Source organism: Simochromis diagramma, unplaced genomic scaffold, assembly GCF_900408965.1.
Source record: "Simochromis diagramma unplaced genomic scaffold, fSimDia1.1 OVJJ01000481.1, whole genome shotgun sequence".
In the NCBI taxonomy this organism is placed as follows: Eukaryota; Metazoa; Chordata; class Actinopteri; order Cichliformes; family Cichlidae; genus Simochromis; species Simochromis diagramma.
The window spans coordinates 2,393,347-2,524,793 of record NW_024386898.1 but is presented as its reverse complement, the minus strand read 5'-3'; the positions used below and the strand labels follow the sequence as shown (position 1 = coordinate 2,524,793).

General features: G+C 40.8%; 1 protein-coding gene across 1 annotated transcript; it reads left to right on the top strand.

Annotated features, from left to right (window-relative positions):
* Window positions 1-46,750: 46,750 nt before the first annotated feature.
* On the top strand, window positions 46,751-107,298 carry wdr11 (WD repeat domain 11). Its single transcript, XM_040034468.1, has 29 exons — window positions 46,751-46,959; window positions 47,871-47,982; window positions 49,569-49,722; window positions 49,913-50,086; window positions 50,422-50,623; window positions 55,955-56,120; window positions 58,948-59,050; window positions 59,734-59,929; window positions 60,671-60,771; window positions 62,980-63,156; window positions 75,118-75,202; window positions 78,063-78,169; window positions 80,637-80,712; window positions 82,667-82,775; window positions 83,945-84,066; window positions 84,584-84,731; window positions 87,553-87,659; window positions 89,578-89,692; window positions 90,817-90,988; window positions 91,781-91,889; window positions 93,535-93,597; window positions 93,915-93,980; window positions 96,352-96,541; window positions 99,226-99,321; window positions 99,876-100,041; window positions 100,312-100,409; window positions 102,994-103,139; window positions 103,610-103,689; window positions 105,144-107,298. The coding sequence occupies exons 1-29, from the start codon at window positions 46,874-46,876 to the stop codon at window positions 105,344-105,346; spliced, it is 3,729 nt and encodes a 1,242-aa protein (XP_039890402.1). The 5' UTR covers window positions 46,751-46,873; the 3' UTR covers window positions 105,347-107,298.
* Window positions 107,299-131,447: the final 24,149 nt, after the last annotated feature.

Sequence of the window (131,447 nt, the reverse complement as noted above, 5' to 3'; positions counted from 1 at the left end):
GGTCAGAGAGTGGACAGACTTCTTCGAGCTGATGTCAACAGTAACTTGTAACTTGTTACAGTCAAGTCATACAGAAGATCATTTCTGAATGCACAACACATCAAACACTAAAGCCGATGGGCCACAGCAGCAGAAGACCACACCAGGTGCTACACCTAGCAGCAGCGACTTGGCAACCGAGCCCTTTCTTTCGCATAGTTCTGCTGGAGGTTTCTTCATATTAAAGGGGAGTTTTTTCTCCTTCCCACTGTGCTTGGCATTTGTTTCTTTAATATTGTAGAGTCTCTTTAGTGCCTTGAGAACACTGTTCTTGGGATTTGGTGCTATGTAAATAAAATTAGAATACAAATAATAAATTGATTGAACTCGCACTGACTGAATTGTGCAATAGAGGGAAAAGACTTGATGACCTGATCTGAAGTCTCAATTTCTCCTGTGACATCCAGCGTGTAGGCTCAGGCATAAACAACATGAAGCCAAACCTACCTTGCATGAACATTTCAGCCTGCTGGTGTTGTTGAAATCTTGTAGAAAATATTTCCCCAGCACACTTTTGAGCCCCTTAGTACCAGCTGAGTATTGCTCCCTCTCTTTCCCATCTCCTGATGGTTGCTTCCAGCAAACTCAAATCAAACTTTTTCTTGAACATGACACTGAGTTCACTGTACTCAGTGGCCTCCAAAGTCACCAGAGCTCAATCTCTAATAGAGCACCTTTGGGATGTGGCGGAACCAAAGATTCATACCACAGATGTGCAGCTGATAGGTCTGCAGCAGTTGTGTGATGCTGTCATGCAAATGTGGACCAAAATCTGAGGAATGTTTCCAGCACATTCTTAAATCAATGCAGAAAGAATTAAGGCAGCTCCTAAGGCAAAAGAGGATCCATCTATCTACTGGCAAGGTGTCAGATGAGTGTAGTTATTTGTCTGTAGTGTCTAATTAGAGGAAGACTGATTGTATCTCATACAGAGGACCAAAGCTGTCACAACGCTAATAGAACAACTGTTGAAAGAAAACAGGGGAAACCTAGTTCACCTTTTCACTCCTGTGTGGCTTTATTTCTGTAAAGGATAAAAATATTGAAGGGTTTTTTGTTTTTTTCTGGACAGGGCTTTAACCCAAGTAGACTGGATTAAATAAAAAAGAAAAGTAAGGCGTCATGTTTCAAAATTGGGATTAATTAAGTTTGTCAACTTCAGACGCCCACCCAAAAGTTCTGCAGCAGGAAATAATCTAACAACTGAATCGTTTCATTATTTTATTATAACAAATGCATAAATAATAAATCCACGTTCCTTCTGTCTCTTAACTTCACATAGTGTTTTTTTTTACACCACATGTGAATTATTAATGGATGCAGATTCTAGTGCCACATAATGGAGTCATCGGATTTGCTCATATTTAATGGATCAACCAGGAAATATAGTTCTCATACTTGTTGTTCTAAATGACTTTGGAAAAGAAAAGTAGAAGAGATATGCTGCCAAACTTCTTAAAGCCAGCCTTAATTAAAACGAAAACTTACAGAGAGATCGATATGTTATGTGTATGTTTAAATTACTCCAAGCACAGCAAAGCCTCTGTGGCTTTTGAAAGAAGGAGTATTTTTATGTGGGTCTACACCTTTGTCTGAGTTCATTACAGGGTTTATTCAGCCATATAAAACAATATTCTAAAAAAAAAAAAGAAAGAAAGAAGAGGGGGAAAAAGCTGTAGCATACACAATAATTCTCCAACTCTGCATGAATCACAACTAAAATGGAAACTGACATTCATAATAGATCAATAGCAATGAGCAGACAGCTGTGGATGTACTTTTCATGCTCCTGTAAATTCCTCAGGGCGCTGTGCTATATCGCAATGTGTCATGTCTGCCTCATTAATACACAAACCACAATTCTGTCAAAGTGCAACATTCAATATAAACCTGAAAGAAGGGTTGGGGGAATTGTTGGCAAAGCGGGTAGCAAGCTCCCGCTCTCCTTTCTTAAATGTTAAGTACTGATTCCACTCGTGTTTGACTCAGAAGGACAAATTGATCCATATCATTTAGAAATATGATGCAGACAAGTGTTCAAGTATAAACATACTAAACATACGTGGGAGAATGAACGTTCTCAATTTTTATTTTGTCAGTTATTTATGAGATAGAGTTTTGAGAAGCCATCAGTAAAAAAGACAGCCTCACAGCTGTTGCTGTTTTATATGGCTGCTCAGTGAAGTGGGGGAAAAGCACAGTAAGATATTATTAGGTGAAATGCTTTAGTGCGGTATTAAACAGGTTTAAGCTACAAAATCAGCAAAACCAAAGTGAAATTTGAGGACAGCTCCATCCATCTCTGCTCACACCGTTATTTAGTTGCATTACATTCACATTGTCTCCTTACGCTTTTTTCACTCCCACAGTCCACAGTATTCCCGTTTACTTCCTACTCTTCCTTCAGAGGGAACACAGACCTGTGCTCTATGCCAATAATATTAGTTACATCTGTCCAACTCCTCAATACGGCACACATATATCTAATCAGCCAGTCGCCAAACCACTCACATGCATTTGGGCATGTGGATATTGTGCCTTTGAATCTGGTATGGTTGTTTGTGCCAGACAGGCTTGAAACCAAAAGCCAGTCTTGGGATAAACAACATGAAAGCAGCCATCCAGTATGAAAGATTCAGAGTGCTGATTGTGGCGTAGCCTGTTGATGTAGGAGGCATTTTCTGGAACACTTTGAGCTTCTAATTGAGCATGATTAAAAAAAAAACAAAAAACAAAGCCTATGTGAGTGTTGCTGGTCATGATCATGCTTTAACCCTTTAAGACCTACCATAGAACCAAGGCCACCAGAGCTTACTTTATATTTTTACATGCTGTAATGCCATTTTTGGGAGCATTTCAAGTTGCTATACATCAATACAACTGTTATAGCCCATATTTTAATAATATGTATGCATTAAGTGCATAGTAACTACATAAATTGCAAAAAAGTGCAATAAACTACAAAAAAATTGAAAATCGTTTTTTGTTTTTTTTACATATATTTCTACTTGGAGAAATTTAAGAGGTTTATCCCTCAAAACTTGAAATACAAAAAAGTTGCAAAAAATAGTTTACAACAACAGGAAATTTATTTTGAGTGTCTTCGTAGTTTTATTTTTGAGATACACCAATTTTTATATACTGCAGGAAAAACGAAAAACAATCCTATGATGCAAATTTGCAAAGAAAACAGCATGTGCATCAAAATAAAAATAAAAATTTTAAGCAGTGCAATTTGAGTTCTAAGCATCCCAGCAACTATTCAGAAAAGCATAAAGTCAAACATGACTTATAAAAACACCAGTATAGGCTTTTAAGGCCTACAAGTAAAAAACTACATTTTCCGCGAAAATGACGTCACTTTCCGGTTTCAGGCAGGAAATGGCGGACCTGCGATCATTCGAGCTGACATCTGTTTCAATGTGGGAAGTGTTACGAACAGCTGATGTGTTTCTGGAATATTATGTTTTTGTTCCTGCGAGCGCTTTTTATGCAATATTTGCAAAGCTATATGTGGAAGGAAACCGTGACCTAGGACAAGCTGATGGCATGAGATGTAAGTACAACTTCTCCGGTTTCATATGCAAAAAAAATTATTGCGCTAGCTTACGCGGTTCCGGTTCTACAGGGATTTAACAATAGTTACGCAAAACGGAGCATGCCCGCTCTGACCGGCTTTAAAGGGTTAACCTTCCAGAGTATTAGGTATTAGAATTTGGATAAAAACGAGGCAATTTTAACCTGTTCCAGAACTTTTTTTTAAATTTAGTGCAAAACGTTTTTTTTTCTTGCCCCCTTTTACCCAACCACAGAAGCAAAGATTCTGGATTTGTTTAATAGATTTTACATCAATATAGGTTTGCTTCAAGAAAAATACAAAATGTATCACAATCTCTTTATTACTGTGTATGGATGAAGGAAGATGGTGCAGATGTGGTCTAGACAGCATGAGCTAGAAAATGAATAAAGTGATGAAGTCTTATCAAATCTTATTCAACTAACAGCAACCGTTTTTAAAGGGAAAATTCAACTTGGAACTTTTTTTAATCATTGATAAAAACTTCAGAACATAGTGATGTGCTCGGAGCAAAACAAAACACGAGTCCAAAACCAAAAGAAGACAAAAAAGAAACACACCGGAGCCCAAGAAAACCAAGTCCAAAAACAGAACAGTTCAGGGGGCCGGCCCGGGGGCCGACAGCACAGGAGCCCGAACAGTTCAGGGGGCCGACCGTGCGGGAGGCAGCAGCGGCGGCGCAGGCGAAGGAGACAACAGGACTGGTACGGACCGTGCGGAAGGCAACGGCGGCGACTCAGGCGAAGGGGGTCTGGAGGCCAGCCGCGTGGAAGGCAGTGGCGGCGACGGCAGAACTGGTCCGGAGGCCGACCGTGCGGAAGGCAGCGGCGGCGACTCAGGCGAAGGGGGTCTGGAGGCCGCCCACGACGATGGCGATGACGCCCAACCAGAGGCCTGGAAAGTGGCCGGAGGTGTGGAGATTAAGGCCGGTCGTGGTAGGTGTAGACGAGGAAGTGGCAAGCCAAGCGCAGAACCAGACGGGGCAGGACCAGGCGACGCTGAAGGCGAAGACACAGAGGCAGGACCAGACGAGGATGAAGACTCTGAGGCAGGACCAGAGGAGGATGAAGACTCTGAAGCTGGACCAGACGAGGCTGAAGGCACTGAAGCTGGACCAGACGAGGCAGGACCCTTGGACCCTCCTCTGGCAGACATGAAGGGAATGGGTGCTGTGCTGAGCACTGGCTCTGCCCAGACAGCGCTGACACGGTGTAGTTCTCTGGGGGCTGCTTAACCTTCAGGGATCCAGAATCAGCTGGGGACTGAAACCTAACCTCTGGGGAGGCCCTGGAGTGCATAACTGTGCCCAAAGCAGCTAAAACGCGAGAAACACCCTGGGTGGAAATTAGATGTTCTCCCTGCATGGAGTAAATGAGTGTGACTGGTGACAGAACGAGTGACGGAGCTAGCGGGGACACTGGAGCCTGAGCTACGGGTAGTGGGGACACTGGAGCCTGAACTACAGGTGACACTGGAGGCACTGGAGTCCAAACATCCTCTGACCTGGCGGAGATAGGAATTTCCTTTGAGGATCGCCTCAATAGCATTTATCCCCACAATCCTTACTCTTGTATTAGAGGTGTGGGTTATCTAGATCACAATTTATCTGACTTCCCCATTGAAATGGAAAATCCCACCAAACAAGCAAAAGAGCTCAAATAAAAAATCCACAAGTGTCCTAAAGGTTAACCAATGATTTTGTAAATCGACCTGTACACAATTTCCAGGAAAATGTGTGTACTAATGCAAAGTGGTTACAAAAATAAAGCACATTCTTACGTAAATATGACATAACAGAAAAAATTAAGGGAATATCTCATTTGAATGTCTTTCTTCCATTGCTAGACCAGTTTCTCAAAAAAAAAGTATGGTTGGTAATCTGCATGGGTTCTGTTCAGTGCTCCATATGTGCACACTTGTACATGTCAGTCATTTGCATGGTTCTAGAGAAATATATGCAGCAGTTCCCAGTGGTTTCCTTTAAATGGATTTGTCCGACAAAATAGGACCAAATATATGCTCTTGAAGAAACTGATGTAAACGTAACTACCATATGCATCACTGTAGAAAATACTACCAAAGCAGAGATTACGTTTTCACACCCTGCACTTGCTATAAGAACTTATATCATTTTGTAACACATCTGACAAGCTTGTAACCTTGTCAAATCAGCCTCTGTGATCTAATATGTACTGTATGATGCACTGTTTGAATGTGCTAATACTCCTGGTACATGGCCCCAGTTGTCATTAGTGTTTGATAATATTTAAAACAAAAACTCTCTTCAAATAGTACAGTTCATTTTAGTGCATCAAAACATTAATTGACATGCATCCATCTGTTAGTGTGCAATGACTCACATATGCCTATCTTCTAATGTAAACAGTAGGCAACGCTACTTTGGGACAGTACCTCCATGTTAACATGATACAAGTAACGTGTTACTGTAATCTGATTGCTTTTTTCAAGTAGCAAGTAATGTAAGGGACTACTATTGCAAAAAAAAGTAATTAGATTACTGTTATTTTCTCATAAGAACACTGCGTTAATGTGTTACTAAACCGCCGTGATCTTGTTTGTGACAGTGTCTCATTACAATGACGTAAGCGTGTGCGACATCCGTGGCAGCAAGAGACGTGTGTAGATCAACAATGGATTATATGGAGTGTGGTAGAGAGTACAACCATGCATCGTTTAAAGCGTGGGCATACTTACATTACTTTGAGTTTGATTCCGTAAAAAATAACAAAAACATTAGCATCCTCTGTGCACTCTGCATGGGGAGAAAACTTCTTTCTGCAGCAAAAAAATAACCTTTAAACCAGACCAAGCACCTAGCACACTGCCACGGGAATGTGAAGTTCACAGAGAAACCCCCGGATCCCCCAATGATATGACCGCTGCGGCACCGGGCAAACCTCCACCCGCCCCACTCCTGCTAAACAGGTGAAAATAGATTATTATTGTGTTATTACATATTCAGGTTGTGTATCAGAATTTTTTTTTTTAAATTAACTAAGTAACTAAGGATCTAATTACTTTTGAAAATAAGTAATCAGTAAAGTAATGGGATTACTTTTTTGGAGAAGTAATAAGTAATTAGTAACTAATTACTTTTTTCAAGTAACTTGAACAACACAACTCATGGCCCTGTTAATCTCTGCTGGATTCTTGCTTCATACCATCTTTAAATCAGGAACATAAACAAGGCAATAAGCCAGAGAAATGCTGTGGAAAGGCGGCGGCTTATCCTGTCAAAGTACTGTACAAGATTAGAGAAGTTGATATCATTAAAAAGACAAAAGGAAAAAAAATGGACAAAAGTTTCTTGTGTGTTTCAAAATTGTCCTCTCAGTTCCTGCTGTAGAGGTAAAGTGTTCAAAAAGGCATTCGGGGTCTTTAAAAAGTCTCCCTCTTTATCAAGCTATTGCCTTCGCCTCAGGCAGGAATGTCTCCCAAAACTTTATGAGCTGGAATACAATCAGAGTGAGAAGAAGACCAAAAGACTATTAAAACTTTTTTTTTACAGTAAGATGTTAATCGTTACCGATGTTTAATAGCCATGTTTGTTATCCTCACTCATTTGGATTTGATCCTTGATCGCAGTGATTACCCGCTGTTGAGACTGCAGCATCGCTTCCAGGTATTTAATTATCTGGCACTTGAGGTCCTTGGCTTTCTCTTTCTGAAAAGACAAGAGCTGTCACATTTAAGGCTCAAGCCAGCTGTAGGAATTTCTGGCAGAAGTTCTGAGGTCAGAACTTTAATATTAACAAGAGCTGAAAACCAGCAACTTTATTGTGAAGAAGAACCCACTGTAGCTTTTGGCTTTCATCAGGGGAACAGTGCCCCAACGTTATTTATTATTACCTGCTCTGTTCTCACATTGATGTGAATCAAAGCAAAGGAATGAAGTGCATGTTTGAAACCAACCATCCTGAGCTCACAATGAAGCTGCTTATGCTACTGGAAAAACCATAAGTGTTCACATCAAATATATATTCGAACATTAACAAAAAGAGCAACATTAATTCTACTTTGATGCAAACTTGTAGTGAGACATTAAAAGAAACATTTCCCAACATACCTCAAACCTGAGAACCTCCTTGTGTACAGTCATGCCAATTCTGTCAAAATCTCTCTCGTACTGAGTAACCCTCGCCTCCAACTGACGACACACAAAGGGAGAAAAAGAACCTACTTTTTTTAAGCATGGATTGAAGTGCGGTGACTTTGTTGAACACTCCACACTCCACATTAAAAAAAATGGCTTTCTATTAGCATTAAGTATTTTTGTTGGACTAATGTAATTTAAGTTATTTAAATTAAGTTGGACTCAACCGCAGTAAATAAAAACATTGCTCAGAGATGCAGCATAGGTTCGATGAAAGGCTGAGACAAAACACAGAGCTTGAGGAACTTAATGACAACTTGATGTGCAAGAACACTGAAATGCAGGTACAAAAGCGAGAACAAAAGAAAACACATAAAGACCTGCAGTGTACGCTTCAAGAAATGCAGAGGAAATATCAGGAGTTAGAAGACATGTACAGGCAAGTACAACAGAGCAATACAGACACGAATACAAGCACGAGGCAAAGCTAGAACGGGAGGCAAAATCTAAAGATCTGAAGAACTTTCTATTGCTCTCTCCTCCCCCTCCCTCTTCATCCTTTTTCATTTTTCACCCTCACCCCCCAACCAGCCCCAACAGTTGACTGTCCCTTCCTGAGCCTGGTTCTGTCTGAGGTTTCTTCCTATTTAAAGGGAGTTTCACACCATATTAAACTCTACAGCTTCACATCATATCAGACTGTTTAAATCTGCCAATACCTGCAATAAATATTCTGAACTTTCTGTGTTCTGCGCTGTGTCCAGGTTCAGCCCTCTTGCATGACAGATTCTTTAGTGCTTTTGCAAGTATCAGGTTAGATACAAATGTGTGGTGTGATAGAGAAACGGCGGGTCCAGAGGGTGTTGTTCAAAGCCATCTTTATTGCACACGCGGCTGCAGCTCTCACATTCATCACACCGCAACTCTTCCCAACCCCTGCTTCCCTGTGTTTTTAAACACAGCGGACATGATTGCGGATGTCCTGCACCGCCCATCATGCTCACCACAAAATGGAATTTTTAGAATGTAAGACATCAGTCAATCTCAATTTCCAAAACCTAGAAATTTGAGGTCACTATTCAAGCAACCAAATTTCCAAACATTTGCTTGAGAAGGGATATTTGGATTGTATTGGGGGGTTTTTTCTCAAAAAAAAACCCCAGTAGCTATTTAATAATCTTCCAATGCATGACCTGAGTATAAATTAGAATAAGTAATGATATGATACACCACCCTGAACACGCCCAGCTCTTCTGATCTCAGAAGCTAAGCAGGATTGCACCTGGTTAGTTTTTCAATGGGAAACAGCTTGGAAATACCAGGTGCTGTAAGCTTGGAGTGGCTGTAGCTCAGAAAGTAGAGCAGATCAGCTACTAATCAGAAAGTTAGCAATGTATCCTGGATACACTCACTGAGGAGTCTTTTTTTTTTTTTTTAATCGACTGTTGTTTTACAGTTGTGGAAGTTTTAGTAAAGGTTAGAGGGGCTCCTCCAATGTGAGTTATATCCTGTGCACTTTAGGAAAAGAGTCAATAATTTTGGAGTGCTCACACATCTCCGGTTGACTGGTTTCTTAAACATGACAATGAATTGACTTTACTCAAATACCCTGTAGTGTCACTTACACTATGAGACAAGATAGATTATATAACTTTTTTTTCTCATTTCTGAGATGAAGAGTTTTAAAATCAAATTGTAAACAATGCAATAAAATCTCGGCATCAGCAGTTTGCTACAAAGTCGATATTCCCTGCTGTTTAGGCTCATTCTCAGGGAATTGTTATATTCTTTTCTGTTTTATGGTCTCTCTTGATGACAGAATTACAAGTAGAGCTAGAGCTGTGTGGCACCAATAGAGAACAAATCCTGCAATGTCAGCACAACTGAACTTTAATGTCTCGCCCTTCTAACCTTTACTAAAACTTCCACAACTGTAAAACAACAGTCGATTAAAAAAAAAATAAGCCTCCTCAGTGGCAACTGATGCTCTGCTGTATTGAACTAGCACCATCAGCACCACTGACAGTGTTCTCCCCTGTAGCTCAGGCCACTGGGAAATGTCCTGGAAGAGAGCTAAAGGATTACCCAAATTATCAGCTCTCACCAGGTACAGCAGCCACAGGTGAGCTGCATTATGCTAACAGCTACTGACCTAGTTGTGAGCATTTTCAATGACGAGGAAGACCAGAAGAGTGGCTGTGCCTGCAGAGACTCTTAACAGAAAGCTTGGCTCAGTTGCTGCTACAGCTGGCTGCTCACATATAGTCTGCCACAAGCTCTGTTTAATTATTATGACCTCAAACCAGCTTTCTTTACATGCACACTTCATTCAATGTGATTTTAATACAGTGTTGTGTTTACAGGCACTGAAGCATTTAATCAGAACAATACGACACGAAGTGATGAACAGATCATGGATTTGTCTTCCTCTGTAACGACCACCTCGTCCGCATTCGTTCGATCAGTTCTCTGAAGATTATCTGCTAAGCACACTTGTTGTGTTGCACTTCATTCTGTAACATTTTATAAAGTTTGAATGTTTGCATTAATAAAAAAAAAAAAACTCATTGCAGAGAACTCTGTTCCGCTCTGAAACAATGATTTTTGGGCACACGAAGAAACTTAAGCTTTTATTTTAAAGAAGGCATGCATGAAGAGGTTCAGCGAGTTGCTTGTTATAATTTTTCTGCTCATTAGCTTTTAAAAAGTTTGAAACCAACCAAGTTTATTCTGATTGTTCTGTTAAAATAAAGATTTTACTCCTTAAACCTTTAAACTGATTATTGTTGGAATGCTAGGATCCATGAAAAAGTAGTCTTTGATCTGCATCTATTTGAGTACTAATGCACAAATTAAGAAACTTTTTTAAAAAACTCGCTATTTTTAGATCTCATACATTCGCCTACATGCAGCAAGGTTCACTAAAGCCATATTAAATACCCACGGGATGTGGTTCTTTGAAGAAAGGAGCTGACTGACTATTTGCCAGTCATATTTTTTTCCCTTCTTTTGCAAATTTTATGAAAAGAATTACATATGCCCGAGATTTTTTTTATACTGACATTTTTTTTTTCCAAACTCTACTGATTTATTTTAGGAGCTGTATTTCAAATATGACACATCTGCCACATGTGATACCAGCTCAGCTGACAGCACAAAATTATAAATCTAGGGGAAGAAAATGATAGCAGGTAATTTCTATCTGCAGTTGACACAAGGATGTCCCTTTTACACGTTGTTGACACAGTGGTGTGTATTTTTGAGATACAGAATGACAGACATGAGGTAAGTTGTTTTTTTGGGGGGTTTTTTTTTCAGAACAGAAGTAGGGTGAACTTAATCAGCATCACTGCTCTAATGTCTTATCTGGCATGTGCTGACCCGTAGGATGGAGAAGACGGATGTCTCCTCTTCTCCATCTTTCTTCCTGTTCTCCCAAACACACACGCAAATGCTCATACATGTAAACGCTATGACTGAAGACAGATTATTTTTTTCCTTTTTCTGAACAATCTTTGGGGTGTGTTAGTGCCTTTTGCTGAGAGAGAGGAAAGCTCGGTGTGGAATACATAAATATTTAATGATCAACAACATGAAGCGACATGTAACGTATAGGTAGACCTGACTGCAAATGCTGAAGTGAAATCCACGAGTTCAAAGAAACCTGTACGAGCAATCCGATATAGAAATTATAGACCTCCACAGATATTTAAATTCCAATCATTGTACAAGTAACCGATATCAGCATTGCTTGCTAGATCTCTTTAATATTCAGTACACCAGCTGGAAACACATCTGCAGTCATCTATATGTGCTACATGCTCTGCGGGGGGAATTGGAGCAAAAATCACCTCTCACATATCAGTTAGAAATGAAAGAATTGGATTTTTCTTTCAGCCAAAATTCAATGGGCTTGTTTTGGTTCATATCAAAAGGCAAACTCACCAAAGACAAGATGGAAAGATGTATCTTATTTAATGTATTCCAGTCTATGTTTTGGTCTGAAATCTCAAGCAAAAAAAATATTTCGGAAGTTAATATTAGGCATTGGCTGTATGAGATTTTCAGATCAAGTGCTTACTTTCCAACATCTTTTTAACACAAGATTTCAAATTCTATTGTCATATTGCCAAGTACACTGTCTGTGCCTCAGCAAGGAAACAAAACAAAGTGGAATTTGCGCATTAAAAAGAAAATAACTCTAACTTCATATGCTTTAGATTAGCTTAGATTAGCTTTGGCTACAGACAAAAAGAAAATATCCACAGCAACTGTTACACTGACTTAAAATAAATACACAAAATAAATGTGTAAAGCAAAGACAGGCTATCGCTTAAAAATGGAACAGTTAGCTCTGGTTTTTCAACAACTTGCCAGGTGTACACATTAAAGTTACAATGTGTAAAATACAGTAAACTCAGTTCCATCTTTTTACATCTCAGAATTCAGCCAAGAGATCAAAACTGTCTCTCCCCTCAAAACCACTGTTCATCTGAGGTGAGTGTACCTGGTTAGCAGTGGCTCTGGACTGAATCTGGCCTAGAGTTTTTCGCTATCTGGGTAGACTGTCCGTCTCCTTTTTACCTCAGCTGTCAATCAATATTTACTATTGAGGAGGCTGTAGAACTTTATAAAAGGAGTCCAATATGAGTCGAGGAGTCAGTGATGTTCACTTCAGTTTGATGACAGAGGCGAGTTGTTGACCTGAACTTTTGCTGCTGTTAGCATCTGTTCACTGTTGCTACCTCTCGTTAGTGACACTTGCTTTGAAGGGAACATATTTGAACATATTTGAAGTTGGACATTTTCAAATTAACATTTAAATGACGTGAGAAGGTAACCAAACTGTTTATCAGAGGGAAATTGTGATTTTTAGGACACTTAAACCTAACAGTAGCTAACTGGCATAATGTTAGCTTGCAGCCAGTTGCTGTTGTTGTTTAGCCAGCTCATTATCAGCTGTCCAGAGACTGGAGGGTTGCATGTCTAATCTAATAATAACTGCAACAATATTGGGAGTAAATAAGTGTGTTTATGCATGTTTATTTATGACTTCAGTTCAAGAGATGAGGCTTGAGGTAAAAAGGGAGGGGAACTATTATGATGATAAAATAAACATATGATCCTTCATATCTTGATTCTGAAGATGCAGACATGAATTAAAATTTGCCTCCACGGCACCACAAACACCTAGGAGTTCTCTTCTCCTCAGCCTTTGACATATTTCGTATGTGGCCGATGTCTAGCCAGATACATAAAACACAATCAGGTGGAATGATGATGTCCATCTCAGCCACTGTATTCAAAATGGCGGGGAACATGGTGGCTTCCACCCTGAAAACCTACCATACTGTGAAACCTTCAAATATTGTTTACAATGCATCTCACAATTAAATAAATGAAATGAAATACCCACATAGCTGCATACAGGTGACACTGACAAAAAAGAAATGTGTGGCTAAAGGCCTGAAATTCAATCTTCCATCTGAATGACTTGAAGAACATTACAAACCGTGGGATTACCTGTCACTGTGTTTACACAGCCTTGAGGTACATGCAGAGTTTGCATACAGAGTCTGGGATCATGCTCACTCTGTGCATTTGTGCTGTTAAGTGAGCACTCATGCATGTCTGTTTATCTTTCTGTCCACCTGCCTGACTACAGGTGAGGGCACCTAGAAAAAGTGAGAAAATTAAGTCAGCAAGAAAAGCTTGACACAAGAAGTGCCATCCGCCTCTTAAAAGCAGAGAAACATCAATAATTCAGCAGTTACAATAGCTCATTCCAAGTTACAAACTTGTGCGTCGGGTTATATCTGTGCTTTAGAACAGCCTGCCTCTGTAGCTTTCCCCGACACTTTCGGCTTGCCGTCACAACATCCAGCACTGAGATCTAACGAACGAGTTATTTGTTCTGATTAACTGTGCAGATCTTTTCCGGCATCATAACCGTATTTGTACCTTATTTCTTGAAAAATACTACCTCCCATTGTTTGTAACTGATGACGGTTAGTGGGAGCTGGTGGCAGCATAGTACAATTCATAAAGTAGTTACTTTATGAACTAGAGATTAAAGTCAGAATTCTGACTTTAATCTCATAATTTTGACTTTTTTGTCAGAATTCTGGAAAAGAAGATAAAAAAATACGTGCCCACTTTTTTTTTCCAGTGGCCCTAATCCTCTTCTGTAGCTATCAGTTTGCAAATGAATGGAGTCAAGTTGACAATTACATGCAGCCTGTTTGTGATAATACAGCAATGACACTTTGCAAAATATGCCAGAAAACTGTAACAACAAATGTGTTTCACCACTTGAGACATAAACACAGCATCAGATACAACCAGAATATGAAGGAGGAGATACTGGCACTCTGACGTGTGACCCAAATATAGAAAAAATTACTCAAACAAGCAAGTTTAACTTCTTTCTTCTAACTTTTTATTAAGTGACAATAGTGTGGAACAACCTGAAGATTCGTTAGGTTAATTGACTCTAGTTGTATTTAAACTGAAGTGTTGAGCTGTTTTTATTTTATACTTAAAATTTCCAGAGAACCTAGGTTACTTTTGTAGTTTCATTTGACTTATGCTGTGTCACTGGATACAATGATGTGTCACTACTATTACACTATAGTAATGCTGCTGTTGGCACCTTATTTCAATAGATTCGCACTTGAAATTAGGTAGTGTGTCATCGGTGACAGTAGCTCATTAGAAAATAAGGATGGAAAATGCTCTTTATTTACTTGCATTTATAAATGCTGCTGCCTGCAAGCATCAATAAAATGTTGTTTATATTGTTTTTCTATATTATTATAAATATAATTATACAAAATGTTTCTTACATTATTTTGTTTTCAGGCTATATGTTGCTCATCCCTAGTTGCCAAACATTAAAAAAAAAAAAAAAAAAAAAAAAAACGTTTTCTCAATCACAGGAGGTTACAATGCTATTTACTTTATTTTCCACCAGCACATTTTCACTTGCACAATCTTCTCTTAAATCATTTGCTGTGAAGTGCCAGCTGTGCGACATACTAAACTGGTATAAAAATTACACATTATTAGTTTTTGTTTTTTTTAACAAATGTGATATTTTTAAGCTCTAAATGTTCAAAGCTGCATAAAATCATCCAGTATGTAACATAATTAATCTTTATTTAACTTTTATAGCAATAATAAAGGCTTTTAAAAAAAACCTCTTTCTTACTATAGTATATCATTAACTGGAAAATGTAGCATCTGTGTCTAAAGCATAAGCCCAAGGAGACTGATGACTGCCATACCTCCTAATATTACGATAACACCCACATGAAAAGAAAGTGTCATTTATTTGCAATGGATAGGTGGCAGTTAACTTAACTTAGAAACACTACTATCATAATAATAATGATAAATATTATAAATGATAATTTTGTTTGGTAAGATAAGATAGCTGTTGCCTAACTGTAGACCTGAGAATAGTAATAGTCTTTTTTATTATGCTCTTGACCAGAATGAAAATGTCCATCACATATTTCTTTATAAGAATTCTTAATGCTCTTGAATATTTCCAGTGAATGCATGGTGGCATAGTCTCAAAAGCCTACTTTTACATTTGTGGGTGGAATAAATATATGTAACTCTAGTATAACAGGCAAATAAAGCCTGTGCCAGATTTCATTGGTAAGCTGATGATAACCTTGAGATGACACACAATTTTCTCAAAGACTCCGAGTGCATGAAAAAGGTTTATCACAATAACTCATATGATTTCTCTTTGATACGTAAAAATGTTTTTGTCTAAAATTTCTAAGCTCACAGGCAGTGAGACACTAAATGTTAATACATATTAGTCTTGCAGCAACAGCAAATCACATCTTATTCTTTCAGTTATGGTGATTGGTACAGCGTCTTACACCTAAGTCAGTTGGATTTGCCTATAATATCAGTAAATAAAGCTTCTATTATTACGGAACTGTCACTATTTTTTCCTCAAGGATTTTTTCAATAATAAGAAGCTGATGGAGAATGAAGTCAAAAAGCCAGTTCATCTAGAATATATTAAGCTGTGAACACCACTGAGAATATGTTGTGTATTTAATCATCTTCACTCACACAGCATGACTAGAGCCAGCCTAAGAAAACAATACTTTTGATTTGTGTGTGTTTTTCTAAATAAACTTATTACAAAGCATTATCTTGCCTGAGGCGAAAAAGAAAAAGTCTAAAAAAAATATCTGCCCCTGAAAGACGAGTACCTTGCCTGGCAGCTCAACTGCCCCAAGGCTACCCAAAGCTGTCTGTCTCCCAGGAATCATATATCAGACTTCACAAGTTAAGGTAAATACAGCGAGAAACACACCTATACGGTTCACAAAGGACTTTAATAATACATTATAGATAAATGGTGTTTGTTTTCTACCTACTCTTACTAGAGTTCTTCTAAAAGAAAAGCAGCAACAGAGAAAAGCCTGTGTTTAAGAAAAGTGTTTAAGAAGCTAGGCAAGAGTCCTAAAGAGATTTGCTGAGTGACTGAGACAGGATACATAGAAAAACTGTCTCATCTTTTCCTTACTTGTATGTTTTATTCATTGACTTGCCTTTCAGTCCGTTTGCTTGGTTCCAAGTGATGAATCCCAAACGAATTCCAATTTTCACATTTTATTTTTAGCTTTTCAAGATGTTTTTGTTGAAGAGTTTCCCGCTTTTTTGCCACAAACTTCGGTCGAATATGTTTGAAAACTTGAGAAGAGATTTTTAACAATATAGTGAAAGCAAAGAAATCCTGTGAAAAACTTTGCAAACCAGCAATAGTTTTCTGTGTGACTTCATCAGTCTATCACATCGTTGTGGAGGACGTTTGGCCCTCTCTTCTTTACAACGTTGCTTCAGTTCATTTTCTTTTTCAACCATTCGGTTGTAGATTTGCTGTCAGACAGATGGCCTCACCTTTGACTCTAGAATACTTTGGCACACAGAGGAGTGGATGGTCGACTCAGTGAGACTCAGGTTTTGTGGGAGAAAAACGAGCCCAAATCATCACTCCTCCACCACCATGCTGGTATGCAGTATTTGCGCTGATGTGCTTGCTGTGTTTGGTTTTCTTCAGATGTAGTGCTGTGTATTATGGCAGAACATCTGCACTACTACACCAATACTCCTGGGAAGTATGTGCTATTGTTTTAAAACACTTCTGTATACTCCAGACCAGCAAACTACCACAAGTTCTGTTTTTATAGAGCTTCACCCTTGCTGGTCATCAGTTAATACAGTGCGTTTGATTAGCAGCACCTGTTACTTCCCCTCTTATTATATACCATTGTGTTTTTAGAAATGACTGAAAATGCACAAGACAAGATTTTTAAGAACTCGTAAGCTGTTTTGTAAGTCTGTTTTTAATCTATATGATTTGTTGGTCAACTCAATTAATCAGGAAATAGATATTCATGAACCAGCAGCAAATGTAATGCCCCTTTCACGGCGAACAAGGTAACCACATCTCCTCCATATTATTCATGCAGAGGAATTGTATCAGATCAGTTTCTGTCAGGCCCTTTTCTTATAAAAATTATATTCATGAAATCTGTAATTGCCTCAGTTAGTTAATTTTATTCGCATAGATGTACAAACAGTTGGCTGGCTCTCTGAAGTGGGGGTGATGTGTGAATCTGGGGCATGCAGTGACTGATGTTCAGTGCTGACGGGCATTGGCACTGCCAATGTGCCAAACCCATGAGGTGCCCAGCAGAGAAGAGGAGCTGCAGCTGGCCTGGATAAGATTTGCCATCAAGTACGACGGCAACCTGGAATCCGTTGTACCTGAAGCACATACATCTGGGGACACCTGAAGGATGCTGAAGCGGCCGTTTTCTTCTCTGCTGTGACGTATTTTGAGAAAAATGATATTGGTACTACTAACAGGGGTCTGGGTTGGGATGTGATAAAGATAGACTAACTACAAGTTAAGTAAAAACAAATCCTCTGAAAGACTGTAAATAATGTTTTTAGGTGTAACTGGCGTATTGTATATCCATCGTAACAGGCCAGTGAGAAATCCAAATGAAAGATTTGTTTTACAGCAGGGATCTCAAACTCAGTTTACATTGTGGGCCACATACAGCCGACAATAATCGCAAATGGGCCCCGACCAGTGAAACATCCCACACATTTAACACATTTAAACATGAGATATCTTAATAAAATAAAAAGATGCGCAGTTTTGAACATGATAAATAAATGCTGCAGCAGTAAATGAAAGAAAACTGTCAGGATGTCTCTTTGGGCCTAAAATTGTAAGAAATAAATGTGTAAAATTAAAGAAACTTATTGCCCAGACTGTGATCTAATTATACAAAGAAAGTTTTTATTTCACAGAAAATGTTCTATTTTTGTTTTTAATTTATTTATTTATCTTTACTGTGAACCTAATGTATTCAATAGCAGAGATTGAAAAACAGAAACCTTTCTACCATTTAACTGTTAAACTGTTACTTAATTACTTTGGTTTAGTGTGAATGTCCGTGGTGGAAGTCTTTATCAGCAGGAAAATGCAGTTAAATTAAAAAAAAATCAATGCTCTTTTTCACATTTTCCAAAGCCAAATCCAGTGGGCTGGATTGGACGCTTTGCTAGATCAATTTTGGCCCCTGAGCCTTATGTTTGACACCCCTGCTTTAGACTAATTGTCAGGTTAAGGTTATCTGGTTTATTGCATGGTAGTTTTCTCTTTTAAAGTTAACCTGCTTAGTAGATTTGCATCTTGATCTGAGCCAAATTGATTCAGCATCTGACAACAGCTCTCGTGGTGTGTGGGGATCACAGCTTTATGCCGAGAATGGAAAAAAGCCAATGAGAGATGAGTTCATGTTGAGGTGACTTGGGCTTTTTTCCACAGTTTTTGGTTGGATTTCAGTCAAGTTGTACTGTGCCGAGGATTAGAGAATGCGTACTGTATTAAAACCCCAGCAGGGCTTTCTTAGTTATGTCAAATGTATTTCGTGTTGCCTATTCATTTAGTTGGAACAGATGTAAGTCTGAAAGACAATTTTGCAAGTATTAGTTGTGAGTGAGTGATTTCCTTTTTTAATACCAGCTGGAATTTTTAATGTCCTGTCATCTTCTTCTACATTCAGGCTTGTGTGCCACCTTCAGGATGGATACTCTTGCCCTACTTCCACAGCTCTATTGTACTGCCCACATCCTCTGTGTTAAGGCAATATGTTGCCCAACGGGATTAATCTGTTGCAAGTCTCTTCATTTCTCTCCAGTTCAGTTCTGTCACTCATGACTCGTTACACACCAATACAAACACGCCATATTTAGACAGCTTCACATGCCTGGCTGCTTAAAAGTGCATACGAAATGACAAACTCTATCCCCGGGCAACTATGTCACAATTGCACAGTTTTTACTGCAACTACACACCAACCAAATCCTTTAGACTGTTCTGTATGTCAGAAATGTCAGCTTCGTTCATCAATCCAGCCAGCAGTGACGTTGCTCACCACAGTATAATTGGGACAACTACAGGCCTGACCTTAAATCCCCAGCCTGGACCACTGCACATTTGGGAGGTGGAAACTTGTAGGTGTCAAAGTGTGAATTCCTCACTTAAATCCAAACTTCAGTGTAGTGACCAAGAAAACATCATTGCCGGAATAACCCAGGACCGTGCGCATTGATTACTGTACTGCTTGTTGATTTAGAAAGGCATTGACAAAGTCACAGTAGGTCTGCTGTAGGGTCAGTTTACCTGAAATCTTATTGCTCATATAAAGTCAATTGGTTAGTATTTTGACTTGATTGAATTACTTTTTAAAATGTAAATTCTTTTCTTCATCATCATCATCATCATCATATTATTATTATGCTGTTATTTATACTGGTACTGATGCACAGTGTGTGTTATTGTTACTGATTAATTGTGTTGTAATTGTGAGGGACAGCCTGTCAAACTGTTGCCTTAGTTACTACTATGAATGGATTTCCACTCTATCAACTTCCATGTTCTTCCTCAGTTTTAATCTTATATTATTCATTAGTGTTAAAAAAAAATTACTATTGTGTTTTGTGAAATCAAAATTGATAGGAATGGATTTCTCTTCATTTGCTCGCCTGGGTCCATTTTCTAATGGAGCGAGCTTTGTTAGATGTTTGCTTAGCAAAGGGATGGACGCTCACAGGAAAAGATAGCTTTGTTTATCCCGTCATTTCCATTTAGGCATGCATGCCTCTCATCCATCTGAGAGGCTTTGTGAAAAACGAGCAAAAGATGATGCCTGCAGGCTGGTTGATGGGGTTCTGGCTGCTGAGAGCACCTATATATTCATTATCATATAAAGCAGAAGAAGCACTGGATCTACACCCAGGCTCTAGGTTTTTATTGCTTATGAGGCTTCATTAAATATGCATGAATCATAACAGTGATTTACACATCATTTCCTGTCCATGAATCTTTAATGCCTCTTACTATGTCATCTGGCAAGTGATACACCTCCTCTGCTAATCAGTATGAAAAACCTGTTACTTTTTTCAGCACTCTGTAGTCTCGCTCTCTTCCTCGTAACGTCTCGCTCAAAGACGTATCCTCAAAGATGCCATTTTGAGAAGGTGCGAGATATTTTTTCGCAAATGTCAAATTAAGGTAACCTCAAATAATGAATAGAAGCTACCCAGTAAAAGCACTCTGGGGTAGGAGGAACAACAAAACGCGAGTATTTTACAGATGCATCTTCCTAAAAAGCTAAAACATGTTAAGGGTAGTCAAGATGAGTTCAGAATTTTTGAATTTTAACTCTCCCTGAACTTGTCCTGGTTTGCAGCTTAACTCAGCAGACTCCTGAGCAATATTTCCTCTGAATTCATACTCATCAGTGAGTATTGCTAATCTTCTTATTCCACTGCCAGTCGGATTACCTGCCTGCTGATATGTTGAATAAACCCCTGTCTGTTTTCTCTCTCCTTCCTCCCCTGAGCTCTCTCATCGTATGTGTGTGTGCGTGTGTGGCCGGGGACAAGAAGCAGTCAGTAATCATTTAGTTGCAGCTGGTAGCACTGCAAAATTACACCATATCCAGGGATTCCATCTTAGACCAGCCAATGAATACTATCTAAAGACATCCACAGACATGTTTTACTCTTTCTCGTGTCTGCTGAAGAAGCTTTTGTTTGATTAACTGTTGAGGGGAACATTTCTGCGAAAACTGATAACGCATAACAATTATGCACATTTAGTGCACCACTGCGGGATAATCTTCCGCATCTTTCAGTTTTTGTTTGTTCTTTAAATTGGGCTTGCGTGCATAATGTTAGGGTAATTCTTGTGGCTCTAACCTTGTAGTGTTAATTATAAAATGCTTTCTTGTGTACTATAAATTGCTTCTCGCAGCTGCTCTGTCTTTGTGTCTGCTTAGTGGGGAGTAGTTGCCAGTAGCTGATTGGAGGACGGCAGTCTTGGACAGTGCTGTATACTGTGACATTCTTACAAGGACAGCCCTTCAGCAGTAGTCTCAGTCTAATGTATGTCTTCCTCACTGCCCTCCTCTTGTTTTTAGGCTGGTCTCCCACATACTCACAAAAAGCCTTTAAATGCACCCACAAAAACATGCTGGCCTTACTCTTTCATCTCACTCTGCATCCACTGGCAGCCCTTAAAAACACAGGAATTTGGCATTCAACCCAGTGACTGCAAAGCGAAATCTTTTTTTTTTGTTTTGTTTTTTGTTCATTTACCCTGTTCTGCTCTAGTTGCTGCTATGGCTAAATTGCTGCTCATTAGAAGAGACGTGTCCCAGGTCCATCCTGTTCCCCCTATGGAAAACAACTCCACTATTAAGAGGAAAAGCATTAGGAGTGGCCATTAGCGAGTGCACAGAGGAGAGACATAAAAAGCAAAACAGCAGCGCACACTCTGGCAGAAAGACAGAGAGTTTTAGTGTTACATTATTCTCTCTAGCGTCTGGATAATGAAATTTACATTTGTTTTCCACTGAGAGTCTCCAGCTGTGTCACAAAAAAGTTCTGGCACTGGTACTCAAAAACAAGGACTTTACCATATGCACGAGAGATAACGCCGAAAAGGAAAAAAGTTTTGACATTGCTTTTTTGAAGCAATTAGAGCAACACTTGAAGACGAAAAAAAGTTCATTAAATTTGAGATGCTTTGCACAGTGGTTGAGCTGAGTGCTTTTTAATTAGTATAGACTGACATATTGAACCATTTTTACTGTTTGTCAAGGTGTCGATCTTTAATCAGCCGTTGCCTAATAAAAAAAAAACAGAGTCTCATTAGACATTAACATCAATCCATTTTCTTTTTGTGCTGGAGCCTATCCCAACTATCACAGGGCAAGAAGCAGGATACACCAATCTGTTGCAGGGCTAATACACACAGACAGACAACCCTTCACACTCACAGCCAATTTGGAATAACCACTTACCTAACTTGCATGTCTTTAGGGTGCAGAAGGGAGACTAAGTATCTGGGGAGATCCCACATGGACATGGAAAACATGAATTCCACACAGAATCAAATCAAAATGTATTTCTATAGCTCATAATAATACAACAAAGTTGACCAAAGTGCTTCACAATCGGTCAGAGCAGTAGCATAAGACATAATAAAAAAGAAATAGATAAAGGAGGGCAGGAAACAATATGACAATTGTTTGAAACAAAAAAAAACTAGCCACAAAATAACATACTAGTTTGAATCAAAAGCCAGACTAAAATAATACGTTTTAAGACGCAATTTAAAAGACTGGATGGACTCGGAGGAACGAATATAAGGAGGGAGGTTATTCCAGAGTCTGGGAGCTACGACAGCAAAGGCCCGATCACCTCTGGACTTCAGACGAGACCTCGGTTGCGTCAGGAGCATTTGATTGGAAGATCTAAGTGCCTTATTAGGGATATACAAATGAAGGAGTTCGCATAGATAGCTGGGAGCCAAATTGTTTAAAATTTTAAAGGTAAGCAAGAGAAAATTGAAATTGATACGATATTTAACAGGGAGCCAATGTAGGTTGGCTAAAACTGGTGTGATGTGGGCATTATTTCTAGTACCAGTTAAAAGACACGCAACTGGGTTTTGAACTAACTGGAGTCGGTAAATGGAGGAAGATGAGAGGCCGAGAAGAGGGAATTACAGCAGTCTAATTTGGAAGTGATAAGAGCGTGAATGAGCAAGGTCCTTCAAAAGGAGGTATGTCTTTGCTTTAGATATCTGACACAGCTGGTAGAAACTGTTTTTTTTTACCACAGAGGAGATCTGTTTTAATGAGCTGTCCAGGAAAACACCAAGGTTTCTAACAGTGAGCGAGAGATGGCTATCAGTTAGTTGTTCCAGCAGGGTGTGACTATCAAAAACTATAACTTCTGTCTTATCCTCGTTCAGTGTGAGAGAGTTACACAGAAGGGCTGCTGGATTTGAACGCTCGACCTTTATGCTGTGAGGTGATAACGCTAACAACCATACTGCCCCCTAACATCTGCATCATAAGAAATGATTGCAACATGATGCTAATATTAGAGATAAAATGGGTGTTTTTAGATCATTTTCACATCACTATGTTAGTTCAGGGTGTTATTATTCTGAAATTTGTTGATTAACACTAAACACAGTCTGCAGTTGTTCATAAAGCTAAGTTCTGGCCAACTTTACAGTTTGATCAGAAGATAGCAAAAGTTGAAAAGTCAGTGAATCGATAAAGCGACGCAATCGGCCGACATTCATGGTTTTCAGAGGTTTTCCCGAGGGAGCCGTGAATGTGTGCACCAATCCGTCCTAAGATATTTCACAGAACTGGTAAAAATGTTAGCATCACTGGGGTCAAGGGATTTTGAAGTCTTCTGGATACAATGTGGGCAGACCACAAATATCTAGATTTTCTCAGGGCTGTTAAACTGGACTGGCTGAAAACATCAGTGGTTATTTTTCCTGTTTTGTTTTTTGTCAGCAGTAGTGAGGGGAAATCCATGTGCTTCTTGTTTCATGTGAACTTTAACAACTCCTTCCTCGCCCACTGAGCAGCAAAAAGGTCACTGCTGCTTCTCCCATCGACACCAGTTAAACATCCGACTCAGTCTGGGTCACCGCGGAACATCGTTGCTGTGAAATGTTTTCCAGTGGCTGCCTCGTTCTTAATAAGTTCCCAAGTTTGGCTTAATAAGCACTGTGTTGAGATGAAGGATAGACTTGTATCTGATGACGTACACAGTGCAAGAACACTGGGGGAAAATGTTTTCTTTTGTTCAGCTTTAAAGGTTATCATCAGTCTAGGTCGGTGTCTGCGTACTGAAAAAAACCCACTCCCTCACATTTGTCCATCTTAATGTTCTTCTGCTCATAGTGACAGCGTTTGAAAATTGCAAACATTCTTTACAGACAGTTACAAATGTATTAAATTATTCATCTGAAAGAGACAGCCTGAGCTCGCAGCCTACGTTAATGCGTTTTTCCACTGAATTGTCTTTTTATATATTTAAATATATAAAAATGTTAAGCACAGTTAATTTTTTTATCATACCATTCACACAAACAGCCTAAAAAATTGTGTTGACAGACTTGCTATTTATTCATGTTTCTGACAGGCCAGATGGTGGTGACCTCTTGAAGTGCACACAACACCACATTTAAATGTGTTTCAGCACTAATATGCAGCAAACTGTATAGAAAGTGGATTAGCGTCGACACAGCTGAGTTTGACGTCATGTTTTATTCAACGCTCTTGAAAAGAGAAGACCTTGGAATAAAAACATTTTGGCTGGAGAGACAGGGAAGGGAGGGGAGGAATCAACAGAAATGTTTCTCTTTTAAGGATTCAGCAGAAAATACTCAAGTTTCTCTCTTGATGTCCAATATCACCCTCTTAGCACAAACAGTGTAGGTTAAATTCAAAAATTTATTCCTTTTGTGTACAAAAGTTCACTGCTTCGGGCAGCTTTCAGCAGAGATATTATAAATCTAAGACCACTGAGCTGCGTTCACACAAGTGAAGGTGGGCAGCTCCCACGTAAACTGCACAATTAAAAACCTCCCATCTAATCAGAAAGTCGCTGGCCACAAAGTCTGGCAGGTGATGAAAAGCTCTGGGGTACAATTTGCTTTCTGAATGGCAGTAAATGTCAAAAGCTGTAATCAGATTGTTTGATTTCACAGTTTTGATAAACAAATGATGAAATTCAGTCTTTCAGAAGGGTATGTGGCTTCATTACCTATTTTGAACCAGCCCCTATTTCTTTTTCTGCTTTACATTGTCATTCAAGACAGCGCTGAGGTTTAAAGTCTGTTTAAAGTTGAAGTTTAAACTACTACTTTCTACACTACTAAGCTCCTAGCTCACTCGGTCTTCCTTGTCTGTGTGGGTCAGGCCTGGGTTCTGGTGGGGATGTGATTAAACTTTTTCTTTGTCTTTTCCACTCTGTTGCACTTTATCTTACTAACCTTCTCCCTACTGCCACCCTCGTGTCTCTTCCCTTCTCCTCCCTTCCCATCACCACCTCAGGATCACTGCAGTGGAACCTGCTCTCATCTCAGCAGTAAGGATGATTGATTAGCCATCAGCAACCAGGCTCATCTACTCTTACCATTACTGCATTGCTGCACTCTTGCTGCTCATTTTTAGGGGCTAGCATTGGGGAGAGCAGGTCGCTAGAGCCCAAAACACGGGTGTGACAGACTCACATTTGATCCCAATGATATACAAATCCTCTAATTTTGGTGGTGAATCCAGTCATGTCTCATCTACTGTGACAGAGTTCAGTCATCTTGAGCATCCAGACGACTCCTGTTATGTGTGATAAAATGACACATTCTTTAAGATTGTACTGGAGTTAAAAGGACAGAGCCAGGGCCTAGCTTAAGAGCCTTTTAGAAATGCACTCCTTTCCATTAAGCTGACATCATCTGAAAGGGTCAAGTTTGTGTCTCTATGCACACCCTCTTTACTTTACCATAAAAGCTGTGATGAAATGTTTGCATATTACATGTAATGTAAAGTCTGAATGCATGCACTCTGAATGCAATGCACACTAAGAGATTGCCTTTGGTGCATCTTTGTTAGTTGCTCGTTTAATATTATTAAAAGGCATGAATGTTTTCGTGGAATCCCCTTCAGCAATATGAGTAGTGACCGGCTCTCAGTCTCACTCCAACCAAACTACTGTCACAGCAAACAACAGCTGCAAGTTAAACAGACTTTTCATTTTAAAAGCTTTTCGGTGCAAACAGTGCAAAGATTCTTCTGAACACTTCTGCAAAGAAAACAGAAGAAACACAGATTCTGGAGGCACATGTAGACTTCTCCAGTATAACCAAAGATTGAAGACCAGCTGGGACACAATGACCACTGACAGTAAACCAACAGAAGAGAATAGACATGGAATATGACTTCAGACAATGGTTACAATATGATGATATATGTAATTGACTATGTGCTACAATATATCTGTGAAGGTTCTCAGTCATCCAGGTCATCGTAGTCTATGGAGATTGGAAAGAAAAGCATCTGGACTTCTAAGACATTTCACTTCTCATCTGAGAAGCTTCTTCAGTTCTAAGAGTAATTGGTGGACAGTTCCAGATTTTAACCCTCTCAGGCTCAAATTAAACTTTTTGTTGCTAATGCACAACCAAGTCCTGCAGTGGTACTTCTGAGTAAAAAAAAAGCATAAAATATGTATGTGGGGTAATCAGGTTGTTAGTTTGTTGCAAATCGGCAACGCCTGCCTCGAGAGTGTTAAGCCGTATGGGAGTGTCCCCAAGAGGGTCATGGACCCCCTATTGGTCCTCTACCTAATCACATGAGCCAAGGTCTCTACATTAAGTACTGCCACTTCATAAACGCATGGCACAACATAGAAGAGCCACCTCGATAGGACAAGACTTAGTGGTTCATCTACATCTAAAGGACAAAGGTCACTCTTCCGAGGATGCCAGTTTTCACATTTTGGACAGAGAAGACAGATGGGTGAAAGAAGCCATCTATGTTCACTGTGAACGACCATCTTTGAACAGAGGCGGTGGATTACGACACCAACTGTCTGCCACCTACAATCCAGTTTTGAGATCCCTTCTCAGACACCTTAACGCCCTCTCACATCCTGGGCCATTTGACCACAGTAAATCACATGATAGGGTGGGGTTCACTGTTACACCCCGGCCTAGGCAACCGGCGTGCAACGTATGAAAATAAAAATAAGAAAAAAACACACAAGAAAAAAACTAAAGCTCTCCACCAAAATCCCAAAACGAAGGTGTCTCAAACGAAAATATTAACAAACCCATTCACAGCTATTTACAACAGACTATTTATTTGCAACAAAACACCAAACTATTTACAACACGGGGGGAGATCACGACCATGACCAACTGACACACAGGGCTTAAATACATAGAAGGAGCAATCAGGGAATGGACCACAGGAGGGAAACACAGCTGGGGCAAATTAGACCTGACGAGACAAGGAAACGTAAACTGAACACACTAAGATAACAACAGACCTTCAAAGTAAAACAGGAAACACATGACAGTCACGCAAAAACAAAACACTGACAACACCGAAACGTAACATTCACCCAAAACGATGGCTGATTGTGACCCACACCTGTTTTCACACGTTGGCTCATGTGATTAGGTAGAGAATCAATAGGGGGTCCATGACCCTCTTGGGGACACTGCCATTGGGCTTAAATCTGGGACTCTCCACCAATTACTTTTAGAACTGAGAAGCTTCTCAGATGAGAGGTGAAACGTCTTCAAGAAACCTAAAGAAGTCCAGGTGCTTTTCTTTCCAAGCTTCTTAGACTGTGCGCTACAATGCTCAACATTTAAGGAAGAATATAATGCTGGTATGGAACACAACTCGTTAAAAAAGGCTATTTTCTAGCTGGCTGTAGTTGATAACTGAATTACTGGTGTGCCTGTGGAGGATCAAGGCATTATGCTGTGACAGTGTAACATAATAGCAGATAGTAGGAGGAAGCCTGACATTAATCTTGGAGGCTCTATTCTAAAGCTTTGCTGTTGGTTCACCGATTAAAGTAAATTATTATAATAGAAGAGGCAAAGAAAGATGGTACAGAATGAGACTGTCAACGTTCTAAATCCCAGGATGATGTTTAGAAAAAACAATGTTTTACTTTATGTTCACTGCCAATTTTGCCAATGCCAATTTTTAAAATGAATGTTTTCACCAACATAGGAACATGACCATCTATGTGGTAAATAAATGTATACACTGTGAAAAATAAGCTATTCTGGTGTTCTCTGGTAAATGCTAATCAATCAGTATAGTCCTGGGCTGTGAGCACAGGTCTCGGTAAAGCGCACGGGGCCCTGATGCAACCCTTGTGAAGTCCATTTCCGACGTTTTTTGTTAGAAACATACACAACTAGCCAAACTGGAGGTCACTTTTGGTTACCGTGGCACCGTACGTTGTATTCCTCCTTGCACAAAGCAGCAAGTTCTGGTTCTATTGTTGGATTTATATCTTTTTGCGGCCCTGTCCACCTTTCCTCATGTAACAATCTGTCTTCTGGTACCTCTACCACACTGTGACTGTGCTGGTAGATACAGCAAACATTCTTTGCAATGTCATGTATGACTGTGCTGTCCTGGAAAAGCTGGACAACCTGTAAAACCTGAATGTGTTGCAGGTAAGATCTCATGCCATCATTTGTAACAAAGATACCAACAAGGCAAAAATTCAGTCAGCAGGAATAAAAATAAATCAAAGGTTATAGGGTGATCTTTTGTTGAGGATAAACATGAGGTATATCTGTTACCAGCTATAACTGAATTGAAACAATTTTGCTGTGTGCAACAGGCCGAACGTCTTGTTGTATCTCTTTTAATAGCTCCTGAGAGCACTTTAATTTGTATGCCAAATTTTGAAATTGCACATTGTTTTCATTTAATTCGGTTTCAGGTGTTGTCATTAAGAATGCTGAAAGAAGGGCAGCTGTGTTATGTTGTGGTTTATTTGTTAATAGAATTAAATGATGGAGATGAGAAGCTGAATGCCTCTTTGTAGTTTTACAATGTGAAAATGTGGTCCTACAGTAGCAGTAGATGTTTTAAAATTTTTAAATGTTTTTGAAGATAAATATTGTGTGACTCAAAATGTAGCAATTTGTGTTATAGTAATATCATGATGTTATTTTTAAAAGTTAAAGCTAATATTTTAATAATTGTAACTTTTCCAAGGTTTGCATCCAATAAATACACATGACCTGATGAGAAATCATATCTTAGTAATTAATTTGTACGTGATATGATCTATAATTAACAGTATATTGCTAAAATAATTTCTGGACATTTGTGAAAATGTAAATCCATTAGATTTATATGTGGGAATACCTTTTTAACAGTAAAGATCTATCAAATATACAAACTTTTCATGCAAAAATCCTGTATATAATATATATAATCCTGTTCATATAATTAAAAATTAAGATAGATTTACTAGTTTTACATTGGTACTTTTTTATTGATAGTATCATGTTATTATATTAAATGTGAGCTAAATGTTCAAAATATTTAACATAATATTACCTAATAAAATTCAAATAATAACAGCACTTTTCTGTAATTTTAAGCCTGATAGCCTGATTATTTGTATTACAGGTGTGCTTGACTGTACTATTAGGGAAACTTTGAGTTTAATTATTTTTACACGTGTAAATACCTGTCATTTAACCTAAAATATCCACAGAAATACCAGCTATCTCAGGTAAATTAAAGATACAAAACTATTTCAATTACAGAAAATTAATGTATCCTTACACACTGGTAAGTTTTTATTATTTTACAATATTTTTCTGCTTCTCCAGCTGCAGGAATATTTTATATTTTTTATGATTTTCTCAGTTTACGGTATACAAATTAGATAAAATGTGTGTATAAATCATATTAAATTGGGGTCATGCACTCCCAATTAATGTGATGGGTTTTTTTTTTTATAAGCATGTAAGAGAAAGTAACTGTGGTATGATACATTTTATTCCTGAAAAAGTCAAAGGCCATGAGCTGCCTCTAAAAAGGCTTCCAGGCTGCTTATTCCTCTCCTGCTCCATGCAGGCAAGTTGTTGATTTTTTTGCTATTTTGATTTTCAGCACATTGGTTAAACCAGACAGGGGTGAAAAGTAGAAAGAGAAAGTTTCAAGTTCACTTTCCACCAGGCAGTGAGATTTCCAATTATAAATATTCTTTATGTACTAAATTACACCCAAGTCATCTTAGAGTAATTTACATTCTTGACACCGTAATATAGGAAGAAACCACATCTCTTTGAGCAAGCACTTGACAATAGTTGTGACCATATAGACATTTGATTTGATTGGTTGTGTTACAAATCATGCCGAATATTGAGGCCAAACAGTAATTTAAAATGTGTGTCACATAAGAAAACTACAGTGTCATCAGCATCTAGAAATGTACCTGCATATGCTGGAGTATTAAAATATCATTAACTGGTACAGGAGCTTATATACGCAGTCCAGAACATCTTCCACTTTCTAACTGTCCACACTGTGATTCATGCAGTTAGCCTTAAGGTCTTTTCATCTGCATTTGGCCTGGCAAAGACTACTGTGCACAAGAGAGCACAGAACACAGAAGTTACACGAACAGCCTGAGGTGAAATGAAGAATTACTTTTACTTTTACTACACTGAGCAAACAGACTTACTTAGTGTTCTTTCACCTTCCTTCGCCTTTTTGTTTATTTCACATTGTTCTGTTTTCTTACTCCCTCAATCTTGGAGTGAAACACACAGGCTAGAACACCACAGTTGTGCCAAAGAAGTGGTCAGTTGATATTGAGCTGCCATGCATTCCTGCTTTTAGAAACTAATCAGGCTAAATTAAAATTGGGATAATTAGTACATAATTCTTCCCTCGTCTTATATGGAGTGCTTCTAATTTGAGTCCATATATGCACCACTGAATATTTGGTTGACTATAATTTATGTTGGAGGAGGCTTCAAGTAAAGAAAGTCCAACAGTATATTACTGTGTAGCTAAGATCCAATAATGAGTGTCTGGCTGTATTTTTGGCATCACCCCCTCATCCTTTTAAGTAGTCAGCCCTCATCTTCCATGATTCTCTGCATGCTTTTCTTTTACTTCTCCCTTCAATCTGACTTTCACTTTCTATTATGTTCAGTCTCATTCTAATTTTACTTTAAATCAATATTCTTTATTATTATGAAGCCTGCATGATCAGCACTGGAATGCAAAACATGTTACTGAGATAAAGAACATTATTTCTCTCTTTTTCTTTAGGCATCACTCTTTATCATCATTATATCTTTCAGGGAAATGAATTATTCAGCTGCACCCCTGGTAATAGGATCTTTATTATAGTCATTACCAACAACTATAGGGATGGAGTTATTCTTTTGTCTTAGGTGTATGCAGCAAGATGACCGAACATGATAAAATCAGTTCAGACCATCCAGCTAAATCACCTCATTAGGAGGACAGATAAACTCAAATGAGTGAAACTGCATAAATTTAAAACATGTTCTCAAGGTTCTAAAAGAGTTTATCACAGCTGTATAATTTGTCTCCAAAAGCAATCAAGTATGCACTGATGCAAGAATGTACCCCCCCCCCCCCCACCCCCCCAAAAAATAATACTTGTTATAGTGGTGATTAGAGAATGATTTGCATGACTTCAAGACATCTAAAAGCTTATCATGTTATTAGTGATTCGTAGGCTTCACGTTAAGCTACTGAAATATTTGGCTTTAATGCCCTTTATCATCCTCACACTTCTCTTCCTTGCTGTAACTAATAAGCCGTGGACTTTCATCTGCCCTGCGTCTCGAATATCGTCTTACTGTTTCACTGAAACACTGCACAAGGTTTCCTTCTTTTTGTTTGCACATCTCTCGGTAGAGAGCGGTTTTCTTTAACAGTGTTTTGTGTCCAACCGTCCATCACCTTGTCATTTATTAGACGTTAATAAAACATCAAGAGGGAGACCGCAGCCAGAATGGTAATGGGCTATCTTGACAGCAATATTCAGCATATGTGGTTTGTGTTGATGAGGCATCAAGTGTGGCCAGGGGAGCGAAAGAACCACTTAACGTTTCTCTCGGGGTCAGGATTACGTGACACTGAGCTACCACTACATTAAGCATTCTTATCACAGTCTCCGAGATATGACATAGACAAATATGGGCTTTAGGTCAGGGTGCGGTACATCATTATCGTCATTGTTTGTAGGGGGGGGGGGGGGGGTCTTTTGTTTCTTTTGGCCTTGGTCATTGTGTGAATTCAGTTTCATCATTCACTTTCTTATTGCTCAGTAATGACTGACTTATTCCCTCTAATATTGAATGGCTTGAGTCTGTAAATGATGATTGTGATGGCTGCAGTTACAGCCACATGTATTGGGTAATATCTATCAAACATCAGCGCTACAATAGACTTATACATAACAATATTTATATTTTTCTTTCTTTAAGTATAGGATTTAATTTACAGGGTAATAAAGAATTGGCTTTAGTTTAGAATTAATTTACTTATACAATTACATGAAACTGTATTCTTAAATAAGTGTGTACATTTTAGGCCACGCTGTTATGTGTGTTAATCTTTCTTTATTTTCTGAGTTACCTCAGCAGCAGCTTCTCCCAGTCCCTCAGTAGATGAGCTAACAGGTGGAAAAGGGGCGGAGCAAGCCTATATGGAGCCCTGTGGGTCATACCACAACTCTGGATCATGGGGGGGGGAAATGGAATTTGTTATGTTGGTTTCGGTTAGGTTTGCGTGTGTTCTACCCCTTTTTGTGTCTTTGCGGGCTGATCACCCACTATTTAAGTTTTCCCTTTGTCTCATTTAAGTAGGTCAGTTTGTTTGAGTTAGTAGTATTGTTTGTTACCAGCTTTTAAGTAGAGTTCTGTTACTTTGACTTCTTTCATGGGTACAAGATTTAGATTCTTTTGTATAATTTAACCAATTTTATTGTGGGAGGTTACATTTTATTGGACTTAACCTGTACCTTCTTACTTACTTACCCCACGGTCCATCAGAGTGATTCAAATGTTTTAATGGCAAGGGTCATTCTTTGGTTAATTCAGCACCATTCCACTCATAATTCCAAATAGGAAAGAGAATGATCATACTCCTCTCAAATCTATAATATGGACCCATTTTTCCATCCATCCATCTTCATCCGCTTTATCCGAGGAAGGGTCGCAGGGACAGCAGCCTAAGCAAAGAGGCCCAGACCTCCCTCTCCCCAGCCACCTCCTCCAGCTTATCCGGGGGAACACCAAGGCGTTCCCAGGCCAGCCGAGAGATATAATCTCTCCAGCGTGTCCTGGGTCTGCCCCGGGGCCTCCTCCCGGTGGGACATGCCTGGAACACCTCACCCAGGAGGCGCACAGGGAGCATCCTTGTCAGATGCCCGAACCACCTCAGCTGGCTCCTTTCGATGTGGAGCAGCAGCGGATGGCCGAACTTCTCACCCTATCTCTAAGGGAGAGGCCAGCCACCCTTCGGAGGAAGCTCATTTCTGCCGCTTGTATCCGCAATCTCGTTCTTTCGGTCACTACCCACAGTTCGTGGCCATAGGTGAGGGTAGGGACGTAGATCGACCGGTAAATTGAGAGCTTCGCTTTTACACTCAGCTCCCTCTTCTCCACGACGGACCGGTGCAGCGTCTGCATTACTGCAGCTGCAGCCCCAATCCGTCTGTCGATCTCCGGCTCCCTTCTCCCATCTCTCGCGAACAAGACCCCGAGATACTTGAACTCCTCCACTTGGGGCAGGAACTCATCCCCGACCCGGAGTGGGCACTCCACCCTTTTCCGGCTGAGAACCATGGCCTCAGATTTGGAGGTGCTGATCCTCATTCCCGCTGCTTCACACTCGGCTGCGAACCGTTCCAGTGCGAGCTGGAGGCCCTCACCCGATGAAGCCAACAGAACCACATCATCTGCAAAAATCAGAGATGAGATTCTGAGGCCACCAAAGCGAAAGCCCTCCGCCACTTGGCTGCGCCTAGAAATCCTGTCCATAAAAATTATGAACAGAACCGGAGACAAAGGGCAGCCCTGGCGGAGCCCATCACCCACCGGGAACGAGTCCGACTTATTGCCGGCAATGCGAACCAAGCTCTTACAACGGTTGTATAGGGATCGAATGGCCCGTAGCAATGGGCCAGACACCCCATACTCCCGCAACACCTCCCACAGGACACCCCGAGGGACACGGTCGAATGCCTTCTCCAAGTCCACAAAACACATGTAGACTGGTTGGGCAAACTCCCATGCACCCTCAAGTATCCTTGAGAGGATAAAGAGCTGGTCCAGTGTTCCGTGACCAGGACGAAAACCGCATTGTTCCTCCTGTATCCGAGGTTCGACTAGCGGACGAACTCTCCTTTCCAGCACCCTGGCATAGACTTTCCCAGGGAGGCTGAGGAGTGTGATCCCCCTGTAGTTGGAACACACCCTCCGGTCCCCCTTCTTAAAGATAGGGACCACCACCCTGGTCTGCCAGTCCACGAGTACTGCCCCTGATCTCCACGCAACATTGCAGAGGCGTGTCAACCAGGACAGCCCTACATCGTCCAGAGCCTTCAGGAACTCAGGGCGGACCTCATCAACACCAGGGTCTCTGCCACCAAGGAGTTGTTTAACTTCCTCAGTGACCTCGCCCCCGGAAATTGGCGGGTCATTCCCCTCATCCCCAGACTCTGCTTCCTCCTCGGAAGAAGTGTCAGTGGGATTAAGGAGGTCCTCGAAGTATTCCTTCCACCGCCTGACAATTTTCTCAGTCGACGTCAGCAGCGCTCCGCCAGCACTATACACAGTGCAGGTAGAGCACCGCTTTCCCCTCCTGAGACGCCTGACAGTTTGCCAGAATCTCTTCGAGGCAGTCCAAAAGTCTTTTTCCATGGCCTCTCCGAACTCCTCCCACACCCGGGTTTTTGCTTCAGCCACTGCCCGAGCCACATTCCGCTTGGCCTGTCAATACCTGTTGGCTGGCTCCGGAGTCCCACAGGCTCCTTCTTCAGCCTGGTGGCTCCCTTCACCTCTGGTGTCCACCATTTGGTTCGGGGATTACCACCACGGCAGGCACCAACCACCTTGCGGCAGCAGCTCAATGCAGCAGCTTCGGCAATGGAGACGCTGAACATGGTCCATTCGGACTCAATGTCCCCAGTCTCCCTCGGAATGCTGTTGAAGCTCTGCCAGAGGTGTGCATTGAAGATCTCGTGGACTGGGGCCTCTGCCTCTGTTCCCAGCACACCCTCACTACGCGTTTAGGTGCACCAGGTCTGTCCAGCGTCCTCCCCCGCCACCTGATCCAACTCACCACCAGGTGGTGATCAGTTGACAGCTCAGCCCCTCTCTTTACCCAAGTGTCCAGAACATATGGTCACAGGTCTGGTGATACGATTACAAAATCGATCATCGACCTACGGCCTAGAGCGTCCTGGTGCCACGTGCACTTATGGACACTCTTATGTTCGAACAAGGTGTTAGTTATGGCCAAACTGTGATTAGCACAGAAGTCCAATAACAAAGCACTGCTCGGTTTCAGATCAGGGAGGCCGTTCCTCCCAATCACGCCCCTCCAGGTCTCGCTGTCGTTACCCACGTGAGCATTGAAGTCTCCCAGCAGGACAACAGAGTCTCCAGGTGGAGCACCCCCCCCCCACCAGGGACTCTAAGAAGGCTGGGCACTCCGAACTGCCACTCGGCGCATAAGCACAGATGACAGTCAGGACCCGTTCCCCGACTCTAAGGCGCAGGGAACATACCCTCTCATCCACCGGGAAAAACCCCAACATACCGGCAGCAAGCCGAGGGGATATTAGAATACCCACCCCAGCCCGCCGCCTCTCACCAGGGGCAACTCCAGACTGAGACAGAGTCCAGCCCCTCTCCAGGAGACTGGTTCCAGAGCCCAAGCCATGCGTAGAGGTAAGCCCGGCTATATCTAGCCGGTACCTCTCAACCTCACGCACTAACTCAGGCTCCTTCCCCACCAGAGAGGTGACATTCCATGTCCCTATTGCCAGTCTTGGCAGCCGGGGGTCAGTCCGCCAGGGCCTCCGCTCCTGGCCGCCACCCGGCACACAATGCACCCGACCCCTATGGCACCTCCTGCGGGTGGTGGGCCTGCGGGGGGATGGGCCCATGTCTCCTCTTCGGGCTGTGCCCGGCGGGCCCCATGGACTAAGGCCCGGCCACCAGACGCTCGCCCTCGGGCACCCTTCCCGGGCCTGGCTCCAGGGCGGGGCCCCGGTAACCCTATCCCGGGCAGGGTAAACTGTTCCCTCGATGTTCTTTTCATAAGGGTCTTCTGAATCGCTCTTTGTCTGGTCCCTCACCCAGGACCAATTTGCCATGGGAGACCCTACCAGGGGACAAAAGCCCCCAGACAACATAGCCCCTGGGATCCCTGGGACACACAACCCCTCCACCACGATAAGGTAGCGATTCAAGGAGGATTCAAAATGGACCCATTTTTTAAAATTATTATTATTATTATTATTATTATTATTATTATTATTATTATTATTAGTCCACCACTAACCATGAGAACAATGTTTGGCTGTTGTAAATCCAGCACTTTTATCTGGAGTCTCTCACATGGGTTCATGTATTTTCATATAGATGATTCAGGTTTACTTAAAGCCTCTCTGTAAAGTGTACTGCACACTTAAGCAAGTCTAAAAAAAATCATCTTAGCCTATTTAATATTTGCGCTTTTGATCATATCGGTTGACCTTCAAGAATGGCTACAGCAGTCTGCAGAGGTATCATGGGAATTCCGATTCTGCTGGCTTTAAAAGTCTGGAAATTGCTTTGACAAAATGAAACACCGTGCAATAGGAAATTATTTACTGTAGGCCCAAATAATCCTATGAGGTGAAGAATGAAGACTTGGAGTTCAATATGTAAATGACTTTTGCAAATGTATGGGTTTTTTTTTCTTTCTTTTCAGACCACGGAACACATGCATACAGCAACAATGTAAAGCCATTGGTAATATCCTGGAAAAGCACCATCACCTCCTAATTTGCAGTCAGATGTAGTTCAGACACTTTTAACACTCTACAGAGATGTTGCACAAATACATAGGCTTCATTTGCATTCATCTGATGGAAATTACCTTGGTGTATGGGTCATTTTGGACAATTCTGAGGTTGTAAAACATCTATGCACGCACTCTCTCTGTGGGCTTTCATGAAATAACGATGCTCAACGCTGAAGCTCATTATACAAATATATTTTCAGCCAAAAGCTATTTTCATGCCCGTTTCACTCTGGAAAGGGTGAAACTGATTCAGATGCAATCATATAGCAATTCCCTGAGGTTGTTAGCACCCTCGCTTTCCACAGGTCTAGGAGGTCAAATTATGTTTTATGACCTTTTTGGTTTATGTCATTATTCACTTTATACCCCTCCAGTCATTTTTTTTTATTCTGCTCTATTTATGATAAATAAAACATGTCCATCATGTATCATTTGCTCTATGTGAAGAAATTATGCAGTCAGATCATAAAAGGATGACTCATTTTGCTGTTACAAGGCAGTAATTTAGAATCAATTTCATACAAGGAGAGGTAATAGAAACAGGGCTGCAAATTACACCAACGACAATGCTATTACTATACAACTCATTCGGTCTTTCATTAATATTCATATGGCAGATGTTCAATTGCCTGGATGACAGAAGTAAATCAGGGATATCTTGTGGGGATCTCTCTTCCTAAAGTATGACATCGTAACTCATCCTGACACCCAGCACTGAAAGCATCAGATGAGACAATTTAAAATATGGAAAAAGAGTTGTGAACGCACTCACAGGAGGTACAAGTCAAAGGCTTTGTCTGTTCGTGTGGATCAAAAATGCTCCGTAAGCATCGACAATGAAGTGTGCTAAGACGTGACGTAGTAAAACGTTAACTTGAGCACACCATATGGACTGCTGCGGTTTAAGAGAAATCAATGAGAGTTTTATGACCCTGTTGCCTCCGCTCGATTGTTCTCATTCCCCGTGCTCCATGTGGTTGCAGAGGGAATTGTGCTGACGGTAAGACAAAAAGGATGGCAGAAGGAACGAGAAAAATGAGAGCATATGGGCACTAGAGGAGAAGCTTCACCTTGTGATTGATTCTGTGATTTCTGAAAGCACACATGATGGGCATGGATTTTGTTGTGTGCCATTTATAAATTAGGAAGGATAAAGTGGAGAAGAGTCACATCATAAGCATTTTGGTTTTGTGGCTCAAACATTACCTCTGTTATTTCTTTTTTAGTTTTACCATATTTTTCTATACAGTATTTTACTGCACATTAAACACGGTTAAATGTTTCAAAAGCAAATATTGCTGTAAACAAATCATATTACGGTGCAATATTACATTGTGTGTATCCTTGACACTTCCAATTCACAATGATATTTTGGTGGAGGTGAGTAATATTATGTTGGCTGTTTTTTTCCCTTTGTAGTGGAAAGAATGTCACAGTGATAAGAAGGTCACAGCCTTGTTTGTAAGGTTAAGAGTTTTTCTGTGAATTTTGAAACGATCACAAACTACAAAAAATGACTGAAATTTCTGAAATATGTGAACACTTGAACCTGTGTTGAACATCAAAAAACGATTGTAATGTACTGTAGCTGGACCGAAGCATAAACATTTCAGAAATATGTAGAAAAAATGGGTGTATGTGTGATGTACTATTCAGTACGCATAACATTATGACCACCTGGCTAATACTGTGTCGGGCCGTGTAATGAAGGTCATTGCTTGACCGGATTAACATACATGAAAATATTTGATTTAATAATTGTCATTATTTCTACATATTTGATTTGATGTTAATAAAGGCTAGCAAATGTGATGTGTGTGTAGTTTACCATCTTAGGTTAGCATGCAACCCCAGAAAAATGACATGGCTTGAGGGTCAAATTAGCAGCTGTCTATAAAAGGCTTCCAGTTGACAACAGAGGTTGTTGGAATTATGTCTCAACGCTGGGCTGTATGTTTGTGTTATGTTTTGGAATTTGTTAATGTAGGTGAACAAACACATGGTTGATCTGCACTAGACCCCTTAAGGTGTGATGTGGTATCTGGAAACAAGACGTTAGTGACAGATTCTTTAAGTCATGCTGTAAGCAAATACTTGTCAGGATGGAAGGCATCACATTGCCTTGGCTGGGGTGTCTTCTTCCCATAGTGTATCCTAGTGTAAGGAGTTACCCAGGTAAGTGATGCACACACACACCAGGCCATCCGTGTGATGTACAAGAAAACATGATTCATCAGACCAGGCCACCTTCTGTCATTGCTCTGTGGTCCAGTTCTGATGCGCTTGCCCATTGTTGGTGGTCGACGATGTACAGGGGTCAGCATGGGCATCTTAACTGCTCTGCAGCTATGCATCCCCACGCGGTTGGGTATATTCTGACACCTTTCTGTCAGAACCAGCATTAACTTTATTTGAAATTTGAGCGATAGTAGCTCATCTGTTGGATTGGACCACATGGGCTAGCCTTCACACATGCGTCACTGAGCCTTGGCTGTCCATGACCCCGTTGCTGGTTCCCCGCTGTTCCTTCCTTGGACCACTTTTGATGGATACTGACGTATGCAGACTGGAAAAACCTCACAAGAGCTGCAGTTTTGGAGATTTTCTAACCCGGTCACCTAGCCATCACAGTTTGGCTCTTGTCAGGGTCACTCAAACCCTTATGCTTGCCCATTGGCTTTGAATGCATCGACTCTGAGGAAAAAAAATGTTCACTTGCTCCCTAATATATCCCACCCACTAACAGATGCCGTGATGAAGAGATAATCAGCGCTATTCAGTTCGACTCTCAGTGGTCATAACATTATGCCTGATCGGTGGATGTCTTGTTTGTTTAGTCTCCATAGTGCTTTTTTCCCAGATTGTGTGTGCTCTTTAACTGCAGTAGATCAGATGTTAACATTCATTAACATCAATCACAAATAAAATAAATAAATAGAATGGAAAGCCATCTTCTCAGCAATTTGAAAGTGTAATGTCCATTAAGCTGCAGAGAACATTTGGTCTCTATGACTAACATTAAGTTACGCCAAGCTGGTGGTCATTCCAAGTCAAGACCATAAATGTTCTCCAACTTTTTACCTCATACAAATCATTGTATTCTGCAGTAATGAGATGGGAGTCACTGAGTTTGTGTGGAATAAATGTAAAGTGCTTACTATGCATCAATAAGAGAAAAAAAAAAACTTCTCAGCACGTTTTGAACACTTTCCATTGGACGAAAATTAGAAGGCTAGATGGGCAGCGGAAATAATGGAGATATTTCACAAGGCTTATGACCAGCACTCAAGCACACTCAGAGCACTCAGGCTCTAATTGAGTTTTTACATGACAAGAAGTGTGATTATTCCTGCTCTCCATTTTCATTTAAGGATCTTCATTACATACCACTGCCCCAGCAGACCCTTTGCCTTAACAAAGAAATGTAAAGGTTGCAAGAAGAAAAATAAGTGAAAGAAATAAACAGCTGATTTATGACCTTTCAAATTCTCAAATTATTCCTGTCCTGTTAGAAATGCCTGATCAAACAGTGCCTTTCCAGTTTGACCAGGATAGACCTGAAGTGAACAAGTAGGTTTTATTCTAGCAGAATAAAAAAACATTAACAATGTTTTAGCTATAAAAAAGAGGAGAGAAATAAAAAAGACTTGTGGTGAAAAGAACTCTTCTCAACAAAAACAACAGCATCAGTCATTTCAGAAAAAGCTCAAACATTATTTGTCACTGTTAGAGTTACACGCTTTGTACAGATTAAACAAAGCACACACATTGACTACAAGCTTTAGATGTTCTGGCAGGTAGATTTGTTACTTTTTTATGTTAGATAGAGTCAGACTAGCACTCTGTATGGCTTCTAGGCTTTCATGCTAAGCAGTTAACAGCGCTCTTGTAGCTGTCATGACAGATTTCCCCCCCCCAAAAAACTCATTGTTTAATGGCATATTTTTGGATATAACATTTGGATTGTTGTCTTTTTATTTATGTTATAAAAATATCTGAATACATGGCAATTTTAAATAAACCTAAAATGTGCCTGCAAAAACTGTACATATATCACAAAAATCATCCATTTAATATTACACAGTAGAAAACCTGAAGAAATTGTTTGACTACTACAACATATGGTGAAACGCAGCACAAATAAGGATGCACATGTTTCCCTGAAAAGGAATGTGCCAATGACGTCTTAGCTGTCCTGTACATGTTTTCAGACCATAAGCTGAACAGGATAACCATGAGCCAGCATTGGTTAAAAAAAAATAAAGACATTCTGCCTGGTTTGGGAAAGAGAATGAGGAATAACAATGGAATGAAGCCATATTGCAGAATATATTAGATAAGTCCAGAAGCAATTCATTAACTGTAAGATGCTTAATTAATCAATGCCAAGCAGCAGCATGAATTATTTTAAATTAGGATGCTGCCATGCTGCTGCTGTCCTTTAAAAAAAATCCAGAATGATGGTATGTGACTTTGCATCTGATATGAATTAAATAAATATGATAGAAAGTAATACATTTAAGCTTCTTAACTTCCAGGTTAAGCCTCACTATGGATGAAAATACTGGTCAAACTTTATTCAGATGAATGCATTTAACTTTAATCTAAGTGTACTTACTTAGGTTGTGCTATATGTACTGTGTGTCTGCATATTAAGGAGTGTTTTGCACGCATTTTTTTCATTTAATCATTTGGAGTTGATTTTTCTGAGTGTGGTACACTACTCTATGACAGGTGCAAAGACTCATGGGAGTTTTAATGTTTAACTCTGTGTCCTGAATTTAGCAGTGCTGTGATCATTATTTCAGTAATGCTGGGCTTAGACTTTGATTCTCATGAACATGTGATGTGTTTTCCAGTGTTTGAGCTGCCAAGAACTGTAAAAGCTTAGCTATTAATAGGCCACCATGACTGAGACTCCTTGATCAACGTTCTTGTTTTGAGCTTGTTGTTCAAATGTTGACAAAACCAGCATTGCTATACTGCAATTTTGTAATGCATAAGGTACATTCATTTTGCAAACTTTTGCAGATTTTGATCCTTTACCACATTCAATGCAAAAATGTAAATAATGTATAAAACTCACTAAATGATTATACATTGCATTTCATTTATAATTAAATTGTTCTCTTTTGCAATCATGTCAAAAGGAAAGTTTTCACTACAGTAAGTACACCCTTGATAGTTTAGTAGCAGCCAGGTGCTGCTGATCAAATAAACTTTATTAAATATGAGAAGAAAAATATGTGCAAGTTCTGTCAGTTTGCTGTTCTGGCGCTTTCATGTGTGTGTTAATACAATGTCCCAAAAACCCAAGGAGTGATCATCCTAGCAAATTCACCCATTCAGTGCATTTCTCAGGAATGTTAACATTTCAAATGTACATGACAGTGCACTTGGAGAAAGATTGAAACACGGTGGTGTTTGTGTTGAATAAACATTCAAGATATGATTTAAGTACCAGAAATCAGCTTTAACTCACTGTTTTATATAAAAAATGTTGTAATAACTTTATTAATTTATGAATGACAGACAGTTTTATACATAGTTCCCCATTTTTAGAGCTCCAGAAGTCGTTGGACAGCTGACTGGCAATCAGTTTTATGATCAGATGAGGCCTATTCCCTTGTTGTCCCCTCTGATTATCTAATTATGGAGATAGTATGGTATGGTGGTTTGAGCAGGTTGTTGGAGGGGAAAGGTTTAAAATGCTCCTCTATAATATTAACAATATTTTTTAAATGAACAAAAACATACATACATAAATACTAACAATGAAAAGAAAATTATATTTCAGTTAGAAATGCTTAATGGGATTAGACAGCGTTCCCCTAGATTTGCAAATGACCGGAAAATTTTCATATACTTCAAAAACTATTTTCATAAAAATCTCAACAATCTGTTAAGTAGATTTGGGGTATAACACAGCAAAAAGACATCAATTTTGACAGGCAGTCTCTCAAAATAAATGCCTTAGCTTCCCATATGAAAAGGTTAACTGCTTCTCCGAGCTGCAACAGAAAATGACTTTACAATGAAATACTGTCATAGCCCGTCAAAATTATATTCACAGTTTCTGTAATTTTAATATGGAAGCTAGGTTAATGTTGGACTGAAATCCAAAGTTGTGTGCCTCCAGCAGGAATAGAAAATATATGATAACTGCATTCCAGCTCAGCAGTGTGGCAGACCTGGCATAATTACTATTAAAAAGACAGATTTGTGGTGTGTACACTGAATGTGCAGACAGCCGTAACAGCATCCTGATGGACAGTCAAACATTTATAGGATGTAAGGTGAGATGCAATCTCGAGTAAACCTTCTCATAATTAACATGCAAATCAGAAAAAGATCTGGAGGGGATTGTTAGCAAAATCCAATAACAGAAAGACAAAGAACACTATTGTATATGTTCATTTAGTCTGTCTGCCGCAAAAAAATAATTAATAAACACAAATATTTCCCCTGTTCCTGGATCTGCATCACAATATGAAAAAGCTTGAAAATCTCATTGAGGTGCTGAAAATGTCAGAATTATAATTTCAATCAATTGTTGTAACAGTGTGACAACTCCCTGAGGAATATTTAGCCTAAAAAATAACAATTAGTTCTCTGGTAAAAACACCATTAACAGTACTGCATTTGCAGCCAATGAGCCATAAGTAAATTAACAGTTACCCTGAACATTTAGTGCTTTTAAAAGTGCTTGACTATTAAACATGTCTTTTTTTTTTCTCCCCCACATCCAATGTTAGTGTCTCTACAGACGAAAGAAAAATGGGCTTCGTTGTGTTGTTGGAAGCTGTGTTTTTCAATATGTCACAATAGGCAAGTTGGAAAAACATCTTTCTTAAAGAAAATCTCTACTTCATGAGAATAAATCAAATGTTAATTAAAAAAAACCTTCAAGCCAATAAACTTAAAGTTCCATTGTATGTATTTATTTTTTATTTCAGTTCACTTGGACTCAGTATATGTTCTTTGTGTTGCACTGCAGGCTTTTTCTTTCTTCATCCTTCACTGAAGAATGAATCTCAAAACTGAAGGCCAACGTCTCAGAGGCTGGAACAAAACCCTCCAACTGAGAGAAGTTTTTTTTTTTTTTTTGCTTTTGCAGTTAATAAAGCAAATTAAGCCTCTTATCACAGAGCTTAAGGAGCTTACATTAAATAAGAATGAACCTGTGTAACTCTGTTTAGCCACATAAAGTGTAATTAAATCTGGCATATTGTATATTTCTGTGGCAGTTTTATGTACAAAGCTGAAAACAAATTCTTCTGATTATCAGTCAAACGCATAAGTTTAAGGCCTTTCCCTAATATAAGAATCTGCCAGGATGCACTTCATTCCCAGGAGGATGATATAGGCAGATTTATCCAAATATCAACAGTACAGATACCAATGCTGGTACTGGTATCAAATCGATGCTAGCACAGTAGGCTCAATACTTAATCAAAGGTCAGTATGTAGCCCACTGAATTGTATTAAATACTAACATTTTTTGGAAATGGAAAAAAATATACCTCAAAACCTACACTATGAAAAATTACTGTTGCATCTAATGTATTTATATAAACATACATTTATTGTATTGCCACAAAGTGCTTTAGAGACAAGTAGATTTACATTCCAGGTCTCCAACACACCCAGTGTCAAAATACACGAAAAGCTGAATGGTGTGTTTTGTTGTATTAGCTTATTATTGTGGAAGGTAAAAATCTCAGTGATTTCCTATTAAAATGTGAACAGCATTTTCAAATTAATGATCTCTGATCTCCTCTATAAGCTGCCTTTGTAGCTTAAACGTATTCATATCTGGTATTGGGGTCAGTATTGGTAGCGGCGGTTCTGGCTCTGTGTTTACATGGACTTGGATCACTACCAAAGTTTGCTGTATCACACAGCACTACCAGGAGGCACCACTGGTGTGTTCAGCACTATCAACCAGTGTGCCAGCTCCAGAGGGAGTACTGGCAAATAAAAGTCACAAAGATTTTACTCTCGAACTGCAGACACTTAAATGAGGTAGTTTATATTTCAGTTTCACAGCTTTGGTGGCCAGAAACCATTCACTGCACTCCCCTGTGTGCTGCCTCCAAGCCCATCAGACTAAAATATGATGTCACCATCTTCCTGCAGGATACTCTTCACACAGTGAGAAATGTGGGGTCTCTACTGAACATGCATCCCGAGGGGAAATTATATGAAGTTGCTGAGTTGCTGCAGTAGTTATGACACTGGTTGTTGTTAAATATTAAATAAGCCACTAAACTTAAGCACTTTATTGGAGTACATAAGTCATTTTTGAAAACACAAAACATTTGAGGCATTTCATCATTCATTTAACTCATATGACATTAAAAAGAAAACAAACAAGACGAGTATTTGGGATAGTTTATGTATTTAATCTGGTGGATGCTAAATTGTGAATAAATTGCAATTGAAAAGAGGATAAAAATGTTTTCAGTGACATTTTATAATCGAACACCAATTAAAGCAGAACAATAATAATTCCCTAGTTACTGGGTACTGGATGCTTCCACTTCAGGTTAATTTCACTTCATTTCCACTGGGGGATTGATCATTTCAGTTACATTTTTATTTACACAAGAAGTCAGTTGGCAGCCAGCCTTTAACGCTGTATGCCACAGTCTAAATCAGGGCCCGGGGCCACTTGAGGGCCACGTCACCCTTACTTGCAGTCCGTATAATGGACCAAATTGTATGATAAAATATATAATACAATTTGGCCTTTGAAGTTACTTTTGTTCTTAGGGAGGATTTGTTTTTTGTTGAGTGCAGGGTTAAAATAAGTTATTTAAAAAACAAAAATTTGTCTGCATATTTATTTTGTTAAATATGAACAAAATTATAGCAGAAGTGCTGCCACGCATCTGGCCAGACACAGAGTACCAATGTGAAAGGATTAAGTTTGCTTGTTTGTTTGTATGTTTTTTCGTACTACTTGAACACTAAAGTGGCCATCCAATAAGATGACAGTGCCAGCAGTGGCCCACAGCTCATTTAAGTTTGAGACCCCTGGTCTAAATAAAATGAGCCTGAAAAAGTCACCGGTACGTGTTCACTGGTCAAATCTGAAAAAACAAACCCCCCAAAAAAAACAAAGAATAAAAAATTGTATGTCTGTCAACTTTGACCCAAAACAAGAGTTTACCATTGGAAGTTACACATTAAAGTTATGCATTACATACCACCATCTTTGCTGTTACCAAAGTCTACCTCAGATTTCAGTTCTTTTATTGTCATGCCTCTCCATAAATATTATACTGATTTTTATTTTTTGTGAAAAACTGTGAAAACAATGCATAGTTTTCATCAACTGTTTCTCCTTCTTTAGTTTTGGATATCTCTCCCCCACATTGCAAAGGGACTCCATAGTGTAGTGGTTTGTACACTCACCTTACATGTGAGACACCCTTTGAAGTTGTATCAGAAATGGCAACTCGCATGAAAATATGCCCAAGCAACCAGGCAACCCTCTGCCAATAAGCAGCTGAGAACAGCTTTGTGGTATAATATGTATGTATGTCTGTCTGTCTGTCTCAGCTGTGAAACTGGTATATCTTCTGTGTTATAAATGCAGCACTTGGTAAAGAAAAATGAAAGCAGCTGTTTGTGTGTCTGTTTGTTTTGAGGCTTATTCACTTTTGTATTTTAGGCAACTTTTGATTTCATTTCATTTAATGTATTTTATTATTTTATTGACTTATTTTTATTATTATAATCTTGGGAGGATTAAAACAGTAAATGTAGCCCGTATGTTTTTCAGTTACAGTATTTACTGTAACTATTATTTACATATATTACAACTTTTTTTTTGTTTTGGGTTGTTTTTTTTTTTGCTTCTTTTTCGTTTTTTCTCTCTTTTTTTTGGCGGTGGTGGGGTGGGGGATAGTACTGATGTATTCAATGCGGAACTTTGTTGCTGGAATTTGTTCCTACACGGCATCCTATTTAGAAACACCATTTCACTTCCTGTTAATATTCACAACAGAGCCGATACAGATAAGCTAATTAATTTTAGCAGTGTTTACTCATTAAATGTTAACGTAGCAGAAATTCTTAGGAAGAGCAATGATTCCTTACACCGTCAACATTAAACTCGCGGCTCGGACGTTAACTGGCACTCTCAATTTGCAGAATAAAACCGCCGTAGATTGGTGAGTACCGCTTCTCTGCTGCTAGCATAATTTGGTTAATTGAATACGCGACTGACAGATAACGTTAAGGAACTGATGTTTGCATCGTGTCAGTTTCGTGGCTTGTCTTTATTGCTGTATGTAAAGTTGTCAGCGTGAACGGCCACTGATAATTTGTCATTGAGCCCACAAACATGCGGGGTATATATTTCTTGTGCAATGTCATGTGACATTTTGTCGGGCCTGATGAATTTCTAATGCCTCATCCTCCACAGCAATCCAGCAGAGACTGTCAAGGCAGTCGGACTCGCGTGATCAAACTTTAGATTAGAGCAGCATAGTGCCAAAGTTTAATTTCGCATACATGAACCTAAATATGATACATTTGCTTCTAAAGCTATTTTTGCTTTTCACCAGACATATTTAAAAAGAGAACTGTCCTTATGAATATTTAACTTTATGTACGCATCATATGAGATAAATTACCTTGTGTAGTTGTAGCATATAGTACAGTCTCTGCACTGGCAGCTTTTGTCATTGGAACTGAAAGTTTAGCTCCAAGTTATGTTTGAATTTTGAAATTTGTTGTGTCATTGAGCTTTGATTTTTTTGCAGTCTGGATGCACTCCAGGCAAATATACATGCAGGTCTTGTACGCACACAGAAAGAAGGTGAATTCAGACATGGAGTGGAAAGCACAGAAATCAGAATGCAGACACAGTTGTTGAATAATGCTGTGTTTACTGGAGAGGGTGCACTTAAGCGTCAGGCTGACTGGAAACATAAGTTTAAATTCATAATGTCCAGAGTTCACAGTCTGAATCATATGTTATCTTTTGTACATCAATGTCTCAAATCCCAAACCATTTCACGTATCTTTCATCTGTTTCTTTCCTCTTCCTCCTATTCTGCCTTGCTAACGTGGTCTGTAGGGGCTGGCAGGGGCTCATAGCTCAGGGATGTCACTCCAGTATTCTCATAATTGATCCTAAGACCGCCCAGACCATCCAGGTGCTGGAGAGACACAAGGCAAATGTGGTCAAGGTGAGTTTGAGAAGTAAATTGGCTTAATTGTTTCCCTCCACAACATAATTGCTGTTTAATTACACAAATTAATTGACTCACTGTTGCGCCTCTGCTCCGTAGACTTCAAAATATGATTTAATATATACCACTAAGTTAAGCCGTTGGAGAATAGGCACACTAATGAGGCTACAAAGTGAACACACCTTGTGGGGTTGTATTATTTATGTCTCACAGTATTAATGTTAGCATTGTGTGACCTTGAGTGAAGTACTTTTGGCTCTCTTTACTTCTTGTAAACCAAACACCTGCAACACAGATAGAGCATTGACAGAGAGTCATTTTGTTTGGGTCCGTGTGTGCGTGCATGTGTGTTGTAGAAGAGAAGAGTAAATAATGGGCAATAAATTCTACAGTGATTATCAGTGCCTGGGCTCAATCCGGGCCTTTCATTCTTCACTATAAAGAACACTTTAATCTTGTAAAGCACCGCTGCCACAGCAACAAGCTATCCCTCACCACCCAGCCTGACATAAGAGAACTTGCTGAATGAAGAAAAAAGGAAATAGAAAAAGAAGTACCTACAGTAAAGGGCATGCCTACCTGGGAGCAAATAGACAGACATAATCAATTATTTAAACACCATCTTGTATGTGGAGTAATTTGTTATTTCACATATAAAATGTGCATTTCAGTGTAGGGCTGTGCGATATGACCAAAATCTCATATTCCGATATAAGAATTCTATCGTCTGATAACGATATAAATCACAAAAATGTAACATTTTCTGTAAATTCTGTGAATCTCGGGCAGCTCGACTTGCGGGAAGTGTTTCCAGCTGCGCGTCATGTAGCTGGAGTCGAGTGTTTTAACCGATGCATGAAACTATACATTTTTAGACATAAGTTGTAGCAGCCGCCGTTTTCTTTGTGAGTATTTATTACACAGGGTGCTGCGGGGAAAAACCTGTTCTAACGTTTGAGTCTAAGGTTTATTTTTTAGCACCTGGCGGCTCTTTTTTAATTCTCATCCGTAAATAATCTGCTCTTTCACGTGATTCAGTTTATTTTGAAAAGTCTCAACAGGATCTTGAGATTTATTGTGAAAGGTTTATGTGGTACATAAACAAGCGGACACGCGATGGTGTTACCGTTGTTGTTGCTAACGACAACGCATAAAAACAGGCGCTTGTACGTCCGTAGTGTGGTTATATTACATATAAGAGAACTTTAAGAAGCCACTACAGTGACCATCAAAACGATGAAAAAATATTGTCGTAAACAGTTTCTTTTGCGACACCACGAAACAAACGATAGCGTAAAATGAAACGATAGACGGTTTTATATCGTCATCCGATATATATAGTTATATCGAACAGCCCTATTTCAGTGTTATGCATTTCCTATAATATCCTTTACTCTCTCTTTTCTCCCCAATGTCGCATTTAGTGAAATTCATCATACATCTTCAGACCTTGCTGTTAATGTTTTTTTTTTTTTTTCTTTTCTGTTGTTGACTTTCTGAGCATTCTGTCAACAAATGTAGAAGATCTTACAGCTTTACCTGATATTCCTCCCAGAGACTCAATTAGTGTTTTATGTTGGAAGGTAAAATGGTCCAGGGAAAATTACTACCACAACTTGAGCTCACCCTACTGTCTGCGGTTGGCCTCGGGAGATGCCTCGGGGAAGATTATAGTGTGGGATGTGGTCAGCGGCACAGCCCACTGTGAGATACAGGAGCACTCCAAACCTATCGGGGGTAAGACAGCTTCAAGACACCAAACATGTTTGTCAGCTCAGTGGCAGTCCTGCCAAGAAGAGACACTGAGCCGATGGTTTGCTGTTGACTATTTGTTTTCATTAGGACGCTGTTACTGCCACTCCTGCTGGTGCGCACTACACTTCCATTCTCACCTCCTCTTCTCTGTTTTGCTCGTTCCCTCTGTCAGACTTGGAGTGGCTGTGGAATCAGGATGCATCTCGTGATCTCTTGTTAGCTGTCCATCCTCCCAACTACATTGTTCTGTGGAATGGAGACACAGGCACCAAACTGTGGAAAAAAAGCTACGCTGAGAATATCCTCTCCTTTTCTTTTGACCCTTTTGACCCTTCCAACATGGCATGTAGGTGAACAAAATACTTACCAAAAGACTAACGAAGCCTTCGAATTTTTCACTTTGCCACCCACATACACAGGGCATGCTTGAGCTCTTAAATTTACTGTTTATTGCAGTATGGTTGAACATATCTTATATCTGAAAGCATGTGACTGGTATTCTGTGATGCCAACAATTTAACCAGTGGTATTTCTTTCTTTTTTTTGTGGAAAAAGATAAGTCAAAGCAGAGACTTTCACAAATAACAGATGGCAAATTGAAAACAGAATATTGACATCTGACCATCTCTTATTAGCAAATGAATCTTTATAATATTCTTCTGTCCTTTTTCTCCTATCCAGTGCTGACCAGTGAAGGGATCGTCTTCATCACAGACTTTTCTTACTCCAAACCCCCAGGCAGCGCTGGCAAAAAGGTCTACATTGCCAGTCCTCATGCGAGCCCAGCGCATACCAAACCTGCACCTGCAACAGCTCCGGCCCCTACTGGTGCCAAGAAGGCCCTTAACAAGGTCAAAGTGCTGATTACCAATGAAAAGCCCACGTGAGTGAAATTAAATTAATTTTCCTTCCCTGACTTTATTTTAAAATATTTTGGATCCTTTTTTTGAGACACATAGACTGTTGTTTCAAGTTTAACAAGTCTAATGAAGCTCTTATGTATTGTATGGTTTTTAAGACGTTACTTACTGAAAAGCCAAGATCTTCATACAGTACAGCATGTTAATATTTTAATAAATGTCTGAATTTCATCTCAACACTTATGTAGGTGCTAAAGGATAATCTGTGGAATACATTTGTTTCAATAGTTAAGTCAGTTTTTAAATCAAACTTCCTGTAGGTTATGTCACCCTTTCAGTGTCATGTTTTATTGAAATGCTATGGCTCAATGTTGTTCAGTTCCCTTTTTTTTTGTCTCTTGTTGTTCAAAGTAAACTACAAAGTCTTATCGGTTAGCGGTCTCCAACCCCGTTGTTTGGTACCAGGCCCGCTAGAGATGAGGCTCGGGTGTGAAATTTATGGTTTTCTGGATTTTTTTTATTGTTAACTCTGTTTCTCTGGGTCTTTTCCCGTGTTGTAGTTGTGTGTTTTATTTTGAAAGAAATATTTAGACGTTACCATAGCGACCAAAGAGCATTAGGGGCAAGGAGAAGGATGTTACTCTCAATGTTGTTGACGCATTTCAGGAGGATGCTGCTAATAAAGTTACACAATTCCACAGTGAATTTGCGTTTATTATTATATTTACAAAAATACCACAAGTTTTGTCTTGGTTGTATCATTTTATTTTGTTGTATTTATCCGTGACACCTTAAAGGCCGGTCCGTGGAAATATTGTCTGACATTTAACCTGTCTGTGGCGCAAAAAAGGCTGGTTTAAGAGGACTGACTTAAGGCAGTCATAGTTATCACTGTTACATGATAGAAGTGATGTTTCTCTGATTGTAACGTATGATATGATTTCTAAGTAAACACCAAGGTTTATTTACTGTCATATGAACTAAATCTCAGTTACTAACCAGGCTTTGTAATGTACAGGGCTGGAAGCATACACTGTTTGGCCACAACATTAAAAGCAGCTGCCTAATATCAAGTCAGTGCCTGTCGTGCCTGCAAAACACTCTGAATGATCAAACTGACTGTAAAGTTTTATCCATTTATTTTACATTTACGAAAGTTTATTTTGAGTTTTTATATTTTAATCGGTGAAGAGGTTTACAACGAAAGCTATGAAAAGAATGTGAAATTCAATTAAGTTTTATTTATATATGTATTATTTGATCAAAACAGCGATTGACCTGCTCAATCTGACTCATTGCTGGGAGAGCACTTTAAATCAGTATTACTCCTGGATTTGTTTGTATTTTCTCAAGGAGGAAAAAGAGCCATTGTCAGAGAAGATGTTGATTCTCTTTGGATCTGCCCTCACATGTGAACAGATTTATACAAATTTAAACAACATTAGCCCAAAAATGCGCATTTTTGTTCACACTTAGTTTTGGAAATGTTGATTAAATGGTGATAAAGTCTTTTCTCTTCTTATGCCTATTTCACATTTTTATTGTCTGATATTATTGATGTAGTTTCTCACATGACAGCTTGAGGAATATTAATAGCTCCTGATCTAAAATAATTTTGACGTGTGAGTCCAGAACCACTTCTCCTCGGTCCAGTTCTCACATTCATTCTTCTGTGAAGAGGGGTCAACATGAGCGGTCAGACCAGGCTGCTGTTATGCATGCCTATATACAGTGAGCTCTGTATTTTGCCTCCTTTCTGTCATAGCCAGCATTATTATTTTCATCACACTCTTGCCCCCATCAAGGTCACTAAGATCACACTTGCCCGTTTTCTGCTTTCAGGACATCATATTCAAGAACTGGCAGTTCACTTGCTGTTTAATTTCTCACACCCTTACTCAGTGTAACAAGATAATCAATGTTATTGACTTCACCTGCCAGTGGTTTTAATGTTGTGGCCGATTGGTCTTTCTGTAGAGTATATTTTACTCCCCACTGTGTTACCTGAGACCTCCCTGTTCATTCGACAGCAAAGCTCCTCCAAATTATGTGAACAGGAGAAGTATTCCAGACACTTTTTCAAGCCTAACCAATAAAAAATGGCCTGACAAGCAACACTGTAAGAAGCAGGTCACGGAGCATTTTTGTTGACAGCAGTATGGACTAACACGGTCTATTTTTATGTTTGGTTTGTTTTCTTTTTTCTTTGGTCATTGCAGAAAAAAAATCAAAACAGGAACAGCACCTTTCACTACATAAGATGACCTAGTTTTGATGTAACTGTCTCTCCAGCACAGCAGTGAGATTCCTCTTTAAACTTAGATCAGATGCTAAATCAAGTCAAGGGTCCGGGAGAAGCATTTCTCAAGGGAATAAGGAAGGATTTGATCACTTGGCATATTTGCTACATTGATTTTTAATTCTGAAACGCAGCAGAAGTAGTGATGTACTTCTTCTGGCTTCTTATTCCATTAGTTGACAAACTTGATAAATTGTATAAGCGCTAATTTAGAAAAAGTTGCATGAGCTGTAGACGTGTTTGATGTGCTGGCAGCTTCCTGCTGGAGTGGTTGTGACTGTCAGGTTATTTATAGCAGCATGCCCCAGTCTCTCTGTCCACCCACCAAGCCAGTTCTGATAACAAACACTCCATTAATCTTGTCTTTATTCTCTCATGCCTTTCTCATTTTGTCTGTTTTAGTCTTCTATCCATGTGTGACAACTTCCTTCCTCACCTTTAACTGTGTGTAATTGCTATCCAGGATGCTGTATTCCTTCAGTTCGCCTTTGTCTACAGTCTCTACTCTCGCCGGTTCTGTCTGCTTGTGGGTGATAAATGGAGGATTTAAACAAGACTCTGTTCTCCCACAGCGTTATCAGAAACTTACTGAATACAGTATGGTATTGTGTGCATTAGTGTCCCATCAGGGAGCCATTAATCTGGGTGTTAGCCACTAGAGATTTGGTTCATTTATCAAAATGAAGTCAGCTATACTATTACATATACAGAGCAACGTCGACTAATGTATGTTTTCTTTTAAACTGACAGAAATATTTATAAGTTAGATTTTTAAAAAAAAATCTAAATAATTCACTAAGACGCTTGAAGTTGTAGTTCTTATGATTATGAAAAAATCATAATGTTTTTGATAAAAGCAGTAAGTCTGAATAATCAGGCCTTTTTTAAATTCATGGCTTCATCTGAAATCATGTTGTGTGCAGAGCGAGTAGTTTTCCACACAACAGGGAATAGCAAAGTTAATTATCTTACCGATGAGTTGGGGGTTCTGTCTGACTGTAGCTGCTCTTCATATTGCTGATCAAAAATGGATGAAACTGAATCTCTTGATTTGGACACATTCGATGAACAGTCACTACCCACACCGACAAATGCACAGTTAATGCCGGCTCTCTGGTTTCAGGGCAGTACGATGCTGCCCTGCGACTGCACACTGGACTTATTTCAAAATCAGAGGTTAATCAAGCAAATATTCAACCACTTATTCCCAACACTGTTTTTTAGGGCAGCTGTGGCTGGATAATAAATGGATAATTGAGGACTTTTGTTCAAGCTCAGTCTTCACTTCAGTCTTAGAGGTGTGATTTATGGCTTTGTACTGTGGTGATGTACACATGCAACACCTGCTTCCAAACACTACAAACTCTCGAGTTTTATTTGAAGCTCGGCTGCAGGTAGTGTGAGAGCAATCGAAAAAGAAACAACATTACATGAAAGAGAACCCGGTCATTCACAGACATGTACAAATGTAATCACGAGTGATCAGTAATGGAGTGACGTGACCGACTGAAATGGACAGGTTTTGTTATAGAAGTATTTTAGGTTGTGGTTTGTTTGTTTTTTTTTTTTTTTTGTCCCACAGTGTGAGCATCAGTTCAGTTTTCTGCTGTATCATCTCCAGCAGCTGCCAGTGTGTGTAAACTGAATTTGTATTGTGTAGATAACAAGCTCAAGGTGGTGTGACTGCTGTATAAAGACAGTATTTGACTTTAATGTCCTTTGGGTGAGTTAAATAATAGAACCTTGAGAGTGCTTTAAAACTTTAATAAAGGCATCCACCTTTGCTATCAAATGTCCTGCGTCTTTGATAGCAAACTCACTGCGTGAGCACACATATGTGTATGTACTTAGCAATATGTAACTGTGTGTGATCCTCTGACCGCTGTAGCCTTCATGTCTTATTCATAACAACGACTGAGAGAGCGAGAAGGGCGTGTGATGTTTTGGTAATTGGAGAGCTGAATATTTGAGGGCTGCAGTTTTTTTTTTCTTTTTATTTCCCTTTTCTCCCTTTTTTCTTTTTTCATTTCTCTCTGAAGATCTGTTGCTTGCAATCTAAGGTCTGCTCCTTTCTGATGTTCTGCCTTTGGTGACTCAGACATTTTAGCCTCTATCTCTTTCTTTTCTGACTTCAGTAAGCTGCTAAAAGTGTAATTTAGCTCAATAACTCCTAAAGCTTCCCCTACTGAGTCTATTTTATCTGTTACACTTTCCCCAGATGATAATGATCTCCATTGTGTTATAAGGTTTGTCTCTCTTTTATTTGATCTTGCCGTGACCTAGAGGAATTCAGCTGTTGGAATGAGTTATGGCTGTAGACCTGCTCGTAAGTTCAGTCCAAATCGTCTCTTTTTCCTTCTTGAGTGAACTGTACTGAACAGAAGTACCTGTGACCGCTTTGCTGTGATACGGAGAGATCAAAACTGGTTGCCGCCACAGATAATAGTACCTGTCATTAATTTGGTCACACATGAAAGAAGTCGCTGTGAATAACAAATCAGAGCAGCCAAAAGTAACGTAAAGGAAATTCTTTGCAATTCTTACAGTACCTGCTTAGTTCATCAGCCAACCAACAATAATAAGTCATTCATTCTAGCTTCTATTTGGGAAGACATGAATAAATATCAAGTTGTCCTTAGAAATGAGATTTTTATATTTTATATTGAATTTTAAATCTAGCGTCATATTGGTTTGCATGGAATTTGCATTTTTCATATGCATGTGTTGTTGTTACAGCAGAGTCTCATTATATCCTGATTTATCTGGAGAATAAGACTGACTTACTGAGCGGTATATTATCTAACCCTCATTTCTAGTCATCGTAATTTGCATTTTTCATCTTTTGTGTCCATTAAATTGCGCCGTAAACAACACGAGAAAACAGGCAATTCCAGGACATGCTTAATCCTTGGATTAAAGAAAGTCTTTTTGTCAATAAAGATTGATAGTTTATTATTTACCATTCCATCTAGTTTGTTCTCAGTTTCAGTGTCAGCCCGTTTTAACTAACTTCCTGTTCTCATTGTTGTCATTCCCCTGCTGTCTGATGCTTTAGGGCAGAGGCTGTGACGCTGAACGACTGCCTGCAGCTATCCTACCTACCTTCGAAGAGAAACCACATGCTGCTGCTTTATCCCAGAGAAATTTTGATCCTGGACCTGGAGCTCAGTCAGACGGTGGGTGTGGTGGCCATCGAGCGCTCCGGGGTTCCCTTCATCCAGGTGAGGCACGCTGCAAAAATAAGCAGCAAAATCCCTTTAATATGGATCTCGGTTAAACTCGAAGAGATGAAAGTTAACCTTAAAACAGCATTAAATTTTCAGGCTCTGAGTTCTCACCAATCACTTACTCTTGACGTTATGTGCAGGACATTTTTTAAACTGCTTTGCGCTGACACCGTAGTTGGTCTAGGTGAAAGGATGGCTGTGTTATGTGGCTTTAACAAACCTCATATATCAACATCTTACTTGAAGAGCTTTACTGAAATCTGTCTTTTTTATGGATGATTCCTGCAGGAAGACAGTTCCTCCTGCCACGAATGATAAAGTTCTTAACTCTTTTTGCACCCACCTCTGCAGTTGTTTCTCCTCATTGGGTGTGACAACTGCACATCAGGACCATGTAGTCATTAGCAACAAGGGGGGAAAAAAGTCCCCCCTTTCTTTATACTGCCTCTCCACAGCAACAGACTTGACCTTTAGGTGCCAATTCACTTTCTTTTAAAGTCTGGATTTCTAATTGGAAATTGATGAATGCCGTGGGGGTATTACACTGAGGATTTGTCACAGCTCCAGTGCCAGTAATTGAACAGAAACTGTCTTAAAGTCGCACCGTTCGCTCCCCCTTTCTATACTTACTCTCCGTCTCCAAAAGATTGACCACTGTGCTGCCCTGTCATTACACAGAGTAGCTCTCCTTATTTTTCACGGCGGTGGTTCTACTGTATTTGAGACCTAATGTGCCTTTTTGAAACTCGTTGAATTTCATGCCTGAATGTACATGCATGGAACAGTTTGCAGTTATTAGTTCATCTCTGCAGTCGATGACATGTTCTGCTTCTGTGAAATTGCGCTCTGTTCTTTGTATTATTGTCCTATCATAAATCATACTTTATTTGGGTTGTCACTGATCTTGTTTTAATAAACGTCTCTATGGTTTAACAACACAAAGGTAGAGAATGAGCGTTTGTAGTCAAGGAGTAAGATCTAAAGTCACCAGGGGCAGAAGCAAAGGGGTATTACTCAGCTGCCTAGGCTCCGTCTGACCAACGCCTCCTTTCTCTAAGTGTTATAAAGTGCTTGTCTTCCAGCCAATTTGCATGACTGATGACACAGTTTAGCAAAGGTCTATGCTCGAGTGTACAGAGGCTCCACTGTCAGGTTGGGGCATACATAGTGTGCAGTTGCCAGTTTGTCAGGTCAACATGGCCTACAGTCATTTTTCCATCTATCAATAGCAAACTAATACAGAATCCATCAATTTGTTGTTTATCTGTTCATTTTCAACAAGGTGCTGATTTACTTTGATTTCAAATGGCTGCAGATTGATGTCTTGCAGGTTTTGCATTTCAGTATTTGGAATATTTTGTGCACTGGCATAAATTGAGTGAGGTATTTTAAAATGTACAGTATGTTCAATGAAATCAGACGTTCAGAAAGCCAACAAAAGAAGCAATGTGAAGATGTCAAAATAACAATCACAACTGAATGCACGTATTTGTGAATAAGATGAATTTAACTAGTAGTTTGATTTGATTATCTGTTAGAAGTAACAAAAAAAAGTTCAGTGATGTAGCCTCACCAGTGACTGTAACGTTAATATATTAATTACTGTCATGAGTTAATAAGGTATAGAAACATGAGAACTGCACTGAAATAGAATTTTTGTTTACAGATCATACCAGGTGAGCTCTGTAGGGCTTTTGTCATACAAAATATGGATAGATTTAAATAACTGAACACTTCATTGTTATTATGTTATAGTTTTACACACAAAATTCAAATCCAGTCCAATTTTCTTTATGCAGCATATTTAAAACAACAAAGTTAACCAAACTGCTGCACATGAAACAGAGAATTACACAATAAAATAACAGATGCACATGCCCACACACATCAATAAATATATTCAAAGGATCACAGAAATGGATCTGATATTTATACAACGCTAGAACTGGCCCCAAAACGCTGCTGCTTCTTTACACTTTCAGATAAAACTATTTTCAGAGCTGTTAAATCCAAACAAGTCATTCAGTGTTTTTGATGACCGTCTTGCTGTCCGTTGTGCTCCGAGAAATGTGAATTTTCTTCTATCCTCGCTGTAATGTGGAACAGCAGTCACTTCAAAGTGCTTTATATTGTAAGGTAGAGACCCGACAATAATACAGAGAAAGCCTCAGCAATCAGACGACCCCTTTTGCGACAGTGGGAAGGAAAAACTCCTCTTTAGCGCGACAAAAGCTCTGGGAGGGGCAGCCATTTGCCACTACTGGTGAGGGGAGAGAGTAAAAGTGTAGAATAATTACTTGAAGTACAACTGTAATGAATTCTGCTGTGTATTTGCACAACTCATCATCAGGATAATTTATTAAACGTATCCCTTTTTTGTATGATAATAGATCTTGCCTGCTGTAGTCGGCAATATTTTGAATTCCCAACTTTTTAGCTTATTGTCCATATATTTATAAAACATGACTATGCCATAACATCTTAAGTCTGCACAATAATATTTTTCCCAATCATGTCATCAGTATGGCTCAGGAGCCTTTGGCAAAAATCCCTCCTTTTCAGACTAGCATGAGATCTGACAAGCTAATTAAGCTTAGCCCCTGCTCTGTTTTCCTCTGTTTGTGCCAAACAAATTTACACATGTAGGTTTTGATGAGTGTATTAGGGGGTTCTCGTGCTGTGGAGCAAATACATTGGCAAATTCATGCAGTGCTTAGAGCAAATGTAAACACCACCTGTTCAACATTAAGTCTCAAATAGACATTTGGCAAAGTCACAATCACACATGATCCCCTTTTTTTTCCACTCCCTCTGTGTTTAGGTGATTCCCTGTGCTCAGAGAGACGCCCTCTACTGTCTCCATGAGAATGGTTGTATCACACTACGAGTTTGTCGCTCCACGGTTGCCACTGAGGAAGCAGCGGGTATGAAACCTTTTCACAATGGTGTATCCACTCACAATCTGCACATAGCCGTTGTGCTTTACTCACTCCTCACTTCAGCGCCTAAGCTGCTCCTCACTTCAGTGCTCCATCCCCCAGTCATCATCTATTCAGCCAACTGCACTGCAATTGGATCCTGTAGCCTTTTTTCCTATGCTCCAGTGGGCATTTAGCCCCTTACTGTCTCATTTATCTTTGGCTTAGCGTGATAGGCCAATGGGAGGCAATTGTCTCGCTGAATCTCTCTCTCTTCCTCACTTACTCTCCTTGCTATCTCCTCCACACATATCTCTCTATACCCATTTTCCTTTTTTTCCCTGAAATTTCCTCTTGTATCTCTCACCTACTCTTTTTACTGCCTTAAATCTATGTAAAGCTCTCTATGCTCTCTATTTTTCTTTTAATGTGCTCAAAATTGTTCTTTCAATCGTATATACTCCTATTCTTCTTCCTTTTTTCCCCCTCCGTTGTCAGTATTATGAACATCTACTCTGTGTAGACTTTGACATTTTGTATTTTTTTCCTCTCGTTTGTCCTTCTCAATCCACAATTTCCATCATGTGGTTTTTATCTGCCACTATTCTTCCTGCATGTCAACCTCGCTGTACATTTTTTCTCTTCCTAATTCTTTGTCGTATTTTTCCTTTATTCCTTCGGTTTCCCAGACCCAGAACAGAGTGTCCAGGAGCTTGTGTACGACCTGCGCTCTCAGTGTGACGCCATCCGAGTCACAAAGACCGTCCGACCATATCGCATGGTGATTTGCCCCGTCAACGAAAACAAGGCTGCGCTCATGGTCAGCGATGGCAGAGCCATGTTGTGGGAGCTCAGAGCCCACACTGGCAAAGCTGCCAATCCTAGGTACACACACACACACGTATGCAGAAAGCCAAATAATTCTGCAAAGTTACATTACAATTTCACAGTTGAAAGCTAGACGTAATGGTTAAAAGTTTGACTACTTTGTAAGTTGACTCAAGCTGACTTTAAATAATAATCCTCTGACCTAAATGTAGTCTTCATCGTGACTGGCGCAGGTGGGCTGTGCAGAGGGGTTTGGTTGTCGTTGACGTGTCTTTTCGTTTGATGGAGCGTTCCCTCGCTGCTGTCGAGAACAGTTTTGTATTTCTCTCTTAAGTCAGGTTCCTACGTGAGACAGAGTGAATTCTGCCTGCCTGTGAACAAGCCAATTTAATGTGGGCAAACAAGAGAAATCTACAGCATTAAATGAAAAAGGGATGAAAAGTTTTTGCTTTCCGTCAGTATGTGAGGAATTTTCTTATTATAGTCTTGTTTGAATTCATTTGCTTGACAGGTGGGTTTTCTGTTTCACGGCTAATGAGTTGCAGAAGTTTTCTTTTGCGGTGCTCTAAATTGACAGTCTGATGTTTCCTAAAAAGTTTTTTAGCTTACGTTTGATATAATGACATAAATTATATTCTCAGTGAGGTGGTTTTGAAAGGGAAAGCTGAGTTAACTAAGGAAGGTTAAGACGCAATGCATATAATTAGTATGCAGTTTATGAAATATCGCATGTGTTTATTAATTTATGTCACTCTGAAGTTCATGTGGTGAATGATTCTTTCTCTTTCTCCATGACAGCTCGGGTCTGTCGCCGCTCTACTCCCCTGTGTCATTTTGTGGAGCTCCACTGGGTCCAAACCAGAAAAAGATTCAGGATCTGTCTCTTAACAGCATGATTGGTATGCCTAAACACACCACCACCATCAACACTCCACTACAATGCGCATCTCAGACAATATAGTTTGCGGTTTGGAAGGCAAAACGTCACACATGTCACATCTTGGTGCAGCTGAAGCGTTCTCATTCTCATCATAGAAGGATGGTTTTCATTTTTTTGAGAGAAAATGTGAAAACTCAAAAACATGAAGGGAATTAGATTAGTGTGTGTGGATGCTGCAGGTCTTAGTGTATCTTTTATTGTACCTCTGCGAGTTGAGTGGGCCTCAAGGCACCCCTTCAGTTTCTGCTTTAATGTGTGACTGCTGGTTTCTCCTCTGTGCACTTCACAAGCCAGCCTTATTCCCCTGTTGAGCAGTTCTGCACAAAGAGTCCCATAGATGCATGGCCCTTCCTCTCTTTCCCTTTTTCCCCCTTTTTTTTTTGTCTCATCTTTTCTGCTTATGTCTCTCCTTCATTTAATTCTTTTTTTTCCTCTCCACCCTCTCTCTTTATCCTCCCTGATGATTTAAGGCTGCCTGTCAAAAGATGAATGTAAATGTAAAATTGTAATAGGAGGATTTTTTTTTGTGTTAGGTTTGTCATTTGTATTAAGTGAGAGTTAACTTGCATTGGGAGGTAGACCTGTGGGAGGTGGATGGCATTAGAAGGGAGGAGTTTTCTGTCTCATCCTTAATCTATATATATCTATATCTATACAGATATATATACACGCACACACAGACACAGACTGAAGCCATCTACTGCCTGGAGCAGTAGCTCTGTTTGACAGTTGCTGACTAAAGCTCTTGTTATGAGGAAATATCACTGTCATGCAGGTTACTTATAGTCTGTGAAACAAAAACATGCTTGTTATTACACTGAGATGTGGAAAGAGCTGGTAACTAGAAAACCATATTTCCTTTGTTGCAATCTATGGTAGGCACAGTGTTGTTTGTTTGGGGGTTTTTTTTGTTTTGTTTTATTTGTAGTTATAATAACATAAGATTAGAATCTAACTCCAAGCTGAAAGACAAAACATGTCCAGTGTAAAGAAATCAAGAAAACCAAATGAATTATTTAACAAGTGCTAATGACAATTTAAGGTTTGTTCCTCAGGGAATACTAAAGCTCTCCAGCAGATACACAGATAAAGATGAGTTATTCGTTCACAGTGCATTAAAATGCGCAGTCTGATGTACAGTAATGAATTTTTTTTTTTTTTTTTTTTTTTTTTTAAGCGAATCGCCTTCACATCTATGTCTCAGTCTGTGATTTTAAAGTATTGAAGAAACTTGCTGTTACTTATCTCGTAAACCCGTTCTCTGATAACATGAGTGAGGTGTCTTACTATTGGAATGCTTCCTCAGCTACCTCAGAGACCTTTACGTCATTACTCCAGTGCTGGCTGCCAGTCGTGACACTCGCATTACGGAGGGCCCACCCACATCCCAACAAAATGTTTTCTTGATATTTAAAATTGATTGTTGATTAAAATTGATGAGGGCACTAGCTACTCTTTGCCTTTAGTGCTTTAACATACCACTAAATTCTTGTGATAATTACAGCTGCTCAGCCTGATAACTAAGTCCACAGCTCATTGAAATAACCAATATTAGTTCTTTTCTATTGCCTCCAGCTGTAGTTGCATTGTGTACAATGTTTCCACTTCAGACAAACATGTGCTTTGTTTTAGATCAGTAAGGCCAAGTTGAAATTTGTATTCAAAAGACTTCTATTAAGCTTCTTACAAGTACGAGGTGTCTACAGTCTTGATTTGGGATGATTTACTTCCTGCACAGTATTCAAACTCTATTTGTTTCACATAATGTAGCATCTTGTTATTGCAGTTCACTTGTTGATGTTGCTGCTCTCAAGAAGCTTCTGTTTATATTTGGTTTATATTTTTTTGACTTTTTGTTTATTTTGCTTGTGTTTATTTCTTCGTTGAACATATTCATACAGATGGTAGCACCCACTGTTGCTGTCTATGCGTTATACAGTGATTGATTTACAGAATGACAGCCTTCCCTCTACATATGAGCTGTATAAGACAGAATACAATGGTGACAGTGATAATGAAAGAAAGTCTTGATTTTGGTTAGATTTTCCTAACCTGTTGTTATTTCATTATTTAAGGAGCAAATAAGAGGTAGTTTTTCACATTATGTCCAACTTAACACTTGACGTCTTGTCTTTTTATTTTATCTTTTTTTTTTTTCCATCTCCAGGTCAGACCTTGATAGCCGGTGAGACTCTTCCTACATCTTCCCACCAGCAAGAAGTCCAGCTGAAGTTCCTGCTAACCGGTTTGCTGTCTGGTCTGCCACTGCCACCATTTGCCATCCGAATGTGTCCACCTCTTACCACCAAAAATATCAACCACTATCAACCCCTTCTGGCTGTAGGTAGGTAATAGGAAACCAGTTACTCACAGTCACGCAATTCTGCAAAACTTTATGACAAATGAGTCACTACCGCTGGCATATGAGGTTTCTGTTTTTCTGGGGGGGAAAAAAAACCCAAAAAACTATTGATTTGTTATATTTAATCATTAATAACCACGTAACAGTAAATTTTACTGGGCGTTGGTAAATTCTGCAGAAACTGTAAATGCAGCTAATTCTAGTCTAAATGTCCTGTTTTTGTTGAACTGTATACATTCGATTTGCTTTATTTTGAGTTCACATTGGCAGTCCTACAAGTCCACAAAAGATTTCAACACAGTACTGCTATTGTTTTATCATCATTACCTACTATTATTGACAAGTCCTTGATACACAACCAAGTGAATTAGATGTCAAAGCATTTGTAAATTAATGGTGGCAAAACATTTAAACATTGACTGTATTGTGAGTAATTGTCAGGCTGGGTAAGTTAATGTTGACGAGCACTTTGAGACCGAGTTCGCGGCCCACTGAGGAGCGAAAAAGGACTTTGGTTCTATTATTCGGGGACATATTCTTCCTTCGTAGCTGGCCGGGTTATCTTTTTGCATTTGTTCATTTTTTTTAAAACGCTTCTGTAACTCAAACTGGATTCACCTTTGGTTACCTTGGAAACCAGTGCTGCGTTTTTCAAACCTCCCGTCTCTCAGTGTGAAGATGCATGTTGACTGCAGACGATAATTAAACATCATCGACACTGGAATGGTAAGAAGAAAACAAGCTTTCTTTAGTTCATTTCATTTGTAATTGATGTTCTGTAGCGTGGAGGGCTTTACCATAGACGTGCACAAAAGTGACACAAATAGTTTTATTTTTTATGTATTCTTTTCTAAATGTGATTCATTTCCAAGCGGCAGTTATTTAAAAATAAATTAGATAGAAGGCCTATGTATTGTTTCTCTGTTTACTATTTATCTGGATTAGCTTTCTTATTGCTACTTACAAAAATCTTTTCATTATTAGGTTTTTGTTTTTTGTTTTTTTTTTTCAATTATAAAGGTCAGATGAATTTTCATTGACATGTTTGGGTGATGATTTTTAATGCAATTGCTGTTGTTGCTGCAGTGTTTTAGCATTTTACCATCTTTATTATTTCTGTTTGTTTATGCCAGAGGGGATTTAAAGATGGAGGAATGCTTGATAGAAGACTCACACCAACAAAAAAAACAGATATAATTCATGGATTTAAGTTCTTTAACGAATATTTACTGTGTGTAAAATTTCCATCTCTGCTTCTTCTGTTGGCATTTAGTAGCTATAAAGACATTTTATTGTAATGTCATTACAAAAGGGATCAACAGCAGTTGTAACACTTAAAGTGATCTTATTTTGGCCCCGGTGCACTGATTACATCCCACAGATAAGGCGTCCAGAATGAGTAGTAATATATATATATATAATATTGTGATTTCAGAACCCCTGAGAACTGCCCTGAGCAATAAATTCCACAATCCGACTGTGCCATTTTTTAAGACAGAGAAAGCCCCTTATTCAGTTCGTTTTGGATGTAGCTGCTGCTACTGTCAGATGCGGGCACAGACATTCTTTTAGTTTTATAGAAAATTTCAAAAGGTTATCAAAAGATAATTGACTTAATGTTTCACTTCTACCATGCCTAGTTTTTCTGTGCGTCAGGAGACCTCTTCCTGTGTGATTTGCTAATCTTACTACACTGTTATGACTGGCTTTTTTTTTTTTTTTTAATTGTCCATCTCTGTTTGCTTCACAGAACCACAGCTGAAAATATCCGGACAGACCTCATGATGAGTGTGAAGATGTTTTCAGTGAATAACAGCTGGATCAGTCTATCCACACTGTAGAGAAACAGCATTGCTGTAACCAATGTGGGAAAGTTGCCTGTATTTATGAGATTGGAATTGTTATCACCTTATTCACACAGAGGCTCAGCCTCACAAGTGTAGCAAGTGTGCCAAATGCTTCCACTGCTTGTATTTTTCAAACTCTGAGTTAATAAAGAAAATACATTTCAGTTCAGGTTTATTGATATAGCACCAAATCACAATAACAGTCACTACAGTGCTTTACACAGTAAGGTAAAGACCCTACAGCATTCTGGAGAAAACCCAGACATTCAAATGACCCCCTATGTGCAAAGACCGCGTGAAGGTGGGCTGGAGAAACCTCTCTGAGCAGAACCAGGCTCAGAGAGGGGCAGCCATCTGTCGTGACTGGTTGGGGCGGGGGGGCAGGAAAAAAAAAAAAAAACAAAGCATAGGGAGACAGGCAAAACACAGACTGAGAGAGAAAGAAGATGAAAAAGTAATGACATCTTGCAGTGGTAAATAAACAACAACAACAGAAAATCGTGAATCCCCAATGTGGGATAATAATATTTTCATTCTATTCTAAACACCTGGAAAGGGAAAAGAGGTGAATGGAGAAGTGCTCAGTGTGTCACAATGTAGCATATCACAGCTGTCCCACAGCAGCCTGAGCCAACTGCAGCGTGATTAAGGGGATAGTTCAGTGTCACATGTTCCAATCTGAACTATAATCTTTATCAAAAAGGAAAGTTTTAAGTCTGTTCTTACATAGAGAGAGAGAGTGTCTGTCTCCCAAATCCAAACTGTGAGATGGCTCCACAGGGGAGGGACCTGATAGCTGAAGCCTCTGCCTCAGCTATCAGGCTGAGGCAATTCTACTTTTTTCTACTATCCAAGGAATCACGAGTAAGTCTGCTGTCTGAGAGCGAAGTGCTTGGTTAAGAAAGGACAATGAGGTTTTTAAGATATGATGAGACCTGATAGTTCATGAGAAGGATTTAAAGTTCAATTCTGGATTTAACAGGAAAAAATATCTGAGAGAAATATGATCCTTCTCTCTTGTCCCTGTATTAACTGGAGACTTTTTATGGAACTTTTAGAACAACCTGATGATAATAATGAATTACAATAGTCTAATTGTAATTGATTAGCCTAGAAGTCATGAATGAACTAGGTTTACGGCATCACTCTCTTACATATTTGTTTAATATGCTCATTGAAGGACATGTCCTGATCAAAAGTGACCTGAAGATTAGCACAAAATATGCATGTCACCTCACTGTTGCATGTATAAGCAGATAGCAGCAGCCTATATATATATATATATATATATATATATATATATATATATATTATAATATATCAATACATATAATTAGGGCAGAACCTACCTCCATGGAGAAGGAGGCTAGAGGGCAAGATCAAAGTAGCAACGGAGGGAGGTTAGCCAACTAAACGGAGTTGTCAGAGAAAGGTGCGACAAAGAAAGGTGCATAAGACATACAGCAAGCTGTCCATACCTGAGGCCTTGGGAAACTGCCAAGCAAAGACTCACATCCTTGGCCAGCCGCTTGAGGAGGTACACCAGAGAGATAGAAGTCAGGAGAATCAAACCAGCTGTCTCCACAGACCAGCAAAGGTGTACTCTCAGTGGCAAGGGAACAATAATAATAGACAGCACCAACCAGGCCGTGGAGACGGAGCAATAACTGGAAGAGCATATGGGAGAAGGACGCAACCCATAATGGCAATGCTCAGTGGCTAGTGGATCTGAGGGCAGACCACAGCGACCTCCCTGAACAGGGTCCAGTAACCATCACAGTGGCAGATATCCAAGAAAGGGTCTCCAGTATGAAGAGTTGGACAGCACCAGGGCCCGACATGGTTCACGCCTACTGGCTAAAGAAGCTGACTGCACTCCACGAGCGTCTGGCAGCACAAATGAACCAGCTGCTAGTTAACGAGAGACACCCGGAATGGCTAACCGAAGGTCGGACGGTCCTGATCCCCAAGGACCCCAAGAAGGGACCGGTCCCCTCCAACTACCGACCAATAACCTGCCTCAGTACTACATGGAAGCTCCTGTCAGGCATCATATCGGCTAAGATGAACAGGCACATGGGTCAATACATGAGTGGGACACAGAAAGGAATTGGCAAGAATACCAGAGGCGCAAAACACCAGCTACTGGTAGACAGAACAGTCAGCCGAGACTGCAAGACCAGACTGACCAACCTGTGCACTGCCTGGATTGATTACAAGAAGGCCTATGACTCAATGCCCCACAGCTGGATACTGGAATGCCTAGAATTGTACAAGATCAATGGGACCCTAAGAGCCTTCATCAGGAACTCAATGGGGATGTGGCGTACAACACTAGAGGCCAACTCCAAGCCCATAGCACAAGTCACCATCAAGTGCGGGATCTACCAAGGAGATGCTCTGTCCCCACTGCTGTTCTGCATAGGCCTGAACCCCCTCAGTGAGATCATTAACAAGACTGGCTACGGATACCGACTACGGAACGGAGCAGTTGTCAGCCATCTCCTGTACATGGATGACATCAAGCTGTATGCCAAGAGTGAACGAGACATCGATTCACTGATCCACACTACCAGGCTATACAGCAATGACATTGGAATGTCGTTCGGACTGGAGAAGTGTAGTCGGATGGTAACAAAGAGAGGGAAGGTAGTCAGAACTGAGGGGATTGAACTACCAGAAGGCAACATTGCAGACATAGAGGACAGTTACAAGTACCTGGGGATCCCGCAGGCGAATGGGAACCATGAAGAGGCCACTAGAAAGGCTGCAACCACCAAGTACCTGCAGAGGGTCAGGCAAGTCCTGAGGAGTCAGCTGAATGGTAAGAACAAGATCCGGGCCATCAACACGTACGCCCTGCCCGCGATCAGGTACCCTGCTGGGGTAATAGGCTGGCCAAAGGAGGAGATAGAAGCCACTGACATAAAGACAAGAAAGCTCCTTACCATGCATGGAGGGTTTCACCCCAAGTCCAGCACCCTGAGGCTGTACGCTAAGCGGAAGGAAGGGGGCCGGGGACTGGTGAGTGTCAGCACCACAGTCCAGGATGAGACAACGAACATCCAAGAATACATTGGGAAGATGGCCCCAACTGACCGAGTGCTCAGTGAATACCTCAGGCAGCAGAAACCCAAGAAAGAGGAGGGAGACGAGGAACCATCATGGAAGGACAGGCCCCTGCACGGTATGTACCACCGGCAGATAGAGGAGGTGGTTGATATCCAGAAATCCTACCAGTGGCTGAACAAAGCTGGACTGAAAGATAGCACAGAGGCACTAATCATGGCAGCACAAGAACAAGCTCTGAGTACAAGATCCATAGAGGCTGGGGTCTATCACACCAGGCAAGACCCCAGGTGCAGGCTGTGTAAAGATGCCCCAGAGACAATCCAGCACATAACAGCAGGGTGCAAGATGCTAGCAGGCAAGGCATACATGGAACGCCATAACCAAGGTGGCCTGGCATAGTGTACAGGAACATCTGTGCCGAGTATAACCTGGAAGTCCCGAGGTCTAAATGGGAGATGCCCCCAAGGGTGGTGGAGAATGACCGAGCTAAGATCCTGTGGGACTTCCAGATACAGACGGACAAAATGGTGGTGGCTAACCAACCGGACATAGTGGTGGTAGACAAACAGAAGAAGACGGCCGTAGTGATCGATGTAGCGGTTCCGAATGACAGCAATATCAGGAAGAAGGAACACGAGAAGCTGGAGAAATACCAAGGGCTCAGAGAAGAGCTCGAGAGGATGTGGAGGGTGAAGGTAATGGTGGTCCCCGTGGTAATCGGAGCACTAGGTGCGGTGACTCCCAAGCTAGGCGAGTGGCTCCAGCAGATCCCGGGAATAACATCGGAGATCTCTGTCCAGAAGAGCGCAGTCCTGGGAACAGCTAAGATACTGCGCAGGACCCTCAAGCTCCCAGGCCTCTGGTAGAGGACCGAGCTTGAAGGATAACCGCCGCAGGGGCGTGCTGGGTTTATATATATATATATATATATATATATATATATATATATATATATATATATAAATATAAAATAAATAAATAATCTCTCCTTGCTCAAGAGTGGCTTTTAGCCTAAAAAGGGGGGAAATGGACTTATAAAATGAGTAATATCAAACAGTGATGATTTTATTTGTTGTTCCCAACAGCTTAACAATCTCCATTAAACGATTGGCTGCAAAATACAATAAAATAAAATGAAGTCCCACCGATAGCAACAGTGCAATTTCAGCTTTAGACGTGGTGTCTGGAGAAATTAGTTTCTAGCTGTGTAGGAAAGCCAATTAAGACGAGGCGAACTCTAACAGATAAATAGATAGTTAAGGCAGTGCATTTATATAGTGCTTTTCTAATCTTATTGATCAGTGAAATGTATAGAGGTGCACTGCCAGCAGTTTGATTTCTAAAAGAATGCCAAGTGGAAGACACAAATGGATGTTTATCAGCAACTGTTTGGCTCGCCATACCGAAACACAGAAGGGTTCGTTTTGTTTTTATGTTTATTAAATTTGACTCATCTATGCCGTTCTTGCCGTCGTGTGTAACTACCACAGATCTGTTTGAGGAAAAGCCTGGTTGGATTTTATCAAAGTTTGTTTGTAAATATCCAGTGAGTGAAGAATGCTTTAGAGGGAGACGAGACGAAATGATTATGCAGCTATAAGCTGCAGCTGCGCATTTTAATTTCATGCACATCGACACTCTTTGTTAACGCTCTAGGGTTTTTTTGTTCCCCCCAGTTGACTCAAAAAATATATAAACATAAATTTGATTCCGTTTGTCACCTTAAGAGTTTTTGCTGCAAAGTTAAACACACACACAAAAATGAACGCTATTCAAATTGTCATCATTTTTTTTGGTCCCTAACAGGAAATTAACAGAGCTGATATGAAGCCAAGCAAGTTAAACAGGTCTTTATTTCAAATGGCAACACAATCTCAAGTTTGAGCTGGAAAAAAACAACTCAAAATTGATTTTTTTCAAATGAAGTGCATGTCAGGATTTGTGAATATGCATATCATTGCTGTAATTTATATCCTTGAGGCAGACGGTGAGTAAGCAGCGGGCCATCAAATTCTACTGTGCGGTCTCTGTAAACGATGGCACAAGGCATAGACTTAATCTGAAGTATCATCCTCTGTTATTACTCTCCTAAGACAGCTGCCAGGCAAAAGAGAGAGAGAGAGAGAGAAGCAGTCAAAGTTTGGATTTATTAGTTTTAGATCGGCATAGCAATTTTGTTTTCCCTCCTCACTACAGTAATGATGCATAAAATTATGAAAGTCTAAATTTGAAGGGGAAATTAAGAGCAGGATTGTGTTTCTTTTCCTTCATTTTGCCATTGCTTTTCATGTGTGTAGACATGCGCGCACACACACTCGTGGTTCTGTGCCAAATTCCATTTTAAGTCTAGGCAGGCTGCTTTTCGCTCCCCGTTGCAGCAAACCTTCAGTTTAGTTGTCAGGCTGAAAAATAGGCTACACTTTGTCCCCTGACACTGGACACATAAATTAATCATACCTTAAAGATACATTGCCTGCTTCATACCTACAGACAGGCAGATGAATAATAATACCTTCAAGCTCTATGTCTTACAACCATTTTCTTGGTCTGTTTACTTTTGCTGTCAGGTCCACAGTTATGGAAGACAGAACTTTCTTAAGTTCACTGCACATTATCGCCTAATTAGTGCAATAGTTCTAAAAGAGCTAAGGGGAAAACCTAAAACTGTTAATAGCAAATTGTCTTAGGTGTGTGTGTGTTTTTGTTAAGGAGTGAAATGAATGAAGAGGTAGCAATAGTAGAAAAACTGACCCTCCCTCCCCAATTTAACAAGGGATTGGAGTGGCTGCTCGTCCTGCTGCAGATGGTGTGGGGTGACTTGGCACAGCTGGCTCTCGGTAGCATTTTGAATCTAAAGCTAGAACAGGATGATTAGGTTTTCTTTGCACATCATTTGGCAAGTCCCCGTTGTCATCTTGCACAGTCAAGTAGTTAAACAGTCTCTAGCTGCATTATTGAAATGTGTCTTTTGTTCCACTTCCAGTGAAATGCCTTGTGAATAATAAGTTTGAAGGTCTGGCTAATTACACCGAGGATTTAGAAGGAGAATCACAATCTCCGCTGAAAGGTGGAGGCAGCGTCCAGATAATTCAGAAGCTGAAGTATGTTTAATTAAAATGGTATCTTGAGGCTAATGCGTGTCATTTATAGCCACTTTATTTTATTAGTACAGTTAGAGGGAATGCGCACACAAAGTACAAGTTACAATAATATTAAATATTGCATTTGGAGAGTTGGAGCCTGTTACTCGCTGTGTCATTGCGCTCAGATTACTGTAATGTCTTAACTAATGTCATATATACAATTCCTGTATGCAAATACAAAGCACTAAACAGTCTGTCTCGAGTCAAGATCTCACTGTCAAGATTTTTTCAATCTACAGTTTTATTTTATTTTATCTTTTTGTGACTGTTTTCAAATATAGTTTACTGTTTCCTGTTGTAAAGTACTTTGTGAATTTGAAATGTGCTTAATAAATAAACTTTTTAAACTTACTTTACCTACTTACGCTATCATCAAATGCAAAACGAGTCAAGGTTACGTTGTCTTGATGCGCACTCAACCATCCAGGTAAGTAAATCTTTAGGTTGTTTCTGTTTACGAGTCGTTTCTGTTCATCTTGACGCAGCGTTTTCAGTGGGAGAAACGTTTCGTCACTCATCCAAGTGACTTCTTCTGTCTCAGCTGACTGCAGGCTTCCCCAACTTTATAAACAGTACATTTGCACAATAACTGAAACCAGTCCATTGAATGAACAATGGGCTGTGAGGTCAGTTCCTTGATCATTAATGATCAATGAGTCAAAGTTACAGTAGCATTTCTCACCTCCTCAGTATTGATGCCACGGTTGGTATTCTAGGGGGTGTTGGTATATTTTACCTGATCAGTAAATCCAGATTGATTCACGCATGAGTGCTTGGCACATGCAGTATCATTTTCTTGGCCTCTGTTCCAGTCGGCATTGGCTTCTCCCTAATGTGTGCACAAGTTAAAGAGGAGAAACACTGAGTTCTCAGTTATGAGACACTAGTCAGGGGAACAGCTAAGGATACAGACTTTTTACACCTTCTATTAGTGCAATTAAAGCAGGAGATGCACCTACTGCTGATGGTGTGAAAGCACTGAGGTTTGAAATTGCCTTCCACAGTTTCATCACAGTTAGACAAAGTGCAGGGATTCCCAACTCTGTTTTCTTCATTTCCGTCTCTCACTTTCCCCTCTGCCAGTCTTTTTTGCTCTTGTTCTCCTCTCTTAGGAAAGGTTACAGAAGCTCTGCACCCAAGGAGCTTCCCAAAATCACTGCTGTCTGGTCTCCTGTTTAAAGAGTTGTAAGCCTTGGGGGATCTGACAGCTCCATTACTGATAGGTACAAGGCCCACACCCTTCTTATTCAGTGGCTTATACAAACACTGACAGACTGATATCCCTCCCAGCCTTCTAATATTTATTTATCCACACTTTCCTGACAGCTACACTCCACTGTGTGGTTTGGACCAGAGAAAATAGATGATTTAAATAAAGTATCAATAAAGCAAAATCTAAATTTATCAATAACAAATATACAAAAAAATAAACATGAAGGCAGCTACTGTGCTTCAGAAAGCAAAGCAATTATCGGATTGATGGATTTTAATTATCAGCTCCAGTGGCCTGTCAGAGAGGAATCGGGATTGTAGCCCACAAAAGAATCCATTCAAAGCTTCCACTTTGTCTCTTTTCTTTTTCTATCTTTCCCCCTTCTCATAATTTGTTGGGTTCATTTGCAGATGGAGTTCAGATCTGTCATCACTTGGTATTGAAACATTAATTTTTGGATTAGCATAAAATGATTTCTGGTACTCTCAAGGAATTCATGAGGTTAAATGGGAAGGTGCAAGAATCTGTCTAAATACGCTATTAATGAAATATTTTGCTACACATTCTATACCAGCAATAAAAAAAGAATACTATAGTATATTACATGAAAATGACATAAAATGCCAGTATGATGACACAAAACTAAAATATTTATTAGCTTGTACCTGGCTGAATGTTTTTGCATCGTCCCCACTGATCCCAACTCTTCACTGTGATAACATCTGAATGACCATTTGTTCAGGACTGTGTGCTATGTTGCTGAATGCTAAGATGTTTTCCAATGACTTTTAATGCATTTGGCTGATCTGAGCCTTGACCTTGTTGCTGTGTTGAAATCCTCAGTAAACGCTAGCAAGGCTGTATCGCCAAGTACTATCCATGCCCAAGCCAAAACTGAATGTTTAAAGGATGAACTTTTGATTAAAATTAATGATTCATTTTTGTAATAGTTAACTCCCGCGGTCTTTTTGATAAAGGTTAATTTATGGTTTATCAGTTTATTTTATTACAGGACAAATAAATAGAACTGACAACCCAAGACATACAAACTCTGAGATATTCTTATTATTTTAGTCTCGATAGAAACTGCAAGGCCGACACTACCACTAGCACTATAGAAATAGCTGGTCAGAAAACATCGTATTTGTATTCTACATGAAATAAACAATAGTGTGGTCTTATTGAGCAAGTGCTAGAGGAGACGTATACACTCTCATGTCTGTGTGGTTAATATGAGACTACAGCCAGTTGTTGGTTAAGTGTGCATAAACACTGGGACTAGGAAAGACAGCTTGCTTGGCTGGCCTTTCAGCAGGCATGCTCACTAATATATTTCTTGAAGCAGCGACTTCTTTCAGTTTTGTTCTTCCAGTGACCTTGCCAAGCAGCTAAAGCATTGGAGTCATTATGCTGAGCCAAGAAGTGTATTCCAGATCCACATAAAACAACAACTTGACATTTTTACATGTGTTTTTAATAGATTAACAATCTCTGAAGCTATAAGGTGATAATTTGCGAGGTACAGAGCCTGACTAATCTTGCGTAAAGTAAACAAACACTGGCTGTGAGGAATCACGCTGCAGGAATGGCATCTCCACTCAGTCCTTCCCTGTTCAAATCCTGCTGAAGCATCTTTGTGCCCACACTACATGCCATCTATTAGCAGCACCAGGAGAAGGAAGAGGATGCACAAACACCCATGCCACACTGCCTATCACGGATTCCAGATGTTTTGTCAGCATGTGATCATAGTCACTGTGGTCACAGTCAGTATAATTGCAAAAACTAAATGTGTTTCTGCACCTGCAGAAGGAATGCCCCAGACCCAGTTAAATGCTTTCCAGGCATCATTAAACTTGAGTCTTCATTAGATATTAGATGCACCGCAGAGTTTGGGTTTTTTAAATAATAGTTTCATTCCTGATTGTTTTCAAACTACTTGGTAGTTTTTCATAGTCTATGGTTTAAAGCAAAGAGTGCAAATAAAGGATATTATTGCATATATAGGAAAATGAAATTGGGGTTTTTGCATATGTACAATAGGCATGATGCCATTCCACTTTGTAAATTAAGCTAAGGTGGGATATAGAGGCTTTAGAACTTAAACTTGTTCACATCCTTAGAAGATGCAAATGATTCAAAGTGACGACTCAGTTGTCTTAGTTTGATTTTTTTTGTGTATGAATTTATGTCAGGGCAAAAAAAACATTTCTTGTATTTGCTCAAAAAATGTTTTTTTTTTTTTTTTTTTTTTAGCTGCATAAGCAAACCTCAGAAAATCACATTTAAAAGTGCAATATGAGTATGAACAAATGTTTTTAAAAAAAGTTTGAGTTTGTGGGAGTGTCGACTGTCACTTGCGGTATTTAATCAGGTAAAGTTTAGGGACGGATCGAGCTGTTGTGCCGTTTTCAGCAGCAGATGAAACTGTGATGTTCTCAGGCTGTGAGCTGAATGACACAGGGTTTGATGTGTTGCCTCTTTCCACACCTACTGCAGTGACAGGGAACACACAGGGGTGTCACACTGACACATCGTGTCTCTGATACTGCTGGAGGCTAGATGCTGCTATGATATGTAACTCTGGCTTGTGACCTTTCTTCCTCTCTGCATCAGCCTGGCTCGTATGTCTTACTCCCTGCTCTCTGTTTCCGTTTGTTCTGCTTAGGCACGAGCAACGGGTCTGTGCTGGTCTACAACCTAACGAGTGGACTTCTCCACAAAGAACTCAGCGTTCACTCATGTGAAGTCAGGTAAGACTTTTGTTTCTGTTATTGTGTACAAATTTTTATTCTCATTTTTTTACACTTCAACAGTTCAGTCTCAGTAATGAGCAAGTATATGAACTCATGGCAGTCTTTAGCTGAAACATCAGCTAAATGACATGTTAGACAAATCCCAGGAGCCAGTCAGCTTGAGGTGGATTCAGGCAATTCACTGTCACACAATTAATGTCAACACACGTTTGTTTACGAGAAATAATTCCTATTTGGTTTATATTTTTTTCAAGTATTTATTAGAGTGAGGTGGTTTAACTCGGTACAATAATCAAATCTTGAAAAAAAAAAAGTGATTTATTGGTTTCCCACTGCCATTTACAGTAATTTACTTATTTGAGGGAGAAACTCAACACCAGTATTCAGACATGTTGTGGCACCCTTAGCTCTGAACACACACCAATCCCTGAAGTTTAAGCAGCTAATTAATTAGGCTGTCAATCACAGATCAAAGGGGCAGTTCAGGGAAGAGCAGTAATCTAAATTAAGAAGCTTCTTCCCTCTGTTATTAACTATGCATTTTAATCAGGAAAGTGATCATTAAAAACAGATGCAGTAAGAAGCTGTTGACATTTCTGCTAATTGGAACTCAAACACTACAAACACAATAAAAAGCTAGAATAAAACAGTAAAAAGTTTTTTGTTTTTTTTGTTGTTGCATTTTTCCTTGTTGTCAGTGGCGTAGCGGTTAATGCATTTGTCTTACATGGGAAAGATTCTCAGTTCAATTGACAAACCCAGCCTCAGGAGGAGGGTCACAAGCTAGTGGACTTCTAATACCTGTCCCAAGCTTGGATAAATGGGAGGGTTGCGTCAGGAAGGTCATCCGGTGTAAAATCTGTGCCAGATCAAACGTGTGGATCCATCCACTCTTGCGACCTCTTGGGAAATAAGGGAGCTGCTGAAAAGACCTCGTCCTTCTGTTTTGTTGTTGTTGTTGGTGTAACAGAGAAATCCAGGGAGGGAGAAAGCAGTGCATTGTCTGCATTCGTGTATGTCTCTGTGCCTTCTCAGAAAGAGATATAAAACTGTAAGACTGGTTACACATTAGGCAGAACGCTTGCTGGGCTGAATCCACATCACATATCATTTTACATATTTATAAGGGCACCATTCAGTCATGTCCAATTCATATCAAGTAAGTGTTCAGGCTGTTTATTCTAATTAGGAGACAGATTGGGGTGATGTTCTTGACTAAAATCTGACTTTGTTTCAGTGCAGTTTTCCTATTCTTTTAACTCATTTGTCCTAATGCACTTCTTCAGATCTGGTTAGCGATACATGCTGTATCTTCAAATGTACAAGATGTGATCAAAACTGTCCTTGAATTGGTCTATAAAAATCAAAAACCATACCCGATTTAAATTTTGCCAGTCCTCTGTGCCTGTGTTTTCAACACAGTGGCTGTTTTTTAATGTTTACATCACTCAGTGTAAGTCCCATTCTGACACTTTTACCTCTGTGATGCACTTTGGATCTCCTCCAGTGTGCCACTGAGCCTGAAATCTGAGCGGGGCAAGCGGTGAGTGAATGTGCTGGCGCGGCCAAAAAACTTTTCAGTGTACTGCGTGCCAGCACACGATCGTACGAGTCACAGTTCAGGTGATTTCTGCTGAATGTTTTCCGCCTGGTTGCCTCAGAATGTAAAACAGAACTCATTGTTAGTCACACAGTGAAGGACGAATTCACGATGCATAAATTTATGCATATTGACAAGATGACGAGCACGCTCCTGGTCCCATTCCTAACCTGCTCCGCAGGTAACAGCCACACTGGAATAAAGGCCCTATCTTTATTTACAGTCTTTGCGTAGAAAGCTGCCCCACAATGCAACCGCCAGACATCAGCACAGAGCCAACTGTGCTTCATTAGTTAGTATTCTCTAATGAGCAGCAAAACTATTTGACCAGGATTAATTAAGCACAAGATTGAATCAATTAATGCTGTTAAGAGATTGATTGGGAGCAAACACCATCCGTTCAAGCAGAGCCAGGGTTTCTTTAATGAGAGAAGTTGGTATCCACAAATACAAAACTTCAACAAAGTTTAATGAGCTGCGCAACACGAGCAGAAGTTACTTGAAACGCCTTCTGTGTATGTAAGGATTAAAGGGAGAAATGAGGCAGTGGCTTTTTCTGCCTGGTTACTGGTGACTGGGAGTTTGCTCTTCAGCAGTGACACTCAGGATTCATGTCTTCATCCGCTTGTAATTTGTCTCCTTAAACACTGCTCTGCACTCTCAGCATACAATATGTATTCCGTTGACCTGCCCGCTGCTTAAATACGTTTGCTCGTATTAAACAGATCTCATAGATGTTTCCCCCTGTGCATTTTTTTTTTTATCATATAAATAGATATTTTCTTCTCTCTTCATATACAGACACAGGTGGAACACAGTGCAGTGCTGTGATGTACGATCTTAGGTTTAAAGCTGTGTGTTTTATGAGTTTGGGAGAGGAGAGATGCTTTATGTAGATGAGTCCAGCAGCCGTTGCCCTGCACAGCCATGCCGAAAGAAGCCCAGTTTCTCAGCATCTCATTTACATTTAGTGGGGAAATCGACTAATTAATCATGTGGCTATTTACCATCTCATTACTGTGGAGTTTGTGCTCCCTCCACTGGGCCAGCTTCTTCGAAAAATATCCTAATCTCACACTCTCTAGCTTCATTTTGCTCCTTCCCAATCTGTTTTGGGCTTTAACGAAACCCATCTACCTCACACCACGCTTGGATGTATTAATGGGAATGTTTTACAGCTAGGCTGCATCTGTTAGATGGCACTATTTTTTTTTAGTTTAACTAAAAATCTTGTGTGTGCATTGATTTATTTCACAGGGGGATAGAATGGGTGAGTCTTACCAGTTTCCTGTCTTTTGCCACTTCTGCACCCAACAACATGGGGCTGGTGCGAAATGAACTGCAGCATGTCGACCTGCCTACTGGTGAGAGACACACACGCACATATTATCATCTATACCTGAGGGAACCAACCACAACTTTTGTATTATCCTTTGTTCTTTAGAGTTTTCTTTTGGCTTTCTGCACCCTTACCAACACAAAAAAAAAGAGACTTCAGTCTCTGTCGCTCTGACTTTCTCTTTTATCTGTCTCTCTTTGTCTGTGTGGTTCTCAAAGAGACACTTCCATTTTCCCTCCAGGGAATACTTGCACACTATCCAAATTAAGGTCCAAACTAAACAGTGTTAGGGCACCACCTAAGGAAGTTTAGCTCTGAAAGTGAGATCCATCATGATTTCTTACATGTCTATAGAATTATTGTGTTTCTGCCTCCCACAGGAGTGGAAATAGGAAATGCTGGATTTTCTGAGCTGAAAGAAAGCAGGATTTCTCTGTAACCTCAGGTGATGAGGAAAAGTATGTTTAATGGCTTCAGTGGAACTTTAAAAAATATGTGTTGTTGTTACTTCTTTTTAAAATATTAGAAAATCAGACACAATTTTTAGATGCAAAGAACTGATGAGAACTTTCCTCTTTTCCATAAGTCGTTTCTGCTTTGGTCAAATATTTCCAATTCCTCCAGGTTTTTTTATGGCTACAATAAAAAGAATTATGGTCACTATGGTGGTTCATTTACTGAGCCTTTGCCCTGTGTTCATTAGGACAATGACAAAGCAAGCACGACACTTTATTAACTGTCTTAAGCACCAGCATCGTCAAAGTTAATAGTCTGTGACATTACGTTTGGTTACAATACCACACGCCATTCAACACACTTTTTCATTCAGTTGTTCTTTAATACAAATTTAAAGACAGGTGACAAATTAAAGGAAAGGTGCTGGGTCACCTTGTGCTGCCAGAATAGCATCAATGTGTCTTAGCATTTATTCTACGTCTCTGGATTTAAGAGGTTTAAAGAGACGCAGAGAAAAGAAAACAGTATCTCCCTGTTTTAAACCAAGCAGTCGGACCATTATTGCTCGTGAAGTCAAGCTTTCGAGTTAGGAGCCTGTTTTGGGAGTTTAAGTTCTGAAAAACAGGGCAATATTTTTTTTTTTTCAGTAGAAAGTTTTCTTTGAGTTTCTGAGATAATGATGTCGTTGATTCAGAAAAACAGGACTATTTGTTTTGTTAACTGAATGCATTATGCTTCTGTGAATTTAGTATTCACGGGTTTCAAGTCTAAACAATATCCATACAGTATTTAAATTGCATTTAAAGAAGATTTAGAAAATTTGACATTTTTTTTAATGTTTAAAAGAACAATTACACAGTGAAGCTTTTACGTTTACTCCTGAACATTATGGTCTAGATTTTGTAAGTCAGATTCGCACAGATTTGTTTCTGTTACTCGAGCTTATGTGTGTTCATCTCAGTTAATCAGGGAAAGTGAACATGCGCAAAAGTGTGTTCTGCTCTTAAATGTTTTCACTTCACCCATTAATCCACTTAAAGGGCAACTCATGCCCTTTACAGCATTTCCTGATAAAGTTGAAGACTCATGGATGGGAAACTGTCTTCACGTTGTCAGCTGTGGTGGTACTTGGCTTCTGCAGCAGTGATAGCAGCTGTCCTAAATGGATATGCTGTTTTTCCTGTGAAAGGATTTTTCTAAGGTGCAGTAAAGATAAGCTGTGCACCCAGTTTGAAACGCCTCGTGTACAATGTAAAAATTTATTGCATAAATGTTGATGATTACTTGTTACTTACACATCCATGATCATTTCAGGCATCAACCCTTTGACTTGTCTTTCCAAAAAGAATCCATTCATGGAAGCGCTTCAGGTTCTGACAGTTTTTATGGTAATGAGAAGTCGAATGTAATTTTCCCTTTCTGGTGTCTCTGTTACTGTGTTTGCTCCACCCTGGGTCGTAGTTGCGATGTGTGTTTTTTGTAAATGCACATTTGACCTATGTGATTCTTCCTACTTTATATAAGTAAGGAAATAAAGGCATAAATGGTGAGCAGTGCTTCATAAGCCTCTAGTGAACCACAGCTCTCACCTGCCGTCATCAACACAACTGTAGGTTAAACTTGCAACAGGCACCTCTATCACTTGCACATTTCAATCAGGCCACCTTTCCTTAGTGCCCTTCGAAATCTGATAAGCACTTCCGTTGGCAAATGTGATGCAGTGCACCTGAAGGGCATTCTTGTTTTGCTCACAGGGCCACTTTGATGCTCTGCATAATGTCGAATTTCGTGACCGGAAAGTTGCGAGTGTTAAGCACGGATTAGAGCAGATGGTTAGAATAAGTTGTGTACAGCTTTCTCTCCTGGCTCTGACAAAAGAGATAAAACCAGGATGCACTGGCACTAAAAAGAAAATGAGATGGATCAGCTTTTTCACAGGTATAAGGAAAGATACCATCTTCTGTCTTCGATTATCACCTCCTCTCCTTCAGCCTCTCACTTTCTCCCTCTCGGTGTGTGTTTGTTGTGCTTTCCAGGCAGATGCTTTGCATTCAGAGGCGAGCGCGGAAATGATGAGCCACCCATTGAGATGATTAAAGTGTCTCATCTCAAGTAAGTCACCAACTCTCCAAAACACCAACAAAAGTAAATACAAATAAGAGGCACACACTTGCTGATGTTTCTACCTGAGATCTGCATTCATAAGCACAGAGTGTACATTTCACACAAAGGTGTGAGTGGTCTTGGGGTTTTGCCATACTCGGATCCAATTCTAATAGAAATCTGTGAAAAGGGCTTTAAAACTGAGAGTTGTCTTTAATTTGCTGTTTCATTCGTAATTATTCCCCGACCTTCATTTATTCATGTTGTGCAGCATTTTGGAAACTTCATTTTCTCTCTTTCATTGCCTTCTCTTTTGAAGGGGCTGTGTTATTCAGTGGAAAAAAACTAGAGCATTCATTTACAGTCATCACACATTTTTATAAAAATGAAACTATAAACAAGGTTTTCATACAGCAGCTGTTTATTGCATACTCTGCTGCTCTCTGGGAGACAGTCATTTCATCTTTTTTTCAAGGCCAACATCTTTTGTCAAGCTTCGTGTATATGTTACGAATGGCATAAGGTAGGTAATGTATTGTAATGGAAGGTGACATCTAATTATTCAGCCCACACTGGGCGACTACTGACGGCACATTTTACTTTATTGCCAGTGGCAACAAGTTTCTCCTCCTCTCATGAAAGGAACAGGCTAAAGTGGAGGCAGTAAATGTAAGGGTCAGTACAGAAGCCATGGCCACGAGAATGTTATATATGATATCACAAGCTGTAACACAAGAGGAGACAAGTAATGTACTCCTAATGGCATTCTACTAAGTAAACTGTATCCTCTCCACGAACTGCTTTCAAAGCTTGAGTAACAAGCAGTAAACCCACATTTGTCTCAGTCTGAACTGACCAGTGCATGATCTTATTGCTCTCCTTTTAATCAGCCCTAGTCCTGGTTTATGAACCCTAGCAAATTAGGGTCCACATCCACTTGGATGAGTGACAAAACGTTTCTGCAACTGAAAACGCTACATCCAGATAAACCGAATCAAACCCTGTGTGCTAAAGTTTGTGGACATATAGGCCTGAGAATGAACCCAGAGTGATTAGACATCGCCTTTTTAATGAATATAGAAACACTCAAACTCGAAGCGCTGACACAAGCCAAACACAGTCAACCTCAGTAGCTAGTCTCTGTTTAATTTTGCAAGACTTTGCTTCACCTACTGCCACCATTTTATAAGGCTTATGCTTACTGTTGGCTGATGACATGCAATTTTTCAGTTGCACTTACAATCTGTGTCTTGTTTTTCTGGCCTCTGAAACTGAGTTCACTCTAAAAGATCATCTGTGACTGCTCATACCACGTTTTGATTTTTGAGGGATTTTCTGCAAAATTAGTTTAAAAATGTATTTTATTTTATTTCCAAAGTTGCTTCTTTTACTCCAAAGCTGCACAGCCTCACTTTAAAAGGCAGCTAGGCTGTGTGTTACTGAGGTGATTATAATAGGGAGGAGAAAAAAGTACAATTACTGGGAGACTCATCACATCTTACAGGAGGCCACAAAGCACAATCTTATAATAATTATTACTTACTGTTTGTATTTACAGTGAAAGAAGACAATGTTTTTTCATACGCTTAAGTTCCTGTACAGCAGCTGAAGGTTAAATATTGGCTTCTGTGTAATTGCACAGTAGAACAACAGCTTGTTAGCTCGGTCACAGGTTTGGACAGTGATTATTTTGTGGATTTAGTCTGATAAACATCAGGTCACACGTCAGAATGTCTAATCTGTTGTACACTGTAAACAGTGGTGTAACTAAGCTAGAAGATAATATGGAGAGTTGAATAGAAAGGAGGAGTTGTTGTACCATATAAACACAAAAAGTCTTAGACCGCATAATAAAGAAAACTCGTGTCTTCATCATACATTGCTAACTTCTTACTTTATGCTACACCACAACAAGCCTTATATTGGTTGTTCAGAATGTATGTTTTGTGTTTTTCCTCCTCAGGCAGTACCTGGTGGTCGTGTTCAGAGACAAACCCTTGGAGCTGTGGGACATCCGGACTGGGACTCTTCTCCGGGAGATGGCTAAGAACTTCCCCACTGTTACTGCACTGGTACAAACACATTTACACACTAATAAAAATTAAATTTTGTACCAAGTAAAGAACAGAGTCCAGGCAGGATGGAGACGAGTGTCAGGAATGATTTTTGACAGAAGGATAGCAGCAAGAGTGAAAGAAAAGCTTTACAAGATGGTAGTGAGACCTGCTATGATATATGAATTGGAGACAGTGGCACTGACAAAAAGACGGGAGGTGGTAGCGGCAGATTTAAAGATGCAAAGATTTTCATCGGGAGTGACCAGGACTGACAGGGTTAGAAATGAGTATACCTGAGGGACACATCAGTTTGAACAGTTGGGAGACAAAGTCAGAAGAGGGAAGCCTGAGAGGGTTTGGACATGTATAGAGAAGAGAGAGTGGATGTATTGAATGAAAGTTGTTGAACATGGAGCTGCCGGGGAGGAGAGAAAGAGGATGACGATAGAAAACATTCATGGATGTAGTCAAGAAGGACATACAGAGGAGGATGCTGGGCATAGGGTGAGGCTGATGATCTGCTGAGGTGAGCATCCGAAAGACGACGACCAGTCGACCACAATACTAAGAGAACAGATCATCATCATGCTGGAATGTATCATTTCTGCTTTTAAATGTTCATTTAACTCCACACTTTATATTTTAACTTGTGTTACAAAGTGTTGCAAACACCCATTGTTGACTCTTTCCTGTGTTAATAGTCTCATACTTTTTGGCCCATCCTCGCCTTGGGTCATTTGAAAGATTAGTCTGGAAAATTTCCCCAAGCTCAGCAAACAGCAGTGGCTTCATTAGGCCAGAGGAATGCTCATAAAACAAGAGTTATGCTGGACAAACTTTACAGTGAGGCCGTAAAAATCGTCCACAGTGTGAATAAAAACGGCAGTAACCTTAATAATACATGCAGGCCTCCCCTAGCACCGTTTTGCTGTCTCATTTCCATATTGATTACAACCTCGACTCACCCAGACTTGTAGCCACAGTGCACCAGAATGTAGACAAGAGGGCTGAGTAAAACAAATCTCCTGCCTCCCTTAGTTTCATTTATGTGAGTGTGCAGATCTCCCTACTCTCAGTCTGTCTTTGTCTGCGGGTCATGCTGCAGTTGTTTGCTATTGTGTCCGCAAATGTGTTGTACGGATGGCTTTGTTACAAAAACCGCAATCCCCCGGTTATGTCAACAGGAATGGTCCCCATCCCACAACCTGAAGAGTCTAAAGAAGAAGCAGATGGCTGCGAGGGAGGCCATGGCTCGGCAGACTGTGTCAGATGCCGAGCAGAGTAGCGTTGAATCCTCAGTAATCAGGTGAGTGCTGTGGAGCTCCAGAATCTTGGAAGCCTTTTGACTGACATTTATGAAATCCAGCATTAAATCCATCTGGCTGAGATCGTATTTACTTTTTATGGTCCCAATGTTAGAACTTAAGAGAACAGACAGTCCAGAACAAATTCCTTAGTCCTTACTATGTTTCATTGAGAAAACATTGTAATAAAGAATAAATAATTGAAGCACATGTCATGTAGCACTCATGTGTAACAGCTGATATATATGTGCATATATGTGTCTAGTTTTTCATATTAGTTCAGCTTCTTGACAGTCTTTCTTCACCCCCTCTGGCAACTGCAGAGGTGAGGCCTCCTGCGGTACAACCACCCCTGCTGGGGAATCACTAGGCTCCTCATAATCGTAAAGCCCTGTCAAAGTGCGGAGCCGAATAACAAGATGTCCAACCAAAAAATTTCACACGAGAAAGTGTGAACAAAGACGAGCGCTTAGGTGGGAGAATAGTCAGTATCATTTTTTTGTCTTCTTCTCCCTACAGTCTCCTGCAGGATGCTGAGAGCAAGTCGGAGACAAGCCAGGCTATCTCAGCCAGAGAGCATTTTGTATTCACTGACACAGATGGGCAAGTGTACCACATCACTGTAGAGGGCAACACAGTCAAAGATGGTGCAAGAATTCCACCTGATGTGAGTCCCGAGACTGTCTTTTTTTTTTTTTTTTCCTTCTTCCTCGTCTCTTTACCTTATAAGCTCTTGTACTGCTTCAAGGTCGTCCACACCGATCCTTGCACAAAGCTATTTGTCCCCGCTTTATATCGACCTCTTTTCATTTTGTTAATATCATGTTAATCCTTTTTGTACACACAGATCATAATCAGGTTTTTCCTTTACATCAGTCTGTCTCTTGTCATTCCTTTTCCTTCTGACTGTGTCCTTTCTCTCTCTGTGTTTTTGTTGCTGTAATAAGTTGTGAGGAAAAATGTTAAAAATTTAGTTGAAACATTTGCATTTTCAAGATACTGGTGACAGTAAAGAAGTGACATTCCATTGTGCATTCTTTTCTTTAAATAGTGTATATGCAGAATAAAATATTCTGTCACCTAACCGTCTGGGCAAATTTGGGGCCAGGTTTGCAATACCATCAGAGGTTAGCATAGCCTACAAGGAGCTTACTGTGCACTCACTTCCTCTTGTGTGCCAATGAAATCAGTGAATCCCTAATTTCCTTGAGGATTAATAAAGTATTCTGATTCTGATTCTGAATATTGCTCCAACAACCTGCTGTGGCTGTGTCCACACACCCATGTTGTTGGCCATCCTTTGATTGCTGATCATTTCACAGTAGTTTCCCCCTGAAAGGGCTCATTTCAGGACGTTTTTGACAATGTAACTACTGATCACCCACCTTCCACCATCTGTTTATCTATTTACTCTCTGTTTCCTAACACACATTGTTTTTTTTACTGTATACAAGCAGTGGGGGAACTCCAGGCCTCAAGGGCCAGTGTCCTGCAGGTTTTAGAGATCACCCAGGTCAGCACACCTGAATCAAATGATTAGTTCATTACCAGGCCTCTGGAGAACTTCAAGACACGTTGATGATGTAATTTAGCCATTTAAATCAGCTGTCTTGGATTAAGGACACATCTAAAACCTGCAGGACAACGGCCCCTGAGGCCTGGATTTCCCCCACCTCTGCTGTGTACCATATCCATCACTTCCAGTCATTTTGTTAGCCAAAGGCTAATAAGTGCTCTTTTTTTCTTTTTATGTTCTTTATCTACTTTGGGCTCTCTTATGTTTAGAGGCTAAATATCTCCTTGGTGTTATGTGTTTTACTTTATATCTGCACTATCTTGTCACTTTACTCAAAAGAAGCTCTGCTTTCCGGTTGTTAGGCAGTGTCTGCCCAATTTTCCCCTCGATAAAGTAAATGCCACCACTCCCTCTTTAAAATCCTGTGTCCTTCAGGTTATTTGTGAGAACTTATGCAGGGGATGATATAGATTTTGGCTCCCCAACAAAATGTTGCCAACCTAATGTCTCTTTCAGTCATAAACTAAATGTAATCAAAGTAAAGGTTTCAAAGATAAATTGTACAGCGCTATGTTTTTTGCCAGTTTTCTCTCTTTTTTTTTTTTTTTTTTTTTTTTTTTTTCCCTGGGAACCAAACGGCCAGCTGAATGTCTGCGAATTTGACGGTGTCATCAGTTTGTCCCAGATAGCGTTTAGCAAATGTTCACCTCACTGATAGGGAGCAATGAGTCAGGCTACAGGAAAAAGAAAGCGTGTGTGTATTTATATGTAAAGCAAGTACATGTTAACCTAGCTATTAATCCGCTCTGACAGCAAAGTGTCCTCCCTTGTAAAAAGAAACGAGCTATTACTGAAGACAGGATTTCTTTTCACCCGGGTGAATCCAGGATGCATTGGTAACATCATGACTGTAGGATGGTTTGATTACCTTACAAGCGGACATGTCACCACTAACAAAGAACGCTTCTGATTGTTAATTAAGAAAGTTTCAGTTACCTAAGCCTCCCTTTCTTTTGGAGGACTTTGACTTTCTTGGACTCATTACCTTGTTCAAACTTGCAGTTGTTTAGAGCTTAGTCACGCTGTAGTGTAGCACCTGCTGCTGTCGGGTGTTGATTGCCCACATCTTTGTCATCGCTGAAGATGGCACAATCTCATATCTTTTCATTATCATTTAATATATTATTTAACTGAGTAACATTTATCTCACTTCGTGTAGCATTTCTAAAGGGAAACCTATGGAATATATTAGTTTCCTTTGTGAACCGGTGGATTGTTTGCCTATTCAATGCTTTGCTTTCTGCCACGTAGACAGATACCGGCGGTTTACCTGGGGATTTTAAAGCCTTAGTTTTGTGACGGCTTTGAGATTTATTTCTCAAAGATTTGCATACCCCAAAGGTTTTACAGTCTTTTCGGGATGATAGAAGATCTTCATATCTCTGTCAGGGAACTGAGCCAAAGTCTTCTAAAAAGTTTTGGGCTATCACATACTGAGGATGAGCTCACACGTAACATCTTAACATTGGCACTCTGCTTCACAGCATAGTCTGGCCTTATTCAAAACTCAGATGTTGTGCTTGTTTACCACTCAGCTGCCACACATATATCAATTTATTGTCTTGTTTTCTTCATGCCCTGACATTAAATGCCTGGCAGCGAGATGTTTTATTGCAGAGGGAAAAGGGATGGCTTTTATGCTGTTTGAATTGCGCGTTTTTGTTTTTTTAACTACGCAATGGTTGGCTGCATTAAAGACGTGACTTGTGAACATAATAACCTAATTCCTTTTGATGTCTATCTCCAGTTATATGATGGGTAATCATAAACTTCAGACTGCATGTCTGAAGGATCATGGACTCAACTGCAATTTATCTTAAAACTCAGAGGACACAGCTAGAGCGACTCACGTGTGAGGCTAGCACTTTATCATCTTTGCTTTAACACCTTTTTCTTTCTTCCTGTGTTGCAGGGGAGCATGGGCAGTATAGCCTGTATTGCCTGGAAAGGTGACACCCTGGTGCTTGGGGATGTGGATGGCAATCTCAACTTCTGGGATCTCAAAGCTCGTTTGTCGAGGTAACAGCTAGACTGAAAAACCTTATGATAGCTCCAGTTTTGCTTTCTGATGCTTTGTTAAAGAAACGGTTCATAGATTGTAAACATTATGAGCAAATCGATCAGTAAAGCCCATTTCAGAGGTTGTAGGTTTCGTGTTTGAAATCGCACATGGGTCACTTTTGACCTGCTCTGAATACAGGGAGTGCAGAATTATTAGGCAAATGAGTATTTTGTCCACATCATCCTCTTCATGCATGTTGTCTTACTCCAAGCTGTATAGGCTCGAAAGCCTACTACCAATTAAGCATATTAGGTGATGTGCATCTCTGTAATGAGAAGGGGTGTGGTCTAATGACATCAACACCCTATATCAGGTGTGCATAATTATTAGGCAACGTCCTTTCCTTTGGCAAAATGGGTCAAAAGAAGGACTTGACAGGCTCAGAAAAGTCAAAAATAGTGAGATATCTTGCAGAGGGATGCAGCAGTCTCAAAACTGCAAAGCTTCTGAAGCGTGATCATCGAACAATCAAGCGTTTCATTCCAAATAGTCAACAGGGTCGCAAGAAGCGTGTGGAAAAACCAAGGCGCAAAATAACTGCCCATGAACTGAGAAAAGTCAAGCGTGCAGCTGCCAAGATGCCACTTGCCACCAGTTTGGCCATATTTCAGAGCTGCAACATCACTGGAGTGCCCAAAAGCACAAGGTGTGCAATACTCAGAGACATGGTCAAGGTAAGAAAGGCTGAAAGACGACCACCACTGAACAAGACACACAAGCTGAAACGTCAAGACTGGGCCAAGAAATATCTCAAGACTGGTTTTTCTAAGGTTTTATGGACTGATGAAATGAGAGTGAGTCTTGATGGGCCAGATGGATGGGCCCGTGGCTGGATTGGTAAAGGGCAGAGAGCTCCAGTCCGACTCAGACGCCAGCAAGGTGGAGGTGGAGTACTGGTTTGGGCTGGTATCATCAAAGATGAGCTTGTGGGGCCTTTTCGGGTTGAGGATGGAGTCAAGCTCAACTCCCAGTCCTACTGCCAGTTCTGGAAGACACCTTCTTCAAGCAGTGGTACAGGAAGAAGTCTGCATCCTTCAAGAAAAACATGATTTTCATGCAGGACAATGCTCCATCACACGCGTCCAAGTACTCCACAGCGTGGCTGGCAAGAAAGGGTATAAAAGAAGAAAAACTAATGACATGGCCTCCTTGTTCACCTGATCTGAACCCCATTGAGAACCTGTGGTCCATCATCAAATGTGAGATTTACAAGGAGGGAAAACAGTACACCTCTCTGAACAGTGTCTGGGAGGCTGTGGTTGCTGCTGCACGCAATGTTGATGGTGAACAGATCAAAACACTGACAGAATCCATGGATGGCAGGCTTTTGAGTGTCCTTGCAAATAAAGGTGGCTATATTGGTCGCTGATTTGTTTTTGTTTTGTTTTTGAATGTCAGAAATGTATATTTGTGAATGTGGAGATGTTATATTGGTTTCGCTGGTGAAAATAAATAATTGAAATGGGTATATATTTGTTTTTTGTTAAGTTGCCTAATAATTATGCACAGTAATAGTCACCTGCACACACAGATATCCCCCTAAAATAACTCAAACTAAAAACTACTTCCAAAAACATTCAGCTTTGATATTAATGAGTTTTTTGGGTTCATTGAGAACATGGTTGTTGCTCAATAATAAAATTATTCCTCAAAAATACAACTTGCCTAATAATTCTGCACTCCCTGTACATGGCACATAAAATGGATTATATGGCCTTTGATGTGCTCTCAGATTTTGTGCAAAGTACATCATGTAGTGCACACAGGCTCATTTTCACGAGCATGTTTGAATGAACCTGTGAGTGATGAAGCTGAAAAGTCAAATCCACAAAGTAAATAAGGTCATTTCTTATTATTATTAATTGACATTTTTAGGGGGATACCAACACATCGTGGTTGGGTGAAGAAGATTCGCTTCGCCCCCGGGAAGGGTAACCAAAAACTGTTGGTCATGTACACAGATGGAGCAGAGGTCTGGGACACCAAAGAGGTAAGACTCTATACAGTAACTCCACATGCTGGTAGTTGCATATGAGATGCTATAAATTCCCAGCATGCATACCCTCACTGCACTGCGTAGCTCATAAGTTAAAAAAGCAACAGTCGTCTTCAGGTTCATAGCAGTGGTTTACGGGCTCACTGTGGCACACTTAATGGGTTTTCATAGAACGGCATTCACTGGGGCATGACAGTATTTCTATGGGGTGCATTAAACTAATGTCCTTTCTGAAGCTAACACTGTAATAATAATACAACTGCTGCAGTTCTGCTGTTGCGTTGACAAATCATTACAGTGTGTTGTATAGGCACACACACGCAGTTCTTAAAAGCTTTCTCTGTACATGTAAAAGCTCAAGCATAGCAGGATGGATGATTGTGAGTTCTGAAGGCGACTCGAATCCCTGCTTCATCTTTAGCTTTGTTTACCAAAGTCGTCAACATCCACAAGGTCCCCTCTGAGCAGTCTACTTTTCATCTTGCCCGAGATTCCTTCTGGCTTGTTTACATTTCAGTTTTTTATTTGATCTAATGTCATCCACTGCATTTTGTTATCTGTATCCATTCTACATTTTTTGTTGGCTTACCCAGCAGCAATCAGTGTTAGATATTAACTGGCAGATTAAATGACACACGCGTCGATGATTTGGTTTATTATGAAGAGCGAGGTAGAGAGAAAATGGTCATCGTGGAGCCCTATTTATGGTCCCCAGTTATAAAAGCCAGACAGCAGATGAGTCAAGCCGTAGAATAAAACAAGAAAAAGCTATAATGTAACAAATCATGAGGATTATGATTCGAAATCTAAAAGAGAATTTCAACCCCAGCTTCCAATGAGCTAATCAGCAGCTGAAGCGGGAAACACATGAGCCATTTGGGATCTTGTGCTATCACATACAAATTCACAACAGTTCAGTTACAGGCATGTCTATTTGTTACCAAAACAAACATGTATTTACTGTACTTTCATTTTTTTTCTTGTGTGCCTATAACATCATTCTGTTTCCTGTTTTACTTGATCAAAAAAAAAACTTTCCATATTGTGTCCCTTACAAATAAAAGAAGCAATTAGATTGCAATTTGAAATCAATCACCTTGGATGTCCTTTTTCTGCAGGTTCAAATGGTCAGCAGCATGCGCATTGGTCGCAATGTGAACTACCGCATCTTAGACATCGATTGGTGCACATCAGACAAGGTTGTCCTGGCATCCGACGATGGCTGTATCAGAGTGTTGGAAATGGCCATGAAGTCTGCCAGCTACCGCATGGATGAACAAGACCTGACTGGTGAGCTAGGATCCTTATGCTGCGTAAAGGACTGAAAAGAAAAGGTTTATGTAGATTTTTGTTGTTGATTTTTGTTAAGTGTCAACCAAAAATGGTTGCATATACCCCGATCAGGCATAACATTATTACCACTGATAAGTGAACTAAATAACACTGATTGTCTTATCTCTTCATCATGTAAGCCTTTTCTTCTCAAAATTGATGAACTAGAAGCTGGAAAACTAGGCAAGATGACTGGGTCAGAACTAAACTGCAGCTCTTGTGAAGGCTGGCCCATGTGGTCCAATCCAACAGATTAGCTACTGTAGCTCAGTTTGCAGAAAAATGTAATTCTGGTAGAAAGGAATCAGAATACACAGTGTATCACAGTTTGTTGTGTATAGTGCTGCATAGCTGCAGACCAATCGGGGTTCCCATGGTGACCCCGGTCATCACCAAAAGCGCCAATAATAAGCGCGTGAGTAAATGGACCACAGAGAAGTGGAAGTTTTATTTTTTAAATTTACATAATGTGGATGGCCAGATGTGTGTGCATCGCATGCCTAGGGAACACCTGGCACCATGCTACTATATGGGAAGAACCGCAGCACAGTTTGGTCAAGGCTGTTTTGGCAGCAAAAGGTGGTCTGACACAATATTAGGCAGGTGGTTGTTATGGCTAATCGGTGTAGCTGTGGATTAGAGCTCCTTTACCCAGTTACAGGTTGGCATCTGTAGTCACTCAGTTTATGATGCTGATAAAACCTACAGTCTAATGTTGTGTTCTTTCTTATCTGTGGTAAATATGCACAGATCCAGTGTGGTGCCCTTACCTGCTGCTGCCCCGAGCTGCCCTCACTCTAAAGGCTTTTCTTCTGCTGCAGCCCTGGTCAGGAACCTTTACCATGGACGTCACGCAAGTGTAAGTCTCACCTCTGAACAAGTGTTCACTGTGAAATCGTCTCCTTGTTTACATGTCTTTTTAGTCAGGCTAACTGATTTTGACCCGAGGATGATTTTAACTTTCACAAAGTGCTGCTGAGCTAAAGGAACTAGCAACAAGATTTAACGTTATGAATAGGTTTGGTTTGACGTGATCAGAAGCTTTACTTCTCATTTTCTTGTACATAAGGGTGCAGATACATTTTAGTAAGAGAAAGCAACTTACTGAGTAGAAGTTCATGAATTGACCTGAGGTTGTCTGCAAGATCCGTATGAGCTGTGACCATATGATGTTTGAATAAACTGTTTGAGCAGTGTAAAGATGGGTTTTACTGATGTGTTTTTAAAAATAAAAATGAAATATTGCTTCCTACCCTGAAAGCAGGCGGTTGTAAGTAAGTGAGCAGAGCAGCACATCAATTGTTGTCAGTAGTTTCAATTATTGATATCCACACAGCGTCGGTCAGTGATCTGTGTGAAATGCTCTAGGTTAAATTGCATTTAAACATGTGTACTGTGTACTGCTCTATTTGAGGAGGAAGACCGATAAGCCATCTTCTGTTGAACTGTGCTACTTTTACAGTTACAGACTGATCTCATCTCCCCACATACAGTATGTTCTACAAAAAACTAATGAATGAGTATGAGAAGGTTTTCAACTCTGCTATCTCAAAACCAAACTTTCCCCCTCATTAATTCATAACGTTGACCTATTTTCAGACTGATTCACTCTGAGGAGAAATAAAAATCATCTGATTGCGAATCTTGGTTACAATTTAGTAATACCATCCATTTTTAATCTACTTTCACTTTGCATTGAAGGATGATTTTTATGTCTGTCAACCAAAAAATAGTTTTAAGAACAGTTAAAAAGTAGTTATGGAAAAGGATTAGGGCCACTGGGGAAAAAAAAAGAGGGGCACTTTTTTTTTCTTCCTTTCCAGAATTCTGAGATTAAAGTCAGAATTTAAAAAAATAAATAATTCTGATGAAAAAGTCAGAATTCTGACTTTAATCTCAGAATTCTGATTTTTTTTTCCTCAGAATTCTGGAAAAGAAGAACAAAAAAGTCGAGCACACTTTTTTTTCCCCCAGTGGCCCTAATCCTCTTTCATAGGTAGCTGTGTTTACAAAACTTTGTTAGAATTTTCACCCAGTTTGCAAAATGAGAACTGAAAATATAAATATCGAAAATGTAATTAATTTTAAGTAAGATGTCTGCAAGATTAGGCTCTTACTTTTTCATCTACCACTACAGCTTCTGTCAACCACCCAGACACTGTCTGTAAAAATCACCAGTATAAACAAGTAAACAGCTCAACGCGGGATTCAGCAGAGGCCGTCCAGAGGGACACTATTTAAGCCAGATGTAGTTACAAACCCATTTAACTGAGCCCTGAGTATTTCACTGCTTCACAGCTCCCTTATCATAAGTAAGCAGCTATATTAGCAGCGTGTGTAAGGCAATACCCATCCTCAGCTTAAATGTTAGAATAGACTTCGCTTGACACCACAGATCGACTTCTCTTAAAAAGTGTTCAGATTTCCATTTAATATCAGGTCAGGTTCTATTTAAGGTAGATGTCAAAGGAGCCGTTTGACTTGCTTTGATCCTTCTGTTTCAGAGACTACAGTGAGAAAGATGAGATAAAAGGCCTAATCCAGGAGCAGCTCAACTCATTATCAAAGTGAGTTACTGCACTGTTGCTTTGTCCTCTAATGCCAAGTTCGTGTGGTAACTCGATATTAATGTAATGGCACAGACACTAACAACCAAATAACAGTGTATGTATGTGATTCCAGTTTGTGTTCATGTAGGGTTGTTTTACAGTTAGAAACTGTAAGTCCTTCCTTAGTGCTTAGACAGCGGGCCCAGAGAGCATGTAGTCTGTGGGTTGACAGATAAGACGAAACTCCTGGAACAGCCACACTGGGCCTGCTGTGTTAGAGAAGTGTAATTGGCCCTGGCTGTGTTTTGATTGTCTGTCTCTGATTGGCCCCCCAGTGATATGAAGAGTGTGCTACAGGACCCAGAGCTCAGTCTTCTGCAGCGCTGCCTCCTCGTCTCACGGTGAGTTCGAGCTCTGTGTGAAGTTGCCAGTGTTTGTCTCTGCGCAGATTGTACCGTGTTCGTGAGCGTTCGCTAGTACCCTGGGGCGGTTATTTTGTTAACATTCAGGCAGTGTATCTATGTCAAAGACTCATGAAAGCCTTGGTTACAGAGTTCCAACAGAAGTATCAGAGTTTAAGGGACAAGAAAAAAAAAGTTGTCTAATATAGAGAATAATACTAACTTAATGATATTCTCTAATAAAAATAATAATTCTGACTTTACATGAGTTGCACAGTGAATATTTGCCCTCATTGTGCAAGAAAAGCACCTTGGGCTTTTTTTGGGGTGGATTTAATATTTTTTCATATCTATGTTCACTTTTTTGTATGACAGACTAAACATTCTCAGGATGGAGGATACCAATCTTAAAAGATATTGCAGCCATCTTTTAGAGAGCTTATTTCAGCTACTCGGTGATGAAGAGGGCGACTTTCTATCTTTGAAATAACACACAGGAGTTCCTTTCATTTTTTTCATAATTTTAAAATTACAGTACAATCTGGGCAGCTACCAGTACCGTTTCTGTAATTTTACATATTTATCATGTAGTTTTAGTGATCGTGCCCACTTAAGATCAGAGAGTGTGGCCCATGATGATACATTTGACCAGATCATAGTTTCTGTCTTCTTTCTAAACTCCTGCGTGACTTTTTGGTGGTATGCTTTGCATTGTTATCATGCTAGAATATTCTTCTCCTGCCCAGTTTCTGCACATGAAAAGTGATCTCATCAGCCAGTATTGTTCTCCATAATCTCCACAGTCATACACGGTGCCTCCTATAATTATCACCTCCCCGGTTCCTTCTGCACTCTTGAAGAGCCGTATTCTCTCACCTTGGTGCATCACTCTCAGGATTATGCATTCTCGGTTCACAGAGGTTTTTGCAGTGCTATTTGTGCTCTTGCCTCTTCATTTAATCCAACAAACTTGTCTTGGTCTCGTCTGACCAAATAATGCTCAGTATTCCGGCTTATCTTCATGGTTTCTAGAAAAGTCAAATAAATGCAGTCAGTTGCTAGAGAAACATGAATTTCCATTGTGCCTAGTCTGAAACTCTTGTTTTTCAGCTCTAGATTGTGAAAGTAGCCATCTGTTATTTTAGCCAGGCGGCCACTGCAGCTCTGTATCTCGTTCAATACCTTCTGATTACTGCTGTAACTTTATTTCAACTGATTTTTTTTGGCCCGTCTCCCCATCATCCTGTGTCCTTTTCCATCTTTTTTTTTTTTATAATCTCACAATCAAATTTCATTTTCCCTGGCTTTTTCTTTTCCTCATGGAGCCATGGTGCAGAGTCAATCATCAGTCTGGTTTCAGTGATCACAGGTTTTCTAACTTGACTGTCAGTGATGTATTGGCTTGTGTTACATTGAGTTTTTACCTTTTGCAACATGTTTTTTGTTTCCTTTCTCCTCCAAAAGCTGTTTTTTAAGAAAGTTTTCGCTTTTTTGTTGCTTTGAATAGTAGAGGAAATACTGAACTCGTCAACAGAGAAATGAGGCTGCTATTGAGAGCTTTGCTATCACTTGAGGAGGCTTAAATTACACAAGGCTGGGCTCATTTTTCTACTATATTGTAAAGTGATGTTTTAGCAGGGATTTCTAGTTATTTGTGGAGGAAAATAATTATAAACATGTAACTACTTAATTTAGAACAAATTGGAAAGATGAGCCAGAAGGTGTAAAATTATCAAGCAAAGCAAATTATTTTGTTTTTGAAACATTTAAATTAACTGCCAAAGAGCATATACTTGCTGTAACTGTAAAGTGTAGTTCTGAAGCACCACAAAAAAAGTATGAGACTTGTGCTTGTGTCAGCAACTCTCATCTCATCTCTGCTTCAGCCTTCATTTCCCTCGAGCATCTGACAAATCTAGAGCAGCCAGTATGAAAAGAAAGGCAATATCATATCATCCCACCCCTGTTTGCATCCTGTTATTAATGCCATGATTTACCGGGAAAGTCTAAAAGATCATTTTTGTTCCTTGAACACCCTGGCTGCACTCTCAGTGAGAGCTCACGATTATGTCTCTACATCTGGCTGTCTCAAGTTTCCATGCCATTGTTAATGTCATAAGGTAACCTAGCAACAGCTATGTGTCTGTGCCGATATGTTAAAGGAGGCTGAGGAAAGTAAAGCAGTAGGAGGAGGAGGAGAGCTCACTTACAGACAAAGCGTAGGCTGGATGATGGAGGAACTGTGGTCATTAATGAGCAAACGAGTAGGGAAACCAGGTGCCATGATGATTCAGGCTGCAGAATCTGACTAGTCCAGAGACAAACACTGAACTCAGGTGATGCGTTTTTGTTTTTCTGTGGCAAACTGCAGGCTGTTCGGGGACGAGTCAGACCTTCACTTCTGGACGGTGGCATCCCACTACATCCAGTCATTTGCACAGGCTCGTCAGCTAACTGTGTCCGCCGCAGAGGGTCAGGCCCAAAGCGAAGGAGTCCAACAGTCACCTCAGAGCCACCTGGACATCTGCCACGATGTCTTGTGTGAGACCTCTTATTTCCAGGTCAGTATAATAAGAGAAGATGGAGAAAGTGTTTACCTGTGTTTGGTGCTGTCTCTTTGGTGAGCAGAGAAAGTAAAGACAAATAAGTTTCAGCCAACATTGGAAAAAAAAAAATCCCCCCAGGAGTCATCCCAAAGACAGTCGATGTCCTCAAGCCAGACTATGCACAAACAAACACAGACGGCCTGTCCCTTATCGTCCACGGTGTCAATATCACCTCGGTCAAACAGTGCATTCTGTTACTAATGACGCTGTGGATCTACTCTCGCCCACATTTTTAAGCCTTTAAGGTCAACTCCATGCCTTCCTCTCCTCTGAGTGATTCAAGCCCTTATTGATGCCCTCTTAAAAATGTCTAATTTGTTTGTGCAGTGTGATTGCGTAGCATCCTGCTGAAGACATTCTTGCATCAGCATCCAAGGTCTTTATAAACATGACTCTTCTTTTTTCATCTTCAGTTAACAGACTAGTTAGACGTGTTTCAGCACACTGAGCAACATTTTTCAAATGTGTCTCCATCGTTTTCCCATTTTGTATCTGTGAACTGACTTAATTTCTGCAAAAAGGAGACAGTTTGAAAAACATAAGATAATTAAAAATTGGCTTACTGTGCATGTGGAGATAGCATTTTCTGGATTTTTTTTTTTTGGCTGCTGTACCATTTTTTCCCCCACTGTGCCAACCTCCGTGTACCCGAGAAAGTAAAATGAGGAAAAAACCTTTTCCATTTTTGATAAAAGACGATTTAGCCAGTTGAAAACAGTGCCCCAGACCTTTCAGCTCAAGGTTTTAAGTAGCAACAAGCAAATGTACTGTCTAATTTCACTCATTATAGTTCCAATTAAAAAGTCTTAACATCTTTTTCTAATGGATTATGCACCATTCCGTTTTTGTGAAAGTTGTGCTGCTTGCTAATGAGGGGCCATGCAGTGATCACAAAGTTAGGACTTTCAAAGAGCTACCAAGACAGTGTGCAGCAGCATTTGGCTCCTGTTGTCATAAAACGACTTCAGTGGCAGCAGCCTGCATGTAATTACTAATATCCCGGACTCCAGTACAGAGCACACAGCTCTGAAGTTACTAAACTCATTTGGTATCTCCGCAAGGAAGTAAACCCACAGCTATGAATTGCAGAAGAATTGTGCGAATCAAAATAAAGCGAAGCCAAAAAAAGAAGCCTCTGTTGTAGATGTAGAAGCAATAAATGTGTGCACGTAGCCATTCTTATAAAGAAATCTACTATGCTGCTATCTCTCCCGAAAATTGATGACTCAGTCTTTTGTCCATCAGCTGCTGTTTTTCTTTTTCTTGCCTATCTTTTGCTCATTGAACAGAGTGCAGTCAGTACATACAATCACACAATCTCGATGCCTGCAGTGAGTATAGCAGATTGAGCCCACCCGAAACCAACCTGAAGAATTTCTTTTAACGGGCCTGTTGAGGCATGCATGGGACCCCCTGCCCTCCTTAAAGAATATATCAGATCCAACGCCACCTTCACTGAACCCCCAAAATAGTGAAGACCTGAACGTCTATCCTTCCCCCAGGGAGACAATTTTTGACTGAGTCGGGGAAGCCACGGAGACATTTTCACCAACACATCAGTGATTTTTCTCCATGTCCTCCAGCTCCCTTTGTGTCAGTACAATCAGTATTACACATCATTATGGGGATATAGCATCACGCCCCAAGACTCCTACAGAGCTGACATGGCCTTGAAACAGCAGCTGCAGTGATGACAGCTGCATCATTTTCCCACTGACAGGACTGTTTGAGTGACTTTCTGAGCCATAGAGTGTAGGTAAAAATAAAAAAAAGTCACGAAGTCATGTTTGGCGAACCTAAGATAGCATGCTGTATCTCTTCCACAGAGATGACCCTTAAAGTCCCCAAGAAGTGACCACATACTGATGGATGCGTCCACACAAGCCAGTTAGAAAGGCATGATTTTATGGAAACCTTTTGTTTCTATCACTGCGTGATCAGTGAACAAAGAACTAGTCTTGTTTACTTCCCACATACAGTTAGTATGATGCATTAACTGGACGTGGGAAGCTGGCGTCTGGTGAAGACTGCTCATTCAGCCTTTGTTCCACAGATGGAAGAGGTGTCACCGTCCACTCAAAGACATGAAGAAGGCAGCTCTAAACTTCTCCATACATTACATGGTGGAGGTGCACATGAGAATAAAAATGTCAGACTTTGAGCAGGCTTTAACCTGCCTCATCCCGGTCAAGTTGAATTCACAGTAGTGGGCGAGTGGATGTGCGTTGTGTTTCCTGTGTGGTCTTGTCCAGGAGCACCTTAACCTAAACCAAACAGAGTATTTCTTCCACTGACTTCATCTTTGAAGTGAAGTATCTGACAGGGAAAAAATGAGATCTCCTGTCACCAAGAATTGGGAAACAGAGACTTAATAATGAAATACAGTACAAGGAGCACTGACACCCAAGAAACTTGTGAAGTTTTTAAAGACATTATAATTATACTCTCCATCTCTGGTATATGTATTCATGTAATCCATCACTTTCTCCCTATATTAATGCATGCGTACTAACTCATATCCTCTCTGTCTCTCTCTGACACAAAGTTTAATGGATTTCTGGAAACACTTGTTACACAAAGCAAAAACTTATTCCTACTACTCCTTAAGTTGTTGCTCCTTGTGTTTTTCTTTTTAACAGAAGTTCCAGCTGGATCGAGTTCACCTGCAGGAAGTAAAGCGCTCCAGTTATGAACACACTAAGAAATGCGCTGACCAGCTCCTCCTTCTGGGTCAGGTAAGTATGACACCACCGCACCGCCTACACAGTTAAAGTGCATCTGCATGGAGACTATAGCTGTGAGTTGTCATGTGGTATAACTGGTAGACTATGCACCACACTTTCCATTGCAAACCACACAAATCTACACCTCCTTAGCTGTGCATACATGCAAGCTAAAATGTCATAGTCATAAATAGTTCATATCGCAGTGAAGAAAATCAGCGCTGCTCCTGTCCTCCCTAGCTTCACAGCCTGCGGGGACTGACATCACCTCTTTCACCTCTCAATGTCACCACTCTCCTTCTAATCACAAGCTGCAATCAGCCGGCTGTTTGCTGGAGGTGCAGTTATCCAGCAGGCAGACAGGCAGAGGCCGGTCGGTGCTGACCCCAGCACAAGCTCCAGCCTTCATCTACACCAGATGAAAAGCATGATAATAAACATAATTTCCCCTCGCAGCTCTGTCTTGTTCAGCTCGTGCACAGTGGTTACCTATCAGAGCCACTAATGCCTTGTTTCTCTCTGCTGCCACAGTAATTACGCTCTCATCTCTTTGTTGTTGCTCTCAGACGGACCGGGCGGTGCAATTACTGTTGGAGACGAGCGCAGACAACCCCAGCTACTACTGTGATTCACTCAAGGCCTGCCTAGTGACCACCATCACCTCTTCAGGCCCCTCGCAGTCTACAATCAAGCTAGTGGCCACCAATATGATAGCTAATGGCAAGCTTGCAGGTAGTGTTCCTCTATATCTGATACCAGAAAGAACATTTTTATTTGTATAGCATACACCTGGGATCTTTTTATTTTTAATTTAAATTGGAAAGATTTATATTGGAATCAATCAATAAATCAAATAATTCTTATCTTATCAATTTGGCTAATAGCAGCATTGTGTAATGAAACCATTCTACTGCTTTCAGGGCCAAGTTGGCCACCTTTGGTACTGATAGCTATGATGTCTCACACGTGTGTATGACTTGTCAATCTTCTGCTGTTTATCAGAGGGAGTTCAGCTGTTGTGTTTGATTGACAAGGCAGCAGATGCTTGCCGCTACTTGCAGACCTACGGGGAGTGGAACCGAGCCGCATGGCTGGCTAAGGTAACTCAGCATGACGGGATCCATCAGCAGGATGAAGATCAGATACTGAGTAATGTTTGGATAGTGTAAATCTGTGGGCATGTGAGTTGTGGATGTGTGACGCTTATGGCGCCACGATTTATTCTCTGAAGTTTGTTTTCCTGTTAGCTGTTGCACATCAGGGAACTCTCGTAGTGGTCACATATTTATGCTCCCCTAGACTTTTATACAAACATAGACTGTGTGCACAGTTATTAGGCAAACATTTTGACCTTATCGTTGTTTTTATGCATATTTTCCAGCTATAAGCTTTATAAACTTGAATGACTTATTGGATTGAAGCATATCAGGTGATGTGTGTAATGAAGGAGGGTCTGGTCTAAGGAGATCAGCAATCTGTATCAGCTTCTTTTCCTCAAGCAAAATGGGCACAAAAAGATATTTAACTGACTTTGAAGGGCAAAACTTATTTTTAAAATAATCTTTCAAGGAGATGCAGAAATTGTTACAATATTAGGGCATGATGACAGAACTAAACTTATTGTTGTAAATAGTCAACACGCAGACAAGATAAGTGTTGAGGGAAAAAAGAGAGTCAAATTAACTGCCAAAGATTTGAGAAAACTCAGACATAAAGCTGCTAGGAACCCCTTATTCTGCGGCGCTGCCATATTCTAGAAGGCAGCCTACCTGCAGTGCAAGGTGTTCAGTGCTCATAGACACAGCCACAGGCTGAACCCGACCACCAATGAACAAGACACATAAATTAATACCTCAGTACTGTGCCAGAAAATATCTAAAGATCAGATGGAAGGGACTGTTGTCAGGCCACACAGACGGGTCTTTGGATGGATCGGTAACCGGCTCTAGGCAAGGCAAGTTTATTTATATAGCACAATTCAACAACAAAGTGCTTTACAGAGACATTAAAAAACAAAGACAATAAAAAGCATGATTTAAGTTTGATTAAAAAAAACAGTAGATAAAATCAGTAGTTAAAATGTAAGTTTTGAAATTTAAGCTTAAAAGTGTGGATTTGGTGCTTTATTCAAATGCAGCTGAGAACAGGTGAGTCTTCAACCTGGATTTAAATAAACTGAGTGTTTCAGCTGATCTGAGGCTTTCTGGGAGTTTGTTCCAGATATAAGGAGCATAAAAGCTGAATGCAGCTTCTCCGTGTCTGGTTCTGACTCTGGGAACTGATAAAAAACCGGATCCAGATGACCTGAGGGATCTGGAAGGTTGATACTGGGTCAGGAGGTCACTGATGTATTTTGGTCCTAAACCATTCAGAGCTTTATAGACCAGCATCAGAACTTTAAAGTCTATCCTCTGACGGACAGGCAGCCAGTGTAAAGACCTCAGAGCTGGACTGATGTGGTCCACTTTTTTGGTCTTAGCGAGGACTCGAGCAGCAGAGTTCTGAATGAGCTGTAGGTGTCTGACTGATTTTTTTAGGTAGACCTGTAAAGATGCTGTTACAGTAATCAAGCCTGCTAAAGATGAATGCATGGACTAGTTTTTCCAGGTCCTGTTGAGACATCAGATCTTTTATCCTTGATATATTCTTAAGGTGATAGTAAGCTGACTTTGTTATTGTCTTAATGTGTTTTTCTAAGTGTAGGTCTGCATCCATCACTACACCCAAATTTCTCGCCTGGTTTGTGGTTTTTAGATGTATAGATTGAAGTTCTCTGGTGACTTGTAATCGTTTTCCTTTGGCGCCAAAGACTATTACCTCAGTTTTGTTTTTGTTTAGCTGGAGAAAATTGTGGCACAACCAGTCATTGATTTCCTCAATGCATTTACCAAGAGCCTGTACAGGGCCTCGGCCTCCTGGTGACATTGTGATATATATTTGTGTGTCATCTGCATAGCTATGATAGTTTATTTTGTTGTTCTTTATAATCTGTGCCAGTGGGAGCATGTAAATGTTAAACAGAAGGGGTCCCAAGATGGAACCTTGGGGAACTCCACATGTGATACTTGTCTGCTCAGATGTGAAGTTACCTATTGATACAAAGTATTTCCTGTTTTCTAAGTATGTTTTGAACCAGTTTAGTACAGTTCCTGAAAAACCTGCCCAGTTTTCCCGTCGTTTGAGTAATATGTTGTGGTCAACTGTATCAAATGCTGCACTGAGATCCAGCAAAACTAAGACTGACATTTTTCCACTGTCTGTATTCAGACATATGTCATTAAACACTCTAAACTCCACTTTGAAGCAGACACCAGCAAGGTGGGGCTGGAGGTAGGGTACTGATATGAGCTGGTATTATTAAAGATGAGCTAATGTATCGTTTCGGGTTGAAGATAGCCTCAAACTCAACTCCCAAACCGACTGCTAGTTTTTAGAAGACACTTTCTTGAAGCAGCAGTACAGGAAAAGGTCTGCGTCTTTTCAGAAGATCCTGATTTTTATACAGGACAATTCTCACATATATCATCAACATTTTGGATTTACCAAGAGTGCTGTAGTTGTTCACTACTAAAATTAATATTTTGTTGACTAATAATTGTGCACACAGTGTGTTTTAGCAGGAGAGTGACAAACCTCCAACTAAGAACAATAATTCATGCCTTTGCGTATCGCGTTTGCTTCCAGGTGCGTCTGAACCCAGCAGAGAGCTCAGATGTGCTGAAGCGCTGGGCAGAACACCTCTGCTCCCCACAGGTCAACCATAAATCCAAAGCCATTCTGGTGCTGCTTTCACTGGGCTGCTTTTACAAAGTAGGAGAGATGCTCCACAGGTAGGAACAAGCTATAGATTCAGAAATGGGAAGATAAGACTCTTGTAATTATCCCCTGTAATAAAATACATGGATGTATAGATATATTAGCTCACTTTTTCTTCTCTAAAGTGAGATTCCCTTTCTTGTACTTAAGTTTTTTGTTCTAAGACGTTGCACTTTCACATTCCTTTTCTTCCTGAGTACACTGAAGGACAAACCACAGTGTAGGGTGTGGGCTGTACCTGTGTCTCTTACCTCAGCATCGATCTCCTCTGAGAATACCGGTCCCCCCTCCTTAACAGCTCATGCTCCGAGATGCTTCTGGCAGCAAAAAGCTCTCAGAGAGAATTAGAGAGACATGAGGACGACAAGGTTGATGTATTCTGTAGGAACACAGGCATCAAGGCAGGGACGATGCTGGTTTCTGATGGTCCCTCTCACCACCTCCTCTCTGTATCTTTCTTTTCTTCCTTCCATCTCCCGGACAGCATGAGACACTTTGATCGTGCCGCCCTCTTCATCGAAGCCTGTCTGAAGTATGGGGTGATGGAGGCCAACGACTCGTCCAATATCCTTTTTGAAAATCCATTATTGTTACACGTTACAAGTATGCACCTGATAGTAGGCAGCTTCACAGTGAAGGTCAATTTAGATGCTCTGCAGAGCACATCAAGCTCTATTTCACACTTTCCCATTAGCCAGTAACACACTGTGATCACAGAGAACAGTTGGAAAACTTTTTCAACCTAAACTTTGAAAGCTTATTGTATATCACCATCTATGGGCACAGTTTTGGCACATACTTCTTATCTGTAAGATTTAAATATATTTACCATCTAACTCAAGTAGTATGGTATCCTGTAGTGTTCCCCTGCTCCTCTGTGACTCAACTGAGATAACCTGTAACCCTTAACAAGAATTTATGTCTACATCTGTCCTACCAAACCCTTCTTTTTATCAGCCGCATTTTTAATGCGCACAGTGCTGCACAATCTCTATTTTATCTAATACACGCTGAGTATGTTGTGAGAGAAGAAAAAGAATCTGACATTCACCTAAAAGCAATATTTCATCTAGAAATCTCTGCTGTGTAATAAGATATGTTTGTCTTGTCAGAGCTGTGTTTACTCTGTGTTTTAACCACAAAGCGAGTTATGATTCATGAGGACCAGATCAAGCCAGGCTCCCTTCAAGCGCAGGTTTTTGTTGGAGAAGTGACAATAACATCAAACAGCTTTTTAGTAAAAATATCTCTATTTTTCAGACTTTGTGAGTACATGAGCCAACACTGCCTAGAAGTTAGGCCCACACAAAAGAGCAAGTGTGTGTGTGTGTGTGTGTGTTTGAGAGAGACCAATTAATCTTTGTAAATTTAGTAATCGCATAAGCCAAATGTACAATGTGCAAGAGGGCGAATGCAGTCATCCTACTGTAGCTAAAATCAGTGCAGTGCACCAACCAATCTTCCTTTCAAGAAGCTTAGATCTTATTTTTGGTCTAAAAAAACATTTTGAGCAGGGAAACACAAACGGTAGTAAAAAAAGGTAACCATAGAAACCCTCAGCTCCATCCCTTCTATCACCCCGATGCTAGCAGGTCCTTAGGATGTCAGGAAACCACATAAGCAGCAGATGGACCACCCTGAGCCTTTTTCTGCCAGGGGTTAAAAGGGAGTTTTTCCTTCCCACTGTCGCCAAGTGCATGCTCACACAGGGTGGTCTGCTTTGGACTGGTTCTTATATATAGCTTTTGTACTCCACATGAGCACTCAAAGTGTCTTTAAATGTAATGCACACTTTGCACTGGCAGGAAGCTAACAGTATCACTGAGCTGAGCGCCTGCATTTGTTGTGTTATTCTCTAGTTAAACGCTTTTGTTTTATTTGTTACCTTTTTGGATTTGGTTCAGTGATATAATTAGACCAACACTTGATTAATCTTTCTTGAACTTCTATAGATGAGATGCCAGTATGTAAAAGTTTCAAGTCGCTCTGCTGTGGCATCTCCTTAACTCACTGTGCACATAAACTTATCGAAGCTGCATTTCTGGACTACGCGCGGCTGCTGCGCACGCTGGGCCTGCGGGAGGGTGCTGCTCTGTGGGCGTCGCGGGCTGGCAGCGCTGGGGAGCAGCTGATGGAGGAGCTTTTTCAAGGAGAGGGAGGTATACCGGAAGCCATTCTCGGCGAAGAGGTCGTCGAGCTGGGCCTGGAGAGCAAAGAGTGACCTCGAAGCCGGAAGATTGAGAAGACGACGGACAGCCCGCTCTTTGGTGTTTATCGAGAGTTAGCCGTTCAGTCTAACTTCAGTTAGTTAACAGTTCAAAGCATCCAGGAGCATCATGATCGTCATCATGATCGTCATCTTCACATCAATATGAGGAGTTTAATTTGATGTTGAGTCAGTGGGTTTGTCTGTGACAGTAATCAGACTGAAATGTCGTCATGTTTGGTGAGACCATTGTGTCTGTGCTCTGTCTGTATGTATCAGCCCCAACAGAAACACTTCCCTTGTTTACCTTTATCCCCCAAAAATCTGTATATGTTTTGGTAGATTGATTGATAAATTCAAAGGATTTTTTCTTTTTTACAGTTTACTTGTTAAGCCTTATTTTCCGTGCCTGTATTAATTTCCGAGAACTGCTGTAGCTCTGCATCTTCAATTTGCCTTTAGTTTGCTGAAATTGAAAGTGGCAGAATTCATTTATTCTCCAAGTAACAGGTTCTCTATTCCTGTTTGAAAAATGCAAATCATTTGAAAGTGTCATTATTGACAGTCCATTTTCAAATGACGTGACACATTCCCAATTGTTTTGTTTGTTTTGCATTCGATATAACCAAAAAGCTGCATAATTTTGATTGAAAACTTGCCTGACTGTCTTGGAAATGTACAGTAATGTTGCTGTAGACAGGCACACAGCACACTGGGGGAGGGGTTTCTGCAGCAGGTGGTGGTGCTTTATAAGTAATTGACCAAAGCCTGCTGCTGCTGCTGCTGCTGCTCTTGCTGCACGCGCCTCTGCAGCTGTAATAGTTGGATGGCAGTAAAATTGCACAGCCAGCCCACCCTGCACTTATTAGACACTTATTAGTATATTATCTCCCTTGATGCCAAGGACAGAGGAGTCTGACCACAGCCACCTGAGGGATTGAGCACCATTTAATTAGAGTGTGCAGAGGGTTGTTTGTTAATCCAATCCAATAATCCAAATGGATTTTTAAAATCTTTTCTATTTTTAACGGAGAATTGTGAGGATACGTTGCAACATGTGTACTTTGATGTTTGTGTAGTGAAGTTGTTCTCTAGTGTGTATGTGTATCACAAGAAGAGCTGTCAAAACTCCTTTTATTCAGACCTCTGGATCATTTACACAAATACTCTGTGCTGCTTCTGCTGTTGCTCATCACAATCACAGAACCCGACACACTGGCTCAGATGCCGCCAGCTTTCCTTTGCTTTGCTTTCACCTCGTTACATGGTAAAAATGTCCTGATCATAAAAAAACAAAACGAAATGTGCGCAACAATGCAAAGATTTTAGTGACTGTGTGTTTAATTTGCTTTATGTTCAGCAACTTCATCCACGGGACCTTGTAGTGCGTTACTGTGTTTCATAAACACGTCAGTGCCGTTTTCTCTCCTGTGTTACAGTAAACCCCAGGCTGTGTCACTATGGCAACCCAGTCCTATTTTAGGGGGGGGGGGACTGCATGTTTTTCCTGTATATCAATTTTCACACGGCCTCCCCATAACGTGCTGTAGGATCCCGTAGAGTCGCACAATCCAACAGACGACGTTATGTTGTAGCTGACCCGAAGCTGTGTCATCTTCTTCCAGTCATAACGGTATTGTGGAAGCAGCGTGTACTGTACTGCCCATTTGTGATCGGGCACTGGTTTGATTAACACTTGCTGCTTTTCTTTATATGTAGATGAACTCAACAAAATAAAATAGTTGAAAATTGAGGCATGTAGATGGGAGACGTGCCTTTAGCAGTATATTTTGTAAGAAATGATTGTAATGGTGTCAAAGTTTAGTGGCCCCTGTCCTCTCCCTCATTGTTCTTCGATCACGGTTTACACGGTGACCCTAATGCTTTAAGTTATATAGATATTGCAAGAGAATAGAAATGTATGTGTGTATATATGGATGGCAATAAAATCAATATTAACTTCCATGTTTTCTGTGTGTTGCTACAGATCTGAAGACACAAGAGGGCGCTTTAATCCCTCAGGAGGCAGGGTGACTGGTTTCTGTAGAGATCCATTATAGCCAGTGTTCCTTTTAATTTTCCTCATTTAATTTCAACCCAGGTAGATTGAATTTGAGCGTTCGTTCATTCATCAAGCTGTCCTAAAAGTTAATTAGTTCCTGTTTCAGCCACTTCCGCGATTAATTACTCCCTTTCTGCTCACAAGGAGGGCCAACAGCTGGCTTCAGCTCTGTGTCCAGGTCTAACCGTTTTCACTCTTTTCTTCGTCGCAGATTTATTCATTGACGTGCATTCTGCTTTTTCTCTCTGTCCCGCACACAGCCCAGAACACAAAGGGAAGAAAAACAGTCTGGAACAGAGGGGCCACACAAGCGCCTTGGTTGTGCTCCTTTTAATGGCCTAATGAATAACTGCCGGAGAGCCGATCCAGCCGTTACAGCCAGGTCATCAGTATGCGGGGCCTCGCAGCAGCTTTTCTTTGCTGTTCCACTGCTTTCTACATAGGCTGCCACCCCAGCTTACCCCACACTCCCAGTTTCCACTTTACATGCTCTCCCTCGCTCTTCTTTCACCAGAATAAACTCATGCCAACTCATGTTCTTGCTGCTCCCCATCTCCACTAATTTCCTGAAAGACTTGTTTCCGTCTGCTGCTTAGCTTTCACCTCTCGGATCCCCATTTTCCTCGAAATAAAATTCAAAGCAGTTTCAGCTGACACAATATTAAGGGGTTGTTAGCAACCGGAGCCGTGAGGAGCACTGGAAATTACCCGCCTCCACTGTTTTACGCACATACTGCAAGAATTAGCAGCCAGCTACAGATCAATCATATGCAGCACTCTTGCTGTTCCTCATTTTCAATCATCTGTATAAGTAGCCACGGAGCAGGGGCCTGTGTGTGCAGCAAGCAGAGAGGTAAAGCCAAGGCGGCACGGTGGGTGGATCGATATCGAAAGTATCGATAACAGCGCTATAGGATCGATACTTTGTTTTTATCTTCATTCCTCATTATGAAAGTTGTTACAATGTGACCCACTGGATTTCATTCAATCTCTGGCTCCAGTCTACATTCGTTTCCCTTCACTCTGTTGCTGGTGGGGGGTGTGGTTTAGGAGGTCCCCAACCCCTGGGCCATGGACCGGTATGGTCCACGAGAGTTGAGGCTCGGGTGAGAAATTCATGGTTTTCAGGATTTTTGTCGGTTTTTAGCATTTTTTTTTTTTTAATCATTTTTATTGTTAACTCTGTTTTCCTCGGTCTTTTTTCCGTGTGTTATGGATAAATAATTTTTTTTTTTTTTTGTACCGGTACTGGTTTAATTTTTGTTGTATTTATCCGCGACACCTTAAGGGCCGGTCCATGAAAATATTGTCGGACATAAACTAGTCCGTGGTGCAAAAAAGGTTGGGGACCGCTGGTTTAGGATGATGAAGGGGGGGACGTTTACAGATGTGGATGCATGTTTATTTTTTTCTGCAGGAGAGCTAGGCGGATCGAGCCAAATATCGCTAGTATCACATCGATACTAGTGATATGATCAATACTTAGTTATTCATACTGAGAATAGCAACAATGTGAATTTTTTTGTAATGACAAAATACATCTCAAACATACAAAATATCTGAATCTTTCTGTGTTTCTGTCACGTCTATTTTATAACAGCCTATTGCTCATTTAAACATCAGAAGCTGACCCAAAGTGTCCAATTTCAAAATACAGGAAAAGCTGAAAGGCGTGTTTTGTTGTGTTACCCAAGTATTGTGGAAAGAAAAAAATCACAGTGACTTAAAGTGTGTTCAGGATTTGCAAGCTGATGATGCAGCTCATAAATCATGACACGCTGCTCTCCCTTAATTAAGATGTCTTTACAGGTTAAAAGGATCGGTATCTGTGATACTGACCCTGTGATTATTTGGTGTTGGATCAATACCAGAATTCGCAGTATAGCACAGCACTGCTGCACGGTCTGTGAGCTGCAGACAGTGACATACACCAGGGTCATCCAGTTCCCATGAGTATGTTCCTCCTGTGGTGCTCCTGACAGATAGCTTTATCTAGGATGGGCAAGTCCAAGCTCGCTTGTATCCCTTACTCCTTCTTCATTTGTGTGAGATGTTTTGAGATTTTCCCCTCACTCTCCCTCATCCCCGTTCCTCGCTGAGGGTTACCACTGAGTTCATTCCTCATTTTCTGTGTAATTATCCTTTCTTCCATTGTTTTCTTAACCTCCCCCAGACATTTCTGAGCATTCTTCAGGCAGCTCACACCCCAGGTAGTGGAATAATTTGGGGTTTGAGTGGCTGCCGCATTTATGAGGATAATTATTTTTATGGGCATGATTATTTCTTTTTCAGTGATGTCCTTTTAACCTTTCCACAAAATGCCAGCTTTCCGGGACGCTGACTTGAATACTAAAGCCCACTCTACATCAATGCCCACTTTTCTTGCCTTTCGCCTCAGTTTTTTTGTGATCCCACTCCACTCCTTGGGAAACCCGAGCTATACATGTAAAGGTCATATCTGTTTCTCTCAAACAATCTGCCTCCCCTCCCTCTCACATCACCTCTCATCGCCCACATCTGGGGGTATCACCTGGCGTGGAATGAACCCACAGGCTCGATCTCATCTGAGTTTCTTTCCTGGTAAAGAGGCGGCTTCCCTCCCTCCCTCCTTTCAGTCGCTGCTATTGGTCGAGTTCACTGTTCACCCTCTGTTTGCGGGCTCTGACTGGCTTTGGAGCAGTGCTGGGGGCCCTGCTTAGGAGGCTCCAGGTGATGTTTATGTTGCAAGTCTTCAGGCCCCATGCTTTATCTGATTCCATTTGAATGAATCCCACAGTGCTCAGCAGACCATGTCCTCACCTCAACACAGCACCACACTCTCCCATTTAAGAAAAAGGGCATGAATGAGACAGTAAAAGAAAAAAAAAAGTGGTGACAAGGGGGCCAGGCAGGAGCAGCAGAGGGGAACCACAGGAACTCTGCAGCATTACCACATGATGACAAACTCTTATCGCATCCCGGTAATGACTTGTGGACGGGGTAATCTTTTTTAAAAAGCTCCCGTTATCTCTAAAGCAGCTCTTTTGTGGCTTCCATGTGTGCAGGTTGTGGTCGGGGACTGTTATTTACAAAAAAAAAAAAAAAGCGGTCTCTGAGCGCATTGTGTCGGGAGCGTGAAGCCACTTCTGCCGATCGCAGCAGTGCGATCTGCATCTGCCAAAGATACTTTTGAATAATCGGGATTAGTAGTTTCAGAAAGAGGTGCGTGATTTCAACTTGCATTGACGTACCTATTGTGCCGGGGTGGGGAAATTTCCAAACTGGGAATAGGAGGTTCATGTAATGTTATTAATACCAAATATAATAGGAAATCCACACTGCTCTGTCAACAAGCCAGACAGACACAGTTGAAAGATCTCTTCCCCCACTGTTGTTGACAAAGCTTAAACCACATCCAGACCCTTTGTGACTGCATTTCTGTGTTTTTATGAGAGAAAAAAGGGCAAATAGACACTGGCTGCGGAGTAAATTCCTGGCAAGTGAACAATAAGGTGGTGAGACATCAAGAAAGAAGAGGCTTAAAGGAACAATTAACCAAACTGTATGTATATAAGGACGAGACAAAGTTAAGCCTGGGCTATTGTATGCATTTAAATGTCTCGAAGAACACTATAAATCCACACTACCCCTCTGCTTGACCCCAAAATGTGCGTGTAGGTGCTCTTAATGTGTTTATTTGAGGGTCATGGGGTAAAAGAGATGCCGCAGATGCCCTAGCTACAGTGAGGCCCTCGCTGGGCTAATTGCCACTGTCGTTTGAGAGATTAGAGCTGGAGAAGGCAGGGACGATTATGAAGGAAATGGCCTCTTATAAGCTGCTGTGCACGAGGCCAGCCCGACTCAGGAGTGGGGGGAGTATTCCCTTTCACCGGCTTACAGTGGGAGCCAGGAGAGGATGTAAAGGATACCTGCGCCGCACTCGACCCATTTCCTAGTTGTCGCTCGTGCATATGTGCATGTATGTGTGTTTATATGAGCATGAACTCGTGCTCAGTTTAAGAAAGTACAAGAGTGCTCCCTATTTAGCCCGCGTGGCCTCTTTCCTGTGAGTGCACATGGGCAATGCTGCTGTGTTTGGGTCTCTTGCTGAGCTGCGTGTTTTTATTTCTACCCAAGCGTAGTATATGCGTTTCCTCTTCGTGTAGTCTAAGCAGACACACTGGGCCCTGTGTCTGCCAGAGTGGAACTGTGGGGGTCGCTGGAGGGGTGGGCTGTTTTGCTGCGACCCGTGCAGTCTTTCACTCCTGGGGATAAGCACGTGCTACGCTGCCAAAAGAGAACCAGGTCCAGGCTCGATTTTTCGCCCCCATGGATTTAAAAGGAAAACATCCGCCGTTCCTTTAAGTTGGGCTGGTAATCAAAAATGGAAAAGTCATATCTACAGTGTGGAGCGCAAAGCCTTTGTTTTAAAGCTGCAGTTCCTGACTTTACTCAGATGGGGATAAGTACTCTTGACCCCTTATAGTCTACAACTGTCTGGTGTATGTAGTAGATTCAGCAAAGATAAGAGGATTAATAAGTCTGGTGATGGTCTCACAGTGTAATAAGTCACTTTCACCCTCATCATCAACACATGTCTAACTGTTTCAGGCTGTAGTTGAAGTAAAATCACTCCCTGAGCATGTTACAGTTCATTCATGTTTTGAGCTAAGCGCTAAAGTAGTGTTGTTTGTCCATTAGATTGTGCCATAGTGTGCACATAACTTAATCCACTCCTGACACATCCACCCCACCCCAGGGACCCCTGAAATGGATAAGTGGAAGAAAACTGATGGATGGATGTTTACCATAATTCCACTAGGAGGCAGCAGAGGTCTGCGAAAAGTGAGCATCAGTGAGGCCCTTGTGCAATCTAATTCCAATTTTAGATTAGATGGATTTGATTCCCCAAATGCAGTTACCAAAAGTACTCTACATAAAGAAGAAATGAGAAAAGCTTGGAGTTTAGAGGCCAAATGCATATATTCACTGTTATGTATTTGCCAGCAAGTTATTCCACAGCATCATCCCCTTTAATTAAAATGCACCAGTGTTTATTTCAACACATTATTTAGTCCTTCAAGTGTCGTCCACATATGTGATATAGTTTTCTGTTTTTGAAAGAAAAAAAATAGTCCCTTCACGGCATCTGAAGCAGCAGGATGAGGTGCGGGTTAATAGGTTGTGCAAGTAGAACGAGGCAAAGAAAAGTTGCAGGTCCGTTTCATAACAACCCACTGTGTTTGTGCATCGTGGCGCCATGCCCCCCCACCCCACCCCATATCAACAGAGAATCTAACACTAGTGCTGCTGCATGTTCGCTTATCTGGGAATGAACACAGCAGCTATTCCATGCAGAAATCCCTCTCAGGTCTTGTGATGAATATTTAGAGGTCACTGTTCACTGGCACTCAAGCTCAATCTTGGCTGGACTTTGAGTGATATTCGATTCAGCACAGCTGGGAGAAATGTTAGCGTTCTGATAATGTATTACATCATACTGGACAAAAGTCTAACAGACAAGGAGAAGAAAGAGAGGCGGGAGAGGAGGTCTGCAAGTTGAAAAAGCGATGAGGAGACCGAGCGGGGAGAAAGGCAGATGACAGGAGAGGTGAAAGGATGGGTGGGTGAGGGAGGGGCAGGGTGCTGACAGTGTTTTGTAGGAGTTATGTAGATGTAATCCCTTCTGATGGGTAGGTCAAACTGCCTGCTGAATTCTGAGGCACCAGCCAGCCTTGGAAGCGCAAATGCTGGCACTCAGTACACATCGGAGCATGTACATCTAGCACGTCAAATGTGTGTGTCTGTGTTTGTGCTGGTCTTTGTGCATGCGTGTCTACTATGCCCCTTGATGCAGTCTGGCAAAAGTTCCTGAAAGGGGGACTGAAGGGTAGATTTTCTCTTTCTTTAAGCGTCGAGGGCTGGCCTGCTGAGGAAAGAGAGATGGATCTTCTCCAAATGCCACCGTGGGCGCACTAATGCCTGCTTTGTTCGCCACGGTAATTCTATTATGGTAATGTCGGATGAATCCCAGCTTTCGTCTCCTCCTTGCTCCATCCCAGTTCCGAGTCGCCTGTCCTCCTCACACCAGCACCAATGAGCTTCCAGCACAAAAAAACAGGAGTTAAAGGGCCTCAAGAGTTCTAAGAAATCAGAAGCAAGGTCTTGCTGTAGATGTACATTGTAGTAAAATGTTCTTTACAGTGCATGATATTTGTCTGCATCCCAAACAGTTTCAATTCATCACAATAGTTTAGTGAGCTCACTTTTTTGTGTGTTTCTGATAGCAAATTAAATAATGATACACTAATGATGTTCGTCCTCGATATCTGAGACCTAAAAAACATTTCATGGCACTACTTTGTTCATTAAGCCATTCTCTGGTCTGCTGTTGTGAGCGTCATCAGATCCAGGCTCAGTACGTATCCAGCATTGTTTTCTCCACTGGGACTGGCCTTTCTCTCCTCTGAGGAAAACTTCACCACTTTACCCAGCAGCCCCTAGAGCCCCTAATCCCTACAGCCTGGGAACAAGTCCAGCTTGCAGTCCCTTAAAATGTCTTGGGTTTGTGCATTATTAGATGCTATGAATTACACTAGGACCATATGGAAGGAAAACATAGCAACTGGCAAACAGGGCAGTGATAAATCTGAAATAATGAAACAGGGCTCTAAGTGAAACCAGGAGAGCTCTGCTGACCCACAATCAGGGAAACCCAATAGGCCTGCAAAACTGCTGGAGGCATGGCTGCGGGTGAAGCCCGGCTGGAGCTGCGAGTACCTCAGAATAACATGGAGCTCTTTGGAAGATCTGCGATGTGTTCCAGTCCTGGTATGTCGGCGAAGGTGTTACCGAGAATGACGTTTTTTATTTTTTAACGGCAGTTTATCTTCCTCGACTTTGAGCTTTTCATGAGGAGTTATGATTATGTGCCTAAGTGATGGCAAGTTCGAGGTAGAGCTAACAAATGACGGGATGTTTGGCTTTGAACCAGCAATAATTTACTCCTTCAAAAGGATAAAAATAAATTACTTAACCAAGATAAATGTCCTGCCGTCATGCCCAGAATGCTCATTTTTCTGTCTATTCGTGGAGACACGGGAATGCTCGATAAAGAGCCTTTTGATTTTTTCTTTCCTTGCGCACGTGTGTACAGATGATGTGGGATAGTCAGGACTTTCCTGCTCTAATTTCCTGCATGTGTCGCAGCTTTGGCCGCATTCTGGTTATACGAGGGGCCTTGCCATGAAAGACTGTGCCTGTGCAGACGAGGGCTGGAGACCTGTGCCCCGACTGAGTCGTATTATTGTTTTGTTTTTTTCACTGTAATTCTGAAACGGTAATATAACATGTTTTGGTTGGTTTGTGTGCGAGAATGAAAGAGCCATGTGCATAGTGTGTGTCAGAGAGAAAGGGTAGAGTAGGGCAGAGAATGAATAGCTCTGTCACAGAGGGGCCAGCTAATAAAGTAGGCAGCTGAGGGAGGAGGGTAAAAAAAAAAAAAAGAATGTGTCTCGCCTTTCGCCCATTCGCTCTGGGTTGTCATCGAGGGTGAATTAGTTTTATGCCAAGTCGAATGCATCCAATAAAGCTCCATCCACTGGTCAGGTCCTTCCCACCGTAACACACACACACACACACACCCGCCTGCCTGCCAGTGAAAATTGCATTGGCCATGGTTTAGTGGACGCACGCAGCTCAAGTTTCAGCCCTTTTGAAGTTTTTCTCGTCAATAAATTGCTAGATCAAGAAGATTAGTTAAGTGTATGTTGGCTTCTTTTCACAGCTGGGTGACCTTTGTGTGTGTCTGTGTGCATGTGTGTTGAGCAATCTGACCAAAAAAAAAACCTAAGGCATTTAAATGCTATCGTTTTAAACTAATAGCATTGTTGCATTTTAGGTTTTCTCTGAGGTCACCAGCTATTTGTCTTCTTTTCTTTTTCTCTCCAGTATGAGAAAAAGGATTTTAGCTTAAAATGTATAGCACTTTAGAGTGTGCTCTAAAGCTACTGTAGAAACCTGCTTATGCCATACTGAACAAGTATGATGGATCACCGTGAAGGAGCCTCTTGTTTAGCCTTCATCTGACTGATATCAGTGTTCCACGTTGTCTCAGGCTAACATTTTGCCAGAGAACAGGAAGAAAAAAACTCCATCAGACTAAATGTTCCCTCCAGCCTCGCTCTTTTTCTTTCCCAGGCCTTTTTCTTTGCAAAGGGGAAGAAAAAGGAGGTGTTTGGGCTGATAACCCCTCTCCATCACCCTGACACTGGCAAAAGAGCAGTGTAAAGTAGGGCCTCAGGATAGAGCTGCAGCTCAGCAGTCACCCCTAGCTATGAGTCGGAGGAGGACAGAGATGGAGATCCTTTGGGGGGAGGGGGTTAACAGGCAAGGGGGGTTGGGGTTGATAAAGAGTCAGAGTGAATGATGGAGGTCTAACTGAACGGTGGAGTTATCTGTCTGGTCATATGCTTGACAGACGCTTTTCTTTCTCTTCCAATCATTCACTCTGTCATTTGATATCTTTTTTTTTTTTGCTGCGGCGCCAACTTGTTATCAGGCCCATGGAGGCCAATAGGCTTGTGTACATGTGGGTTATCATAAATGTGCAATACTACATACCTACTGTATGACTCTACCAATCACAACAGATAAGATTAGGCTATATCCTGGAACTCTCTGAATTGATTTGATCAGCTTTTCGCTCGGCATTGCTAAAGATACAGACACACAACACATACATACAAGTGTGAGGTATGCAGGTTCTCATGGGGAGCAGGGCAGGGACTGAAGAGGCACAGTAGTGCTGTGCAATATTGCAAACTTTAGTGTCAATCCAATATCAAGTACACACATGCTAGTATCACCTAAATGCCGATACTTTCAACCTATAAAGGCAGCCTGATTTTTATTTTTGCATTAATTAGTTAACGGGGGTTGACATTGTGGGTCAGCTCCTGTTATTTAGCTATATACAGCTATGGGCTATAAATAATAGAACAGGATAGAAACAAAGTATTGAGGTCATAGTGGTAGTATCAATATTCGATAGGATATCAATACTCTATATTTGGCTTGATCAGTCCACTTCTAGATAGCAGGCAACCTCCTGCAGAGACAAAAGAATGTGCTTCCAGATCTGCAAATGTGGAGGAGAAAACACCATCTTTCAGCATCCTAAATCACCACCCCCATCAGCAACAGAGTTGGAGAAGAAGGGGAAAGGAGGAAAGATGGAGTGAAGTGAGAGCTTTAATAGAATCCAGGCAGTCACATGATAGATAACAAATTTCACAATGGGGAATGAGGGAATACCGTAATGTGAAGCAGCCATAAGGAGGCCCGGAAAACGGCATGCAGCTGCACTGACCACTCCAGCCCCACTCTGCAGCATGCTCCGACTCTGCAGCTGCAGGACCTGGGGAGCGTCTTATGCAACAGCGTGTTGGAAGATTTCACTCTTTAAACTGGCATGTCGAGGCACAGATGTATGCCCCACAGTGTTCACTCTACCCAGCAATTATTTTTACTGTATGCTTCTGGTACTTGCTCTGAGCCCTGGTAACGCAGTGTATTGGTAACACATTTATAGCAACCCAAAGCCAGATAACAAAAAAACAAAGGGCGCATCATTTAGTGGCGCGCGCTGTCGTCAGCCCAACTCCTGCCAGGACAGGTGAGCCCAGCCACCACAGCTCAACTGTGGGAATGTTGAGTTTACATAAGGGATTGAGCAAGGCTTCTGAACAGAAGGGGGCTCTTGTTGAAACGGGCTGTTATGATTTCACACTTGGCTTAACAATGCCAATAAAAATCACTTTTTACAGATGTCTTTCTGGTTGCTTGTTTTTAAGTGTCTACTGGACACACACACTAGAAAAGGGGGAGAGGATGGGTGATCATAAATAAATATAAATGGATCATATTAAGTTATAACATTTCTAATCTCCAGGGTGCTCATACAAATAGAAAAATCAAATTAAGAAAAATAGACACACACAAGGCTTCCTCTATCTTGGTCCAAGTGTTCACAATCACATTTTCCAAAAAATGCGCTTCCAATCTGTTTTTTATGTACATTTTAATAAAAGAAAAGAGATGCGAGGGTTTCGACAGTATTAGCATCCATGCACTTCACAGCTGGTTGAGCTTGTTTGCAGATGTTGGCATGCAAACCCTTGGCCTCCCCTTGTGCTCATGTGGCGCACAACTGGCATGTCACAAGAGGAGTGGGGGGGGATAAAGCTCCCTTTTGCAATTAAAACAAGTCACCCCTTTTCCACTTCTCAATCAATGTGTGAGTCCTGTTGTAACTGCAGAGACTATTAATCAAAGCTAACATAAATAGGTTGTGAAGGGGAGGGGGGCAGTAATGGTCTCTCTGACTGCTTGCAGTTAAGAGCCAGATAAACAAAAGATAAGAAGGGGGAACCAGACAAACACAGCAGCAGCCCCAGACGTGACCACTTCTCCTGGGTACAGACCAAACTAATATGTCGTATCTGGACACTGCTCTTGCTTTTGCAGCTGTAATGCATCATGCCATTTAGAAAAAAACAAAATAAAAAAAATCCCCGTCGTGTCAAGACGGCGCTGACATACAAAGACTGATGTATTTTTTTGCGCTCGTATACCACCCCTCAACCCCTCCCACTCACCCAAACTCCAAGAACATGTTTTGGTAGAGGTAAACTAGTCAGCATGTGTGTGTGTTTTCGAAACCCACGCCAGTGTGAAAAGACTGAGAGGTTTTGTTCCGAGGATTGAATAAATATTTAATATTTCAAAGCCAGACCACACCAAAAAAAAAAAAAAAAAAAAAAAAAAGGATGGTGAAAGATCACAATGAAACAGAAAACGCACGCAAAGTATAAATATGGGGAATAAAAATGTGTGCATTTGTTTAATTAGGGCCACATTTTCTTTAAGTCTTTGGTTTGGACACATCAGCTGTCAGCTTCAAAGCTTTGGCATCTCAACCAACCACTTAGAGAACAAAAGAGTCTCTGTATGTTGTCATTGTGGAGCTGAGTTCGCTGCCCAGTTCTTGTGTTTGCAAAGACATTATTATTTCATTTGCAGGCCTGCACGCCTGTATATTTTCTTTCTTTCTTTCTGGGTTTCAAACTTTGCCGTCATTTATTTGCTGTTTGCTCATTGCAGTTTCTCACGTCATGAGCCATCGATGCTCTCGCGTGGTCCCACACACTCGCTTCTGCTCTTTTTTAGCTCCTCTCTTGATTCTCGAGCGCTTGTTTGTTATCATCTGCTGCTCTTCCAAACAGAAGGCCGCGATGTGACCTGTGTACAATCGGCGTGTACAGAAAGATGGAGGTCTGAGCCGCTCTGTGAGGAGCTTATTACAGTGACTCATTTAGCTGCATTTCATCCCTCGTCGTTGTCAATTTTAAGCTCATTATGAGCGGTTGTAACATTATAGATGTACAAAACCCAGATTTTAAGACCTCACCCGTGAATGTCCCCCACCGCCACCTATATTATTTCCAAATGTTAGTCGACAAAAGTGTGTGTTTGTGTGTTGCAATGCGTGTGCATTTGTGTGCACGTCATTGCTTCTCTCTTGCGTTTGTGTGTCTGCTGCGGTTTGTCTGTCATAACTTGGGAATCGGGGGTCAGCACATGCTTTTAATCAGTCGATCTCTGTTCCTCTCTGCCTGTCTCGGTCCTTCCCTCTTTATTTTCTCTGTCTGCAGGGGAAGTTACTCACTGGCTCCACGCTGTGGAACGACTGGAGTTTATACAAAGCCAAGGAGCTTAATGTATCCTTATATACATTTATTTTATACTTTTCAGATCAATGTGGCAACAAGTGTCTAAAAAAGCATTGGTGAAGAATGCTTTAACCTTTAACCTCGTCACCTTTTTTTCAACCCAGTTAATTGCATTCTGGCTATAGACTGTATACAAAAGATGGCAACTGCCCTGTTTGCAATTTTACAGAAGCCTGTGGGAAAGATGACTGGAAATAATCTGGAAATATGACTAGTTTTGAGTCTTGTTAAATACCATTTTCTACAAAATTATTCTCCTTTGATTGAAAAAGGCAGATATGCTTTAGAGCGTCTCTGCATTGTGACTGACAAGTTTCATCCATTCCAGACTCCCTTCTCGCTTTCAAAAGGTTAAGATGAAGATGATTGAAATGCGCAGCTGGCACCTTAATCATAAGACTTAACCAGGACCTGGGTGACAGGGTAGTAGCTACGTCCATCTCTTATCCACAGTCTAGATGAAGTCTCCAAATTTACCTTGGGATTGTTGAGACAGATTAAGACTAGTTTTATTTAGTGAAGTCATGAAGCAGTCAAAATTAGCTACTCCTCAGCAAGCTACATGAAGAACTATTGGTCCCTATTAATAACAATCTAAGTGATGATATCCTGTACAGTTAAATGGCAGTTGCAGAGGACATGTTTCCTAGGGATGATACTCACATGGATTCCTGTCAGTCAGATTTAAGATGGTTTCACTTCTAAAGGAGTAAAATGAAATTAATTGTTGTGCTGCCACAGCTTGTTTGCTTAACATAAAACTTTATTTGATCTTTAATTTACTTTGAAAATATGTTGGAAGCAGTGTTCAGACTTACAGCTGAGGTCCAAACCGAATGGAAAATCCCCTTCCAGTTTTTTTTTGTTATAGTTATAAACTATATCATGTTATAACCTTTGTAAAGGAAACCAGTCATCGCAGATATAAAGTATTCGTTTAAAGTGTGTGTCTGTCACAAATTGTTATTTTTGTCTCCCTGTTTTTCTGTTCTTAGATGTCCTTTCTTACCTGTTTCTTTCTGTCCATTGTTGTGTACCCAGGTGAGAATAAGTGACAGTTGGAGTGATGGGCTCATTAGGGTTTCATTACATGGTTGCTTGGACAGAAGGAGGAGAAAAGCCCATGAGATGAGCTATAAAGTAAATAGAACTTGCTGGGTAACTGCTGCACATCCAGAGCATTTTCACTGATGGCCTCTGGGAGGAAAAGCACACCTGAGATACACACCTGGTTTTTGCCACAAAGGGGAGCGAGTTTAGAGTGAAAGCAGGGGTGGATTCATCACAATTAGCCCAGGAGGTAACCCCGAGGCAGTGCCTCATGCACAAGGCAGACAAACGCACTATCCAAGAGTATCATAGCAAGTTTAGACTTTTCGACACAGCTCCTCACCTGGAAGAAAACAGAGCAAACAGTGAAAGTCTGAGTAATGAGATTAAGACAAGAAACAAGTTGTGACACGAGTTCCTCACATTAGATGTTTTAAGCCGCTCCTCCTTGAAGTGTACCACACCTGTCCCGTCATTCGCCGACACAATTGCTGTGCTGTTGGATTTGAGTTCAACGGCAGGCAACAAACTCAAAGGTTTGTTTTCTTAGTGAGAAACTGAAGCATATCTCGAGCTGCAGTGATTAAGGCGTTCAGGAACCATTAAGCAGTTAAAGTAAGTGGTCAAATGGAAACCAGGTTGCTTGTCAATTTTGAAAGATTTAAGGATTGGGTAGCAACTTCCAGTTGAGTGAAAAGCTCGATCAGATAACATTTAAACAAATTCAATTTGTGGAATTCAAATAGAGTTTTAAGCTACTATCAAAGCTACTATTGAAATATTTCTCAATAGTCTAATGTTTGGGGTACAAATAGAGTTTAACGATCTGCAGCAAAGCGAAGCAAATCGAATCAGAAACTGGTGGTTCTGTGCTGCATCATAAGCTCTTTTAAGCATCATAAATACTTCAGCGAAGTAGTGATCATGTTATGAGTCAAAATACAAGTAATTTTCCACTAACAGGTTTCAGCACCTGTCCCAGGTTCCTCGCACATCTTTAATGGTTATAAATTAGCCAGACAGAGTCTGCTGGGTCTTCTTGAAACAGGCTGCACCTATAGTGTTGTGTGTCAGTGAAATATGTCTTAATGAAGGAAAGGTGGCTTCACTGGGACTTACAGCTGCCGCAGGTATTCAAGAGTGCTCTGTTAAATGTGTGTATGATAAAAGGTTGTGATCAGGACAGTAGATTTGTGTAGAAGTTTCTTGTGTACCGATCCACCACAACATTAAAACCACATGCATAATACTGTTTAGGTCTCCCACGTGGCCCTAAAACAGTTCTAGTCTGTTATACATTGCAAAAGTTCTCTGTGGGCGTGTGTCCAGTTGGCTGCAGGGTGGGACCTCCTTGGATTGAACTCATTCCAGCCAATCCCATTTGTATGGAGGCCCACAAGAATTTGGATCTAGGGAATTTCGAGGATGGGTCAGTGCTTTGGGAACTTCATTTGATTCTTCAGTGTTTGTAGCAAGGGAGGGGGTACTATCGTGGCTCAAGAGTTGGGAGTTTGCCTTGTAATCGGAAGGTTGCCAGTTTGAGCCCCGGCTCGGACAGTCTCGGTCGTTGTGTCCTTGGGCAAGACTACTTCACCTACCGCTTACTGGTGTTGGCCAGAAGGGCCGATGGCGCGATATGGCGGCCTCGCTTCTGTCAGTCTGCCCCAGGGCAGCTGTGGCTACAACTGTAGCTTGCCTCCACCAGTGTGTGAATGGGTGGATGACTGGGTGTGTAAAGCGCTTTGGGGTCCCTAGGGGGGACTAGTAAAAGCGCTATACAAATGCAGGCCATTTACCATTTACTACTACTACCCTGTCAAGGGATACTTCGTCTTTAAAGGTGCAGTAAGTAAAACAATTTTGGGATCTAATACAAAAAATATGCTGATCTCATCAGTATAGTGTATAGTATTAGTGTATAATTATATCTTCCAAAAACTGATTTATTGTCATAAACTTAGATTTAATCTATTAAAAGTATAGTCACAATAACTTATCGTGCAAACCTCCCATCTCTGGACAGCTGACAACGAGCTGCTAAACAACAACAACAGCTGGTTATAAGCTAATGTTATAGCAGCTAATGTTAAGCTAATTTTAGGCCTCCCTCTAATAAACAGTTTGATTACATTCTCACATCACAAGAGATGAAAACAATGTTAGAGACACTTCAAAAAATGTTTCTCTGATGCTAGCTAACAGCAGCTAATAGCAGCAAAAACAGAAAAGTTCAGATATCCTCAACAACTCACCTCAGTAGACTCCTCTCCCAAAGCTTTACAGCCACCTCCAGAGCAAACAGACATGGACACCCAGGTAAACAGCAGACTGACAGCTTGGTGGCCACCAAACTAGGCCTTTTATTATTGGCAGGAGTAAGAAAACAGAATTCAGTTGACTGGAATCTGAAATCTATTGACATCTAGTGGTGAGATTCACACACTTTACCTTTAAAAGTGTTCAGGTAGGGCGGTGGTACATGTGGTATATGTAAAAGTCACATCCATATAAATGTTCTCACATAAAGTGAGCCTAAAATCATTTGATATGATAATCTACTGTTATTTGTATATTTGAAATATTTTAGACTGAGTTGATAACCCTAGTAACTGCTTAGTGCAATGATCCAAAAACAAAAATTATCTACTAATCCAATAATTATCCCAGCAGCTTGAGTGCTAGAGTATTAGCTTGTTTACTGAGCTGGCAGCCTTATGACAGGCTGTAAAGCGGTGAAAATGAAAGCGACTGGTTCAGACTGTTTGCTGAAAGAGTAGGTAGGGACAGTACAGCATGACAGGTGTGACTATAAAGTTGCATCACCATTGTTTTGCTCATTGCATTCACAGTTAGCACTAGTTTTTCTGCTGTCCATCATGCGTTAGTTAGGTAGCACTAAGACACGGCAGGAGCATGAAAAAGGATCCGTTTGTTTATTCATTTTTTATTGATTTCAATTTCTTCAGAGATTTTTTTTTCTTTGTGAGTTTGTCTTACATTTAAGGTTCAGATATCAAATTAACAGACTTGAGCTTTCAATTCAATTCATGTGGTTTTTAGTGTTTACATTATACCAAGCTTTATTCAAACTCAAACCGGAGAGGAAGTAGGAACATGCACAAAGTCTAAACCTCTATTTAAAAATTTCATCCCTACTTTTCTCTCAAACGGTTTTGCCAGTGACTACATAACCACTCTGCATTGATCTTTCCTGTGTCCTCCTTCCTTTGCCTCTAGTTGTCTCGCATCCCCATCTTCAGATGTGACCTCCCACCCCTGCTGGCTCCGTTGCTGACGTGCTGATGTCTGATGCGCAGCGCTCTAGATGTTGGTTAAGTCACGGTCATTTCTGTCTGTCCCTGTGGTGAGGTGAAAAGAGGAGCTGGATAGAGATGGAGGATGGATGCAGCCATTGTCTTGGCAGACTATAAACTATTTTTGACTTCAATTTTTCCTTGTTCTTGCACCGTTTGGGAGACAAGCAGACGCCTCATCTCTTCCTGCTCTCTTCTCCTACCCATCACTCTCCTGTTCTTTATTTTTCTCTATCCACGGGTTGGCTTTGGTCACCCTGTCCACTGCCAGATGTGCGGAGGGAATAGGAACAAAAAGAGACTGGCACTTGGCAGCTCAAATGTACCAGTCTGGTTTTATTTTATGTTTTTCATTACGCTTTTCGGTGTCAGAGTGTAGAAAGTGGTCGGTTTCTAAATTTCACATAGTGGCCATGCATCCGGTGACAGTCTCCTTTCTGAGAATAGTCGTGTCACTAACACGAAGTAAATCAAGAACAGACAGCAAAATCCAAACACATCAGGGAAGTTAAGCTGACATTCAAAACCCATGGCAGCCGCATCACTGGATATCATAGTTCTGTTTGGTGAAATGATGATTATCATAATTGTTCTGTGAACTGCAGCAGTATGGGGTTGTAATAGGCCCTCTGCCCTCAACAGGAACTACTGGGAATGGTGCACGAGCTTGCCAAAACCACAGAACGTACTACTCTGCCCTGTGGTTGACAATACAGGCAGAACATAGGAAAAGGCCGAATGAAATAAAGAATGAGGCACAATATAGGGTCCCATAAAGACTTTCATATGTACAGTGCCCTGTAAGTTTCAGGCACAGCAGCATGACTTGGCTGCGACTCAAAGCAATCAATAAATACCTTTCATGAGTAGATCTGACTCCACAGATCATAGCGCTGTTAGTCATGTGTGCCTCACTCCTCCAGACTTTTCTTCCCCGTCATTTGGCTGTTTCAGAGATAGCTTTGCTATAATGACTGTAAGTTATACTATGAAAAATCTGCAATCTTTTTTTTTGTCTATGATGTAAAGAGAACATGAAATTGGGGTTGATTAGCTGTAAAATACAAGAAGCTTTGGGCCAATTTTGTTTGAGCCACTAGATTTACTTTGAAAAGAACAACTTCTAGAGCATTTTAACTAGACATAAGCATAAGTGTATAGGTCCACGATGGACAAAAATGTACAGGTCTTTTAGGAAATGTATTTAAAACAGAAAAATGGATTAAAGTGGTGTTGAGATCCACTATCAACAGTCCCATCAACGAACAGAAAATTCTTAATCTGTTGTTTGTTTTTTGTTTTTTTCTATATCAAGTTGTTGCATAAAACATTTCTGCACAATTCTGAGTATGCCTGAGTCTTTCTTGATAAAGTGAACCTTGGTATCACTTTAATGTGAAAATATCACTAGCAGTCGGATTGATTTCTTCTGTCTTCACAAATAAGTTACAATGATCCAACTAAATACACTTACTTGATTTCTTTCCAAAACTCTGATGAGAAAATTATACTTAATAGAGACATAAGAGTTTGCGGGTTAAACATGGAGCCATATTTTGAAATTATGAACAGTACCAGTGTCCATGTGTTGAAAATAATGTGAGAAAAATGCTCTGAAAAGGCAGTATTAGGCAAGATTCTAGGAGTTAGAAGGAGTTTGATAGTTCTGTCTTCGTTCTTTCAAAATCCCCTCCTCATATCCACTGTCCTCTCATACTCTGGCTGGCCCTTTTTCCAGAACTCTCTATTGGCACTCTGAACTGTCAAGGAATGATACTGCACAGTTCTGCCAGGCAGAGGTGAGGCGTAGGGTGACAGACTCACAAGTGAGAAAAACCTTCCTGCTCTTTGTCTGCACTTCTGGAATTTCTAAAGTGCTTCATGTCCAACTAGTGTGCAGGCTTTCTTCCTTGCACCCACATACCATCTTTCTTGATACTTTAAAAAATCTTTTTCATCAGGCTAACTGACAATCAGAGCAAGCTGGCCTTTCCAGGAAAGAGGGAAGAGAGTTTCTGAAACAGAGCCTTTCAGACAGAGTATGAAAAGATAATGGAAATGGATAATGCACGCTGCAGCAATGTACAGCGTGCATTATTTTCAATTCAGTTTTATTCATATAGCACCAAATCACAACAACAGGCACCTTGTATGTGAGGAGCAGGATTTTGAATTCAATTCTGGATTTAACAGGAAGCCAATGAAGGGAAGCCAATACAGGAGAAATATGCTCTCTCTTTCTAGTCCCTGTCAGGACTCTTGCTGCAGCATTTTGGATTAGCTGAAGGCTTTTCAGCGAGTTTTTAGGACATTCTGATAATAATGAATTACAGTACAACTAGTTTTCCAGCGTCACTAAGAGACAGGATATTTCTAACTTTAGAGATGTTGCGCAAATGGAAGAAAGCAGTCTTACATATTTGTTTAATATGTGCGTTGAAGGACATATCCTGGTCAAAAATGACTCCAAGGTTCCTCAGAGCGTTACTGGAGGCCAAGGTAATGCCATCCAGGTTAAGAATCTGGTTAGATACCATATTTCTAAGCTTTTCAGGGCCGACCTCAGTTTTATCTGAATTAAGAAGCAGAAAGTTAGCGGCCATCCAGGTCTTTATGTCTTTAAGACATTCCTGCAGTTTAACTAATTGGTGTGTGTTATCTGGCTTCATGGACAGATAGAGCTGGGTGTCATCTGCATAGCAGTGAAAATTTATGCTATGTCTTCAAATGATACTGCCTAAGGGAAGCATGTATAGTGTAAAGAGAATTGGTCCTAGCACTGAACCCTGTGGAACTCCATAATTAACCTCAGTGTGTGAAGAGGACTCTCCATTTACATGCACAAACTGGAGTCTATTAGATAGATATGATACAAACCACTGCAGCACAGTACCTGTAATACCTACAGCATGTTCTAATCGCTCTAATAGGATATTATGGTCAACAGTATCAAACGCTGCACTAAGGTCTAGCAGGACAAGCACAGAGATGAGTCCACTGTCAGAGGCCATAAGAAGATCATTTGTAACCTTCACTAAAGCTGTTTCTGTGCTGTGATGAGCTCTGAAACCTGACTGAAAATCTTCAAATAAACCATTCCTCTGCAGATGATCTGTTAGCTGTTTGACAACTACTCTTTCAAGGATTTTTGATATGAAAGGAAGGTTGGAGATTGGCCTATAATCAGCTAAGACTGCTGGGTCTAGAGGTGGCTTTTTGAGTAAAGGTTTAACTACAGCCAGCTTGAAGGCCTGTGGTACATAGCCGATTATTAGAGATAGGTTGATCATATTTAAGATCGAAGAATTAATTAATGGCAGGACTTCTTTGAGCAGTTTTGTAGGAATGGGATCTAAAAGACACGTTGATGGTTTGGAGGAAGTAATTATTGAAGTTAACTCAGAAAGATCAATTAGAGAAAAAGAGTCTAACTTAACATCAATGGTACTAAGAGTAGCTGTAGATAATATTACATCTGTGGGATGATTATTGGTAATTTTTTTCTCTAATGATAAAAATTTTATTTGTGAAGAAGTTCATGAAGTCATTACTAGTTAACGTTAAAGGGATGGTTGGCTCAAAAGAGCTCTGACTTTTTGTCAGCCTGGCTACAGTGCTGAAGAGAAACCTGGGGTTGTTCCTATTTTCTTAAATGTGGAAGAAACCTCCAATCAGGCTCAGGGAAGGTTAGCCATCTTTTGTGGGTTGGGGGTGGGAGTGACATTAAAGACCATAAATCTATTTAATATCCAAATCAGGATCGCCAAAATAAAAGAGCACTCTTGAATCTGTGCATATGAAGGGTCATCTAAACAGTCAAAGCTAGCTTAGCCTCTGCTAGCACCCCTTCTTCCCGCATCTTACGCCAACTATTAGAAGCTGTTGTTAGTTTAGCCAGCTAAAGTGTATTGGATGTGTCAGCAGACCATAGCCACTGTGCAAAGATTACACATCTATTTGACCAAAAAAAAAAGAATCATTAACCTGACTCTGTGAACAGCTTGGTTATTTTCAGATACTGGGGCTGATTCGCACATTCTCACCCGCCCACACAGTCACACACTGAGCAGGCATCATATGCTGGTAGAGTCTCACTTGGGCATGAAAAGATCGATCCTATTTTCTGCATCTACTTTAGTGTTTTCACATGGTGCATGTGCGTGGACAATATGTTGCCAGGTTTGTGTCAACATTTCCACTGGGTCCACGGTGTTAATGGCTAGACTGTGAATCGTCGCCACGGCAATGGCCAAATGTGGCCAAACCGGTGATGTACACCAAGGACTCCTTCCAAGAGAAACAGCCAGTGTGTGTGCATGTATTTTGAGGTGTGTTCAAAGTCCTCCGCCCTCCCTTCCTACTGCTTCCTGAGAAGTGAGCAGAAGCATGAGCAGGGCCACTGCCAGATCCTGCTTTCTTTTCTTCACAACGGAGGGCTTTGGCATCACCCAGCACCCTGTTTTCGCTGAATCTCACCAGCACAGCCTCATTTAGCAGAACTGATCCTCACCAGGGCAGCTCCGGAGCTTAATTTAATAATTGTGTAGCTGGTTCTGTGTGGATAGAGAACATACATCACAGTCCACATAATGTTGTCGAGGCAGGGTGGCCTGCAAGACAGGTCTGTCACTGAAAGGTTGCAAGTTCAGTCCAAACCAAAATCCCCCCTTTTTTGCCCCAGAGCAAAGTGAAGTGAAACCAATCATCCATGAAAAAGTGCAAACCACTCAGCAGGAACTTTATTTTTGTGAAAACAGTTTTACTTAATTGCTTTGACAAGGTTTTCACTGTTGTAGCAGCCACTGCTCCACCTACATTTTCCTTTCTTGCAAACATATCCATATGTGGGAATTGACATCCACTGATGTTTGCTTAAATCTTAATTCCCTCAGTGGCCCCAGCTGGCTCGGCCCACTCCAGGAACTAGAGCAGCCGTGCAGCGGGCCACGCTGCCGGAGGGCAGGATCTCGGTGAACAGGAGGGAAAGCTCCTAATTGGCCTGAATGGCTGCAATCAGAGCCAATAAGTGATAAGCACTGGATTGCTCTCCAGATCGGCAGCGATAGCATTGTGCTGTGTGACCCAGCTACGACTGCGCTGTTGACCAAACAGAGAACAGGTGTGCAAGCTCTCTTGTGCTAAGGTGGCCTTCCCAGCAACCCCGAGCAAGCTCCGCCACGGAGGGCCTCACACACCCTGAGCAAACACGCTGAACGCTTGGATTGCTTTGCACTATATGCTTTTATGCTTTGAGGGAAGAAAATCCATCTCTATGTGACAGGCTCGCTCCTGTGTTCTAACTGGATAATTTACAGTATAAAGGAACGCTTTCATAAATGTTGGAACAAAGACACTTTTAACCTGCTTCCTTCACGCCTAATCAAACTGTATTGACTTTAGTGATAGGGGGCTGGTTACAATACTGAATGGAGTCAAGAGTAATCCATTACTGCTCCGATTGTTTATGGATCAAACAACTGAGTGGCGGCTATCACGTTTTCATCTTTCCTGCAACTTCTCTCAGTACTGATTGCAAATCCCTTCCAACCGCACAACCCTTGAAGCAAATGATTCTATTTCACAAATATATACTGTAAATGTCTGGCTCAGACGGCTGATCTTTGTTTTGATTAGGGGCCATAAGTGTATAAATATGCCTATAACTTTCTTGGCATGCAAAATCTCTGACATTAATGACTTCCAGATGGCAAAGGACCAACGGAGGAATGTTAATATATTCGAATTTAGTATTATAAACAAAGGAAGGGAAATAGGAAAAAGAATAAGCACTGCTTTCAAAACAAGCTATTTTTCAGTGGTTTTTCCTTTTGGGCTCCATATTCTTTGTTTGCTTAAACACATAGCATCTTTCCTCATAAGTCTCTGTGTTTGGTATTAGTGATTTTAATGTTGTGTTTAATAAAGATTTATTCATATAAATAGATATTCCTTATAAAAGCTGTTGTAACTCGACAGCATTAAATTTGTTTTGTGTACATGCCATGTGCGCTGTAATCTCAGAATGTGCTGTTTACATCTGAATTTGACTAAGAGGAACTTATTCAATGGGAGAGGAAAGGGGGTCTGGAAGAGGGGAATCGCATCCTGTGCCGGAGCACTGCACTCTGTTTCCAAACCCTGCCAAAGTGATGGGTGTGCTGGGATAATGAGGGGGGTTAGTATCAGAGGGTGAAAGCATTTGGGGATAAGCCATTGCTAATGACAAGGAAGTCCGAGGTGACTTTGATCTGCACGGGTTCTTTGGCACATCGAGGAAAAGCTGTATGCTATACCAAGGAGACCCTTAATCTCCTTAAAGATGCGCTTAACATTCCTCCATTCTGGGGACCGAAAAGGAGCGATCCACCTCTGCATCTATCTGTTTTAATGTGTGCCTGCAGGCCTGCGTCCTATTTCGTTGTTGGTTTTTAGGGAAAACCAGAGAGAATATGAGGTCAGCAGAGACTTGTGGGCTTGGTGAATTGGCTACTCAGTTAAATGAAGGCCTCTTGTTGGTCACAGAGTGGAAATGGTTTCCTCTGAGCTCAAACAGGTCTTTTAGGCGGTTTTGGGAAGATTTCCGCATCAATCACAAGCATTCCAAAACTGAAGCTAATCTTAAAGAGGAAATTTTGATTTTATTTTGGATGTTGAAATGTTTTCTTTTTTTCTCTTTCATCATTACTTTTGGCTTTTTCGAGAAAAAAAAAAGAAATCTATTGTGGTTGGAAGGTATTTAAAGATGCAATATTTCCAATCAGACCGAACTGGCCTGAGAGTGACATAAAGCACTGTTCTTTGAGGCGTTTTTGAGAAAGGACAGAGCTGGAAATTACAGCGTCTATGCCAGTCTGCTGACTGCCCGTACCAGCCAAGGAGAAAATCCCAAAACGCAGCAATAAGGACGGAAAATATGGAACGGTCGTTTTCTACCCTGGCTGGACTGGCGCTGTGACGCACCAAACAACTGGAATGAGTTCAGCTCAGTTCGCAGCGGGACATGTTTTCTATCAACACTTTCCCCCTTGTTGTTTTCATGCCTTTCTTCCAATAACACTTTTATTCTCACACTGAGAACGGTTTGGTACAGTACATCCGTGCGTAATAACAGAGACACATCAGAGGGCTCGTCCGGTCAGTCGGATCTTTCAAACCGGTGGACCCTTCTGTCTCCAGCCAGCCGAGGCCTGCGTGTCTGCAGGGGCTTACGCCTGCCTTCATTCCCCCATTCTGCAGCCAAAGCTGACACCCCTCCAGGGCTCGAGGAGAGAGGAATGCACTCCGACCGTCCACCCTCCTCTCCTCTTTCCCTCCAGAGGAGCTGGGATGGAGGCCCCTTTATGGAAAGCGACCAAACCCCAGGCATCAGAACTCTCTGTTTTTTATCCATCTCTTTACCTCCTCACCCTTCACTCTTTTTTTTCTCTCTGTCTCTTCATGCGAGGTCTGTTTGCAGCAGTAGAATACACAGCAGAGTGTAGCTGCAGTCAGGTCCACGGCGAGCTCGGCCGGGGCCCCCGATAAGGGCCGTGTTGGCTGTGAGGGCATGAGAGCACAAACATTACGCCACTGAGTAAACGGACCCTGGGGCCCCACTGCTGAGTGCCTTTGTTATTATGGCTCACATGCAGCCGGGTCAGAGCAGATCGAGAATGCAGCTCATATGGCTGGCTTATCACAAAATCCAATCCGGGTCTTTGTGGTACAGCCTATTCTTGGAAGTGGGAGCATGTTAAGTCTCAGGTTGTTTTTCCTTGCCTTTTTTTTTCGGGTCTCTTTCAGGAATTTGAGTTAAAGCTATTTATAAGCGCAGTTTTGGAAGGGCATTTTAGGATAGCCTCTGTTCCAGATGCCTATCCGACTTGTTTGCTTGACTGCGATAAATGCAATCAATCATTTATGTTGAATATTTGCCTTTG

Excerpts from the sequence above, each read along its gene's own strand:
- wdr11 (XM_040034468.1), top strand. The coding sequence starts at position 46,874 with ATGATTCCTTACACCGTCAACATTAAACTCGCGGCTCGGACGTTAACT. Across the intron at positions 60,772-62,979 it reads GTCTCTTAACAGCATGATTG|GTCAGACCTTGATAGCCGGT; the intron begins GTATGCCTAAAC and ends TTCCATCTCCAG. Across the intron at positions 89,693-90,816 it reads AGGTCTGGGACACCAAAGAG|GTTCAAATGGTCAGCAGCAT; the intron begins GTAAGACTCTAT and ends CTTTTTCTGCAG.